At 42.3% G+C, this 143,409-nt stretch overlaps 11 protein-coding genes and 1 pseudogene across 11 annotated transcripts; 9 read left to right on the top strand and 3 right to left on the bottom strand.

Moving 5' to 3' along the window:
* The first annotated feature begins 1,707 nt into the window (after window positions 1-1,707).
* Window positions 1,708-2,803, top strand: LOC115694161 (germin-like protein subfamily 1 member 13). Its single transcript, XM_030621279.2, has 2 exons — window positions 1,708-1,892; window positions 2,075-2,803. Exons 1-2 carry the CDS (start codon window positions 1,775-1,777, stop codon window positions 2,626-2,628), a joined length of 672 nt encoding a protein of 223 aa, XP_030477139.1. The 5' UTR covers window positions 1,708-1,774; the 3' UTR covers window positions 2,629-2,803.
* A 4,716-nt stretch (window positions 2,804-7,519) lies between these two features.
* Window positions 7,520-16,696, top strand: LOC115694163 (germin-like protein subfamily 1 member 13). Its single transcript, XM_056312091.1, has 3 exons — window positions 7,520-7,698; window positions 7,881-8,184; window positions 16,292-16,696. Exons 1-3 carry the CDS (start codon window positions 7,581-7,583, stop codon window positions 16,548-16,550), a joined length of 681 nt encoding a protein of 226 aa, XP_056168066.1. The 5' UTR covers window positions 7,520-7,580; the 3' UTR covers window positions 16,551-16,696.
* A 12,818-nt stretch (window positions 16,697-29,514) lies between these two features.
* Window positions 29,515-30,124, bottom strand: LOC115694162 (two-component response regulator 24-like). Its single transcript, XM_030621281.2, has 2 exons — window positions 29,844-30,124; window positions 29,515-29,736 (listed from the first exon to the last, which is right to left on the bottom strand). The coding sequence occupies exons 1-2, from the start codon at window positions 30,114-30,116 to the stop codon at window positions 29,560-29,562; spliced, it is 450 nt and encodes a 149-aa protein (XP_030477141.1). The 5' UTR covers window positions 30,117-30,124; the 3' UTR covers window positions 29,515-29,559.
* A 3,001-nt stretch (window positions 30,125-33,125) lies between these two features.
* On the top strand, window positions 33,126-34,018 carry LOC130138338 (germin-like protein subfamily 1 member 7). Its single transcript, XM_056312090.1, has 2 exons — window positions 33,126-33,246; window positions 33,333-34,018. The coding sequence occupies exons 1-2, from the start codon at window positions 33,129-33,131 to the stop codon at window positions 33,884-33,886; spliced, it is 672 nt and encodes a 223-aa protein (XP_056168065.1). The 5' UTR covers window positions 33,126-33,128; the 3' UTR covers window positions 33,887-34,018.
* Window positions 34,019-40,243: 6,225 nt separating this feature from the next.
* Window positions 40,244-41,147, top strand: LOC130138509 (uncharacterized). The gene is made up of 2 exons (XM_056312729.1): window positions 40,244-40,849; window positions 41,037-41,147. The coding sequence occupies exons 1-2, from the start codon at window positions 40,244-40,246 to the stop codon at window positions 41,145-41,147; spliced, it is 717 nt and encodes a 238-aa protein (XP_056168704.1).
* Window positions 41,148-69,805: 28,658 nt separating this feature from the next.
* LOC115663117 (germin-like protein subfamily 1 member 7) lies at window positions 69,806-70,626 on the bottom strand. The gene is made up of 2 exons (XM_030585162.2): window positions 70,477-70,626; window positions 69,806-70,359 (listed from the first exon to the last, which is right to left on the bottom strand). The coding sequence occupies exons 1-2, from the start codon at window positions 70,592-70,594 to the stop codon at window positions 69,806-69,808; spliced, it is 672 nt and encodes a 223-aa protein (XP_030441022.1). The 5' UTR covers window positions 70,595-70,626.
* A 1,388-nt stretch (window positions 70,627-72,014) lies between these two features.
* Window positions 72,015-72,683, top strand: LOC130138336 (putative germin-like protein 2-1). The gene has a single exon (XM_056312088.1). The coding sequence runs from the start codon at window positions 72,015-72,017 to the stop codon at window positions 72,681-72,683; it is 669 nt and encodes a 222-aa protein (XP_056168063.1).
* A 1,074-nt stretch (window positions 72,684-73,757) lies between these two features.
* Window positions 73,758-86,401, bottom strand: LOC130138337 (germin-like protein subfamily 1 member 7; annotated as a pseudogene).
* Window positions 86,402-89,020: 2,619 nt separating this feature from the next.
* On the top strand, window positions 89,021-90,118 carry LOC130138335 (germin-like protein subfamily 1 member 13). Its single transcript, XM_056312087.1, has 2 exons — window positions 89,021-89,197; window positions 89,380-90,118. The coding sequence occupies exons 1-2, from the start codon at window positions 89,080-89,082 to the stop codon at window positions 89,931-89,933; spliced, it is 672 nt and encodes a 223-aa protein (XP_056168062.1). The 5' UTR covers window positions 89,021-89,079; the 3' UTR covers window positions 89,934-90,118.
* A 20,605-nt stretch (window positions 90,119-110,723) lies between these two features.
* LOC115662855 (germin-like protein subfamily 1 member 13) lies at window positions 110,724-111,795 on the top strand. Its single transcript, XM_030584942.2, has 2 exons — window positions 110,724-110,881; window positions 111,064-111,795. Exons 1-2 carry the CDS (start codon window positions 110,764-110,766, stop codon window positions 111,615-111,617), a joined length of 672 nt encoding a protein of 223 aa, XP_030440802.1. The 5' UTR covers window positions 110,724-110,763; the 3' UTR covers window positions 111,618-111,795.
* A 9,236-nt stretch (window positions 111,796-121,031) lies between these two features.
* LOC130138441 (germin-like protein subfamily 1 member 13) lies at window positions 121,032-122,127 on the top strand. Its single transcript, XM_056312616.1, has 2 exons — window positions 121,032-121,213; window positions 121,396-122,127. Exons 1-2 carry the CDS (start codon window positions 121,096-121,098, stop codon window positions 121,947-121,949), a joined length of 672 nt encoding a protein of 223 aa, XP_056168591.1. The 5' UTR covers window positions 121,032-121,095; the 3' UTR covers window positions 121,950-122,127.
* Window positions 122,128-132,085: 9,958 nt separating this feature from the next.
* Window positions 132,086-132,987, top strand: LOC115694164 (germin-like protein subfamily 1 member 7). The gene is made up of 2 exons (XM_030621283.2): window positions 132,086-132,273; window positions 132,360-132,987. Exons 1-2 carry the CDS (start codon window positions 132,156-132,158, stop codon window positions 132,911-132,913), a joined length of 672 nt encoding a protein of 223 aa, XP_030477143.1. The 5' UTR covers window positions 132,086-132,155; the 3' UTR covers window positions 132,914-132,987.
* The last annotated feature ends 10,422 nt before the right edge of the window (window positions 132,988-143,409 follow it).

Below are 143,409 nucleotides of genomic sequence, written 5' to 3'. Positions count from 1 at the left end.
CGGACCATTTCTTCAGAAAAAGTATCACATCCTTAAAAAAATGAATAATTCATTTTCGAGAAAATGCAGGAATAGGTGTTCTTAATACGTCTTCACCATGAAAGGACTTGCCTGGTTGGTGATTTGCTTCCGGTTTTTGGGTATATCATGCCATTGTTACATAAAGCATGCAGGATGTTCACACCATTTAGTCATCTGCTGTGCATTTGTGTTCTGATAACATTGACAAGGATAAGCAGAGCAAGCATCTTAATATCAGAGAGGTAAAAGACCGATTCCAGCCAAAAGTATGATCTGAAAAACTAATAAGTAGTCAAACTTCCGTATGTGGATAATACTCCCCAAGAAGAAAACTCAAGATTACTATGAATTAAAAATTCGATATGTAGAAGGTAAGAAACCGCGGAACGAAGACTCACTATTGCCGAATAAGTCTTCTAAACTTAGCTTTGTGGAGCAGGTGCCCATTGGAATATTATATACCGTTAAATTAATAAAAACTTTTGTGCTTCTAGCAATTTTATTACTCAAAGATATAAGGTAGCGGGACTATCTTCCCAACTTTCATTTCAAAATGGTTAGCACAAAATCTATCATGACAATTACGGTTAGAAAGTTGCCTTCATCTACCCATCTTTAACAACTCTCCCACTTCTCTGAGAAAATCCGTGGAGGAGCTTCGAGGTTAAAAACAGTAGAGGGACATTTGGTTGTTTCAAGGGAATTAGCTAAAATTCTTTGTTGTTAATAGCGAAAACCTCTTTTGAATTAAACCTTCCTAAGCTTCTTTTTTCAACAGAATTAGGTGACTTGTGTAATATCCACCAGCTCAACATGGAAACAGTCACACCCTTGATCCTCAAGTAAGCAATGTCTTATAAGTTCTGGAAGCCATTGGAAACAGACATTGCTTACAAATTCAAACTTTTGTAAAACCTTTCTGCTCATTAGTCGCGGCTTTGGACAACACCATCTTATTTCTGACCACCGATTAACCATTTGCGGAAAAAAGGGACAAAGTTTGCACAAAAGCATCAGTTAATGGACAAGGCACTAACTATACTAAATGATTCATCATGAGTTATGAACTCGCATTGTGTATCCAAAGGTACTTAATGTATCAAGTTTTGAGCAACAGAAGAGTGAATCACTGCTATGTGTATTGTTACTAAGTTCGGTGTTTGGCATGTTAAATAAGATGAAGCCCCTAATTATTACTGATAGGGAATATCAACAACCTAAGAATTTTCATGGTGAAGATGAGTGTGAAAAGAGCTTTTCCTACTCCAGAGACTAGAGAGGGTCCATTCAATCCACTTCAGACGCATGAAACTGTGTTCAGAAAACAGTCTTTGTTTAATCATGCTGCTCCAAATTGATGCTGAAGAGCTGAAGAGGTGAAGGAGGAATAATGCAAGGTTGTAAAAATTATGAATGAGCACTTCCATAGCTGATAATATGCATTGTTTAAGCTGCAGATGAACCGACCAAAAAAAAAAAGCTGGAGATGAGAAAATCAAACTAACTGCCACGTGATCGTAGTGGTTATGAAACAGTCCATTCTTTTGAATTAAGAAGGGGAAATAAAGATCAAACCTTTGAAAACATGGTAATCTGCAGGAAAACTTGTTGAGTAAATTGTATACCAGGTCAAGCACTGTCATCTATAAATAGAGACCATCTTAGCATGCAAGGCACCTCACTCCACCCTCGAGCAATAATACTCTGAGCTAGGAAATAGAACCTGAGATCAAAGCCCTACCTCCCGCCCACAATGAAGTCCCTTACCATAAGCCTTCTCATTTTGGCTTTGGCGACTGCAACTGCCTTTGCTTATGACCCAAGTCCTCTTCAGGACATATGCGTGGCCATCGACGACCCGAAGTCTGCAGGTTGAACCTCTATTCTAGTGTTATTGACATTCTGTTTTCTTCTGGTTAATGATGCTATAAACAGAACGCGCAAAAAGGTTTTGTTTTGGTAGCATGACAACATTGTTACCTATCATAGCTAGTCTAATAGTCATTGCATATTGAGTGATGCATATTTAGATGAGTTCTGTTTTCTTATGCAGTGTTTGTGAACGGGGAGTTTTGCAAGGACCCTAAGCAAGCCACTGCAGATGACTTTGTCTTTATGAAGTTCAGAAACCCTGGGAATACTGCAAACCCACTTGGATCAAAAGTCACACCTGCTACAGTCCTCGAGTTTCCAGGACTCAATACTTTGGGCATATCCATGGCTCGCATTGACTTCGCTCCCGGCGGTCTAAACCCTCCCCACACTCACCCCCGTGGCACTGAGGTTCTGGTCGTCATCGAGGGCACACTCCTTGTGGGCTTCGTGACATCCAACCAATTGAACAACACTCTTTTTACCAAAGTCTTGTACCAAGGCGACGTGTTTGTTTTCCCAATTGGACTGATTCACTTCCAGTTGAATACTGGAAAGACCCCTGCACTGGCCTTTGCTGGTTTGAGCAGCCAAAACCCAGGAGTCATTACCATAGCGAACTCCATCTTCGGAGCAAAGCCACCCATTTCTGCTGATATTCTCACCAAGGCCTTCCAAGTGGACAAGAAAGTTGTCGACGACCTCCAGGCACAGTTTTGGTACGACAACAACTAAATGGAGCAGATGAACAGAAAATACTGACAGAGCATTTGAGCCATATAATTTATGAGATCATTACTGCTTTCCATGACAGATTGCCAAGAATAAATCAATAATTTATCTCAATGTTTATAGGAATTTATATACCTTGTGTATGAATCATTGAGCAATAAAGATCATTTACTAAGAATCTCCTTCACCCCCACCGCACTCCCTCTCTCCCACTCTTTCTCTGTCCCTCCCTCCCTCCTTGTTTTAAGGGCAATTTCTCGTTCGAGAGGAGCCAAATCGCAAGCAAAGTCATAATAGAAACAAAACACAGATTTGATTAGACATCTATAAATTCAGTGAAAGTATTCGAGACGACTTGGACAATCAGGTTAGCCTCAAAATGATCATTGAAATGTTGTTATCATCTTATAGAGCACATAAGGTCATTGGACACGTTCCATTACCGGGCTTGAACTCGCATAGAGATTCGACATACCTCTACAATGATAAAAAAAAAATTCATCACCTTTTTCATGCTCCAATTTTGTGGAAGCAAGCGAAAGGATGTCCCAGTCCACGCACTGCTTGTCATCAAGATCAATGCTTCATGCTGCCTCGTTGCCGACCTGTTTCCTATTCACCAGGATGTATCGTCATTTTGTAGAAAACATGCGGTATTCTCACAATTTGGCATCTGCATATCTGTGAAAACTGTCCTATTGCAATTTGGTGGAGCTTTTACAATTCATGTGTTTCACTCCATGCTGAATTTCAGACCATTTTCAAAAGATTAGCTTCAACCAAAAGCCTGATTGGGAAAACCATTCACTAAGATACTGGGCCATTGGCAAAGAATACTCCCTAAAATAACTCTAGATAAAGGAGTTGATTAAAAGAAGAATATGGAAATTTAAAAAACAAAAGGAAGTGGGGAACAAAGACTCACTATAACCAAATCGATGTCCTCTACAATATTTTATATAGATCAGGTGTTCGGAAAAGAATAGAGAGCACTTTTTGTAGGTAGGGAAGGACAATTATCTAATGAACTTTTTGTATCAAAAACGGTTTGGATGTGAAGCTCGCAGGAGATGCAAATTAAAAGTCACCATTATCTACACATTTTCAGCAACTCTCCCATTTCACCATATGAAAAAAAAGAAGTATAAACTGCCTTTTAACAACTCTACCCCTTCTTCTGCAATTTCTAATAAGGGAGTCCTCGTTAGCAGATGTCAAAAAATAACCTTCTTTTTTTTTCCATGTTATAGGTTTTATTTCTTCTTCAATCATCGTCCCCAGTACATATTCGTTTTGGATCTAATAAACAGAATCAAGATTGGTTGGCCTCTGATTGGTGCTGCAATTTTTACATCCTTGCAATGCGTGAAAAACATTATAAAAAAAAAAAACAGAAGTACATGATTGAATCGTAATGCAATGCATATACCAGGCAAAGCGATGAAGTTCCCGCATATTTCCCTTTCAAAGTGCTTCAAGTGATCCAATTTACTTCATCAAGAGGACTGCCCGAGGTGCTGTGTGCAGGAATAGTTTACAAAAATTTGCGAACTCCCAAGGTCTGGTTGTTGTGACTTTACATTATATGGAGGTAAGTGAAGCATAATACAAAAATTGAAACTATTGATTCTCAAATTACATTTTAGGAGCCAAACGCCAATGGACCTACAGCATATTTGAAGCTTTTTCAAGTGAAAAACAAGTAAGCGCATTTCTTGATTAAACCAAAGCATAACGGTGTTGAGCAGGATGAAATGGATATCGAATTGTGCCTATTTAATCTGAAATGCCATATGTCTATTCAATTTGATTTGGGTTTAAACTGAGGATAATAAAATCGTGTCCAGTGTTCTGCCTGAGTCCTTGATCTATTCCCAGCATAGTTCTCTCTCTAGTACATTAATCAACACATGCTTGCTCGGTCGTCCTTGCTCAAAGAAATTTTCAAATTGCAACAACAGAAAAAACTAAAGTAAAAATTATGTTAATCCTCAAGCAGGCTCGTTCGACTCCATCACAAGTCCAATCCAAAAACTATAAGACAATCTAAAAATCCATTCAACATAATATGAGATAACCTTCTTAACAATGCCTAGCCATGTGAAACAACCTTAAGAAATGCTTTAGTCCTGGATAAGATATTTTTTTAGTCCAACATATGAAGTGCTTTGCAAGCAAGCATATCTCTGAATACTCTTTGTAGTTTCCTCCAAATAACAGAGCGGATCAAATTTCTAATTTAACAAGGATAAAAATTAGCAACCACAGACTATTTCTTTTAGGAATGTGAAAGCACATGTTCCTAAGACATGGAGATTGACCCTTTCAACAACATTTGCTGAGACAATATTGTATCAGTCCTTACTCAAACAAGTTGAGCACGAAAAGGTGTCAGATAGCAATTACATAAGATAAACATGGTTAGGGTCCTCTCGATTACTTGGGTCGGTTTTTGGCCCCTAGATCACGTCAAATCACCCACACTAGTACATGAATGGTTGTGATAAGAGCCATCACTCGAATATTCCTTTTTAAGACTTGGCCTACATGGATTTAGTCCCAGGTCGTCGCACCGCTTCATGAAGGTTTCTGTTCATTTCTTTATCTGAGGAACAGGAAATCAAAGTAATGGACCCGTGCTTGTAGTTGTTGTGGAATGACTCGTCCATTGTGTCTAAAACTAAACTTGCATAATATTTGTAGTTTTGTCAAATAGAGCACTTGTCGCCATGCCTCGTCAAGTAGATTACCTGGAGAGAGCCCACGTAGGCTTTCTAACTTATTCAACACTCACCTTTAACAAAACTTAAGCCAACAAGTTTAGTATCAACTGAGTAAATTAATTGCTCTCACCTCGACATGTATCTGACTTGAAACCTATTTCACTAATACTCTTAGATGAACGCCTTAAAATATTAGCTTCCTAGTACTTCATGTAGGGGATTAATTACAGTCTAGTGCTTTAAATATCCTTGTTTGAGCAATATGATTCATTACGACCTTTTTATGCAATGTAGTCTCAAACTTAAACATATTTGTTCGATTGAGTCATCCGGTGATCTAAGTGTTACTCCTGTTGTCAAATCGTTGATATAGCGATATACGAAAGTGTTTATGATTTGGGCCCATGCTAGAATAAAAAACACAAAAGTACCAAAGAAAAGATTTGTGAATTGAGAGAGACCATGCCCACAGAAGGTCGAGATGGGGTAGGGTCAACCTGGCACTCTTTGAGGCCTCGTTGGGCCGAGGCCATGCTTTAGCAGGGTCACAGCCTCCTAGTATTTCCAGTAGTAAGGGTCAATCATCGCCGGGGCACCACCAATCCTAATGAAGGTAAGGGAGGGCTTTCAACACAACCCTCAGAGCAAGGTAAAGGGATCATGAGCCCTCAAATTGCAGAAAAATGGCTCGAGAGCCCTAGCCACTCCTCAGCGAGGCTGGCGAGCCCTAGACACCGCACGTGCACAATGAAGGCCTACCAGTGTTCTCTTGGATGGCGAAGGGCTAGCAACACTTTGCCAAAGCAAGGGTTCCTAACCTTCTACCATTTTTAAATAATAATACTTTTTAATTCTTGAAAACAAAGTTTCTCATTCTATCCTCTGATTGGTTTTGCAAGATCAGAGACAAGATGACAGAGTAATTGGGCCATATAACAGGAAAATTGTCCAAAAGTCCTAAACTTATTACACTTTTGTCAATTTAGTCCTAAACCTTTCAATTTTTCCAATTGAGTCATAAACTTTTTGACGTTTTGTCAATTGAATTCATCCAATCAATTTCGGCTGGAAATCGCTGAAGTGAACGCCAGCTTTCTTACGTGCAAGCACTTTTGCTTACAAGTTCTAACTTTTGTAAAACCTTTATGCTCATTAGGGTCCAGAGCACTCGCAGCTTTGGACAACAGCTTCTTATTTCTAACCTACCATTAACCATTTGCGGACAAAAGAGACAAAGTTTGCACATGAGCATCAGTTAACATTAGTTATGTGTTAAAATATTTAAATAATAAATCACGCATTCATCTATTAGCTTTAGAACAATTAGCAGTAATCTCACAAAATCTCATATGATATCAGAGCTGGAGATCCTGAGTTTGAATCTTTCAGGCCCCATTTTCTTTCCCAATTAAATATTTCCAGGTCTAGTACTAGGGAAAAAGACTCGACTAAGCATGAGGGGGAGTGTTAGAATATTTAATTAATAAATCATGCCTTCATCTATTAGCCTAAGCTTTTAGAACAGTTGACAGTGGTCCTACAAAATCTCACATTATGAGCTTGCATTGTGTATCCAAAGGTACTTTTTTTTTTTTATCAAAGGTACTTAACATATAATGTTTTGCGCAACGGTAGTGTGAATCACTGCTATGTGCATTGTTACTAAGCTCAGCGTTTGGCATGTCAAATCAGATGAAATCCCCTAACTATTACTGAAAGGGAATATCGGCAACCTCAAAATTATCACGGTGAAGATAAGTGTGAAAAGAGCCTTTCCTAATCCAGAGAGGGTCAATTCAATCCAGTTCAGACGCATGAAACTATGTTCAGAGAGCAGTCCTTGTTTGATCACGCTGCTCCAAATTGATGCTGAAGAGCTGAAGCGGTGAAGGAGGAATGATGCAAGGTTGTAATAGTCATGAATGAGCACTTCCATAGCTGATAATATCCATTGTTTAAGCTGGAGATGAGAAAATCAACTGACTGCCACGTGATGGTAGTGGTTATAGAAAAGTCCATTCTTTTGAATTAAGAAGGGGAAATAAAGATCAAACCTTTGACAACATGGTAATCCGCAGGAAAACTGGTCGAGTAAATTGTATACCTGGTCAAGCACTGTCATCTATAAAAAGAGACCATCTTAGGATGCAAGGCACCTCACTCCACCCTCGAGCAATAATACTCTGAGCTAGGATATAGAACCTGAGATCAAAGCCCTACCTCCCGCCCACAATGAAGTCCCTTCCCATAAGCCTTCTCATTTTGGCTTTGGCGACTGCCACTGCCTTTGCTTATGACCCAAGTCCTCTTCAGGACATATGCGTGGCCATCGACGACCCGAAGTCTGCAGGTTGAACCTCTTTTCTAGTGTTATTGACATTCTGTTTTCTTCCGGTTAATGATGCTATACACTGAACGCGCAAAAAGGTTTTGTTTTGGTAGCATGACAACATTGTTACCTATCATAACTAGTCTAATAGTCATCACATATTGAGTGATGCATATTAAGATGAGTTCTGTTTTCTTATGCAGTGTTTGTGAATGGGAAGTTTTGCAAGGACCCTAAGCAAGCCACTGCAGATGACTTCGTCTTTATGAAGTTCAGAAACCCTGGGAATACTGCAAACCCACTTGGATCCTTCGTCACACCTGCTACAGTCCTCGAGTTTCCAGGACTCAATACTTTGGGCATATCCATGGCTCGCATTGACTTCACTCCTAGCGGTCTAAACCCTCCCCACATTCACCCCCGTGGCACTGAGGTTCTGGTCGTCGTTAAGGGCACACTCCTTGTTGGCTTCGTCGCATCCAACCAATTGAACAACATGTTGGATCAATAAGAAGGTCACTTAATACAAATCAAGCTCACAAGACATAAACTACACGTAAAACAGAGGAGATTATGAAAGTGGAGGACTTTTATTCAACGCAATTTTTGAGAATACAAAATAGCAATAAATAGAATTCACAAAATGTAAAAACAGCAACTAAGCCAGATATGGCTCCTAAGAATCCGCTAACAAACTAATTTATTGTTGATTACGTAACTAGCTAACTGCCTCCTAAAAACAAGGAACTCAACTTTGAATCACTTCTTAACATCCCCCCTTGTTTCAAAGTTGGTTAAACCAAGTTGACTTCTAAGTTCTTCAAACCTCCCACGTGATAAAGCTTTAGTTAACACATCAGCTACCTGCTCTTCTGTCCCACAAAAATCCAGCTTAACTTCATCTCTAGCTACCAGCTCCCTCAAAAAATGATGCTTAATCTCTATGTGCTTGGATCGACCATGGAAGACTGGATTTCGACTCAAAGCTATGACTAAAGCACTATCACACTTTATAACAGTGGCCTCTACTTGTTCCTGACCCAGCTCACTTAAGACCTTCCTCAACCAAATTGCCTCACAAGCTGCTCCTGCTCCAGCTATATTTTCAGCTTCACAAGTGGACAAGGCAACTATTGTTTGCTTCTTAGAACTCCATGCTACTGCTCCTGAGCCCAAGGTGAAGCAGTAACCGGATGTGCTTCTTCTATCTTCAACGCATCCAGCCCAATCACTGTCTGTATACCCCAGCAACTTCAACTCAGACCCTTGCTTGTATAAAATTCCAAGATCAGTGGTGCCAACAACATACTTAAGAATCCTCTTTACTGCTCCTAAGTGATGTTGTGAAGGATTATGCATGAACCTTGATACAACACCTATAGGAAAGGCTATGTCTGGCTTAGTATGAGTGTCACGCCACGAACCTCATCGAGCACGCGACACACTTTTCTGGTCGAATAATGCGACGTCCCAGGATATCGCCGACCCAATCCAACTTATCAGAGATTTATATCAATCAGCGAAAGCCACAATCAATACCCGGACAATAACAACTGGGGTAAAAAGGGGAGATAAACACATCCATTATCGATTTAAACTTATATAATATCCATAATTTATAAAACCACAATATATACAAGCACACCAAACTTCTACACTATAAACCACCGACGTCAAAAAGGATCAGCAGCCTGGTATACCCTATCTCCAAAAATGGAACACCTCAAAAAGCCTATTCCCAACCCCTATACTAACCCCTACACCCTCTACTTGGCGTCCACTCAGAGTATGATTCCTCATCATCCGAATCTGAATTCCCCTGGACTGTCTGCTCCTTTGAGGACTCCGGCTCGGTCTCAATCTCAATCGGGTTGTTTATATCACCCAACTCTGCTGGACCTTCAACCCGCTCCTCCTCAACTAGCTCCTTATCTGACTCGTCCTCTGGCACAAACTTGGGATCGTACCAGGGCTCATACTCGGGTACGTCCTCCGGTTCTTCTTCAGGCTCATCTTCTGGGGCTTCTTCAGGTTCTGCCTCGGGTTCTTCCTCTGGGATCACCTTGAGGTCCACGTCCATTGGATCGTACCCCGCCTGGGACTCTTCCGGCTCCGGTTCATGCTCGTCCCTCAAGGGCTCAAGTGCTACAGGCGCTTGCTGAAGTCCGGATTACGCTAGGCTAGTCTCTAGGCTCGTCATCTCACCATCGGGAAAGGGTATGGCTGATGGGTCCCAATCCCCAACTCCATCAAAGGGGACGTCGAAGCCACGGACGGGGCCAAACTCATCCACCCCGTCTCTAAACATCCAGGCTGTGTAGGTATGGGCCTGCCAAAGGAGTAGTCCTATGTCTACCCAAACTACCGTCGTATGCTTAACCCAAGTCATATTTTCGTCTATCGGGTACTCTACAACATTGTGGTCGATGTGCATCGGTACTCCAAAACGCTTAGGTGGCGGCGGCGGGGGATTCATTGCTCAGGCCGGGGTTTTGAAATTGTTGGTTGAAACAACCATGAGATTACATCTCAATAAGCACACACCCTAAACCCCACCTAGGCTATCACGTACCTCCATACAACCACAAACACAACGACACTCAGCCATCACATAGCAGGCACACAATTTATACTTACCTAGGCCTTTCCAGTGTGTAACCTGCACGTTAGTCACAGTAGTATAATTTCCAATCATATGCACGTTCTAATTACATTTCATGCATTCGTTCCGGCCTCATCGCATTCTTTCCACCCAACTCGCCAGTGACCCGCGTAATGGTACCACATCAGGTTCACTGCGACTAACTCATACTCGACTCGCCAGTGACCCGCGTAGTAGTACCGCCTCAGGTCCACTGCGACTAACTCATAACAATACTTCATGGCCCGCGTAATGGTACCACCTCAGGCCGTGTATCTTGCCCGCGTAATGGTATCGCCTCAGGCTTAACACCCACCACCTACGACACAACCCGCGCAATGGTACCGCCTCAGGTTGGTCGTCCTCCGGTAATACCGGGCATCGTCTCGCGTAGTCGTACCACCTCAGGACGGATCAATTCCCCGCGTAATGATACCACCTCAGGGATTTCCGCAACCACACATACCGTGCCACACACGATTTCTCGCTCGTTCACACGCTCAACACCCACTTGCCAATAAATTGGCCAATCACATGTGGCCCGTGCACGCACCAATTCACACACATTTTTCATACTCAATAAGCATCCAACACGGCCAATTGACAATTAAAACCAATTCAGCCCAAGCGTGCACATAACGACTCACATTTCAATCAACCAAAACACGATGCAACGAACATACGAAACCACTATCGGGCCCACAATCACAGCCACATAATTAGTACAATTTCTGCATTTTCATGCTCATTTCAAGCCATACCAAACACCACAATTCCAGCCACCACATAACACGTCAAACCGACACTATATGCCCCTAAATCGAGCCAAATGCTCGTCGATTCAACCCACAATGTCCAGCACTTTACTCGACCTCAAATCAGTCCCGAAACCTCACCATTTCAGCCTCGACTCAGCCAATATCAATCCTCAAACCGGTCGACTAAATTAACCCCTAAACCGTCACCTATCAACCCAATTCAGCCCTAAATCGTCCGTTGATATCCAAAATCCTAAATAGAGTTTAGGGCGCGACTTACACGAACTCTAGACTGGCTCGGCTAGAGTGGGAAGGGGGCGGCTGATCGGTGGCCTCATGGCGGCACGCGACGGCGGTGAGCGGTTGAACAGCGGGCGGCGGCGAGCGGCTTCCGTGGCCGCGGTCACTCACGACCACGAGGGGAGAGAGAGATCGCCGAGAGGGAGAGAGAGAGGGACGACGTGAGGGGGGTGGTGCGGCTCGGTGGCGGGATGGCGGTGGTACGGCGGACAGACGGCTGGTGAGCGGCGGCGCGGCAAGGCGGAGAGGGCGGTGATCAGTGAGGGAGGAGAGGGAGAGTGAGTGAGCCGAGAGAGGGAGAAAGTGAGGAGAGAGAGAGGAGTTTGGACTTTAATAGTCCAAGGTCAATAATTGAAGGGCCAAAAGATCATCTTGCCATTCTCTCACAAATCCAATCAACGGCTTAGATTCGATCTTATCTTGAGATCAACGGTCTGGATCGAATTTTTTCCAAAATATTTAAGGGTAATTTGGGAATTTCTCAAAAAGTCCAAGGGCAAAATTGTCCAAAAATCTCTAATTCTAAGGCTAGGGTGAAATTACCAAAATGCCCTTCCCAAATTACATTGGCCTTAACAAATTTCCAGGGGTAAAATGGTCATTTTCCATTTCTCGCCGAAATTCAATTTTTCTAAAGGATTCGGACAAATCCGAGGCTACTCGACCAAATGACAACATCGTCCAAATGATCTGTCGTGACTTTCTAAATTTTCAATGCCCAACTTGGTCTCTAATTCACGACTAAGTTCTAAATTACGTAACTTGCGCGGATCTCAGACTAACGGGTGGCTTTTGGGGAAATTCGTACATTTGACCCGTGTCCGATACTGAATCATGCCACGTACAAGTTTACTCGGGTCGGGACGACTTCGGTTGTCACTTAATTGCGAGGATCAATCGCTCGTTCCGACGGGCACGATCGTTTGGCATAGGTTCGGGGCCATTCGTCGATTCATTTCGTGGTCAAGCGAAATCACCCACGATCCACTAATATGATAACGGCGAACTGATCCCTGACTATCCTTGGATTGGCCCTTATTGGCTCAAAATGTCACCTCGACAATTTTTGTGGTTGAAAGCCGGTTCACTATCGAGTTCTTTGGTCGCGCGAATTTAAATCCCTAATTAGCCTTTCCCTAACGGTTAATATTCCCGAAGTGATCAATTCCGAGCGAGATCTAACTACAAGTACGTTCATAAAACCATCCATTTCATAAATTCCAAGTGAGTTAGATTTCATAATGTCACAACGAGTTAGATAAATAATCCCTCCTACAAGACTCCTAAACATGCTTCTATCAGCTGCTGGTGAACCATCCTCCATCTGCAATTTCTTGGTCATATTCATAGGGGTTATAAACCATTTGCAGTTGCTCATGTTGAATTTGTTGAGCATATCTTTCGCATACTTTCTCTGGGTTATGAATATGCCACCTTCCATTTGCTGAACTTCAATTCCCAAAAAATAATGAAGAAGGCCCAGATCCGTCATCTCAAATCTACTTTTCATTGCTTGCTTAAAGTCTGAAATTGCAGTAGCATTTGACCCACAATATACCATATCATCCACATAAATACACACCACCAATAGATCTGCGACTCCATTTCTCTTCACATACAACGTTGGTTCGCTGCAACTTCTCACAAAGCCACACTCCATGAAATATTCATGGATTTTTAGGTAAAATGCTCTTGGTGCCGGTTTTAAACCATATAGAGCCTTGTGAAGCTTGTACACTTTGTCCTTCTTTTCCTTCACAACAAATCCTTCAAGATGTGTGACAAATGCCTCTTCCATTAACTCATCGTTAAGAAAGGCAAATTTGACATCAAACTGATGCACCTTCCATCTCATATGAGTTGCTAACGCCAGGACTAATCTTACTGTTTCAAATCTTGCTACAGATGAAAACGTCTCCTCTACATCTACACCTGGGATCTATAAGTACCCTTTGGCCACCAACCTTGCCTTGTGCTTATGAATTCTCCCATCCGCATGAAACTGTGTTGAAAATCCACTTTAACCCAATTGCTTGTTTTCCTTGTGGCAAATTCGTAAGTTCCCATGTGTGATTCCTCTCAATAGCTTCTAACTCTTCCTTCATTGCATCTTCCCATTATTTTATACCAACTGCATCTTCATAAGAGCCTAGATCAGCTGTAAAGAGAGCAAGTGTGTAAGACTCAAAGATTTCCCTCAAGGAGCGCACCTTTTGTGGAGGTGTCTCTTCTGAACTGGAAGTTGTTGCTTCTTCGATTCTTCTTGAGCTTCTTGTGGTCATCCTCCTTGGTGGTGTTTCATCTGAACTCGTTGTATCCGAGCTTGTTGAAGATCCACTTGCACCTACGCTGCTGTATGCATGTGCACTTTCTGACTGAGTTTCATGCTCCTCATCTTCGGTACCTTCTTCATCTATCAGGTGTATCACTTCTTCTCCTTTCCCTTCCAATTCCACCCTTCCTCCTCATTGAACTTCAGATTTCTACTAATGAATACTTTTTCAGTTACAGGATTGTACAATCGGTATGCTTTACTTTCTGTACAATACCCAATGAACACACACTTTTCTAATTTTTCATCCAACTTCTTTCTATCCTGCTGATTTTTCATAGAATATGCCACACATCCAAAAATTCTCAAATGACTAGCAAGTAGGTTTAAAGCCATACCACATTTCAAATGGGATCTTCTTTGTCACTGCCTTGGTTGGGGATACGTTGAGAATGTAGATAGCAACGTGAACTGCCTCTGCCCAAAAGAGATTAGGCATGTCTCTCGATTTCAGCAAGGCCCTAGCCATCTCCATCACTGTTCTATTTTTCCTCTCTACCACACTATTTTGTTCGGGTGTATAAGGTGTTGTAAGTTGCCTCTTTATGCCTGCTTCTTCACAAAAATGATTGAATTCTGTGGAAAGAAATTCACCTCCCATATCCGATCTTACCCCTTTGATATTTTTCCCACTTTGCTTCTCAACAAAAGCTTTAAACTTCTTAAATGTTTCAAATGCTTCAGACTTAACTTTGAGGCAGAAAACCCAACTCATTCTACTAAAATCATCAATCAACAAAATGAAATACTTCCACCCAATGAGGTTGTACTCATTGGTCCACAAAGATCCATGTGCACCAGCTCCAATGCGTCGGTGGCTCTCCAGGCTTCTTCTTTTGGAAAGGACTTACTGCTGTGTTTTGCAAAAATACATTCCTCGCACTGCTTGTATTTGTCACCTATCGTTGGCATACCACTGACCATTTCATCTATTGACTGTTCCTTCATACTCCTATAATTCAGGTGGCCGTATCTCATGTGCCATAGCTCTGAGGAACTTATTGCTACCATACTGAGCTATTCTACTGCTGTAACCTTAAAACGAAACATAAGATTTTCTATCACTGCTACTCGAGCCACCAGTTGTCCTCTTTCTTTGTCTTTGATGGTGCAAGTGTTGTTGTCAAAGAGAACTATAAATCCTAACATCAGCAATTGGCCTACACTCAACAGGTTGTGAGCCAATTGAGGTACGTACAAGACACCCCTGATCAGCTTGCTTCTTCCTTGATGTGTCTTGATAAGTATTGTGCCTTTTCCCTCCACCTGAATTTTGTAGTTGTTCCCAAAAATGATCATTCGTTTCTGAGACTCATCCAAGTCCTTGAACAGTTCTTTCACTCCCGTCATATGATTGGAGCAACCACTGTCCACAAACCAAATGGACCTCTTGTTCCGTGTTGTCTCCTCATGTGCCATAAACAGGTAACACTCTTCTTCCTCCTCTTCTTGTTCCTCATCATCAGCAAATTCTGCCTGGTTAACCTTTACCTTGCAATCTTTTGCAAGATGTCCCACTTTGTTACAATTGAAGCATCTTCTCGTTTCTTGTTGTGCGTTTCTGCCTCTGCCTCTGCCTCGCGTCGCACTTCTTCAGTTTCCTCTCCCTGAGCTTCCTGATCCTCTCCAATTTCCTCTTGAATTGTAGTTAGCTTGGAATGCCCTTTCATCAATTCTCTCTCCAGCTCTATTGATTCTATCTTCATGAGCAAGAAGAGAACCCATCAAGGCATCGACAGACATGGTTGTTAAGTCTTTTGATTCCTCAATTGCTACCACTACGTGATCAAATCTTGTTGTCAAGCTTCTGAGTATTTTGCAAACAATGGTTTCATCTGAGATCTCTTCTCCATACGATCTCATTTGATTTACCATTGTCATGCCTCTTGAAAAGAAATCTTGAATGGACTCTCCACCATTCATCTGTAATGTCTCAAAATTTCTCCTCAAGGTTTGCAGCTTCACTGCCTTGACCTTGGTTGTCCCCTGAAACTCATTTCTCAAAGCCTCCCATGGTTCTTTTGCTATTTCCACGGCTGAAACTCCAAAGAAGACAGTTTCATGCAGCCCCTGTTGGATAAAAAAAAAAGAGCTTTGGCATCTCTTTTTTTCAGCTCCTGCATTTTGCCATCTTCTTCATTCTCTGGCACACCATCTTCCACAGTCTCCCATAGGTCTTGAGACCTAAAGAGAGTCTTCATCTTAATACTCCAAAACTCATAGTTTTCACCCTGCAAGTTAGATCCATTTGCTGCCATGTTGATTTATAGTAGAGACCTTCAACCTGGCTCTGATACCACAACGTTGGATCAATAAGAAGGTCACTTAATACAAATCAAGCTCACAAGACAGAAACTACATGTAAAACAGAGGAGATTATGAAATTGGAGGACTTTTATTCAACGCACTTTTTGAGAAAACAAAATAGCAATAAATAGAATTCACAAAACGTAAAAACGGCAACTAAGCCAAATATGGCTCCTAAGAATCCGCTAACAAGGAAATTTATTGTTGACTACGTAACTAGCTAACTGCCTCCTAAAAACAAGGAACTCAACTTTGAATCACTTCTTAACACAACACTCTTTTTACCAAAGTCTTGTACAAAGGTGACGTGTTTGTTTTCCCAATTGGACTCATTCACTTCCAGTTGAATACTGGAGAGACCCCTGCACTGGCCTTTGCTGGTTTGAGCAGCCAAAACCCAAGAGTCATTATCATAGCTAACTCCGTCTTCGGAGCGAAGCCACCCATTTCTGCTGATGTTCTCACCAAGGCCTTCCAAGTGGACAAGAAAGTTGTCGACGACCTCCGGACAAAGTTTTGGTACGACAACAACTAAATGGAGTAGATGACCAGAAAAATGCCCACAGAGCATGTGAGCTATATAGCGTATGAGATCATTGCAACTCTCCATGAGAGATTGCCAAGAATAAATCAATAATTTATCTCAATGTTTATATGGAATCTATGTACCTTGTTTATGAATTGCTGAGCAATAAAGATCGTTTACTGGGAAACTCCGTCACCACCACCGCAGCCCCTCTCCCTCTCTTTCTCCGTCTCTCCCTCCCTCCTTGTTTTATGGAATATCTTGTTGTCGGCTAAGTTCGTATACCAGAAATTGAAATCAAACGTCAGGAAAACTAACCTGAAAGTAGTACAAATAAATAAACAGAATGTTGATCCGAGCCCAACGAAGTAACGTCGTGTCCTTAAGACGAATTTGACCCCTCAATCAGTACCCGAGGATATTGGACAATCGTCTCCCAGGATAGAACGGATCGCCTTTCCTATGAAGCGGTACTTCTTCAAAGGAAACCTTCAAACACAACTTTGTAGAATAATCGCACAAAATGACAATGATGAAGAATGAGAGTGCAGCAATATGACTTCTCGAAAAAAAAAACAGAGAATGACTCTCTAACGGATGTTATTTTATTTTATTTTATTTTAAATAAAGAGTCGGAATGAACAGTTGCTAATAACCGAAGAGTTTCGTTCGGTCATGTGCGAAAATGAATAGTCACCAAGCGAACATTTCGGATATAGAAGGACGAAAATGAAGAGTCACCAAGCGAACAGTTTCGTTTGATTCGGTTATACTTGGTCACTCTCCCGAACCTACGAACAGACATATCTGTTCGAAACAAAAAGAATAAATTCGGGAAAAATAAAACCGACGGGAACTCGGGCCCGATCCAAGCCGGCCGGACGGCGGCGGCAGCGCGCACGCGGGGAAACCGACCTAGCTTGGCGTAGGTCCTCTCTCTTCCACAAAAGTAGGGTACCCCTTGGGGCCTAAACCTATTTGAGAGGCTCCTCAAAATAAATCATCTCCCATCACCTCTTCTATCCTATGTAGGACACTTTCATCCACACACTTCTCATTCAATTCTATGGGATTTGGATGCCAAAATCCCAACAATCCCCACATGAATGAGAAGTTCTAATATCATGACTCTTCGTGCATGCATGAGATGCAATGTGCGATTATTCCATGAGAAAGCGTTGCATTAGGATAAGTAGTCCGAGACTTTGAACTTTCCTTAGTGAAACCTATCGGACTTACTCGGTCAATTAGTAGACTTGATGTCTTTGAACTGTCGACCTTTGGTGTAAGCCTAGACAATAGAAATCATATAACTGTTTCTCGAACAAAATTGGTTCTCACTGTTGTGTTCGTTTTGGCCATGAACACCGCCTGGTCTCATGAGTGTTTTAGAGAATTCGGCTTTTTCAATTCTCACAGAAGCGGCCCTCACTTCACACTTACATAGGTGATTTCTGAACATATAATATATCACATACTCAATTCAGAATCATTAAAAGCTTTTGTTTAACCTTCACATATTAGTACTGTCTTCATCCGGGAATGAGTAAAAAATTGACAGTACTCTACACTGTCTTCATAACATAGTTGTCCCTTTGAACCTAGATCTTGGGATCTCCAGTCAATTAGGTAGGGTTTCCACTATGATGACTTGTTTATAGGCCTTAAACCCATTCCCCTTTATGTTTTCGCAACCATCTCTCTAGTTAGGCCTTCTGTCAATGGATCCGCAATATTATCTTTTGACTTTACATAGTCAATGGTGATAATTCCACTAGAAAGAAGTTGTCTTACTGTGTCATGTCTTCGACGTATGTGTCGAGACTTACCATTATACATGACATTCCTTGCCCTTCCTATTGCCGATTGACTGTCACAATGTATACAAACAGCGGGCACTGGTTTAGGCCAATTAGGAATATCTTCCAAGAAATTTCGAAGCCACTCTGCTTCTTCGCCGGCTTTATCCAAAGCAATAAATTCTTATTCCATAGTGGATCTAGCAATACAAGTTTGTTTGGATGATTTCCAAGACATTGCCGCCCCACCAAGTGTGAATACATATCCACTTGTCGATTTTGTGTCTTTAGTGTCGGTTATCCAATTTGCATCACAGTATCCTTCAAGTATCGCTGGATATTCTGTGTAATGCAAAGCATAAGATTATGCTTTAAGTAGCCCAATAAACGTTTCATAGCTTTCCAATGATTTTCATTTGGACTAACTGTAAATCGACTTAGCTTGCTCATAGCACAAGCTATGTCCGGCCTAGTACAGTTCATGACATACATTAGACTGCCTAGTATACTAGCATACTCATTTTGAGCTTTGCTTTCACCAATATTCTTTGAAAGATGTAAATTAATATCTATCGTAGTCTTTACTGGTACAATATCTAGATTCTTGCACTTTCCAAGAGTCATCTTAATAAAATGGGACTGTGATAGAGCTAATCCTCTAGATGTCTTATGGATTTTAACTCCTAAAATAACATCTGCAACCCCTATATCTTTCATATCAAATTTACTTGTGAGCATGCATTTGGTCGCCTTAACAACCTCACTATTGCTGCCCATTATAAGCATGTCGTCTACATATAAGCACAAAATGGCAAAACCATTATGAGTGTTCTTAACATATACACATTTATCACACTCATTAATCTTAAAACCATTCGACAACATGACTTGGTCGAATTTAGTATGCCATTGTTTTGGTGCTTGTTTCAATCCATATAGTGACTTGATAAGCCGACATACTTTCTTTTCTTGTCCTGGAACAATGAACCCTTCAGGTTGTTCCAAATATATTTCTTCTTCCAAATCCCCGTTTAAGAAAGCCGTTTTCACATCCATTTGATGGATTTCAAGCTTATACATCGCTGCTATGGCAATTAACATCCTTATAGATGTAATTCTAGTAACATGTGTATAAGTATCAAAATAATCAAGACCTTCTCGTTGCTTGTATCCTTTCACTACAAGCCTAGCTTTATATTTATCAATAGTACCATCTGTTTTCATTTTTCTCTTGAAAATCCACTTACATTGTAGTGGTTTATTACCAGGAGGAACGTCAGCCAATTTCCATGTATGGTTTGACAAGATGGATTCAACTTCACTATTGATAGCTTCTTTCCATAATGGGGCTTCTGGCGATGTCATAGCTTCTTTGAATGTCCGAGGCTCATTCTCTAACAGATACATTAAGAAATCAAGTCCAAAAGACGTGGAAGTCCTTTGTCTTTTATTACGTCTAGGTTCATCCTCCATTGGATCACTTCTAGATATAGTATCTCAAGGCCTCTTATTATTATCAATTGGCTTATATACTATGTTATACGGAAATATATTTTCAAAGAACGAAGCGTTCCTTGATTCAATGATCGTATTAACATGTATATCTGGGATCTCTAACTTATGAACAAGAAAACGATATACATTGCTATTATGAGCATATCTGATAAAAACACAGTCAACAGTCTTTGGTCCTATCTTAACCTTTTTAGGCTTGGGAACCGTAACCTTAGCCAAACACCCCCATACTTTGAGATAATTCAAGTTAGTCATTCTGCCTTTTCATTTCTCATAGGGAGTTTGTTATGTCTTTTTGTGGGGTACTTTATTTAAAATAAAATTTGCTGTTAAGATGGCTTCCCCCCACAAATTCTGCGGTAAACCAGAACTGTTCAACAATGCATTCATTGTTTCCTTTAGGGATCGATTTTTCCTTTCCGCCACACCATTTGATTGTGGTGTATAAGGAGCAGTTATTTGGTGAACGATACCAAACTCAGTACAAATTTCCTCAAAAGGAAATTCATATTCACCTCTTCTATCACTTCTTATCATTTTAATTTTCTTATTTAACTGAGTTTCAACTTCAGATTTATACGTTCTAAAAGCATTCACAGCCTCATCTTTGCTACTAAGCAAATAAACATAACAATATCTTGAACAGTCATCTATAAATGTGATAAAATACTTATTACCACCTCTTGACGGTATTGATTTCATATCGCATATATCTAGGTGTATTAAATCTAAAGGTTCTGTAACTCTATTATCTACAGAATGGAAAGGAGGCTTAGAAAATTTAGATTCAACACACACTTGGTATTTCTCACTTGGACAGTCAAACTTCGGCAACAGTCCCATATTCATTAATTTCTTTATCGACTTATAGTTAACGTGTCCTAGTCTAGCATGCCAAATATTAGAAGACTCAAGCACATAAGTAGAAGCAACTTTATTCAAATCATCCTTGGTTACAATAGTAATTACATTCAGCTTGAACAAACCATCACTCAAATAACCCTTTCCTACATACATCTCATTTTTTGAGAGTAAAAACTTATCAGATACAAAAACCAACTTGAAGCCATTCTTGCTAAGGAGAGATCTAGATACTAAATTCTTACGAACATCTAGCACATGCAGAACATTATTTAGTGTCACAATCTTTCCATATGTCATCTTTAGAGCAATCTTTCCTACACCTTCAACCTTAAAGGTTTATGAATTACCCATATAAAGTTTTTTATCACCTCCCACAATTGTATAGGATGAGAACATCGATCTGTTTGCACAGATATGACGAGTTGCTCCAGTATCAATCCACCACTCCTTGGGGTTTCTCACCATATTACACTTGGATATCATATCAATCAGATTGATATCATCAACACCATTGGAAATCTCTTCCACCACATTAGCCTGAGTTTTCTATCTTTTCTTGGCTCTGCAGTCTTTGGCTCGATGTCCAGACTTGCCACAGTTGAAGCACTTGCCAACGAACTTCTTCAGGCCTTGGGTGAATCCCTCTCCAAACTTACTAGGCATTTTCCTCTTCTTGTTGGGTTTCAATCCTTCTTCAACAACATTGGCCTTTGAAACCTCTAGGTTCTTCCCAACTTTCTTCTCAGAGAGCCTATTGTCTTTCTCAATCCTCAACCAAACAATCAAGTCTTCAAGTGACAACTCCTTTCTCTTGTGTTTGAGATAATTTTTGAAATCTCTCCAGGATGGTGGCAGTTTTTCAATGAAGGCAGCCACTTGAAATGACTCACTTAAAGTCATTCCTTCAGCATGAATATCATGCATAATCACTTGAAGCACTTGAACTTGACTTAAGACGGTCTTTGAATCAACCATCTTGAAGTCCAGAAATTTACCGACAATGAATTTCTTCAATCCGGCGTCTTCGGTTTTGTATCTTGTCCAGACTATCCCATAATTCCTAAGCCGTTTTCAACGGACTATAGACGTTATAGATAGTATTGTCCAGACCGTTGAGGACATAGTTGCGACACAGGAAGTCAGAATGCTTCCATGCATCCACAGCAGTAACCTTTTCTTTATTTGTCTCTCCAACGTCCAATTTAGGACCATCCTCATTGAGGAATCTAGCCAAGTTCAAGATCGTGAGATAGAACAACATCTTTTGTTGCCATCTCTTGAAATCCGTACCATTGAACTTTTCTGGCTTTTCTCTGTGATTTGGAATAGGGTTGACCGGAGTCGAAGTCGAAGCCATTTCTATTATACAAAAACAGAACATATTCACGAACATAATCGGTTGTTCATGAACAGAATTGAAAATTTTTAATATGAACATAAACGAAAAATTTGTTCACGAACAGAATTGAAAAATTGTAACAGGAGCAGAATGTATGTATGAACAGAATCGTATTATGAATACGAAATTTCCGAATATTGTAATAGAATTTCGACACAAGCAGAATTGAACGATGTGATAAAAATTCGTCAAAAACTAAGCGAACTACATAACAAAATAATCCCAACAAAAATACTATACGAACTATGACAAGGAACATACGAACTATACAGAATACTTGTATTAACTCAGAAGTATACGAACAACAAAGGTTCGACTTAAACGAACGCCAATATAGATATTTGACAGAAAAACTCAATGAACAATGAATAAGAATACGCAGACCATGCAAGTCATTATACGAACAGAACCGAAGATAATTGAAAACAGAATAACATTTCAATCAACTTCGTCTTAAGATTATTGTCGGCTAAGTTCGTATACCAGAAATTGAAATCAAACGTCAAGAAAACCAACCTGAAAGCAGTACAAATAAATAAACAGAATGTTGATCTGAGCCCAATGAAGTAACGTCGCGTCCTTAAAACGAATTTGGCCCCTCGATCAGTACTCGAGAATATTGGACAATCGTCTCCCAGGATAAAATGGATAGCCTTTCCTATGAGCGGTACTTCTTTCGCCCGATCCGAGCTGAGCCGGCCGGCGGCAGTGCGCGCGGGGGGAAACCGACCCAACTTGGCGTAGGTCCTCTCTCTTCCACAAAAGTAGGGTACCCCTTGGGGCCCAAACCCATTTGAGAGGCTCCTCAAAATAAACCATCTCCCATCACCTCTTCTATCCTATGTGGGACACTTTCATCCACACACTTCTCATTCAATACTATGGGATTTGGGTTCCAAAATCCCAACATATCTCTCATTCGAGAGGAGCCAAATGCTAAGCAAACTCATATCTGAAACAAAACATAGATTTTGATCAGACATCTATGAATTCAGTGAAAATAATTGCGACGACTTGGGAACTCAGATCAGCCTCGAAATGATCATTGAAATGTTGTTGTCATCTTATAGAGCACATAAGATTATTGGACACATTGCATTACGGGGCTTGAACTCGCCTAGAGATTCGACATACCTTTATTAGGATCCATAAAAATTCCATTGGTGTCAACTTTTTCATGCTCCAATTTTGTGGAAGCAAGGGAAAGGAAGTCCCAGTCCACACACCGCTTGTCATCAAGATCCATGCTTCGTGCTGCCTAAATGCCGACTTGTTTCCTAATAACCAGGATGTATCGTCATTTTGTAGAAAACATGCGGTATTTTCAAAGTTCAACATCTGCATATCTGGGAAATCTGTCCTATTGCAATTTGGTGGGAGCTCTTCCGATTCACGTGTTTCACCCCATGCTGAATTTCAGACCATTTTCAAAACCATGACTAGTTTCAACCAAAAGCCCGATTTGGAAAACCATTCACTAAGAAACTGTGCCATAGGCCAAGAATACACCGAAAATAACTCTAGATAAAGGAGTTGATTAAAAGAAGAATATGGAAATTTAAAAAATAAAAGGAAGTGGGAGACATAGACTCACTATGACCAAATTGAAGTACCTCACAATATTATATGGGTCAGGTGTTCGGAAAAGAATGGAGAGCACTTAAGCCATAGAACTTTCCATTCTTCGCAAGAAGACGACAATTATCTAATAAACTTTTTGTATTGAAAACGGTTTGGATGTGAAGCTCGCAGCAGAGATGCAAATTGAAAATTCACCATCATCTGCACATCTTCAACAACTCTCCCATTTTTCCACGTTATATTAAGAAGTATAAACTGTCTTCTAACAGCTCTGCCCCTTCTTCTGCAATTCCTATGCCCCTTCTTCTGCAATTCCTATAACCGTGTCCTCGTTAGCAGAAGTCGAGAAATAACTTTCTTTTTTCCATAGTTTTATTTCTTTTTCAATCATTGTCCCCAGCACATATTCGTTTTGGATCTAACAAACAGAACCAACATTGGTTGGCTTCTGCACTTTTTACATCCTTGCAATGTATAAAAAACATAAAAAAAACAGAAGTACATGATTGAATCGTAATGCAATGCATACACCAGGCAAAGCGATGAAGTTCCTGCAAATTTCCGTTTCAAAAAGCTTCAAGTAATCCAATTTACTTCATCAAGACGACCGCTGACGTGTAGTATGCAGGAAAAGTAAACAAAAATTTGTAAACTCCCAAGGTCTGGTTGTTGTGACTTCCATTAGATGGAGGTAGGTGAAGCACAAAACAAAAATTGATTGGTCCGACCTTATCTACAAGTCCATTCCATAAACTGTGAGGCCATCTAGAAATCCACTCAACAGAATATGAGATAACCTTCTTAACAAGGCCTAGCCATGTGAAACAACCTGAAGAAATGATTTAGTCCTGGATAAGACAAATTTTTAGTCCAACATATGAAGTGCATTGCAAGCAAGCATATGCTCAGAATAGTCTTTGTAGTTTCCTCCAAATAACAGAGTGGATCAAATTTCTAATTTAACAAGGATAAAAATCAGCAACCACGGACTATTTCTTTCAGGAATGTGAAAGCATATCTTCCTAAGACATGGAGATTGACCCTTTCAACAACATTTGCAGAGCCAATATAGTATCAGTCCTTACTCAAACTAGTTGAGCTTTGAAAAGGTGTCAGATAGCAATTATCTAAGTGTGACGGCCCAAGCCAAGCGGCGGAGCGTGAGGAGGAGGGATGGCGGTGCGTTCGCGCCTCAGTCCTCGGACGTGCGCAGGGAAGGGCGAGCCTCTCTTATCCCACATCGCCTAGGGGGGAGTCCTGGACAGGCTTATAAGGTTCGGGGTTCTATATCTATGTAACGCGTTTTAAAGCCGTGAGGGTCAGTGGGTTCAAAGTGGATAATATTACACAGTGTAGATCCGGGGTGTTACATGTAATATCAGAGCCGACTTCCGACCGAGTGTGAGCCCACAGCGAGGGCGCTGTGCCCATAAGGGATGGAGAGTGTGACGGTCCAAGCCAAGCAGCGGAGCGCGAGGAGGTCGTTGCACCGATGACTTGGCTTGGTTTTTTGCCCCTAGATCACGTCAAATCACCTTCACTAGTACATGAATGGTCGTGATAAGAGCCATCCCTCGCATGTTCCTTTTCAAGACTTGTCCTACATGGATATAGTCCCAGGTCGTTGCACCGTTTCTTGAAGGTTGCTGTTCATTTCTTTATCTGAGAAACAGGAACTTTAATCAATGGACACGTGCTTGTAGTTGTTGTGGAATGACTCGTCCATGGTGTCTAAAACTAAACTTGCATTATATTTGTAGATTTGTCAAATAGAGCACTTGTCGCCATGTAGAAGACCTGGAGAGAGCCCACGTAGGCTTACTAACTTATTCAACACTCATCTTTAACAAAAACTTAAGCCAACATATTTAGTATCAACTGAATAAATTAATTGCTCTTCACCTCGACACATATCGGACGTGGATGCTATTTCACTAATACTCTTATATGAACACCTTAAAATAATAGCTTGTTAATACTTTATTGTGGGGGATTAACTACAGTCTAGTCCTTTAAATATTCTTGTTTAAGCGATCTGATCCGTTAACAATCTTTTTGTGAAATTAAGTCTCTAACTTACACATATTTGTGTGATACAGTCATCCCGTCATTTTAGTGGTATTCCTGTTGTTGAATCATTGATGTAGCGATATACAAAAATGTTTTTGGATGTGGCCCCACACTAGAATAAAAATTACAAAAGTACCAAAGAAAATATTTGTGGAGAGAGAGAGAGTACGTGTGCAGATTTCTGTACATCCCAATCTTGCTCACAAGGGTCCAGTGTCCCTCTTGAGGCACAACTTAGGTCAAGCAACCTCGTCGAACTCAGGCAAGTTGGTGCCGCCACCCAACCACCACCTTCAATCATTAGGGAGGGTGGCCTGACCCTCAACGGTGGGGGGTAGGGTCCACCTGGCACTCTTTGAGGCCTTGCTAGGCCTAGGCCATGCTTTAGAAGGGTCATGGCCTCATAGTATTTCCAGTTGTAAGGGTCAATCATTGCTGGGTTAGCCCTAACGAAGGCAAGGAAGGGCTTTCAACACAACCCTCACAGCAAGGTTACGGATCATGAGCCCCCAAATTGTAGAAAAAGGTTCAAGAGCCCTAGCCAGTCCTCAGCGAGGCTGGCTGAGCCCTAGACACCACACAACGAAGGCCTACTAGTGCTCTCTTCGATGGCGGAAGGCTAGCAACACTTTGCCAAAGCAAGGGTCCATAACCTTCTATTATTTGTAAAAAAATATTTGACCCATTTGGATGGCGTAAGGCTAGCAACAATTTGCCAAAGCGAGGGTTCCTAACCTTCTATTATTTGTAAAAAAAAATTTGATCTATTTTCATGTAATACAAATTTATTGTCTCATACCCGATCCCATCCATATTCAACACATACACGACCCGACCTATATTGCTAAAACACTCTCATGTTTAACCCAATTGAAGCAAATTCATACTCAAACTAAGATGAAAACACGGAGTGAGTGAGTGCGAGATCAAGAGGGAGTGAAGAGAGAGTCATAGAGATGGGTTGAGTCCAAGTAAGTTGTAAACACATTTAACACCTAGGTCTAAACCCATTTACGACCCATTTTGACTTGTCCACTGGTCGACAAAGTGGGCATAACTTTCGATCCGAGTGGGTTTGAGGTGTTCCCTGGAGTTCTGAACCCCATGAAGAACAAATCATCTGTTGTGGCTTTCTTGGGGTCCTTGCAAAATTTCTCATTCACAAGCACTGCACCGGAAGCAAATTGATCATGTTAATATACTCATCTTAATAGCTCCTCTCATATAGTGATGCTTTTGCCAACACACTTCAGATACAGAACAATGGTGCAGCTAATCGATTTTCTTTCTTGGAATTCAAACTGCCATCTCACTTATTCGACAAAAATCTGATAATGTTTCGTGTGCTCAACATTGTTGTAAGGAAGAAGATATTGTTTAGACTCATTCTATCATATCAAACAGTTGGACCCACAACACAAAGAAATTGAACACATGGAGTGAGTCTAAAATATTTTATTGCCAGAAGAGAAGGATGTGACTAACGCTGAGGAAATACCAAAGAGCTAGGTTAATCCTCCCCAGATTACCAAATTTTGTTTCTGTTTTTAACTTTGAAGTTTTTGATAAAGTAAAATCAGGACTCAAGGGGATGAACAAGAAAAACCTTGTATGCAAGATTGGGATGATTCAGACGAAGAAATAGCAAATAAGCAGAGACCACTATTGCGGTCAGCTCTGCTATGGCCTGGAGTCAACAATAATTTAATGTGACATGAAAAAATGGGAGAGTTGTTGAAGATGTCTGTCTGGATGATAGTGACTTTTTAACTTGCACTTCTCCTGTGAGCTTCACATCCGAACCGTTTTAGATATTGGAATTTCATGAGATAATTGTCCTTCTCTGCTTGTGAAGTATAGAAAATTCTCTGGCTGAGGTGCACTCTATTCTCCACCGAACACCTGCTCTGTATGATATGTGGTAGGTGACTTCAATTTTCTTATAGTGAGTCTTGGTCTCCCACTTATTTTGAACTTTCCATATTAAACTTTCCTCAAAACAAGGAGAGGTGGGTGGGTGGGATTGGGGTGGAGAGTTCCTTAGTAGATGATATGTTATTGCTCAATGACCATTGAGATGAATTATTGATTTACTTTTTACAATCTCTTGTGAAAACTACGAATGATATCATAAGTTATATGGCTCAATTAATTTGTCATCTTTTCTCTGATCATACAAAACCAACTAGAGGATAGAATAAGAAAATTTTGTTTTAAAAAATTAAAAAAGCATTGTTATTTATAAACTTGTCAAACGGGTGGGATGGGGTGGGGTGGGTCGGGTTAGATTTGGGTTGGGTCAAAAATGGTCCAACCCAAATTGATCTATTGACCAATTTGCTAGACTCAATACTCTAGGCATATCCATGGCTCGCATCTACTTCGCTCCAAATGCCTAGACCTTCCCCACACTCACCCTTGGGGTACCGAGGTCATCGTCATCATCGAGGGCACACTCCTCGTGGGCTTTGTTACCTCCAACCATTTGAACAACACCCTCTTCACCGGAGTCCTGTACAAGGGGGATGTGTTTGTGTTCTCCATCAGTCTCATTCACTTCCAGCTGAACATTGGAAACAAGTATCCACTAACCTTTGCTGGTCTGAGCAGCCAGAGCCCGGAAGTCATTACCATTGCCAATGCCATTTTCAGAGCAAGGTCATCAATCTCCCAAGATGTGCTCACCAGGCGTTCCAAGTGGACAAGAAGGTCATTGACTAATTTGAAGCACAGTTTTGGTATGACAATGACTAAGGGTGCCCAGGGGGTGCCGCCACCCCCTGCAATCATTAGGGTGGGTGGCTTGACCCTCAGCGGTGGCAGGGTAGAGTCTGCGGCCTAGGCCATGTTCTAACATGGTTGCCGCCCCCTAGCATTTCCAGTGGCGAGGATCAATCGTCCCCGGTGCAACATCGGCCCAGGAAGATCATGCCACACTCACAAGCACCATAAAGCCCCTATCCCCTCCCTCCCTCCTTAAATTGCAGAGCAACGGCTTGCACGTCCTCTCCACGGATGGCAGAGGGCTAGCAACACTTTGCCGAAGCAAGGTTTCCTAACCTTCTAGCATTTTGAAAGAAATGAGTACATTTTTTAAACAAAGTTTTTTCGTTATATCATCTAATTGGTTTTGTATGATCAGTGTCAAGTGTCCAATAAACGGGCCTATGCCACACAAGCTGCCACATCATGTTCGCAGAAAAAGTAGTCAGATAATAGCTGAAGAGCATCGATTCCAAAATAATTGAAAGCTTAGCCTATGATTGGATAATTAAAATCATAGTTATGTCCTCAGGTTTAATATTTTGTCTAAACTGAATGCCAATTTGGTTTCATCACGTGCTTCTAATTTTCTCACACCATGTCAACATTGAACAATGCAGAATAGAAATGTTGTCATCGTGATTTTTATACTATGATTTTATATATATAAACAAAAAACTGTGGGAGTTTGCTATCGGTAAATCAGTCATAGTTACATAACTAATCAATAAAAAACTGAAAATAAAAAATAAATTACAACATTACAGAAACTATATATGTTGACGGCAAGCAGTAAATCTTCGGTTGATCTCAATAATAGCTACCGATCTTCATCACGCAAGAGAGAGGACGAACACTAAGCAGTAGATATAATCAGTGAATGACTTGCATGATTACAAAACTCATGTTACCATACTCAGTCATAGATCTATATAAAAAAATAAACTTACGTGAACCCTATTACTCTATAGTTTGGACGATCACTCATTATTATTCCTTTAGTTACCCGTTGACCATGGTCACATCTCTATTTGTTCTTCTCTAGGGTTTCAACAAGAGACTTGATCTTATCAGCAGTCAGTAACTTCGGAAGGCACTTATCCAGACCTGCTTCCATGAAAGCTTCCTTGTCGGCTCCGGCATCAACCGAAGTCACTCCCACGATCATGCTCTCTACCCGCATCGCTCGCAGCTCCTTCGTCGCCTACACACGTGAAAACAAGGAAGAAATTGTACATCATTGCTCCACTTGATATTGTACATATGTATGTGTCAAATATGAGACAGAATGAAGAATTAATTAATCTTTACTTCTGTGCCATCCATGATGGGCATTTGCAGGTCCATGAGAATAATATCAAAAGATGAACCAGAGAGGTGAAGATCCAAGGCCTCCTTTCCATTTGTGGCAGTTTGAGTCTGGACTTGTTTTGCTAATTTGAGCTTGCTCAACAGTTTCTCATGTACTTTACGCACCAGCAATTCATCATCCACAATCAACACGGATAACTTTTCTCTCATCAGTCCGGAGTTATCACTGTCCACATCACGTCCATCGTCGATCCTCGTGCTGGGGCTTGCCATTTTCTCGTGTCGTTGGAGCACCAAATTCGGCAGGATGGTTTTCCTGGAAAATAAATTGAAAAGATTGAAGATCATGTAAGTTCGAGTTCTCCATGTGTTTCCCAAACGGAAAAACAAAAAGATGAATGATAAGAAATATGGTTAATCACAACCACGGTGTTTTTAACGTGCAACAAGTTTAAAATTTTTAGCATGTCATATGCATGGCTTATAGTGTACTTATTAGAGTAGTTCAGTTTTCTCTGCTAATGTTGATGCAAGGATGAAAATGATTGCATGGTTTATCAAACTGATGAAACGATGAATGACAAGAAAAAATAGTGTATGGGTGAAGTGATGAATAAAAAATAATTCTAGGAATAAAGAGTTGGTAGCAAGGAAAAAATTTGTCAAAGGATGAATGACTAAAAAGCAAAAAGTCAAAAGAGTGAAAATATGCACGAAGATTTTTATGATATAATAGATGAAGCTCTCTATGCAATACCTTTCCTTTTGCGAAAGAGGATATACCAAATGTAAAATCAGAATGGAGAGAGCTCTAATCAATGCCAATTCAACATGCACTGCCATCTGGTGTTTGTTTAGTGAAAAGAGGGTATAGTAAAGTTCGATTTCTTACATGATCCAACGAGTGGATTCCCAATGCAATTAATGGCACGATCAAGAAGAACACACACCATAGATGAATAACTTCAGAGTTAAATATGCGACTCATCATGCCAAACAAGTTGCATGGTAGTTGGCCCTCTGTTATGGCTTGTGACCTGTTTTACTCTCGTTTACCCCCCACTAATCTTCCAATGTCTTTCGACCAAAAAAAAAAATCTTCCAATGTCTACTTTATAGCATTTATTCGTAATCTTGCTTGTTCAAAAGATTCTGATTAATGTAGGATGTCAATGGTGATCACGCAGAAGTTTCCACGATTATGATGTCTCGCAGCCCTTCTGCATGGATAATACCTAGGACAACATAACTCGAATTAATATCTTTTTTCCATTTTAGGAAAAAAATTTACCTTAACAACGAAAATACACGAAAATAAAAGGTATTTCTTGGTTAGGTTTAGACTAAATCTTGGGCTATAATTCGTATTTAGACAAGTCATCGTTTTGAACTATCTAAATGCCCTGGTCTAGTTGTTTTAGGCCCTGTGCCCAATCAGTTCTAAACTTATTGTATGAATGTCAATTCAGTTACAAACTTCTCAATGTTGCCAATTTAATCCTAAACATTTGCATAAAATTTCAACTTAATCCTTCTAGCCAATTTTTGCCCGAAATGGCTGACGTTGTGGTCTTATTATTGTCGATTGTCCTATGTGGTACATCGTCATGTCAGCGGTTTCCGGTGAAAATTGACACAGAGGACAACATTGAATTTTGCGCAAAAGTTTAGGACTAAATTGACAAAATTAGATAGTTTATGACTTAATAGGCAATAAGCTTGCACTAATTGGACAATTTCCTTGCCCATATCTGATCTTGATATTCTCAAAGATTGAGATAATAACATTATATATAAAATTATGAAAACAAACATATCCATTATTTTATCTAACAAAATGACGCAATTGAAACAAGGATAAACTCTTTGCCACTGCGAAAATATTGAAATTCTTTTTCCAGCTCTAAATCATCCAACTTTCCGTAAGAAAACTCCAAAATTTTCAATTTCTTGCCCATGAACAACCTTCTCAATAGGGCATTTTGCAAATTCAATTCCTACGTGGTTGTTATTCCCCTGCTTCCAATGGGCACGGTCATCACCACCACGATTCCACTGATTAGCATCGTAATCCTAACTTCAATCCCGTCGTTAATCCGTGTGGTCATAACAGCCGCATTCATCCACCTCCGCGGTTCTACCAACCGCCACCACGACCACCTTTCCCGCATCGCCCGCCATAATGATTCTGGGTGAGGGCATGATCATAGTCGTCCTCTTCGTCTCAGCCAAAGCCACGAGCTTCGTACTGACTTTGGAAATCGTCTCCCTCCCTGTTCCCATACAAATCAGGTTCGTCGACATAGGTCGGTAGGAAAATTACTAAAAAAATCATAAATCTATTGCACTTGTATCAATTAAGTCATAAATCTTTCAATTGTACCAATAAAATTCTAAACTTTTGACAATTTACAAATAAAATTCATCCGGCCAATTTTGACCAAAAATTGCTGACATGGATGCCAGCCGTCCTACATACCCTTGCCCAGATGCAAGAGAGGGCTATGAGCCCTGCATGTTGACCGGTGAGGCTCGTGAGCACCTCGCCATGGCCAACAAGGACAATGGCGCCTTGGCCCAGCTAGGCAAGGGTTACTGGCCCTCACCAGCCCAGAATTGTAAAAAAAAAAACAAGAAAGAAAACCAAACAAAAGAAAATTAAAAAATATTAAAAATTTATAAAAATTGTCCACGTCAGCGCTAGCCATGCCATGTAGGACGGCCAGCATCTATTTCAATAACTTTCGACTAAATTGAAAAGTTTAGAACTAAATTGGCACAAGTGCAATTGGTTTACGGTTTTTTGGGTAATTTTTCCGTGTGGAAATTGTTCCTTTGCAATCTCGATTAATCAATCCTTTCCGGATACTAGACTTGTCACAAGAAATGCACTTTACTTGGTACCCTTCTTTGAGATATGCTAAAGAGTTGTAAAAGAAACGATGAAAAGGTACAACGATGGAACCTTCATCAAAAACCATTTCCGTATCAGGTGATACGCATTATTTAAGCAGAAGGAGACAAAGTCAAACAAATCGCCGAGTCGTGGTAGTTGTTATGGAGTAATTCATCCTTGGACTTGAGAAGGGGGTAATAGACAAAACCTCTGAAGACTTGGTAATCGGCAGGGAAACTTGCTAAATAAACTATATACTGGAGCAAACATTTTCTTCTATAAAGAGAGATCATGTTGCCATTCAACTTCTCACTCCTCCCTCAAGCAATACTAGTCTGTGCAAAGGTTAGAACTTGAGATCAAGGCCCTAACTCCTATCCAAAGCCACAATGAAGTTTCTCCCGATTAGCTTTCTCATATTGGCTTTGGCAACTGCCACTGCTCTTGCTTATGACCCGAGTCCTCTTCAGGACATATGCGTGGCCACTAATGACATGAGCTCTGGAGGTTGGTCCTCCATTCTTGCATTATTCGTGTCTTTCACTTCTGCCTTATGATGTCGAAACTTTACTCAAATTGTTTTTCTTATACAGTATTCGTGAATGGAATGTTCTGCAAGGACCCAAAACAAGCCACAGCTGATGATTTCGTCTTTATGGGGTTCAGGAATCCCGGAAACACATCGAATCCGCTCGGATCAAAAGTCACACCGGCGTCTGTCAACGAATTTGCAGGACTCAACACTCTTGGAATATCCATGGCTCGCCTTGACTTCGCTCCCGGCGGCCTAAATCCTCCCCACACTCACCCTCGTGGAACCGAGGTTCTCGTCGTGGTGGAGGGTACGCTACTTGTTGGCTTCGTCACATCCAACCAATTAAACAACACTCTTTTCACCAAAGTCCTGTACAAGGGGGACGTGTTTGTGTTCCCTATTGGTCTCATTCACTTCCAGTTGAATATCGGAAACACATATGCGCTGGCCTTTGCTGGTCTTAGCAGCCAAAACCCAGGAGTCATTACCATTGCTAATGCTGTCTTCGGAGCAAAGCCACCCATTTCTGATGATGTTCTCACCAAGGCCTTCCAAGTGGACAAGAAGGTTGTTGACTACCTCCAGGCGCAGTTTTGGTACGACAACAACTAAAAGAATCTATGACCAACATAAGTTACATGAATAATTGAATTACAACATTAACCTTGTTTCCATAAGTGGTTGCTATACACACATACTATGTACCTCATGTATGACTGATTCAAATAAAAGATTGTTACCTCTCTCTCTCTCATGCGTAATGACGATGACCGAATTCATGCCTCAACCAAATGGTTATAAATGTGAAACGAAACGTACACCTTGTCTGGAAGTGTACAATAATACTAAACTATGATGAACTCGGAAGTCGGAAGGATGTTATCTAATATTATATATTGCTCATCAGATCAAGGAAATGTGTACTCTAAAGAGAATATCATCAAAATTATATGCTACCCTAATAAATAGTCTGATTTCAAAGTCTTGTGATTGGGTTAAGAGAATGTTTGAAGAATTCATCAGGGTGATCATTTCACACACTGCCCTCCGGTTGCCAAAGAATAAGAAGAGCTGACATCATTATCCTGGAAGAAGTTGCCCAAAAGCATTTCAAGAGTTAAAGTTTGATAAATTACAGTGGATGACACTTATCATTTTATCACCGTCGGTACTAAATTCTGCAGATGACTTATCTTTTTCATTAGTATGATCAAAACAAAAATCTTTTATGCAGTCATTTTCCATCTACAATCGAAACATCGGTTTGAAACCTCATAATTCAGCTGGAAATTATTTTCCAAGAATGTCGTTGCACACAATACAATTTATAAGTGTGTACGCATGTCTGTAGGGCAAAGTGAAAACCTCGAATAAGATATGTACGGCATAGATCTATTTCTAGAAGCAATCAATATTATAAACCATGAATTAGCGGGTCAATGCAGAGACACGATACTTGCTATGCTCTTATTTTGACAATTTCCAAAAGAACTAGAAAGCTAAGTTGCGTCTCAACATTAGCTTGGAATGATTTAATACTTCATGGCTATTGCGCGAACAAATTTAGACGTATCATGGTTCAGAGGAAAATTTATAGATGACTTACCAAGAAGAGCCAGCAGATAAAACAGAACATAGGCATTTATTTCTCCTCGCTCCAGTTGCGTGGAAGGTCAGAGCAGGGAAAATTACAGATTACATCACGTTACGTCTCAAGAACCTTAATTTAGATGGTTGGTTACACAAAAGGAAAAACAATGATATATGCAAACTGGAAGACTGGTGATCACAACAATAACAAATCAAATTGAAGGCGTCTACCTTAAAACTTTAATTGGTGCAGGTGGATAATGGAGTGAGTGGGTCAAATTGCAACAACAACATAACAAACTAAAGTAAAAATTATGTTAATCCTCACGCAGGCTCGTCCGACCCCATCTACAAGTCCATTCCAGAAACCATGAGGCCATCTGGAAATCCATTCTACAGACTATGAGATAAACTTCTTAACAAAGCCTAGCTGTGTGAAACAACCTTGAGAAATGCTTAAGTCCTGGATAAGATATGTTCTAGCCTAACATATAAAAGTGCATTGCAAGCAAGCATATGCTCTGAATGTTCTTTGTATTTTCCTCCAAATAACAGAGGGGCTCAAATTTTCTAATTTAACGAGGAACGACATCAGCAACGACAGACTATTTCTTAAATGAATCTAAAAGCAAATGTCCTTAAAACATGGAGATCGACCCTTTCAACAACTTTTGCAGATACAATATCGTGTCTGTCCTTAGTCAAACAAGTTGGGCTTGAAAAGGTGTCAGATAGCAATTTTATAAAACAATTACTTAGCTCGGTTTAGGCCCGTAGATCACTTCAAATCACCCTCAATAGTATATTAATGGTCGTGATAAGACCAACGCTTGCATATTCCTTTTCAAGACTTGGCCTACATGGATTTAGTCCCGGGTCGTCGCACCACTTCATGAAGGTTGGTGTTCATTTCTTTATTTGAGGAACAGGAAATTAAAGTAATGGACACGTGCTTGTAGTTGTTGAGGAATGACTCGTCCATTGTGTTTAAAACTTAACATGCATAATATTTGAAGATTTGCCGATTTTACGTTGCCTATCACGCAAAGGCACCGTACTGGGTCAACCAATCTTCATCCATGAGTAGAGCACTTGTGGCCATGCCTTACCTAGAGAGAGCTTAAATAGATTTTTCAACATATTCAGCTGGACTTACCGTTAACCAAAAATATAAGCCAACAAGTTTAGGATCAATTAAATATATTAATTATTCTACATCACGACAGTTATCAGACGTGACACCATTTCCCTAAACCTCAATGGTGGTAGGGTAGGGTAGGGTACGCTTGGCCCTCTACAAGACCTTGCAGGGTCTAGGCCATGCTCTAGCAAGGCTGCAGCCCCTTACCCACGGCGAGGCACGCCAACCCTAGCCACTGCACAATGAAGGCCTGCGAGTCCTCTCCTGGATGGAGAAGGGCTAGCAACACTTTGCCGAAGCAAGGGTTCCAAACCTTCTAACATCTTACAATAAAGATACTTCTAAATTTTTTTAAACACAGACAAAAAGAAATTAAACAAAGTTTTCTTATTTTATCATCTAATTGGTTTTGCATGATCAAAGAAAAGATGATAGAGTAATTGCGCCATGAGATCATTCGCAGTTTCCATTAGAGATTGCCCAGAACAAAACAATAATTAATCTCAATGGTCATTGAACAATAAAATATCATATTCGAAGAAACTCCCTGTGACATCCTGAAAATTGATCCATTTGGTATTTATAAAATACTGAGTTTTATGAATGTATTCATAGTTAGTTCTCACCCGGAACTGATCATTCCTGGAATACTAACCATTAGGGAAAGGCTAATTAGGAATTTAAATTCGTACGACTAAAAGAAAATTCGATCGTGAATTGACTTTCGACCATGAAATCGCCGAGGTGACATTTTGAGCCACTGTTGGCCGATCCAAGGATAGCCAGGGGTCAGTTCGCCACTGTCAGAGTAGTGGATCGCGGGTGATACCGCCAGACCACGAAATGAATTGACGAATGATCCTGAACCTATACCGAACGATCGTACCCCTCGGATCTAGTAATTGATCCTCGCAATTTTAATGACAACCGAGGTCGTCACGAACCGAATGAACTTGCACGTGACTCGAATTATTATCAGTCACGGGTCGAATATGCGAATTTCCCCAACAAGCCGCCCGTTAGTTTGAGAAACGCTCGAGTTGCGTTTAATAAAATTTGATTATTTAATTGAGCCCAAATTGGACATCGGAAAAATTTGGAAGTCACAACGGGACGCTAGGACGACGTTGCGGATGGAACGTGCAATTTTGGATTATCCCGATTCCTTCAGAAAAATTCGATTTCGATGAGAAATGAGGAAAGTGACCATTTTACCCCTAAGAGTTTGTAAAGGGCATGCTTTATGGTAGAAGGGCATTTTGGTCATTTTGCCATAACTTTTTGGATTGGACAATTTTGCCCTTGGAATTTTATGAAATTCCCAAAATGCCCTTGGATATTTTGGTAAGATTCGATCTCGGCCGTCGGTTTCAAGATAAGATCGAATCTGGGCCGTCGATTTCATTTGTGAGAGACGGGCAAGATGGTAATTAGCCAAATTGGGTCAAAATTCACTATTTAGGTCCAAATGACCCTTTCTCTTTCCTCACTCTCTCTCTCCATCTCTCACTCTCGGCTCCACCTCCCTCTCTCCCTCACGCCGATCGCCCCTCCCCTCGCCGATTGCCGCCGCACCATCACCGCCGTCCGTACGCCCACCGGTCACCGTCGCCGTACGCCGGCCGCCGCGCCACCGAGCCGCCCTCGACCCTCACGCCGTCCTCCCCCTCTCCCGATTTTCTCTCTCTTGGCCGTGAGCTGGTCGGCCAAGGAAGGCCGCCGCCGCTCGCCGTTCGCCCAAGCCGCCAAGTCGCGCCGCCGTTCGCCGCCGCCCCCGTCCATCGCCGCCGCGTTTTTCTCTAGCCGAGATAGTCTAGGGCTCGGTAAGTCGCGCTCTAAACCTTAGCTAGGACGTCAGGTATCGAAGGAGAATCTTTGGGGTGAAATTGGGTTTATTTGGGTGTGGAATTGTGCGATTTTAAGTGCGGAAATGTTTGGCGGGCCTTAGGACTGAATTTTGGGAATTTTGGTGGAAAAATTTGAGACTGAAGGGGGCTGTGTTTGGCTGATTCAAATGCTGTGGTGCTCGGTTTGGCACACAAACTGGATATTTAGATCCAGCTCTGAATTTCGTGTAAGTGTCGTGAAGAGCCGGAACTGATTTGGCGTAGTTTGGATCTAGAAAAATGCCAATTTATATGTTGACGGTGTGTTTGTACTGTGACTGAGTTGTGGTGGTAAAATTGGGTGCGTGATTGTGCAATTGATTGATTGAAACATGTCTATTGTGTGCACACTTGGGCTAGACTGAATTAATTATTAACTTGGCCATGTCAAATGCTTAGTGAGCATGATTTGTATGTGAATTGATGCGTGCTCGGGCCACGTGTGGCCGATTAAGTGGCAAGTAACTGTTGAGCATGTGCATGAGCAATAGAGTGAATGTGGTGTGGCATGTGCGATCGTGAAAATTGTGCCGTCCTGAGGCGTGTACTTCAACGCGGGACGATGCCCGGTACTACCGGAAGACTGCCAGCCTGAGGCGTGTACTTCAACGCGGGTTGTGCAGTAGGTGGTAGATGTTGAGCCTGAGGCGTGTACTGCAACGCGGGCAAGAAACTTGGCCTGAGGTGTGTACTGTAACGCGGGCCCTGAAATGTTGTGATAATTGGTCGCAGTGAACCTGAGGCGTGTACTGTAACGCGGGTCACTGGCGAGTGGTATGGAAAGGAATGTGATGGGGCAAGTGAAAATGCGTGAAACATGATTTAAGCATGCATGTGATTGCATATGATGTGTTTGGGACTAATATGCAGGTAGCCCTCATGATAGGCCGGGTAAGAATGATTAATGTGCCTGCGATTTGATGATTGGATGTATGTGATTGTGTTTTGTATGATTGTCTGGAGGTACGTGATAGCCTAGGTGGGGTTTAGGGGTGTACTTACTAAGATATAGTCTCATGGTTGTTCCAACCAACATTTTTCAGAACCCCGACCTGCGCCATGAATCCTCTGCCACCGCCACCTGAGCGTTTTAGAGTACCAGTGCACACCGAACTGGAAGTTTTAGAGTTTCCCATGGCTGACAATATAACCTGGATTAAGCATACTACTACAGTTTTCGTAGACGTAGGTGTACCCCTATGGGAAGAGCATAAGTATACCGCCTGGTTCTTCAGGGACGGGGTAGATGAGTTTGGACCCGTCCGCGATTTCGACGTCCCTTTTGATTTAGTTGAGGACTGGGACCCGACTGCCGTACCCCCTCCTAATCGTTCAGGGTAAGTTGGGAACAGACCGTTCAGGGGAGTTCGGATTCGGACGACGAGGAGTCGGACTCAGAGTGGACGCCGAGCAACGGGCGTAGGGGCTAGTATAGGGGTTCAGAATAGGTTTTTGGAGAGTACCATTTTTGAGGTAGAATACCAGGTTATCGATCCTTTTTGTATATCGGTGGTTTATTATACGGTGTGCAAATGTATATGGTGGTTATAAACTGTGAATATTTTATAAGTTTGATAATAGAAATGAATGTGTGTATATTCTCCCTGAATGTTTCCCCAGTTTTAAATTGTCCGGGTGTAATTGTGGTATCCGCTGTTGATTTAATCTCTGATGTTATAAGTGAGGTCGGCGATACCCTGGGCTGTCGTCTTAATCGACCGGTAGAGGGTGTCGTGCGCTCGATGGGGTTCGGGGCGTGACATACCCGTTTGAATTGGTATCAGAGCGAGGACAGCTCGATCTAAACTGGTCGAAGTTGGAGTGATAAGAAGTAGAGAACCTGGGGTAGTATTTTGGGGAGACTTTAGTGAGTTATAGGGCGAAATGAGCTACACGTGCCTCCAGATTGTTTGCTGTGATTGATTGAGTGAGTTGATTGTGGTAATTATTGAAATGCAGGTGCGTCTGGACTTGAGGTAAGTGTTCAGACCCTATTGATTGTGGTCTAGTGATGGTAGTGATTGATTGCCTGCTGAGTAAATTCTTGCCTTAATTTACTGCCTAGGACTAGACGGATCTAGTTGGCCTAGGTTACTAATTCCTGAGTGGAATTATAGCAGGTAGGAGAGTGGTAGAATTGTGACGATAAGCAGCGAAGGAAGAGGTGTAGGAAGAGTCCCAAGAAGGGGCGCAGGAAGAGGAACAAGGGGTAGAGGCTGTGCTCGAGCTAGAGCTGTAGAGGACCTTGGAATGGGTGCAGGAGCGATAGAAAATCTTGGGGTTGATGCTGGAGCTGCAGTGGACCCCCAAGTCGATGTTAGACCTGCAGAGGACCTTAGAATGGAAGCGGTCATGAGGACCTTAGAGCAGATTGGTAATATAATAGGACAGCAGACTCAGGAACGAGCTGCTACGATTGCCCAAGCTACCGAGGCCGCTACTGCCGTTAATAATAAAGAGAATCAAGGGCAGGGGCAAGGGGTTGTGAATAGGCCAATGCATCAATTAGTAGAGCAATTTATGAAGCTAAAACCGCCTAAATTTTCTGCGAAAGGTGACCCTGAGGCTGCACCCCGATGGGTAGAGGAGCTTGAGAAAGCTTTTGAAGTATTAGAGTGCTCTGATAATGAGAAAGTAACCCTAGCAGTATACCAGTTGCAGGATAACGCGAATGATTGGTGGAAGGCCACCAGGGATAGAATATTTCCGGAAGGTACTGCCCGGACTTGGACTGCTTTTACTGAAAGTTTTTATGAGAAGTATTTCTCGGCCAACGCCAGGGAAAGGAAGTTAGCCGAATTTATGGGACTCCGCCAAGGCCTGATGACGGCAAATCAATACGAGGCGGAATTTGCGAGATTGTCTAAGTTTGCGCCGAGAATGGTAGAACATCCCGATGATAAGGCGCGAAGATTTCGGGACGGATTGAAGGTTGATATTCGCAGCCAGTTGTTACTGGTAAATCTGAGGACGTACGAGAAAATATTTAATAGAGCTCAAGTTCTAGAGCGAGATCAAGTGGAAAGGGCTGCTGCTTCTGGATCAAGGTTTATCCAGGGTAGGGACAATCGTAATCCTGGGAAGAGACCGATGGTGGATAATAGGCGTTTTACTCCTTCCGTTAGGAGAAATATTGGGAAGCCAGCCTGGAATCAGAATGGTCTCTGTAGAATATGTGGAGGTAGACACGGAAATGGACCTTGTCCAACCCGGGGCGGAGCGTGTTTTGGATGTAGAAGATTTGGTCACCACATAAGGACTTGCCCCAATCCCAGACAGAACAGGCCACCTGCGTTGCCGCCACCTCGAATCGGGAATCAGACTGGAGCGGCCCAGGCAGTAAACCAGAATAGGCCTCAAGCGAAAGGACGAGTGTATGCTATGGCCAGAAGAGAGGCTGAGAATGCACCAGGGGTTGTCACAGTTACGATTTCTCTGTGCGACCATGCTGCGTATGCTTTATTTGACCCTGGGGCGTCACATTCTTTCATATCGAAACAGTTTGTTGAGTTAATTGGATTGGAACCGCAATTGCTTGATGTGGTGTTATGCGTGACAACTCCCTTAAATGATAAAATGTTGGTCTCATTGGAGTGTTGTCGCGACCAAAAATTTCTCTCGGGCTAATGGATTATTAAGTCTAAGCTTAACTCGAGCCCTCCCAAGCCCTACCAATTCGCAACTTAGGATTTAAGTTTTTAACATGCAAAAGTTTTCATGCTTGGAGTCGCCACTAATCTATTTGTGGTAGGTCGATTAGAAACCTAAATAAAACATAGGGAGATATGTTTTATTCCTACGAACCAGAGATTCTAAGCTCGGGGACTTGATTACGCTAGATCTAGTCTAACGCCCTTTCGGTACCTTTTCTTTTCAAAAACATTTGTGCAGGCAGTTTGGATCCATTTCAACTTAGTTACTAACATGTGAGGTGTTCATGCGAGTGCGCAAACCACCAATTTAACACCCAGAAAGCATTAAATAAATTGCAAGTTTGGAAGAATTACTTACCTGGAAGCAACGTAAGCATCTGCATTGTTAGCTAGAAAATCACATTGACACCCTAATATGATTTCTAATTAACAAGCAATTCACTCAATTTCTTTTTTTGGATTTTCACTTATTTAAATGAAATCTAGCCTATATGCAATGACATGCGAAAATGACATGCGATTAATGCAACCTAGCATGCAAACTATATGTCATGCGACGACGTGACCTAATTCTAATGACGGAGAAATGATTTATTTTTGGTATTTTTCTAATGAAGTTCGGAATTAAAAAAATGCCTAAATTAACATGCAATCTATTCTAAAAAAAATGATTTGATCTATCCTAAAGTGATTCTTTTTGGTATTTTATGAAAATTCGAAATAATTAAATGTCCTAAATAATCCACTAAGACTAGATCAATCTCTAATTTAAACTAGGAAATATGCTACCCTAAATCCCAATTTAAATCAAATAGCTATCTTATCTTTTGGATATATTTAGGATTCTCTGAACATGCAAAAATTTCTAATGTAAATCCTATCTACTATTTTTGGATTTTCTTTATTTTAAAAAAAAAGCAATCAAATAAAGATAACAATCGCACTCAAACAATCCACGCAATCCGCAAGATTCTTCTTATCAAATTTGGATTAGGAAAAGAAATCAAACTAACAGTCATATCTATAGGGTTATAGATATCGACGGAAAGATGATTGTTCAAATTTGGAACGCGAATAAAATCTATTATCGTATCCAAGTGATTATGGATAAGATAACGATTTTCCGTATCGCCGCGTATCGTACCTTAGGGATAAGGTCGGATAGTCGTCCAGATACGTTGCCGAATTTGGAAAAATTCCCAATTTTGGGTATTTTTTGAATATTGCGGATATCACAAAATTACCCTAAGATATCTAGCTATCCACCAAAATATTCACGAAATATTCAAACACCCGAAAACTAGGAAATTAAATATTTAAAAGAAATATTCGGATAATCTTACCTAATTGGCGGATAATTCCAAATTTGAACTCGGATCGAACTCCGGCTTGCGGATCGGGATGATGATCCCGATGATCGAAGGCGAGTGATCGGCGGGCGTGACGGTGGTGAGATGATGAACGAACCCGGCTGGACGTCTTGGTGCAACAGGGATGATTCGACGTCGTCCCGGAATCACGGTTCGGCCACGTCGTCACAGTGGAGAGAAGGCTTGCTGGATGGTGCTTCGTTGGTCCGCCGTGGCAAGCGGAACGATAGAGAAAAGCTCGCTGGGCGTTGGTGAGGTGCGGTGACGCAAGCAGCTGCTACAACGTCTTCAAGGAAAATCCACCGAGTGATCGCCAAAGAAAATTTTCTTTGGTCTCTTACTTTAACCCTTTAACTTTTGACCGAATCTGGCTAGTTTTGTGATGGTCTTCTTTGATTATCAGACTTTGACTTCCAACCCCACAATTAAAATCTCCACTTGGCTGTCCTCTATGCCTCCGCGCGTATCAAACAGAAAACCTTTCGGCCACGGGTCAGCAAGTCGTCACCGTAACAGCAGGGACTTCCACGGTGACTGCTTTCTGGTCGTCGAGGAATAGATGGCTTCGATGGGCAGCAGCGATCGTCGTGGGCCGGCTCAATTGATCCAGGGAGGAAGCAGCGTAGGGCGGGGGTAGACTTCTCGCTGCCGAAGGTCTGGCCGCGAGGGAGGTGATGGCGCGCCGCGGTCGTAAGGCAGCAAGATGGTGAGGTAGACGCGTGCGCGACCGGCTCTCTCTCTTGCTCTTTGCTCTCGCTCACGTGTGTCTCTCGTGCTCTCTCTCTGAAAATTTTGCTCTGGGAATTATGAGCGCCCCTTGATTATGACACATAACGACATATTTATATCGCAACCCTAGGTTAATTAATCGAGCTTCCTTGTCCTAATGGGCTTAGACTTAGGCTTTATCGTTTAATTTTATTTTAATTTCAAATGGGCTAAATTAATTCGGGCTGATTTAAGCTCAAATTAAAACAACCAAAGCCTTTTAAACTTGTGAATTTTGGCCCCCAATCCCTTGAGTGAGCCGAGTTTCACTCGACGCTCGAGCTCGATTTATGTGATGGATTTTCAGCTTACTCACCACCGCCGGTCCGATATGGAATGCAATTAAACTATGTCATCCTAAACTATATGCTATGCAATTTTGATATTTTTGTTTAGGGGTTAAAATTTAATCCCTAATTTTCTATGCAATTAATCACTAAATGATGTGCCAAAATTTAGGTGTTAACAGCTGCCCCTCTTTGAAGGGGAGCTCGAGGAGATTTCATTCAAAGACAAAATGATACCTAAATTTTGACTATGCAAATGCAATGAGAAAAATTAGTCTTTTTGTCGAGTAAATGGGATCTCAATGAGCCCACACCCATTTTCTGATGTGATATGAAAATGCAAATGCAAAAATAGAAAACATACCTGCATTTACTTACCTGAAGATTTGGGAAAGCAAAATTGGGGTATGGAACAGCTTTCGAAACCCGCCAAGTATCTGGAATTCCCAATAGTATTTGAAAGCTCGAAAATTCCCTTTGGATTTTCGAAATAAGACTTGAAATAATCTTGAAAATTCCCTTCGGATTTTCAGAGGAGATGCTTTAGATGAAATGGGCTCGAAAATTCCCTTCGGATTTTCGATAAAAGGTATCGAATAATTCCCTTCGGACTTTCAAGAAAAATTCCCGAAACTCCAATCAGGTATTTGAATGGCCTCAAAAATTCCCTTTGGATCTTTGAGAAAGATACTTGAAACTGAAACTGCAATCAAATATGAATATGCTCGAAAATTCCCTTCGGATCTTCGAGAAAGATATCTAAAACTACAGTCAGATATTTGAATGGGCTCGAAAATTCCCTTCGGATCTTCGAGAAGATATCTGAAACTGCAATCAGATATGATTAATAGGATCGAAAACTCCCTTTGGATTTTCGGAAATAATACCTGAAACTTCAATCAGGTATTTGAATGGGTTCGATGATTCCCTTCGGATCTTCGAAAAGATATCTGAAACTGCAATCAGATATGATTAATAGAATCGAAAATTCTCTTCGGATTTTCGAAAATGATAACTGAAACTTCAATCAGATATTTGAATGTTGAAAAATATTTAAAGAAATTCGAAGCTTCAGATAGCAACTCAAGCGTCAGGAACTCTTCAGTCTTCGAGGAAACATTACCTGTCGGACATGACTAGAGCAAAAACACATATTCATTCATAAAAGAGATTAGCAATCACGGCTACTCTAGAACACACATTTCAAAATTCATTAATTCAATTGAGGTTTATGCATGATGGTTTTACCATATTTGCATAACCAAATTTCCACTAGGGAGAATTATCATTAAGACAATTTTCACTTATAACGTGGATTTCTTAAGAATGCTAAATGAGAGACTTTCAGTTAAAAAGGGCTTTCACTCACTCTCATTGAAAAAGGCTATTTCATGAGAATCACTCCATCTCACCATTATCATGTCGACAAGGGTCCGAGTATTCTCGCAAGCGGTACAACCTTACCAATCTGAGAGGTCTTTGTCAGGAACGTGGTGTCGGTTTGGCCAATGGCTTAACAAAAGGGACTCTTCGAGTCGAGGCTATTGAAAGAAAATACTCCACAATCATCTCCGGGTTTACAAGTCAAGAACCCTGCAAAATGAGATAGAAATAGACTTGCTCGCACTTTTTCGGGCTAAGCTTATAAACATCTGAAATTCTACGTTAATTCAAGTGCCCTAATCAGAAGAGACTTTGCAAGGGACGTAACGTAGGCTAGGTTCACGGGTTGAGAAACGAAAGGATATATCAGGCTTGAAAATGTGTATAAGGGTGAGAGTTGGTGATCATCTAGGCATAATCACCGATCTTCTTCATTGCCAGGGATTGTCTTCTTGGTAAATGCTCTATTGGCCGCAAGAGTTCGTCACTTGATTCCTTAAGACTGTGGATATCTTTGTGACTTTGACACATCATATTTCGACATTTTCTACTCCAAAGTTCTCTCTTTTTCTTCATTTTTTTTTTCTCTTCTTCTTCTTTTTTCTTTTCATGGGCATTGGCCTTGCTTTTACCAGGCACACTGCTTTTTCATGCCCCTAGTTTTTTTCACTTTTGACTTTTGACACACACCGTCTACAATGCATACATTGGCCAACCATACTTTGGCTTATTTTGACCGAATGACTAACATTTGGACTCTCAGGGTCTTCGTCTTCTATTGGCGCTCCGGATATGTTGCATGGACAATGATGGCTTTTACCTTGCCCCAGTGTGGGGGATGATCACCAACTGGATTTTTATGAAATGAAATTGCAGGCTCAAGTGGGCTAAGCAATGGATAAAGTGTGTAGGATAGAGAAAGAACCGCTCTTCATCATTCTAAGGCACTTGAATTAATGTTTGAGTTAATTTGCAATAGCAACACTTGAAGATTGATGCAAGTGTGAGTAAGAAAATTTCTATCCATTTTTCTTACCTTACGATGTCGACTTACCTCCAGTTTACCCCGATGTGGGGTGGTTCTTGACAGGGGTAATTTGAAAAAACTTCTCCAAGTGTTTGGGCTCAAAGTGGTGAAACAATGGATAACTTGTAGTATTTGGGATAGAGAAATGAACCGCCTCTCGTCATTTCGGCAGTCGTACCTTTCGCGAGATAACCCTTTACCTTATGAACATGCAATTTTTCCACTCATCTCACAAGTGTATGAATAGGGGAAGGTGTATAAGATGTGGCTTGCCTTTCATCATCCCAACATATCTCATTTAGCATACTCAAGCAATTCCACATCATTCATTGAATTGTCCATCTTGACAAATTTCAACATAAAATTGATGAGTCAAATAGGTAAACTTACCAAGCAAAATTTCTTTTCCTTGAAAGATATGATCATTTCACAAGCTTATCAAGTTCAAGCACAAAAAGTTTGCAACTTCCGAACATATTTATCATACTAAAAAATCTCATCATAAGCATGAAAAATATGGCATTGAGCATTCAAAATAAATGGTTCCTGCAAAAAGTGTGAGAACATCAACACAGAGAGACATTTTTGGAATGGGAGCCCTTTGATTGCCCCTATTTAGAAGGAATGGACACATGAATGCTCCATCGTTGCTTTTGCCCCTGCACAAGAGAACGCACATGAATAGGATTCTATGTAACGCAAAATGAGACTTAGTAAATTTCGATTGTCCAAGGAATTATCTCAATGGCCGCTACAGGAGTCTGTCGTGCCCCCGATTTGTCATCTCCTTTTCTGGCTTTCCAGATATAGCACCACACCAAATCAAGTTATGATTCATTGCCCCTAGATAAGTCTTTGCAAGCTCACTTTCCTTCGAAGGCTTTGTTAGCTCTCAATTGAACCAATGGGTTCATTATCATTGAACTGGATGTGTCATTTTCTTATCACAACAAGCTAGAGTATTATGCTCTGAGACATGAAGTAAATGAGTCAGACGAACAAACAGGGTTTATTTGATGCATGATTTGGAAAAAGGTTTTTTTTTTTTTTAAAAGCAATGAAATGCTTTTTATTTTCGGAAAGTCTTTTTTTGGAGGGAGCATGAGAAAGCCCAGCCCTCAGAATTTCTCCTTGGATGATATTTTCTTTTCATGGTTGGATATCATCACCGGGCTAGTTTAATATACTTTAACATGTCCTCAAAATGAAAACAAACTTGTAATTTCATTGAATAGAATCAAATGAATTACATTATTGGAAGGGAAATGCAAATAATCAATGCCCTACGAATCAAAACATAAACATGAATTGAAATCCTAGAAAGCAGGAAATCCTAGAAAATACTTGAAATCCTAGAAAGCATGAAAGACTCCTTCGCAGAGGAGTATAAAAACAGAAATTTCTCTACTCAATAACAGCATCCGTGCTTCCAAGCATGGTTGGGTAGAGGGTTCCGCTGGACATTTGGTTGATCACTGCGGAAAGAGAATGCCTTTGTGTCCAAGAGGTCTTGAATTCTATGCTTCAGTACGTAACAATCATCAGTAGAATGACCGACCTCCCCCATATGATACTCACACTTCTTAGAGGAGTCATAACTAGAGAACCGCTCGGGGTTCGGGCGTTTCGGCTCACTTGAAAGCAAATTTTTCTTTTGGAGAACAGGCGAGAACTTTGGATAACGGCCCGAGCGGGCGTGAAGTTCCTTTTAGTACCTTGTTGCCGACTAGTGAATTGGCGTCCACCTTGTTGTTTGCCAACAGACTGTATTGTCGAGGCAGTGTCACGGTTTTGTTGAGAGTAAGCTACATTCACTTCAGGTGTCGGTTCCTTATCCTTCTTGAGGGTGAACTTCTTAGCAGAGGTAGCCTGCTCAGTGGCCCAACCATCGCGCAGAGCGATCTCAATGCGTTCTCCCACTGGTATCAACTCAGCTAAAGAATTGAAATTAGAACCCAACATTCGATTACGAAACTCGAACGGTAAAGTCTTCATGAAGGTATCAAGCATCTCCTTCTCAGTCAACTCGGGGGTAATTTGCACAGCTAAAGCTCTCCACCTAGTAGCATAGGCCTTGAAGGTCTCGGTCTTTTTCTTCTCGATGCGAATCAAATCCTCACGTGACGGGGCCACGTCAATATTGAATTTGTATTGACGAATGAAAGCATCAGACAAATCCTCCCATGTCTTGAGCGAATGAATCTTTTTCAAAACGAACCATTGTAAAGGGGGTCCGGTTAAGCTATCTTGGAAAGTGTGGATCATGAGTGGCACATTATCAGCATACGGCGCCATCCTCGTCGTGTAGTATTGTAAATGGACCTTAGGACAGGAAAGGCCATCAAACTTATTAAACTCAGGTGCCTTGAACTTCTTAGGGACTTGAACCTTGACAATGTGAGCAAGACCTCGTGAGAATTGATCATCAAAGCCTTGCATTTGACGGAATTTTTCTTCAAGCTTATCAATACGCTCAGCCTCATCACTCTTTGGTGGCTTAGAAGATGCATCGCCCCCATCTGTAATGATCGGACGAGCTTTGTCAGTTAAAGTTGCACCATTCTCGGTCGAGGAAGTACCAATGGCAACCGTTTTTCCCTTATCTTTTGACTCAACAGGAGGAGAGTCATCGGGCAGTACAATCTCTACACTCGGTTGAGCGGGTGCAGACAGTGTGGAAATGCTTGTCTGTAGAGAAGCAACTTGTTTGGTGATATTCTCGAGCACATTCGGGACTTGCTTCATCTCGGTTTCAAGGACAGCCACACGAGTCTGTTCATTTTGGTCGATCATTTTGCTCTTGAGCGAGTACGGATTGGGGAACGTTGACGGTCCGTAATAACCTAATTAAAAAATAGAGCATGGTAAGTATACGTCCTCAAAACGATCAATCCATGACTCAGTCTAATTGTCCCTTTTTATTCCCATTTTTCGTGACATTTTTCATTACTCCATGTACTTGTGAAAATGATGGCAAATTTCTCAGGAAATAATGACCTATGACACATCCAAGAAAATAAAGACATAGATTGAAAATAATTCTCCAAAAGAGCTTTCTTTTTTCTTCTTTTTTTTTGTTTTAAAAAAAAGGACTCAATGATTATTACTTTCAAATTAAAAACTGACCTATACCTATCATGGACCGACCCGAAAGATGCAATAACTAAATAAATTGCAAAAAGGAGAGTTCAGAAGACTTACTTTACCCGGTAGGACCATGGCAATCACATAGACACGCGCATGAAATGTGAGGTTCGATTTCTATCTAGACTCTGGCTTACAAAATGGAGACGCGAGGATTACCGGGCTAAACCAGTCATGGTTGTGGTTAGGCCGAGGTTCCCCTGACTCTGGCTTAGTCAAGGAGCCGACCCGGGTTGCAAAGGGTGCAACCGTGGTGGGAACTCAATGACACCGTGAAAAAATTTTCGGGACCAAGGAGGGCGACCCATACCACGCGGGTGTGGTCGGGGTGTCCACTGTCTCGGTACCATCCTAAACCTGTGCTGCCCAGGTCCGGCAGCGGGTAGTGTGTGCGGTGTAGTGTAAATGCGAGGCATGCGCAGCAGGTTATATCATACAGCGCTTCGTACATAAATTAAACCATACATCCAAACACCTCCCTGCAAAACAAGGGTTAACAATCACGCCTCCCCTTATACCACCCATTCTGCAAAAACATTTAACACCTAAAATATTAGGGACGTACCTGGGATCCTCGCTGCCAAACAAAAATATTTTTTAAAAAGGAAAATTGGCCTAAGTCCACTAAGAGTTTTAACTCAAGTCCCCAGCGGAGTCGCCAAGCTGTCGCGACCTAAAATTTCTCTCAGGCTAATGGATTATTAAGTCTAAGCTTAACTCGAGCCCTCCCAAGCCCTACCAATTCGCAACTTAGGATTTAAGTTTTTAACATGCAAAAGTTTTCATGCTTGGAGTCGCCACTAATCTATTTGTGGTAGGTCGATTAGAAACCTAAATAAAACATAGGGAGATATGTTTTATTCCTACGAACCAGAGATTCTAAGCTCGGGGACTTGATTACGCTAGATCTAGTCTAACGCCCTTTCGGTACCTTTTCTTTTCAAAAACATTTGTGCAGGCAGTTTGGATCCATTTCAACTTAGTTACTAACATGTGAGGTGTTCATGCGAGTGCGCAAACCACCAATTTAACACCCAGAAAGCATTAAATAAATTGCAAGTTTGGAAGAATTACTTACCTGGAAGCAACGTAAGCATCTGCATTGTTAGCTAGAAAATCACATTGACACCCTAATATGATTTCTAATTAACAAGCAATTCACTCAATTTCTTTTTTTGGATTTTCACTTATTTAAATGAAATCTAGCCTATATGCAATGACATGCGAAAATGACATGCGATTAATGCAACCTAGCATGCAAACTATATGTCATGCGACGACGTGACCTAATTCTAATGACGGAGAAATGATTTATTTTTGGTATTTTTCTAATGAAGTTCGGAATTAAAAAAATGCCTAAATTAACATGCAATCTATTCTAAAAAAAATGATTTGATCTATCCTAAAGTGATTCTTTTTGGTATTTTATGAAAATTCGAAATAATTAAATGTCCTAAATAATCCACTAAGACTAGATCAATCTCTAATTTAAACTAGGAAATATGCTACCCTAAATCCCAATTTAAATCAAATAGCTATCTTATCTTTTGGATATATTTAGGATTCTCTGAACATGCAAAAATTTCTAATGTAAATCCTATCTACTATTTTTGGATTTTCTTTATTTTAAAAAAAAAGCAATCAAATAAAGATAACAATCGCACTCAAACAATCCACGCAATCCGCAAGATTCTTCTTATCAAATTTGGATTAGGAAAAGAAATCAAACTAACAGTCATATCTATAGGGTTATAGATATCGACGGAAAGATGATTGTTCAAATTTGGAACGCGAATAAAATCTATTATCGTATCCAAGTGATTATGGATAAGATAACGATTTTCCGTATCGCCGCGTATCGTACCTTAGGGATAAGGTCGGATAGTCGTCCAGGATACGTTGCCGAATTTGGAAAAATTCCCAATTTTGGGTATTTTTTGAATATTGCGGATATCACAAAATTACCCTAAGATATCTAGCTATCCACCAAAATATTCACGAAATATTCAAACACCCGAAAACTAGGAAATTAAATATTTAAAAGAAATATTCGGATAATCTTACCTAATTGGCGGATAATTCCAAATTTGAACTCGGATCGAACTCCGGCTTGCGGATCGGGATGATGATCCCGATGATCGAAGGCGAGTGATCGGCGGGCGTGACGGTGGTGAGATGATGAACGAACCCGGCTGGACGTCTTGGTGCAACAGGGATGATTCGACGTCGTCCCGGAATCACGGTTCGGCCACGTCGTCACAGTGGAGAGAAGGCTTGCTGGATGGTGCTTCGTTGGTCCGCCGTGGCAAGCGGAACGATAGAGAAAAGCTCGCTGGGCGTTGGTGAGGTGCGGTGACGCAAGCAGCTGCTACAACGTCTTCAAGGAAAATCCACCGAGTGATCGCCAAAGAAAATTTTCTTTGGTCTCTTACTTTAACCCTTTAACTTTTGACCGAATCTGGCTAGTTTTGTGATGGTCTTCTTTGATTATCAGACTTTGACTTCCAACCCCACAATTAAAATCTCCACTTGGCTGTCCTCTATGCCTCCGCGCGTATCAAACAGAAAACCTTTCGGCCACGGGTCAGCAAGTCGTCACCGTAACAGCAGGGACTTCCACGGTGACTGCTTTCTGGTCGTCGAGGAATAGATGGCTTCGATGGGCAGCAGCGATCGTCGTGGGCCGGCTCAATTGATCCAGGGAGGAAGCAGCGTAGGGCGGGGGTAGACTTCTCGCTGCCGAAGGTCTGGCCGCGAGGGAGGTGATGGCGCGCCGCGGTCGTAAGGCAGCAAGATGGTGAGGTAGACGCGTGCGCGACCGGCTCTCTCTCTTGCTCTTTGCTCTCGCTCACGTGTGTCTCTCGTGCTCTCTCTCTGAAAATTTTGCTCTGGGAATTATGAGCGCCCCTTGATTATGACACATAACGACATATTTATATCGCAACCCTAGGTTAATTAATCGAGCTTCCTTGTCCTAATGGGCTTAGACTTAGGCTTTATCGTTTAATTTTATTTTAATTTCAAATGGGCTAAATTAATTCGGGCTGATTTAAGCTCAAATTAAAACAACCAAAGCCTTTTAAACTTGTGAATTTTGGCCCCCAATCCCTTGAGTGAGCCGAGTTTCACTCGACGCTCGAGCTCGATTTATGTGATGGATTTTCAGCTTACTCACCACCGCCGGTCCGATATGGAATGCAATTAAACTATGTCATCCTAAACTATATGCTATGCAATTTTGATATTTTTGTTTAGGGGTTAAAATTTAATCCCTAATTTTCTATGCAATTAATCACTAAATGATGTGCCAAAATTTAGGTGTTAACAAGTGTACAAATTGTAAGATCGTGATTGGGGATAGGGAGGAGAAGATTGATTTAGCGGTTCTAGACATGTATGATTTTGATGTGATAGTGGGTATGGATTGGCTGTCTAAGCAAAGGGCTGTAATGGATTGCAATAGTAGGGTGATCCAATTTAATCCCGTTGGACATCCAGAATTTAAATTTGTGGGAAGTCAAGGAGGACCCTCGATTCTGTGGATTTCGTCGCTAGAAATGACGAAGTTGCTGAGTGAAGGTTGTCAAGGATTCCTAGCGGCACTAGTTGATTTAACGGCTGAGGAGCCGAGGCTTGAGGATATAGCTGTGGTGTGTGAGTATCTCGATGTGTTCCCTCAGGAATTGCCGGGACTGCCACCAGCAATGGAGGTAGAATTTGTAATCGAATTGGCACCTGAAACCGAACCGATCTCGAAAGCACCTTATAGGATGTCGTTGTCGGAGTTAAAGGAGTTAAAGGTGCAGATACAATAATTATTAGACAAGGGATTTATTCGTCCCAGTGCGTCTTCGTGGGGAGCGCCGGTGTTATTTGTGAGGAAAAAGGATGGATCATTGAAATTGTGTATTGGTTATGGGCAGCTGAATCAGGTGACAATTAAAAATAAATATCCCTTGCCGAGGATTGATGATTTGTTTGATCAGTTACAAGGGGCTTCGGTGTTCTCAAAAATTGATTTGAGAACGGGATATCATCAGTTGAGGATTAGGAAGGAGGATATACCGAAGACGGCATTTAGGACGAGATATGGACATTATGAATTTACTGTAATGCCATTTGGATTGACGAACGCCCCTGCTGCCTTTATAGATATGATGAATCGGGTGTTTAAGGAATTCTTAGATCAATTTGTGATCGTGTTTATAGATGATATATTAGTATACTCGAAGAGCCTAGAGGAACATGAATTTCATTTGAATCGAGTGTTGCAGACTTTAAGGGAGAACGCGTTGTATGCTAAGTTTAGCAAGTGCGAATTCTGGCTCAGTCGAGTAGCATTTCTCGGTCATGTGATCTCTGGGGAAGGAATCTCAATGGACCCATCGAAAATTGAGGCAGTAATGAAATGGCCTAGACCGACGACAGTAACAGAAGTTCGAAGTTTTCTGGGCTTGGCTGGATATTACCGTCGTTTTGTGGAAGGATTTTCGGCGATAGCAACGCCGTTGACGCATTTGTTGAAAAAGGAAACAAAATTTGAATGGACTGATAGATGTGAAAGGAGTTTTCAGGAGTTAAAACATAGATTGACAACGGCACCAGTATTGACGATTCCATCAGGACCCGGAGGGTATGAGATATATAGTGACGCGTCGTTGAAAGGATTAGGGTGTGTACTCATGCAAAATGGTCGAGTAGTGGCTTATGCGTCAAGGCAGTTAAGACTGCATGAGTCGAATTATCCGACGTGTGACTTGGAATTAGCCGCAATAGAATTCGCCCCGAAGATTTGGCGACATTATTTATGCGGAGAGAAATTTCAGATCTATACCGATCATCAGAGCCTTAAATATTTATTTTCTCAAAAGGAACTTAATATGAGGCAGCGTCGGTGGATGGAATTGTTGAAGGATTATGACTGAGATATTTTATATCACCTCGGGAAAGCTAACCGGGTAGCCGATGCGTTGAGTCGGAAGTCAAGCATAGCGCATTTGATGGTCAAGGAGTGGACTTTATTAGAAAAGGTGCGAGACTCGGAGTTTAGATTCGAAGTAAGTCAAGTCTCGAGTTTGCTGGCTACGCTTAGAATTGAACAGGAAATTCAGGCTAAGATTAGAGTGTTGCAGTCTGCGGATCCAGAGATTCAAAGAATTTTAGAAATGAAGGAAACCAAAAGAAAGCCAGATTTCCAGGTATCGGAAGATGGGATATTAAAGTTTCGTGGACGCTTATGTGTACCCGACGATGCGGAGCTTAAGGAGGAAATTTTATCGGAGGTGCATCGTAGTAATTATAGTATTCACCCGGGGAGCACGAAAATGTATCAGAATTTGAGGCAACATTACTGGTGGAATGGTATGAAGGCAGATATCGCTAAACACGTAGCTAAGTGCCTGATGTGCCAGCAGGTAAAGGCACAGCATTGTAAGCTTGGAAGATTATTGCGACCCTTGGAAATTCCAGAGTGGAAATGGGAGCATATAACTATGGATTTTGTGACGGGGTTACCAAGGAGCCAAAGGGGCCATGATACTATATGGGTGATAGTTGACAGACTAACTAAGTCGGCACACTTTTTGGCCATGCGAAAGGATTTCGCATTAGATCGGTATGCTGAGTTGTACGTACAGCAGATAGTTCGTCTTCATGGGGTACCAGTGTCAATAACCTCAGATCGTGATCCTAGGTTTACCGCCAGTTTTTGGAAAAGTCTGCAGACGGCGTTAGGATCCAAGTTACAGTTTAGTACGGCTTACCATCTTCAGACAGATGGTCAGTCTGAGAGGACGATTCAGACTCTAGAGGATATGCTCAGGGCGTGTGTACTGGATTTTCAGGGTAAGTGGGAAGAGCAACTGCCTTTAGTAGAATTCGCTTATAATAATAGTTTTCAGCAGAACATAGGGATGGCGCCTTTTGAAGCGTTATATGACAGAGCTTGTAGGATGCCCGTGTGTTGGGACGAAGTAGGAGAAAGGACTATAACCGGACCAGAGCTAGTCGAGCAATCGATTGAGGTGGTTAAGATTATACGCGAAAGGCTGAAGACAGCGCAGAGCCGTCAAAAGAGTTATGCAGACAAAAGGCGAAGACCTTTGGAGTTTCAAGTAGGAGATCATGTATTTCTTAAGGTATCGCCCATGAGAGGACTTTCCAGATTCGGTAAGAAGTGCAAGTTGAGTCTGAGGTACGTGGGACCTTTTGAGGTTTTAGAAAGAATCAGAGAATTAGCATATCGTCTTGCACTTCCGCCAAATTTATCGCAAGTGCATAATATGTTCCACGTATCGATGTTGAGGAAATATGAACCGGACCCGATGCATGTGCTGAATTATGAGGAGATAGAAGTAGATGACAAAGTGTCATATGTCGAGAGACCGGTAAGAATCGAAGATCGTAAGGAGCGAGTTTTGAGGAGCAAGACAATCCCGATGGTCAAAGTTATTTGGGAGCACCACGGGACTGAAGGCGCAACTTGGGAAAGTGAAGAGATGATGCAACGTCAATACCCCCAGTTGTTTGAGCAGTAGTAAGATTTGTAAATTTTCGGTAGTGGTGAGATTTGTAAATTTCGAGGACGAAATTTTTGTAAGGGGGGAAGAGTTGTGACATACTGAAAATTGGTCCATTTGGGATTTATAAAATACTGAGTTTTATGAATGTACTCGTAGTTAGTTCTCACCCGGAACTGATCATTCCTAGGATACTAACCATTAGGGAAAGGCTAATTAGGGATTTAAATTCGTACGACTAAAAGAAAATTTGATCGTGAATTGACTTTCGATCATGAAATCGCCGAGGTGACATTTTGAGCCACTGTTGGCCGATCCAAGGATAGCCAGGGGTCAGTTCGCCACTGTCAGAGTAGTGGATCGCGGGTGATACCGCCAGACCACGAAATGAATTGACGAATGATCCTGAACCTATACCGAACGATCGTACCCCTCGGATCTAGTAATTGATCCTCGCGATTTTAATGACAACCGAGGTCGTCACGAATCGAATGAAATTGCACGTGACTCGAATTATTATCAGTCACGGGTCGAATATGCGAATTTCCCCGACAAGCCGCCCGTTAGTTTGAGAAACGCTCGAGTTGCGTTTAATAAAATTTGATTATTTAATTGAGCCCAAATTAGACATCGGAAAAATTTGGAAGTCACAACGGGACGCTAGGACGACGTTGCGGATGGAACGTGCAATTTTGGATTGTCCCGATTCCTTCAGAAAAATTCGATTTCGATGAGAAATGAGGAAAGTGACCATTTTACCCCTAAGAGTTTGTAAAGGGCATGCTTTATGGTAGAAGGGCATTTTGGTCATTTTGCCCTAACTTTTTGGATTGGACAATTTTGCCCTTGGAATTTTATGAAATTCCCAAAATGCCCTTGGATATTTTGGTAAGATTCGATCTCGGCCGTCGGTTTCAAGATAAGATCGAATCTGGGCCGTCGATTTCGTTTGTGAGAGAGGGGCAAGATGGTAATTAGCCAAATTGGGTCAAAATTCACTATTTAGGTCCAAATGACCCTTTCTCTCTCCTTACTCTCTCTCTCCATCTCTCACTCTCGGCTCCACCTCCCTCTCTCCCTCACGCCGACCGCCCCTCCCCTCGCCGATCACCGCCGCACCATCACCGCCATCCGTACGCCCGCCGGTCACCATCGCTGTACGCCGGCCGCCGCGCCACCGAGCCGCCCCCGACCCTCACGCGTCCTCTCCCTCTCCCTATTTTCTCTCTCTTGGCCGTGAGCTGGTCGACCAAGGAAGGCCGTCGCCGCTCGCCTTTGCCCAAGCCGCCAAGTCGCGCCGCCGTTCGCCGCCGCCCCCGTCCATCGCCGCCGCTTTTTGCTCTAGCCGAGATAGTCTAGGGCTCGGTAAGTCGCGCTCTAAACCTTAGCTAGGACGTCGGGTATCGAAGGAGAATCTTTGGGGTGAAATTGGGTTTATTTGGGTGTGGAATTGTGCGATTTTAAGTGCGGAAATGTTTGGCGGGCCTTAGGATTGAATTTTGGGAATTTTGGTGGAAAAATTTGAGACTGAAGGGGGCTGTGTTTGGCTGATTCAAATGCTGTGGTGCTCGGTTTGGCACGCAAACTGGATATTTAGATCCAACTCTGAATTTCGTGAAAGTGTCGTGAAGAACCGGAACTGATTTGGCGTAGTTTAGATCTAGAAAAATGCCAATTTGTATGTTGACGGTGTGTTTGTACTGTGACTGAGTTGTGGTGGTAAAATTGGGTGCGTGATTGTTCAATTGATTGATTGAAACATGTCTATTGTGTGCACGCTTGGGCCAGACTGAATTAATTGTTAACTTGGCCATGTCAAATGCTTAGTGAGCATGATTTGTGTGTGAATTGATGCGTGCTCGGGCCACGTGTGACTGGCCGATTGAGTGGCAAGTAACTGTTGAGCATGTGCATGAGCAAGAGAGTGTATGTGGTGTGGCATGTGCGATCGTGAAAATGCTCGGTACTACCGGAAGACTGCCAGCCTGAGGCGTGTACTTCAACGCGGGTTGTGCAGTAGGTGGTAGATGTTGAGCCCGAGGCGTGTATTGCAACGCGGGCAAGAAACATGGCCTGAGGCGTGTACTGTAACGCGGGCCCTGAAGTGTTGTGATAATTGGTCGCAGTGAACCTGAGGCGTGTACTGTAACGCGGGTCACTGGCGAGTGGTATGAAAAGGAATGTGATGGGGCAAGTGGAAATGCGTGAAACATGATTTAAACATGCATGTGATTGCATATGATGTGTTTGGGACTAATATGCAGGTAGCCCTCATGATAGGCCGGGTAAGAATGATTAATGTGCTTGCGATTTGATGATTGGATGTATGTGATTGTGTTTTGTATGATTGTCTGGAGGTACGTGATAGCCTAGGTGGGGTTTAGGGGTGTACTTACTGAGATATAGTCTCATGGTTTTTCCAACCAACATTTTTCAGAACCCCGACCTGCGCCATGAATCCTCTGCCACCGCCACCTGAGCGTTTTGGAGTACCAGTGCACACCGAACTGGAAGTTTTAGAGTTTCCCATGGCTGACAATATGACCTGGATTAAGCATACTACTACAGTTTTCGTAGACGTAGGTGTACCCCTATGGGAAGAGCATAAGTATACCGCCTGGTTCTTCAGGGACGAGGTAGATGAGTTTGGACCCGTCCGCGGTTTTGACGTCCCTTTTGATTTAGTTGGGGACTGGGACCCGACTGCCGTAGCCCCTCCTGACGGCAAATTGACTAGTGCGGAGACCAGTATGGCTCAGTCTGGATTGCATCCAGCGCCGGCAGCACAAGGATCTTCGGGGGCTGATCACGAACCCGAGCCCGAAGGATCGCAAGCAGAATTTGACCCGATGGACATAGATTTAGAACCAATTCCCGAGGAGGAACCAGAGGAGGTAGAGCCCGAGGCAGAACCCGAGAGTGAGCCTCATGAGTCCGAGGAGCCTGAGGAGGAATTGGAGTATATACTCCCGTTCGAGCAGTTTATGGATCCCCATTTCGTACCTGAGGATGACTTCTTTGGGGAACCAGCTGAAGAGGATCAGTATGAAGTTCCAGCCGAGTCGGGTGACATTAACCACCCGATTGAGATTGAGGCAGAGCCGGAGTCCTCGGAGGAACAGACCGTTCAGGGAAGTTTGGATTCGGACGACGAGGAGTCGGACTCAGAGTGGACGCCGAGCAAGGGGCGTAGGGCCTAGTATAAGGGTTCAGAATAGGTTTTTGGAGAGTACCATTTTTGAGTTAGAATACCAGGTCATCGATCCTTTTTGTATATCGGTGGTTTATTATACGGTGTGCAAATGTATATGGTGGTTGTAAACTGTGAATATTTTATAAGTTTGATAATAGAAATGAATGTGTGTATATTCTCCCTTCCCCAGTTTTAAATTGTCCGGGTGTAATTGTGGTATTCGCTGTTGATTTAAATCTCTGATGTTATAAGTGAGGTCGGCGATACCCTAGGCTGTCGTCTTAATCGACCAGTAGAGGGTGTCGTGCGCTCGATGGGGTTCGGGGCGTGACACTCCCTCCCTCCTTCTCCTTGTTTTCAGGAAAGTTCAATTTGAAAAGTTCAAAATAAGTGGGAGACAGAGACCCGCTATAAACAAATTGGAGTCCTCTCCCATAGTTTATAGGGGGCAGGTGTTCAGTGGAGAATGAAGAGCGCTTGAGCCATAGCACTTTCCATACTTCATAAGTAGAGACGGACAATTATCTTATGAAATTTCAGTATCGACAACGGTTCAGATGGGAAGCTCACAGCAGAGGTACAAGTTAAAAAGTCGCCATTGTCTAGACAGACATCTTCAACAACTCTCCCATTTCTCCATGTTATATTAAGAAGCATTGCTGACTCCAGGCCATAGAAGAGCTGACCGCAGTAATGCCTTCTGTTTATACGCTCTTTCTTGGTCTGAAATATCCTGAACTGCATAAAAGACGTTCGTTGTTCATCCTCTCGAGTCCTGGTCTATACTTTATCAAGAACTTTAGAGTTAGAAACAGTAAAATGAAATTTCGTAATCTGGGGTGGGTTAGCTTAGTTCTCTGTTATTTCCTAACAGAAAACTCATGACCTTCTGGAAGCGTCAGTTTCCAAGAGATTTCAGCAATTTGCAAGATTCACCAGTCCAAGAAAGTAAACAAATTATACTGTCCATCCTCAAGTACTGTGTCTTCTAAGCTCTAGATGATTACGGAGCTGTGCAAGAAACTAAAACCTTCTGTTCAATAGGTTGAAAGGCAGTCCCAGCTTGCGACGACAGTATTTTATTTCCAACCTCCCCATGAACCATTCTTGGAAAGAAGAAAAAGTTATACACGTGCATCTTTTGACGCCTCTAAAGAAAGGTTATTTATTTAGGTTTGTCCAACAAGAGAGTGCACAGCTACCCAGTATATGGTTATGAACTTTGGTGCCTGGTATGTTAAATCAAATTAAGTCTCCCAATTATAAATTAACGGGTAAATCATCAACCTGAAATTTTCCTGGTGAAGATAGGTGTGCAAAGCCATAGCCTGTTGATTCAATCTTTCTTCAGATAGGAAGGAGTTAGAAGAAATAATTCGTGATTGATGACGCTGCGCTGAGTTGATGCTGAAGAGTTGAAATGGTGAAGAAGAAGTAATCAAATGTTTGCAATACTTTGAGTTTACCACGTCCATATCAGATGAACATGAATTCTTTAAGCTGGAGAAATGGAAATCAGACCAACTTCCATGTCAACGCAGTTGTTGGGGAACGTGTTCTTGGACTCAAAAAAGGAGAAGAAAAAGATGTAACCTTTGAAGACTTGGTAAGCTGCAGAGCAGTGGCCTTTGCTTTCGTCAGCAGCCAGAACTCGGGACTCGTAACCATTGCAAATTCAGTTTTTGGATCGAAGCCACTGATCAATGTTGATGTCTTTACAAAGGCTTTCCAAGTGGACAAAAACTGATCTAAACTCCAGACACAGAACTGGTTTGACAACCATTAGACAGATGTTCACAAGAGTAATTGTGTTTTTTCAGTACAATACAAAGAAGAATTCTTTTGAATAAGATACTGAGTTTTGGGTACTAGTACAATTGCTTGTTATCTGATATTGATAAGATTCCGCGGTTTTCTCTCTCTCTCTCGCTCTCTCTCTCTCTCTCTCAAATCTTTCAAGGGCTGAGATGAAAAACTAATTCAAGATGTCTTTCCATCCTGCTTGCTCCAGGTGTCTGACTAACTTCCCAAACGAGATATATTACTGGATCACTCCATACCAAACTCAAGTATCAGTGCGTGAATAATTTTTCCTTTATAGAATTGTTTTTTTTTTGGTAAGGTAAGTAGTATATTGACTTTTCTAAACGCAATTTACAAGGAAAGAGATCGAACACAAAGACCTCGAACCTGAGGAGACAAAAGGGCTGTCTCGATAGGTTAAAGGTGTGTCGACTCAACAAAGCAACAAGAGAGCACCAAAAGGCAAGGACAAGAGATGCGTCCAACCGGGGAAGGATCGAAAAGACCTACAAGGAGATCTCTCAGAGTTGGTAAAAAATGGAGGTGGAGAGACCCCAGTTTGCTTGGATTCTTCTATTGCGGGGGGAGTCTTGAACATGCTTGAAGGTAGCGCCCCTATCCCTTATCACCTTAGTGAGGTGGTTTCGAATGGCCGGTACAAAGAGTGACCAATTTCTGAAGAGAATATGATTCCGCTCGGTCCATATGGTATAGCACAAAGCAGCAAAGGAGAAACGAGCTAATCTTTGGTGGAAATTATCTCCATCTATATATTTGGTTGCCCACAAAAGGTTGTCTTGCCAAGAAGAATTCCTCCAGAGGAGGTCGCAATTATGAGCCCAGAAATCTGCAAGGGAGCCCGTGACCGAGCACGCAAAAAAGAGGTGGTCCACCGAGTCTGGTCTACAGCGACAAAAAGCGTAGACACCTTCTGAGATTCTTCGGTAAGATAGTAAAAGCACTTGCGTTGGCAATCTATTAAGGGCCATCAACCACAACAAGAATCCATGCTAGGGAGATATAAAACCATCCCAAATAAAGGAGTGCCAGTACATGATCTGCCCTCTTTTTCTAATCATTCCCTATGCCGAGGCAACAGAAAATCTACTTGATTGATGTCCTTGCCACAGAAATTTATCCTCAATGTCCCCCACAAGGCTGGGGAGAATCTCATTCTAGGAGTAAAATGTACGCAGTACCAAAGAGTCCTGCCAAACCGAGGAAAAGAAGTCCTTTACCGAGGCATTGCGAGGGATGCCGGACCGAAATATTTCCCTATCGCGAAACATGTAGAGAGAGCCTCTAGGATGCCAGCAATCATACCAAAAGGAGGCAAAGTATCCATTACCAATTCTCCAGCCAAACTGTAATTGAAATTCCCTCATGAGAACAAGGATTTTCTTCCAAGTCCAAGAGCAAAGGGTAGGCTTGGGTGCAATCCAAAAATTCCCATTTTTAAAAAACGTGGAATGAATCCACTTGCACCAAAGTGACTCTTTATCTGTAAATAGGGCCCAAATATGTTTGAGCATTGCCGCCCTATTAGAATCAAGAAGCCGTCTAATACCCAATCCCCCTTCTTCTTTAGTGAGACAGACTTTGTCCCAGCGGACTTTAGCCCCTCCCACCCCCAGGTCCGGCCCTCTCCAGAGGAATTGCCTGAGGATTACCTCAATACTCGAAAGAACTGACTTCGGGAGGTTGAATACGCTTGCCCAGAATACTTGAATCGCTTGGAGGACTGACTTTATGAGTTGTAGTCGGCCCGCAAAGGAAAGAAAACGCTGGGACCAAGAGCGAGCTCTGGCCGTAATGGAATTCACCAAGGAGGTGCAATCTGCTTTGCTAAGTCTAGAGGCAATGACTGGAACACCAAGATATCGGAAAGGAAGCGTACCTTCAGAAAAGCCAAAAGATTGTAAAATTTGAAGACGCAGCTCCGAAGATCCTCCCGAGATAAAAATCTCGCTCTTGTTTATATTTGGGTTGAGACCAGACCAGCGGGAGAAAAGACGGAGGCCTTCTTTCAACAAATCGATGGAGCTAAGCTTTGCCTTCGAGAAAAGGAGAACGTCGTCCGCAAAGAAGAGATGATTGAGTCTAGAGGCCTTACACCGCCAGAAAAATTTGAACCCTTGTCTACTAGATTGTCTTTGAAGAATTCCAGAGAATATCTCCATAACAAGAGTGAATAAGTAGGGGGATAGAAGGTCCCCTTGTCTAATACCTCTACCACTCGTAAAAAAACCATGCAGCTCCCCATTGATAGCCACCGAGAATCTCGGTGAAGAGACACACTCCATAATGAGGTTGATAAACATCCCCGGAAAGCCAACCATTTCCAGAACTAACCGAAGGAAACCCCAATCCACAGTATCGTAGGCCTTTTGAAAATCTACCTTAATTGCGCATTTCGGTAGATAAGGCTTCAGATGGAAGCCAGCAAAGAGTTCTTGAGCAAGGAGGATATTTTCACCAATATGCCTATTCTTTACAAATGCACTTTGAGAAGGACTGATAATGCTTGGTAATACCGAGGCAATTCTATTGGCCAATACCTTGGTAATACATTTGTAGATCGTATTGCAACAAGCAATCGATCGAAAGTCATTCATCGAGGACGCATTAGGCACCTTCGGTATTAAAGAGAGGATGGTAGAATTAAGTTCCTTGAGCAATGATCCCGAGTGGAAGAAATCCTTAACCGCCAATACAACAGAGGGGCCTACCACTTCCCAAGAAGCTTTAAAAAAATCAACATTAAACCCATCCGGGCTCGGAGATTTACCTGGAGCCAAGGAAAAAAAGGTGTTCTTGATTTCGACTTCGGTAACTTCCCGATTCAAGAAGGAAATCTGAGTATCATTCAGTATGTGTTTGACCGCCTCCCGAATCTTGTCACTATTGGGAAGAGTGATAGAAGAGTCAGCAGCCAGCAAGTTGTCATAGTAAGAAACAATACGTTGTTGAACTAAGCTTGGTTTAGAAAGAAGAAGCCCATCAGAGTCGTCTATCGAAAGGATCCTATTGTGGAGGTGGCGTTTATTGACAAAATGATGAAAATATTTCGTATTACGATCACCTTCCATCAGCCATTTGATCCTTGATTTCTGCTTATAGAATGATTCCTCTTGCATTCTGAGGTCAGAGAAGACTTGGAGATGCTCCTTCTCGAGATTTGCCGGACCCAAGTTGAAGGGATCGGCGACAAGGGCCTCTTGGGTAGAACACGGGGCCACCCTGGTTACATGAGTGCGTAAAGAGATATCGAGAATTCTTCCCGGTTCAGGAGCTTAAGACGTCTCTTGACCACCTTAAGTTTCTGACACAAAATAAACATAGGGGAACTAGTAAAGTTAGTGTCCCAACACTGAGAGACGATGGTGAGAAACGATGGATGGATAATCCAGAAGTTAAAGAATTTAAAGGGCTTCTTGGCAAGATTAGGAGGCATAATTCTGAACGTCATAGGCGAATGGTCAGAAACTCCGGGGGGCAGGAACGTGGCCTCTGAATAGGAGAACACACTTCTCCAGTGTTCATTTATCAGAACTCTGTCAATCTTTCTCTGTTTGCGCAAAGCACCACAAGAGGTTGACCAGGTGTATCTTTGCCCAACATATCTCAGGTCATCGAGGCCCGCTTGGTGAAGGCACGCATCAAACTCGTCAAATGTCGGAATCCAAGCATTGGAACTCCTAACTCTATCTGAATGGAACCGGATTGCGTTGAAGTCTCCAGCAACTACCCAAGGGTCATCAACAACATGGCAACTCATTTGGATAAGGTCCTCCCATAGAAGACGACGGGCTGCAAAAGTGTGATCACCATAGACCACCGACATACAACAAGACTTATTCATATCCAAAAGGCGAATGCGGGCATGAATAACCTGAGCCGACATAGATACTACCATCACTTCTACATCTCGAGGATTCCATCCTATCCAAATTCTTCCGCGGGGGGACAAATTATAATTGGAGATCCAATTCCAACCCGGAAGCAATTGGGAGGAAATATTATCAAAAAGGTTCATATTGATCTTAGTCTCCAGAATACCAACACAGGAAAGCTTATTAGATCTAACAAAAGACCTTATTTCAGCCTGTTTAAGGGGAGACGAAAGGCCCCTGATATTCCATACACCAAAAAACATAGGAAATATCAAAAAGGGGAAAGAGGCCTACCTCATTTTCCGGCCAGCCCGTTTTTTTTTCGAGAAAGGTTTGGCTCTAGAGGAGCTACTATCAGAATTGGGTGTGACCAGGGTAGGAACAGGCTCCGGCTGTCTTCTCTGGCTTCTCGGGCCAGGGGGATCCCCTTGGCAAAGAAACGCTATCGATCTTGTATTGGGCGGGGCTGGGGAGTATTCCTCTTCAGAGTCGCTGTCCACTTTACTAGCCAACTCCCCTACAGAATCATCCGAATTGGACCCATCTACCGAGGAGTCAGGGGACGACAATGCCGGGAAGGGAAGCGGCTTAGTCGGCACATCGCAGGAGTCAAGGAGAGGAGACTCTTCAGCAGTCACAGGGGGGGCTAAGTATCAGTGATATTGGTCGGCACAACTCCTTGTTTTTTCCCAACCATCTTCCAAATGCCAATATCCGAGGGCTTATTAACCTTTGATGCACCAATTGGCTTTGGGGCCAGCAGAGAATCTGAAGTAACCACCGTAGGAAGAGGACATTTGTGGCCAAACGTGCCACATTTCACACATGACATGGGTTTCCATTCATACTCCACTTCAATCGTGCATGTCTTTCCTTTAAGAATAACTTTAACCGAGTCTAGAAGCTGCTGGTTAGCTTTGATTTCAACACACACTCTGGCATAGGATATCATCCTCATTTTTTTCGTCTGCATGTCAACATGCATAGGCTTCCCAACTGCGCTAGCTATGGCGCTGATGCCTGCCGCAGACCAAAGGGCATAAGGAATCTTCCTAAATCTAACCCAGATCGGAAGGGATTTGTGATGGTTTTTCTCTAACTCAAGCTCCGGGTGCCATTGTTGTAGGATCATTAGGACCCGGAGGATAGTGCTAGGCCCCCCATCCATAATTTTTCTACGAACAGCTGGGTCTGGTATGTGGAAGAAGAAAAAATCGTCCACATTAGCAAGGATGTCCACAACCTGTGATCCCCATAGGTTCTTAATAGCACTTTCAGTAAGTTTGAAAGGTAATCTCTTTCCAATGTAATAACCCACTAGACACTCTTTCCACAAAGGGTTTGTGTTCTCCAGAATTTCCTCAGATATACTGACAACGGGATTCCCATCCACCATAGAGGGCGGGATGTAGGATAAGGCGTAGCCTTTCTCTGCCGATTTGGCAATGGTAGCCCAAGAGGGCCGTGAAGATTTTGGGATGGCTTCCCGATGGGGGGACTTAGCTTGTTCCTTTCCCCTATTGCTGTTTTGCCCAGCGATGGGTATCTTGTCTCCTTGCGGGATTGAGGGAGTTCCATCATCAGACGGGGTGATACGTGTTGAGGAAAACTCCCATTGATTTTGAAGTTGACAAAACCTTCTGTGTTATTGTAAATCTAATACTTATTCTGAACTAATTTATTCCAGGTATGTATATTCTGGAAGCTCATAAAGAAGTTATTCAGACTTTACAAGCTGGCAAATATCTTATTGAAGACCCACATAATCCTAGTTCTGAGATTCAGATGAAGAAATTATTCAGATGCAGACGAAGAAATTATTCAGAAGCAGACGCAGAAGTTCTTCAGGTGCAGACGCAGAATTTCTTCAGACGCAAAATTCAGAATGAAACATAACAGCTAGTGATCTGGTATGGATTTCACAGAAGAAAAGTTTTGATTGTTTTAATCTAAGGCTATAATTGATTGACAATCAAACACTACGACAAGTATGCATTACAACGGATAAAGCTCTACTTATGGAAACCAAGATTCTGATTGTATGGGCGATCAGAATCAGTGGGATTTAGAATCTTTCATCCAACGGCTACTCAATCCTTTCTATACAAATCTGTCCAAGGTGAAGATTGGAAGATGATCCTCTGAAAGCTGTCCAACGGCTAATTTGGAAGCAGTGGAGTATTTAAGGAGATCAACGAGCAGCAGAAGGTAGTACAGAATCAAGAATCATCAAGTCCAAAGTCTGAGCATACTCCGATCATTTGTCTTGTCTTTCTGAGCCACACATTAAGATCTTGAGGGACACTTTGTAAGAGTGATTGTGTGAGATAGAGAGTCCTATCATACACAAGAGTGATAACACTCAGAAGTTGTAATTCTTCTTGATTACATAGTGAAATCCAGCCGGTAGGCTGTCAGCGTGGGAGAGTGGACGTAGGCTTGCTATAAGCCGAACCACTATAAACTTGTGTGCAATTTTTCTATCCCTCATCTCTTACTTTACACACTGCACATCAAGAGCACCGTCTATATAATCTGTCTTGAATCTGAATTTTATTCAGACTCTTCTGTGATTTGTTTTGTTTCCGCATAAATTATCAAAATTGTTTAAGATCACCTATTCACCCCGCTCTATGTGATCCTTGCTAGCTACATCAATACGGGCCATTCTAGATATAGATCTTCCCCTGTTTCTTCCCCGTCGGTGAGATCTTTGTCCCTATGGGTCAGTATTTTTGGATGAACTCGGGTCTTCCAGCCGAACCTGAGGATTCAACTTTGCTATTACAGCTGAGGAATCTTCATTCAATATTATAGCAACCTGAGGTACAGAACTCGCAGGGTTTAATGAAAGAGAGGTGCTTTGGGTAGTTTTAGCTACATCAACACCAGAAGCTACAGTCGAGGGGTGCTTGGAGGACCCCTTCATTTGCACAACTTTAGCTGATTGGGTCTTGGGCAGAGAGGCCACATGGGAACTGGGATTAGCTGCCATGGGATCACTTAACGAACTGCCATAAAACTCAGAACAGAACAACAATCGCTACTGTACCAAGAAACTCAGAAAAACCAGATCTACCCGATACCCAGGTAGAGTATAATGTCCACAAAACCCACCGATCAGAAGAGGGAGATAGGCGATTCTTGACACACAACTTCGAAGAAAGGCAACGGACTGATCGATCTAGAGCAGAACACTCTAGGCGGACAATCGCAAGAACAAAAGAGCGAAATGAAAGAAACCCAGATCTGTACCTCCACACAGAAGGAGAGATTAAAAGAAAAATCGTCCGGCCCAAAGGGAGGAGACACTAGGGCGACCTCAGGCACCAAATCCAAGCCGAAAACAACGGCCGGAAAGATCAGACGGCGAGCGGCCAGCCGGGAGATGCACAGTAGCACAATCTCCCCCAAACAAGAGGAAGTGTACAGTACCGCGAGTGTACAGTACCCGGAGCGAAAGAAAAGTCGACTGTTACCTTTATAGAATTGTTTAACTCAAGTAAATTCATCATTCTGATAGGCAAAAGAACACTACAAGTGCCATAATTTGTGTACGGCGCTCACTTTGGTGCCATAAGTTTTTTTTTGATCACTTTAGTGCTAAAATTTTTGAAAAACGATCACTTAAGTGCTAAAATTTTTGAAAAACGATCACTTCAGTACCAACTCCGGTGCCGTACACAAATTTTCGCCGAAAATCCGACGTGGCATTTTTTTTATTAATTTCTGAAGCTAACGTGGCTCGCTGGAGATTGGCACTTAAGTGATCGTTTTTCAAAAATTTTAGCATTTAAATGATCGTTTTTAAAAAATTTTAGCACTTAAGTGATCGTTTTTCAAAAATTTTAGCACTGAAGTGATCCAAAAAAAACTTATGACACTTAAGTGATCGTTTTTCCTCCGACTTGGCACCAAAGTGATCCGAAAAAAAGTTATGACACCAAAGTGATTTCCGTACACAAGTTATGGCACTTATAGTATTCTTTTGCCCATTCTGATATATAACTGCATCTTAAGTAATTTTCTGCCTTACTTTGGGTTTGTTAATTTGCTGTAAGGATTGAGAGTTTGTATAAGGCCGACCACGCAGTGGGGCCACCAAACATTAATCATCTCTTCATTCCATTATCAATAAATACTGGTTTGCCTGTTTCACTCAACTTTTTCAGCGCTAGAAGAGATGACACGCGTATAGTTCCTTCGAGAGGAAGAGAGTCTATATAGGATGCCTCTGGTTGGCCTCTGATAATGCTTAAAACTGGTGTTTATACTTCGAGAGTCGAGATGCTTAAAAAATCATGAAATAGCCACTGTTATGGAATTAAATATATGCTTCCTGTAACATTTAAATGTTAAGACAAAAGAATAGTGCTATTGAGGCTCTTCTTATGTAATATTCTAGCTTGGCCAAACTTCATATTTTTGTTTCACGTGTTATTGCACCGGTATTTTCGGCAAACTCGACCAGCTAGCCAAGGCATGCATGGGGCTGTGGACAGGCAGTACTTGGAAACCTTTTAAAGCCAATGCAAGGATGTAAAGTTTAACATAGACCACTTCCATATGACATTATGTAGTTTAAGCTGCAGAGGACGAATTCAAACAACTGCCACATGGTCGAAGTTGTTTTGGAATGACCGGTTCTTGGACTTTTAAAGATAAAGCTTCTAAAAAAGACTTGGTAATCTGTAGTGCAACTTGTTCAATAAACAAGAGAGTGATTCTTATAAAGAATGATCTTTTATTACTCCAACATTCATGATCAATTACATGCAGAGCAATTCTTTTATTGCGAAGTCATTATCAATCTCGGCAATCATGTATGTAGAATACGGGGTAATCCGATGTCTTGGAGGTCAATAATGTATCCACTCAATTGTTGTCGTACCAAAACTGCGCCTGGAGGTAGTCAACAACCTTCTTGTCCACTTGGAAGGCCTTGGTGAGAACATCAGCCGAAATGGGTGGCTTCGATCCGAATACCGCATTAGCAATGGTAATGACTCCTGGGTTTTGGCTGCTCAAAGCAGCAAAGGCCAGTGCAGGGGTCTTTCCAATGTTCAGCTGGAAGTGGATGAGACCGACTGGGAACACAAAAACATCCCCTTTGTACAACACTTTGGTGAAGAAGGTGTTGTTTAATTGATTGGATGTGACGAAGCCGACAAGCAGTGTGCCCTCAGTGACAACCAGAATCTCGGACCCACGAGGGTGAGTGTGGGGAGGGTTCAGGCCACCTGGAGCAAAGTCAATACGAGCCATGGAAATGCCAAGAGTGTTGAGTCCTGCAAATTGGTCGACGAAAGCGAGCGTGACTTTGGATCCGAGCGGGTTCGCAGTATTCCCAGGATATCCAAACCCCTTAAAGAGAAAATCATCTGCTGTAACTTGTTTTGGGTCCTTGCAAAACTTTCCGTTCACAAATACTGCATAAGAAACGGAATTCGTGTTATTAGGCTTATCTAAGCAGATGCTCCTTTTGCAGAAATACTTGTATCATCATTGAACAAAACAGAATGATACGAATAATGCTTCAGTAGAGCTCCAACCTGTTGGGTCATTGATGGCCACACAGAAGTCCTGAAGAGGACTCGGGTCGTAGGCAAAACTGGTGGCAGTTGCTAGGGCCAAGATGAGAAGGTTAATTGGAAGAAACTTCATTGTGGTGGACAGGGGAGTCACTGGTCAGGGCTTTGATATTTACCGCTTCTTTTGTTTCCTTGTGATGAGAGTATGTGTTTTGCATGGAGACATGACCCCTTTTTATAGATGATGGTGGTGTTGACCCGGTGTTTGATTTTCTGTGATAAGCAATACTTCCCAGATCTATAGCTATACAAATGCCAAGTCTCCTATCTGGTAGTTAATTTCTTATTCGCAGAAATGAATAGTTCCACAACTGCCGCAACAAAAGGCCCCTTTCTTTGACATATCCTCTTTCCCTGATGAGAAAAAACACGGTATCTGATATGGAATTGGACTTCTTCAATAATATGTAAATCTTCGGTTTCCCTCTTCTTTACTGTTTTGATGTCCAACGCGGATTCAAGTTCAGCTGGATGGAGCGAGGGCCAATTCTTCTCTAAGTTCTTGGTATGATCATATCAATCTGTCAATTGAAAATGATGTAGGAACAAGTGTTTTCACATGCATCTCCATGCTTTACCCTGAAACACTTACCAAGCTGCCGATTTACTTCCTACAGATATTATGTTTATTTTCTTATACAAAACATGCAGGGTTTTCACACCATCTGGATGATGTGCACTTTTATGATAAGATTTGTAATCATAATCTGTATGAATTGCATCGGAGAGGTAAAATGCATGCTTTGGCTCGTGTTTTTAAATTTGCTGCTGTGAACATGTTGTAAACCTATGTTTCACAAACTCATATGATCCATCCATCTCTACATGCAAAATTTTACACCTTATTATGAAGGACGACTGGCTTCAACCAAAAGTATGACCTCACAAACTCTTCACTATTCAAAAAACTATCTATACGATTCCCCGAGAAGATTACCCAGAATATCATCAGGTTTATAATTTTTCGATAGTAGTCCTGAAGATCAATTTTCGGATAACATCCAACAAATAAGGCTAATCCTTAGAGATCATTTGATAAAGCAAATTGTTCTCTTTATTTCGTTTGATAGCCTAGAGTACAGACAGATTCTCCCTCCAATATAATCACAGAAATCAAATAGCGGTAGTGAGAATGTAAAATTCAAACATGGCATCTAAAGTTCAAATCTGAGAATTTAAAAAGATGAAAACTAAAGCGGGAATCCTTCTCGTCCAAAATCGAATGACTAATTCTCAATGAGAACGGGTTTAGAAACAAGAGGTGGTTGAAGTTGTAGAATGGTTCACCAACCACATGGAAGAATAAACAATTGTTATAGACTTATTAAGCGCTGTTCCTGGCTTCAGCTGCTTCCTGCAGGCCAGTTGACGGGGACTAAGTCAAATGACTAACTACTATAAATAGACTTGCTGCAGATGCAGCATTTCACAACAATCCTCAACAGAACAGAGTTTCCGAGACAGACTAATCCAAGCTCAGAAATTTTTCCATAATGAAGTTCCTTCTAACATTTGTCCTCTTGGCTTTGGCATCATCCCATGCCTTTGCCTCTGACCCGAGTCCTCTTCAGGATTTCTGTGTAGCCATCAACAACCCCAACTCTGCGGTGCTTGTGAATGGAAAGTTCTGCAAGGACCCGAAGCTTGCCATAGCAGATGATTTCTTCTTCACAAAGTTTAGATATCCTGGGAACACATCAAATCAGCTTGGATCCAAAGTAACGACTGCTTTCGTTGACCAATTCCCAGGACTCAACACTCTTGGCATCGCCATGGCCCGCCTTGACTTTGCTCCAAACGGTCTAAACGCTCCCCACATTCATCCTCGCGGCACCGAGATGCTAGTGGTTGTGGAGGGTACGCTCTATGTCGGTTTTGTCACATCCAACCAATTGAACAACACTCTCCTCACCAAAGTCTTGACCAAAGGAGATGTTTTTGTGTTTCCGCAAGGCCTCATTCACTTCCAGCTGAATATTGGACAAACTAATGCACTGGCCTTTGCTTTCTTGAGCAGCCAGAACCCAGGACTCGTAACCATTGCAAATTCAGTTTTTGGATCGAAGCCGCTGATCAATGTGGATGTCCTCACAAAGGCTTTCCAAGTGGACAACAAACTGATCAACTATCTCCAGACACAGAACTGGTTTGACAACCATTAGACAGATGTTCGCAAGAACAGTTGTGTTTTTTTATTAAATTACAAAGAAGAATTCTTTTGAATAAGATAGTGACCTTTGGGTACTAGTACAATTGCTTGTTATATGATGTTGATAAGGTTCCACTGTTTGTTCTCCCTCTCTCTCTCTCTCTCAAATCTTTCAGAGGCTGAGATGAAAAACTAATTCAAGATATCTTTCCATCCTGCTCGCTCCAGCTCTCTGACTAATTTCCCAAACAATTACTGGATCAGTCCATACAATTCTCAAGTATCAGTTTGTCAATAATTTTTCGTTTATAGAATTTTTTAATTCAAGTAAATTCATCATTCTGTTATAGAACTGCATCTTATGTAATTTTCTGCCTTACTTTGGGTTTGTTAATTTGCTGTAAGGATTGAGAGTTTGTATAAGACCGACCTTGGAATGGGGCCACCAAGCATTAATCATCTCTATATTCCATTATCAATAAATAGTGGTTTGCCTGTTTCACTCAACTTTTTCAGCACAAGAAGAGATGACACGCGCATAGAGTTCCTTCGAGAGGAAGAGAGAGTCTATATAGGATGCCTCTGCTTGGCCTCTGATAAAGCTCAAAACTGGTGTTTGTACTTCGAGAGTCGAGATGCTTAAAAAATCATGAAATAGCCACTGGTATGGAATTATATATATGCCTGCTCCCTGTAACATTTAAATGTTAAGACAAAAGAATAGTGTTATCGAGGTTCTTCTTATGTAATATTCGAGCTTGGCCAAACTTCATATTTTTCTTTTACGTATTATTGCACCAGTATTTTCAGCAACCTCGACCAGCTAGCGAAGGCATGCACGTGGTTGTGGACAGGCAGTACTTGGAAACCTTTTAAAGCCAATGCAAAGATGTAAAGTTTAGCATAGACCACTTCCATACGAGATTATGTGAATAGTTTCAGCTGCAGAGGAGGAATTCAAACTAACTGCCACATGGTCGTAGTTGTTTTGGAATGACCGGTTCTTGGACTTTTAAAGATAAAGCTTCTGAATAAGACTTGGTAATCTGCAGTGCAACTTGTTCAGTAAACTAGAGAGAGATTCTTATGAGGAATGATCTTTTATTACTCAAACATTCATGATCAATTACATGTAGAGCAATTCTTTTATTGCGAAGCAATTATCAATCTCAGCAATCATGTATGTAGAATACAGGGGTAATCTGACATCTTGGAGGTCAATTTATCAATTTAGTTGTTGTCGTACCAAAACTGCGCCTGAAGGTAGTCAACAACCTTCTTGTCCACTTGGAAAGCCTTGGTGAGAACGTCAGCCGAAATGGGTGGCTTCGATCCGAATACTGCATTAGCAATGGTAATCACTCCTGGGTTCTGGCTGCTCAGAGCAGCAAAGGCCAGAGCAGGGGTCTTTCCAATGTTCAGCTGGAAGTGGACGAGACCTATTGGGAACACAAACTGTGACATCCTGAAATTTGCCCATTTGGGGATTTATGAAATGCTTGTTTTTGTAAACGTATTCGTAGTTAGTTCTCGCCCGGAACTGATTAGTCCTGGGATACTAACCATTAGGGAAAGGCTAATTACGGATTAAAATTCGTGCGACTAAAGAAAATTCGATCGTGAATTGATTTTCTACCATAGAATCGTCGAGGTGACATTTTGAGCCAATGTAAGCTGATCTTAGGGTAGTTATGGGCCGATTCGTCACTGTCATACGAGTGGATCACGGGTGATTCCGTTTGACTACGAAATGAATTGACGAATGATCCAGAACCTATACCGAACGATCGTGCCCGACGGAACTAGTGATCGAACCTCGCGATTACATGACAACCGAAGTCGGCACGAACCGAATGAACTTGCACGTGACTCGATTTATTATCGGTCACGGGTCGAATATGCGAATTTCCCCAAAAGCCGCCCGTTAGTTTGAGAAACGCTCGAGTTACGTTGAATAAAATTTAATTATTAATTAGAGCCCAAATTGGGTATCAGAAAATTAGGAAGTCACGACGGGGCATTAGGACGAAATTGTGGTTGGAACGTATAGCTTTGGATTTTCCCGAATCCTTCGGAAAAATTTAAATTCGGCAAGAAAATGGAAAAGTGACCATTTTACCCTTGGAGGTTTATAAAGGGCAAGTGTTAAAAGGGAAGGGCATTTTAGTCATTTTGCCTTAATTTTTGAGTTGGACAATTTTGCCCTTGGAATTTTATGAAATTCCCAAATTGCCCTTGGATATTTTTGGAAAAGATTCGATCTCGGCCGTCGATCTCAAGATAAGATCGAATCTCGACCGTTGATTGGGATTGTGAGAGAAGGGCAAGATGGTAATTTGGCAAGTCAATTATTGGTCTTGATTATTTAAGTCCCAAATCACTCTCTCTCTCTACTCATTCTCTCTCTCTATCTCTCGGCAACTCCCTCCCCCCCATCACCGAACCGACCGCCCCCCTTGGCCGTGCCACCGCCGCTTGCCGGCCGCCGCCCGCCGTCCACCGCTCCACCAACGTCCACCTCACCCTCTCGGCTCTCACTCTCTCTTTTCCCCTCCCGTGACCGTGAACCGCGGCAAGGACGCCGCTCACCGCCACACGCCGTCCAGCCCACTCGCCGCCGTCGCCAAGCCGCCGCGTGCCGCCGCTTACCGCCGAGCCGCTCGCCGCCACTCACCGTTGACCGCCGCCCGTTTTTCGCTCTAGCCGAGTTAGTCTAGAGTTCGGTAAGTCGCGCCCTAAACTTTATTTAGGACTTAGGGTATCGACTGACAAATTTGAGGTGGAATCGGGTTTAATTAGACGCGGATTAGTATAGTTTTAGGGGCGGAATTGATTAACGGGCCTAAGGAATGAATTTGGGAGATTTTGGTGGAAAATTAGAGGCCAAAAGCGGGCTGTGAGTGGCTGAAATTCGTGCTGTGATGTGTTGTACGGTATGTAAATTGGGTATTTGGATTCGGCGATTAATTGTGTGAAAATGTCGTGAAGGGCTGGAATTGATTTGCCGTAGTTTGGATGTGGAAAAATGGCAATTTGTATGTTGATTGTGTGTTTGTAATGTGGCTGAGTTGTGGTGATGAAATTGGGTGCATTAATGTGCAATTGATTGATACCCGAGTGTGTGCACGTATGAGATTTGAGGCGTGCGATGTGCATGTGATCACTAAATCCCTGAGGCGTGTTTACGCGGGGAATTGATCCGTCCTGAGGCGGTACGACTACGCGGAACGATGCCCGGTATTACCGGAGGACGGCCAACCTGAGGCGGTACCATTACGCGGGTTGTGTCATAGATGGAAGGTGTTGAGCCTGAGGCGGTACCATTACGCGGGCCGAGAAGTGTTGGAAATATAGCCAACCTGAGGCGGTACCATTATGCGGGCCGAGAAGTGTTGTGGATATGAGATGGTCGCAGTGAACCTGAGGCGGTATCATTATGCGGGTCACTGGCGAGTTGGGCGGAAAGATTGTGTTGAGGCCGGAATGAATGCATGAATTGTAATTAGAACGTGCATGTGATTGGAAATAGTGTTGTTATGACTAATGTGCAGGTTGCACGCTGAAAAGGTCCAGGTAAGCATAATTGTGTGTCTGTGATGTGATGGCTGAGTGTGATTGATTGTCATGATTGTCTGGAGGTACGTGATAGCCTAGGTGGGGTTTAGGGTGTGTGCTTACTGAGATGTATTCTCATGGTTGTTTCAACCAACAATTTCAGAACCCCGGCCTGAGCAATGAATCCCCCACCGCCACCACCTGAGTGTTTTGGAGTACCGGTGCACACCGACCACAGCATTGTAGAATACCCTATAGACGAAAACATGACCCGGGTTAAGCATACGACGCAGTTTGGGTAGATGTAGGACTACCCTCTCGGCAAGCCAACACATACACCGCTTGGTTCTTTCGGGACGGGGTAGATGAGTTTGGTCCCGTCCGTGGATTTGACGTCCCCTTTGACGGAGTTGGGGATTGGGACCCGTCTGCCATACCTCCTCCCGACGGCGAGATGACTAGTTTGGAGACTAGTCCAGGCGCAGTCCGATCAGAGCAGTGCCCTGCAAGCCCCGAGCCTTCGGGGGGCCGAGCATGAACCGAGCCCGAAGAATTGCAGGGCGGGTACGACCCGATGGACGTGGATCTCGAGGCGATCCCAAAGGAAGAACCAGAAGAGGAAGAACCCGAGGCAGAACCTGAGGATGAGCCTGCTAAGCCTGAAGAAGAACCGGAGTACATACCCCGTATGAGCAATGGATTGACCCCGAATTTGTGCCAGAGTACGGATCTGATGAAGTGTCAGACGAGGAGGAGCGGGACGAGGTTCCAGCGGAGTCGGGTGACATAAACCACCCGATCGAGATCGAGGCCGAGCCGGAGTCCTCAGAGGAGCAGACAGTCCAGGGAGGTTCAGATTCAGATGACGAAGAATCAGACTCGGAGTGGACGCCAAGCAGATGGCATAGGGACTAGGTTTAGGGGTTGGGAATAGGTTTTTGAGGTGTTCCATTTTTGGTGATAGGGAAACCCAGGCTATCGATCCTTTTTTATGTCGGTGGTTAATAGTGTAGAAGTTCGGTGTGCTTGTGTATATGGTGGTTTGTAAATTGTGATTATTATATAAGTTTGAATGAGCAATGAATATGTTTATTCTCCCTGATTACCCCAGTTCTATTTGTCCGGGTATTTGTGGTTTCCGCTGGCCGATATAAATCTCTGATGAATTGAAATTGGGTCAGCGATACCTGAGATATCGCATTATTCGACCAGAGAAGTGTGTCGCGTGCTCGATGGGGTTCGGGGCGTGACATCCTAGTTGGTTTGGTATCAGAGCGAGGACAGCTCGATCTTAGTTGGTCGAAAATTGGAGTATTAAGGAGCAGAGACCCTGGGGTAGTGATTTAGGGAGACCGTAGCGAGTTATAGGATGGAATAAGCTACACGTGCCTCCAGATTGTTTGTTGTGGTTGTTGAGTGAATTGAGTGTTGTGACGATTGAAATGCAGATGCGTCTGGACCTGAGGTAAGTGCACAGACCCTATTGATTGTGGCCTTGTGCTGTGGTGTTTGATTTCCTGCTGCGTGAATTATTGTGTTAATTCACTGCCTAGGACTAGATGGATCTAGTTGGCCTAGGTTTCTAATTCCTGAGTGGAATTGTAGTAGGTAGTTAAGTGGTAGAAATCGTGAGGATGAGTACGCGAGGTAGAGGAACTGGGGGTCCGTCCAGCTCCCGAGCCCGAGCCCGACCTGCAGAAGATCCTAGGATGGAAGCGGTCATGAGGACCCTAGAACAGATCGGTAATCTAATAGGACAGCAGACTCAGGAACGAGCTGCCACGATTGCCCAAGTTGCTGAGGCCGCTGCTGCCAATAATAATAATGGGAATCAAGGGCAGGGGCCAGTGAATGCGAATAGGCTGATGCACCAATTAGTGGAGCAGTTTCTGAAGTTAAAGCCTCCTAAGTTTGATGGTAGAGGCGATCTAGAGGGTGCATCGTTGTGGGTGGAAGAATTAGAGAAAGCTTTTGAGGTATTAGGGTGTACAGACGAGGAGAAAGTGACATTAGCCGTCTATCAATTACAAGGAACTGCAAATGATTGGTAGAAAGCCACCAGAGGAATGATATTCCCGGTTGGTACAGCCCAGACTTGGGCGATGTTTGTGGAAGCCTTTAATGGCAAATATTTTTCTGAGAGTGCTCGGGAACAAAAATTATCTGAGTTTATGAGGTTGCGCCAGGGGCAAAGAACGGTGGATCAGTATGAGGCTGAATTTGCTCGATTGTCTAAGTTCACCCCGAAAATGGTTGAGGACCCGTTGGATAGGGCTCGGAGATTCCGAGATGGTTTGAAACCGGACCTTCGCAGTCAAATGATCTCATTGAACCTAAGAGGGTATAACGAGATTTATGATAGGACTCAAGCGATTGAACGGGATTTGGCGGATAGGGCCGCCGCTTCTGGGTCGAGGTTTGCCCAGGGTAGGGACAACCGTCAGTTAGGAAAGAGGCCGATGACGGGTAATCGACGTTTTGTCCCTCCTGCTAGAAGGAATATAGGGAAGCTGGCCCGTAATCAGAATGGTCCATGTCGAGTGTGTGGGGAAAGGCATGGAAATGGACCTTGTCCAACCAGGGGCGGAGCATGTTTCGGATGTGGTGGATTTAGTCATCATGTGAGGTATTGCCCCAATCTCAGGCAAAATAGATCGCCTGCATTGCCGCCACCCCGGAACGGGAACCAGACTAGAGCGACCCAGACAGCTAATCAGAATAGGCCACAGGCACAAGGACGGGTGTGCGCCATGGCCAGGAGAGAAATTGAGAACGCGCCAGGAGTTGTCACAGGTACGATTTCTCTGTGCGGCCATACTGCGTATGCTTTATTTGACCCTGGGGCGTCACATTCATTTATATCTGAGCAATTTGTTGAGTTGATTGGTATAGAACCGTAGTCGCTTGATGTTGTGTTATGTATTACGACTCCCTTGAATGATAAGATGCTAGTTTCGTTGGGGTGCCCGAATTGTAAGATTGTGATTGGGGATAGGGAGGAAAGGATTGATTTAGCGGTTCTAGCCATGTACGACTTTGATGTGATAGTGGGTATGGACTGGCTGTCTAAGTAAAGGGCCGTAATGGATTATAATAGCAGGGTGATCCAATTTAATCCTGTTGGACACCCGGAATTCAAATTTGTGGGAAATCGAGGAGGACCTTCAATTCCATGAATTTCGTCGCTAGAAATGACTAAGTTGTTGAATGAAGGGTGTCAAGGATTTCTAGCGGCTGTAGTTGATTCGACGGCTGAGGAGCCGAGACTAGAGGACATAGCCGTGGTGTGCGAGTATCCCGATGTTTTTCCTCAGGAATTGCCGGGATTGCCACCAGAAAGAGAGGTAGAGTTTGTAATCGAGTTGGCACCTAGAACTGAGCCAATCTCGAAGGCACCTTATAGAATGTCATTGTCGGAGTTAAAGGAATTAAAGGTGCAAATGCAAGAGCTGTTAGACAAGGGATTTATTCGTCCGAGTGCGTCTCCGTGGAGAGCGACAGTTTTATTTATGAGAAAGAAAGATGGATCGTTGAGGTTATGTATTGATTACAGCCAGCTAAATCAGGTGACGATCAAAAATAAATATCCCCTGCCAAGAATTGATGATTTGTTTGATCAGTTACAAGGGGCTTCGGTGTTCTCTAAAATTGATTTGAGAACAGGATATCATCAATTGAGGATTAGGAAGGAGGATATACCGAAGACGGCATTTAGGACGAGATATGGACATTATGAGTTTACGGTAATGCCGTTTGGATTGACGAACGCCCCTGCTGCCTTTATGGACTTAATGAATCGGGTGTTTAAGGAGTTCTTAGATCAATTCGTGATCGTGTTTATAGACGACATATTGGTGTACTCGAAGAGCCTAGAGGAGCATGAGTTTCACTTGAGTAAGGTGTTGCAGACTTTAAGAGAGAACGCACTGTATGCTAAGTTTAGCAAGTGCGAGTTCTGGCTCAATCGAGTAGCGTTCCTTGGACATGTGATCTCTGGGGAAGGAATCTCAATGGATCCATCAAAGATTGAGGCGGTAATGAAGTTGTCGAGACCAACGATGGTAACAGAGGTTCGAAGCTTTCTGGGTTTCGCAGGATATTACCGACGCTTCGTGGAAGGATTTTCAGCAATAGCAACGCCGTTGACACATTTGTTGAAAAAGGAAACAAGGTTTGAATGGACCGACAAATGTGAAAGGAGTTTTCAGGAATTGAAGCATAGATTGACAACGGCACCGGTGTTGACTATTCCATCAGGACCCGGAGGATATGAAATTTATAGCGATGCGTCGTTGAAAGGATTTGGGTGTGTACTCATGCAAAATGGACAAGTAGTGGCCTACGCATCAAGGCAGTTAAGACCGCATGAGTTGAATTACCCGACGCATGATTTGGAATTAGCCGTAATAGTATTCGCCCTTAAGATTTGACGGCATTATCTATGCAGAGAGAAATTTCATATTTGTACAGATCATCAGAGTCTTAAATATCTGTTTTCTCAAAAGGAGTTAAATATGAGGCAGCGTCAGTGGATGGAGTTGTTAAAGGACTACGATTGTGATATTCTATATCATCCCGGGAAGGCCAACCGGGTAGCTGATGCATTGAGTCGAAAATCAAGCATCGCACATTTGATGGTCAAGGAATGGGCATTGTTAAAAAAAGTACGAGACTCGGAGTTTAGATTCGAAGTAAGTCAAGTCTCGAGTTTGTTGGCCACGCTTAGGATTGAACCGGAGATCCAGGCTAAGATTAAGACTTTGCAGTCTACGGATCAAGAAATCCAAGGGATTCTAGAGATGGATAATACCAAGAGAAAGCCGGACTTTCAGATATCCGAGGATGGGATACTGAAGTTCCGTGGACGATTATGTGTGCCTGATGATGCGGAGCTTAAGGAAGAAATTTTGTCAGAAGCGCATCGTAGTAGTTATAGTATCCACCCAGGTAGTACCAAAATGTATCAGAATTTGAGACAGTACTACTGGTGGAATGGTATGAAGGTAGACATAGCCAGACATGTGGCCAAGTGTCTGACGTGCTAGCAAGTGAAGGCACAACATTGTAAGCCCGGAGGATTATTGCGACCTTTGGAAATTCCAGAGTGGAAATGGGAGCATATAACTATGGATTTTGTGACGGGATTACCAAGGAGCCAAAGAGGCCATGACACTATTTGGGTGATTGTCGACAGATTGACCAAGTCGGCACATTTTTTGGCTGTGCGAAAGGATTTCGCATTAGATCGATATGCCGAGTTGTATGTGCAGCAGATAATTCGTTTGCATGGGGTACCAGTGTCGATCACCTCAGATCGTGATCATAGGTTTACCGTCAATTTTTGGAAAATTCTGCAGACGGCATTAGGATCGAAGCTGCAGTTTAGTACAGTTTATCATCCGCAAACGGATGGCAAGTCTGAGAGGATGATTCAGACTTTGGAGGATATGCTTTGGGCATGTGTGCTAGATTTTTCAGGATAAGTGGAAAGAGCAGTTGCCCTTAGCAGAATTTGCCTATAATAATAGTTTTCAGCAGAGCATCGGAAAGGCGCCATTTGAAGCGCTATATGGCAGAGCGTGTAGAACGCCCGTGTGTTGGGACGAAGTAGGAGAAAGGAGTATAACCGGGCCACAATTAGTTCAACAGTCAATTGAGGCTGTTAATATAATTCGCAAAAGGCTGAAAACAGCTTAAAGCTGTCAAAAGAGTTATGCAGACAGAAGACGAAGACCTTTGGAGTTTCAAGTAGGGGATCACGTATTTCTTAAGGTATCGCCCATGAGAGGACTATCCAGATTCGGTAAGAAAGGGAAGTTGAGTCCGAGGTACGTGGGACCTTTTGAGGTTTTAGAAAGGATTGGGGATTTAGCGTATCGCCTTGCACTTCCGCCCAATTTATCGCAAGTGCATAATGTGTTCTACGTATCGATGTTAAGGAAATATGAACCGGACCCAACTCATGTGTTAAACTATGAGGAGATAGAAGTTGATGACAAGGTGTCATATGTCGAGAGACCAATAAGGATCGAGGATCGGAAAGAGCGAGTTTTGAGGAACAAGACGATCTCGATGGTCAAGGTCGTATGGGAGCATCACGGGACTGAAGGCGCAACTTGGGAAAGTGAAGAGATAATGCAATATCAATACCCCCATTTATTCGAGTCGTTAGTTGGATTGTAAATTTCGAGGACGAAATTTTTGTAAGGGGGGAAAAGTTGTGACATCCTGAAATTTGCCCATTTGGGGATTTATGAAATGCTTGTTTTTGTGAACGTACTCGTAGTTAGTTCTCGTCTGGAACTGATCATTCCTGGGATACTAACCATTAGGGAAAGGCTAATTACGGATTAAAATTCCTGCGACTAAAGAAAATTCGATCGTGAATTGATTTTCGACCATAGAATCGTCGAGGCGACATTTTGAGCCAATATAGGCCGATCTTAGGGTAGTTATGGGCCGATTCGTCACTGTCATACGAGTGGATCACGGGTGATTCCGTTTGACTACGAAATGAATTGACGAATGATCCAGAACCTATACCGAACGATCGTGCCCGACGGAACTAGCGATCGAACCTGGCGATTACATGACAACCGAAGTTGGCACAAACCGAATGAATTTGCACGTGACTCGATTTATTATCAGTCACGGATCGAATATGTGAATTTCCCCAAAAGTCGCCCGTTAGCTTGAGAAACGCTCGAGTTACGTTGAATAAAATTCAATTATTAATTAGAGCCCAAATTGGGTATCGGAAAATTAGGAAGTCACGACGGGGCATTAGGACGACGTTGTGGTTGGAACGTACAGCTTTGGATTTTCCCGAATCCTTCGGAAAAATTTAAATTAGGCAAAAAAATGGAAAAGTGACCATTTTACCCTTGGAGGTTTATAAAGGGCAAGTGTTAAAAGGGAAGGGCATTTTGGTCATTTTGCCCTAATTTTTGAGTTGGACAATTTTTCCCTTGGAATTTTATGAAATTCCCAAATTGCCCTTGGATATTTTTGGAAAAGATTCGATCTCGGCCGTCAATCTCAAGATAAGATCGAATCTCGACCGTCGATTGGGATTGTGAGAGAAGGGCAAGATGGTAATTTGGCAAGTCAATTATTGGTCTTGATTATTTAAGTCCCAAATCACTCTCTCTCTCCTCATTCTCTCTCTCTATCTCTCGACAACTCCCTCCCCCCCATCACCGATCCGACCGCCCCCCTTGGCCGTGCCACCGCCCCTCGCCGGCCACCGCCCGCCGTCCACCGCGCCACCACCGTCCCCCTCACCCTCTCGGCTCTCACTCTCTCTTTTCCCCTCCTGTAGCCGTGAACCGCGGCAAGGACGCCGCTCACCACTGCACGCTGTCCAGCCCACTCGCCGCCGCGTGCCGCCGCTTGCCGCCGAGCCGTTCGCCGCCACTCACCGTTGACCGCCACCCGTTTTCCGCTCTAGCCGTGTTAGTCTAGAGTTCAGTAAGTCGCGCCCTAAACTTTATTTAGGACTTCGGGTATCGACTGACAAATTTGAGGTGGAATCGGGTTTAATTAGATGCGGATTAGTATAGTTTTAGGGGCGGAATTGATTAGCGGGCCTAAGGAATGAATTTAGGAGATTTTTGTGGAAAATTAGAGGCCAAAAGCGGGCTGTGAGTGGCTGAAATGCGTGCTGTGATGTGTTGTACGGTATGTAAATTGGGTATTTGGATTCGGCGATTAATTGTGTGAAAATGTCGTGAAGGGTTGGAATTGATTTGCCATAGTTTGGATGTGGAAAAATGGCAATTTGTATGTTGATTGTGTGTTTGTAATGTGGCTGAGTTGTGGTGATGAAATTGGGTGCATTAATGTGCAATTGATTGATACTCGAGTGTGTGCACGTGTGAGATTTGAGGCGTGCGATGTGCGTGTGATCACTAAATCCCTGAGGCGTGTTTACGGGAGGAATTGATCCGTCCTGAGGCGGTACGACTACGCGGGACGATGCACGGTATTACCGGAGGACGGCCAACCTGAGGCGGTACCATTACGCGGGTTGTGTCATAGGTGGTGGGTGTTGAGCCTGAGGCGGTACCATTACGCGGGCCGAGAAGTGTTGGGAATATAGCCAACCAGAGGCGGTACCATTACGCGGGCCGAGAAGTGTTGTGGATATGAGATGGTCGCAGTGAACCTGAAGCGGTATCATTACGCGGGTCACTGGCGAGTTGGGTGGAAAGATTGTGTTGAGGCCGGAATGAATGCATGAATTGTAATTAGAACGTGCATATGATTGGAAATGGTGTTGTTATGACTAACGTGCAGGTTGCACACTGGAAAGGTCCAGGTAAGCATAAATGTGTGTCTGTGATGTGATGGCTGAGTGTGATTGATTGTCGTGATTGTCTGGAGGTACGTGATAGCCTAGGTGGGGTTTAGGGTGTATGCTTACTGAGATGTATTCTCATGGTTGTTTCAACCAACAATTTTAGAACCCCGGCCTGAGCAATGAATCCCCCACCGCCGCCACCTGAGCGTTTTGGAGTACCGGTGCACACCGACCATAGCGTTGTAGAATACCCTATAGACGAAAACATGACCTGGGTTAAGCATACGACAATAGTTTGGGTAAATGTAGGACTACCACTCTAGCAAGCCAACACATACACCGCTTGGTTCTTTCGGGACGGGGTAGATGAGTTTGGTCCCGTCCGTGGATTTGACGTCCCCTTTGACGGAGTTGGGGATTGGGACCCGTCTGCCATACTTCCTCCCGACGGCGAGATGACTAGTTTGGAGACTAGTCTGGCGTAGTCCGGACTGCAGCAAGCGCCTGCAGCACCTGAGCCTTCGGGGGCCGAGCATGAACCAGAGCCTGAAGAATTGCAGGCGGGGTACGACCCGATGGACGTGGATCTCGAGGCGATCCCAGAGGAAGAACCGGAAGAGGAAGAACCCGAGGCAGAACCTGAGGATGAGCCTGCTAAGCCTGAAGAAGAACCGGAGTATATACCCCGTATGAGCAATGGATTGACCCCGAATTTGTGCCAGAGTACGGATCTGATGAAGAGTCAGACGAGGAGGAGCGGGACGAGGTTCCAGCGGAGTCGGGTGACATAAACCACCCGATCGAGATCGAGGCCGAGCCGGAGTCCTCAGAGGAGCAGACAGTCCAGGGAGGTTCAGATTCAGATGGCGAAGAATCAGACTCGGAGTGGACGCCAAGCAAAGGGCGTAGGGACTAGGTTTAGGGGTTGGGAATAGGTTTTTGAGGTGTTCTATTTTTGGTGATAGGGAAACCTAGGCTATCGATCATTTTTTATGTCGGTGGTTAATAGTGTAGAAGTTCGGTGTGCTTGTGTACATGGTGGTTTGTAAATTGTGAATATTATTTAAGTTTGAATGAGCAATGAATATGTTTATTCTCCTGATTACCCCAGTTCTATTTGTCCGGGTATTTGAGGTTTCCGCTGGCCGATATAAATCTCTGATGAATTGAAATTGGGTCAGCGATACGCTGGGATATCGCATTATTCGACCAGAGAAGTGTGTCGCGTGCTCGATGGGGTTTGGGGCGTGACACAAACACATCCCCTTTGTACAACACTTTGGTGAAGAAGGTGTTGTTTAATTGGTTGGACGTGATGAAGCCGACAAGCAGTGTGCCCTCAGTGACAACTAGTATCTCAGTCCCACGAGGGTGAGTGTGGGGAGGGTTCAGGCCACCCGGAGCAAAGTCAATACGAGCCATGGAAATGCCAAGAGTGTTAGTCCTGCAAATTGGTCAACGAAAGCGGGCGTGACTTACGATCCAAGCGGGTTCACGGTATTAACTGGGTATCTGAACCCCTTAAAGAGAAAATCATCTGCTGTGACTTGTTTTGGGTCCTTGCAAAACTTCCCATTCACAAATACTGCATAAGAAACATAATTCTTATTATTAGGCTTATCTAAGCGTAAACTCTTTTTGGGTAGTTTTTTTAGCATCAGTAGAACAGAAATATACGAATGACGCTAGAGCAGAGCTCCAACCTTCAGGGTCATTGATGGCCACACAGAAGTCCTGAAGAGGACTTGGGTCGAAGGCAAAAGCCGTGGCGGTTGCCAGAGCCAAGATGAGAAGCCTAGTTGGAAGAAACTTCATTGCAGTTGTGGACAGAAGAGTTAAGGCTTGGATATCTTCTTCTTCTTTTGTTTGCTTGAGCCTTGAGATAGGAGTGAGATGTCTTGCACGGACACATGATCCCTTTTTATAGATGAAAGTAGTGTTGACCTGGTATTATGTTTCTATGATAAGCAACACCTGACAGGTACCAAGTCTCCAGCGTGCTAGTCAATTTCTCATGTCCAGATTAGAATTGTTCCACAACTGCTACGTTGACACACCCATTACTTTTTTATTGGTCGGTATAACCCCCATTACTTTGACCTATCCTCTTTTCCACTAACCTAAAATGGAAGTGGTCTTCTTCGATGGTAGTTAAATCTTCGGGATATGTTTATTAGAAGTCCTAAAAATTGTTATGAAAGTGAAATTTCGCCACATCATTGCCATATATGATAGAGAAAATAATAAAAAGAGTCCCGTTTGACAATGCCTTCGCAGATCTATCAAGAGCAACTTAGGAACACCATCCTAAAACCCAATATGTCTATAATTCCAATACAGGGTATGAGGCAGTCCCAAAAAAATGTAGTACAGCGAAAAATACAGACTACCACTCATTATGCGATTCAAAGAAAAACAGACATTGTATTGAGAGCATTTTGTTAATGCACATTATAGAGGTTGATATGGCCGTGACAATGAAATATGCAAACCAGAAGACTAATGGTCACAATCACAACAGTGGATGATGCTGCCACATATTTTTATTGGTGCAGGTGGAGAATAGAGAGTGCATGAGTTGTTAAAAATGGTCCTGAGGAAAGGATAAAGATAAACTGTTCTTGAATGGTTCAGTGTTTATGAAGGTCACCTTTGACTAGAGCAACAGTGATCCGGTCTAAGATATCAACCACTGTGTGAGCACTTTCAACAACTCTTCCCCTTCTTCTCCAATTGACTAGTCTGCTTTACAGGGGCCATGAGAATTTCATAATCCAGCGATGAATCATTCCACAACTGCTTTGATGACACCTCGATCACGTTGAATTTCTCTGTTCCACATTAGAAATGCATGAATCTGATGTGGGAATGATATTTTTCTGAGAGTGTCTTTCGTTTTTTCTTTGTGCTTCACTGTTTCAACTGTCCAGGGTCAACTCTGCAGTGGGATTGTGCATCCATTTCTTCAGAAAAAGTATCATACCCTAAATAAATTGAATAATTCATTTACGAGAAAATGTAGAAATAGGTGTTCCTAATACGTCTTCACCATGAAAGGACTTGCCTAGTTGGTGATTTGCTTCCAATTTTTCGGAATAAAAGTGTGCAGAATGTTCACGCCATTTAGTCACTTGCTGTGCATTTGTGTTATGATAACATCGACAAGGATAAGAAGAACAAGCATCTTAATATCAGAGAGGTAAAAGGCCGATTCCAGCCGAAAGTATGATCTGAAAACTAATGAGTATTCAAACTTCTGTATGTGGATAATACTCCCCAAGAAGAAAACTCAAGATTACTGGTAATTAAAAATTCGATATGTAGAAGGTAAGAAACCAGGGAACAAAGACTCACTCTTACTGAATTGAAGTCTTAAAATGGTTAGCATAAATCTATCATGACAATTACAATTTGAAAGTTGCCTTCCTCTACCCATCTTTAACAACTCTCACACTTCTCTGAGAAAATCTGCGTAGGAGTTTTGAGGTTAGAAACAATAGATGGATATTTGGTAAATCAAGGGAATTAGCTAAAATTCTTTGTTGTTGATAGCAAAAACCTCTTTTGAATTACAACGTTCCTAAGCTTCATTTTTCAACAGAATTAGGTGACTTGTGTAATATCCACCAGCTCAACATGGAAACAATCACACCCTTGATCCTCAAGTAAGCAATGTCCTATATGTCCTTGAAGCCATTGGAATAAGACATTGCTTACAAGTTCCAACTTTCGTAAAACCTTTCCACTCAATAAGTTGCAGAGCAGTCGCAGCTTTGGACAACAGCTTCTTATTTGTGACCTCCCATGAACTATTTTTGGGTAAAAGAGACGAAGTTTGCACATAAGCATCAGTTAATGGACCAGGCACTAATTATACTAAATGTTCATAACATCAGTTATGACCTCGCATCGTGTATCCAAAGGCACTTAATTTATCAATTTTAGTTCAATAGAAGAGTGAATCAATGCTCTGTGCATTGTTACTAAGTTCAGTATTTGGCATGTTAAATCATATAAAGTCCCCTAATTATTACTGATGGGGAATATCAGCACGCTCAAATATTAATGGTGAAGATAAGTGTAAAAAGAGCTTTTCCTACTCCAGAGAGGGCAATTCAATCCACTTCAGACGCATGAAACTATGTTCAGAGAACAGTTTTTATTTGATCATGCTGCTCCAAATTGATGCTAAAGAGCCGAAGCGGTGAAGCAGGAATAATGCAAGGTTGCAATAGTCATGAATGAGGACGTCCATAGCTGATAATTTGCATTGTTTAAGCTGGAGATGAGAAAATCAAACTGACTGCCACGTGATCGTAGTGGTTATGGAACAGTTCATTCTTTTGAATTAAGAAGGGGAAATAAAGATCAAACCTTTGAAAACTTGGTAATCTGCAGGGAAATGTGTGGAGTAAATTGTATACCAGGTCAAGCACTGACATCTATAAATAGAGACCATATTAGGATACAAGGCACCACACTCCACCCTCGAGCAATAATACTCTGAGCTAGGAAATAGAACCTGAGATCAAAGCCCTAACTCCCGCCCACAATGAAGTCCCTTCCCATTAACCTTCTCATTTTAGCTTTGGCGACTGCTACTGCCTTTGCTTATGATCCAAGTCCTCTTCAGGACATATGCGTGGCCATCAATGACCCGAAGTCTGCAGGTTGAACCTCTATTCTAGTGTTCTTGACATTCTGTTTTCTTCTCGTTAATGATGCTATAAACTGAACGTGCAAAAAGGTTTTGTTTTGGTAGCATGACAACATTGTTACCTATCATAACTAGTCTAATAGTCATCGCATATTGAGTGATGTATATTAAGATGAGTTCTGTTTTCTTATGCAGTGTTTGTGAACGGGGAGTTTTGCAAGGACCCTAAGCAAGTCACTGCAGATGACTTCGTCTTTATGAAGTTCAGAAACCCTGGGAATACAGCAAACCCACTTGGATCAAAAGTCACACCTGCTACAGTCCTCGAGTTTCCAGGACTCAATACTTTGGGCATATCCATGGCTCGCATTGACTTCGCTCCTGGCGGTCTAAACCCTCCCCACACTCACCCCCGTGGCACTGAGGTGCTGGTCGTCATTGAGGGCACACTCCTTGTGGGCTTCGTGACATCCAACCAATTGAACAACACTCTCTTCACCAAAGTCTTGTACAAAGGCGACGTGTTTGTTTTTCCAATTGGACTCATTCACTTCCAGTTGAATACTGGAAAGACCCCTGCATTGGCCTTTGCTGGTTTGAGCAGCCAAAACCCAGGAGTCATTACCATTGCTAACTCCGTCTTCGGAGCGAAGCCACCCATTTCTGCTGATGTTCTCACCAAGGCCTTCCAAGTGGACAAGAAAGTTGTCGACTACCTCCAGGCACAGTTTTGGTACGACAACAACTAAATGGAATGGATGACCAAAGAAACGCTGATAGAGCATTTGAGCCATTTACTTATGAGATCATTCCTAGTTTTCATGAGAGATTGCCAAGAATAAAAACTATACTTTATGTCAATGGTCATTGGGTATTTGTACCTCTTGTATGATTTATTGATCAATAAAATATTATTTGAAAATCTCCTGCTTCTTATTCCCTGTTTTGAGGAAAAATTATCATATGGACAGGAGCCAAATGCCAAGCAAAGTCATAATTGAAACAAAACACAGATTTCGATAAGATGTATATAAGTTCAGTGAAAATAATTGCGACGACTTTGGTCACTCGGATCAGCCTCAAAATGATCATTGAAGTGTTGTAGTCAACTTATCGAGCACAAAAGGTTATTGCATGCATTCCATTGCGGGACTTGAACTCTCATATTGATCAGACATGCATCTAGGACGATCCATCCTTATTCCATTGGTGTCACATTTTCATTCTCTGATTTTGTAATGGCACGGCACAGTAAGTCCCAATCCACACTCAGCATGTCATGAAGATCAATGCTTCGTGCTGCCTAGTTGCTGACTTTTTTCCTATCAACCAGGATGCATCGTTCCTGTAGAAAACATGCCGTATTTTCACAGTTCGACTTCTGCTAGCAATTTAGCGGGAACTCTTACTATTCTTGTATTTCACAGCACACTGAATTTGCGACGATTTTCTAAATGATGACTAGTTTGAATAAAAAGCCAATCTGAAAAACCACTCACTAAGAAACCGTACCATATGCAAAGAATACTCTCTAAAATAACTCAAGATAAAGTAGTTGATTAAATGAGAAATATCAAAAGTTGGAAAAAAAAAGTGAGAGACAAAAGACTTACTATGGACTTAAACATAGGACTTTCCATACTTCACAAGTAGGTAAGGACAATTATCTCATAAACTTTCAGTATCGAAAACGGTTTAGATGCGAAGCTCACAGCAGAGATATCTACACATTTTCAACAACTCTCCCATATCTCCAAGTTATCTTAAGAAGCATTGCTGACTCGGGGCTATAGCAGAAGCTGACCGCAATAGTGGCTTCTGTTTATTTGCTATGTCTTTGTCTGAATCATCCTGATCTGCATCCAAGTTTTCTGTTGTTCTGCCACTTTTTTCTCTTATCCCTTAAGTTAAGATGCCCAGAATGAACATTTGGACTTCAATTTGCCTTACACCCTAAAAAAATCTATTCGACAGAAAAGGTGTGATTTGATAAGACACTCTATAAATGACGAACAGAAAGGTCCTATGATGAGTTTTAGAAAGCCTTCATTATTGTTATCCAAATCAAAGAGACGACCCAAGCATCATCCTCTCGAGTCCTATACTTTATTAAGAATATCAAGATGGAGGAGCTTCAAAGTGAAAAACGGTAAAACAAACTTAAGTAATCCAGGGATGATTAACTTGGTTTTTCGATGTTTCCTAACCAAATCTCTCTCGACTCATGACCTTCCTGAAGAAGCTTCATTTTTCAAGAGAATTCAGCAATTTGCAATATTTAACTCAAGTGATCTGTTGTTTTAACTCTATATTATTAAGGTACGGTCCATGAACCTAAAACCTTCTTTTCATTAGGCTGCAAGCAGTGGCAGCTTGCACAAGAAGAAAAATTTATGCCGAAGTGTTGTTTGACAAGCAAGGATTGTAAAGGAAGATAATTTATGGAAGTTCATCCAGCAAGAGAGTGCATCCCTTTCTAGTATAAAGTAATGTGAGGTGGCTAGCAAGGTTCACCTAGAGGAGAGTGAATAAGTGATTTAAACAATTCTTGACCAATTTAAAGTGGAAGTAAAAGATCAAGAACGAAGTCTGAACAACGTTCAGATTTTAAACAATCTTTGATATCAATTGTGTAAGTGTGCAATGTAATAAATGAAAGGAGCTTTAAGAGCTGAGAAAATCTGCACGCAAGACGTATAGTGATTTGACTTAGATCAAGCTTACGTCTACTCTCCCACGCTGACAACCTACTGACTAGGTTCTACTAGATGATCAATGAAGAGATTACAATTTTTGAGTGATAACACTCTGTGAATGATAGGTCTCTCACTTAATCACTCTTACAATATGTCTCTCAATGTCACAGATTTTAGCTCACGAAAGACAAGTAGCAAAGTTTGAAGCATGCTCAGACTTTGGAAATGTAGATTCTGGATATCGCCGCTCTTTCTGCTCCTCGACATTTGGTCTCCTTTTATACTCCTCCACTTCCAATTTAGCCGTTGGACAGTCTTCAGAGGATCATCTTCCAATTTTCATCTTGGACAGATTTGTATAAAGAGGATTGAGTACCATTGAGCGACAAAGTCTGAGTCCCGCTGAATTTGGTCACCCATACTGTCACACCCCAAAATCTACCAGGATGGGGGATGACACGGCCGTCCTTCCACCTGAAGGACGCAACCTCAAATCACCCAAAAGTCCCCATGACATCGCTCTCGCTCTATTGGCTGCTAATCAAAGACCCTGAAAGATTGGGAAAAGAGGGGGGTGAGCAACCACAGTTCAGTAAGTAGTGCGTATCTCTTCTAAGTAGATCGAGCAACCACTATGCATACATAAAACAATACCAAAAACTCATATTTTCAAACGCACAATATCATATACATATCATATCAAATATGAGTTATCTTCCTTTCACAAAATTTGATACAAACTAGAAAATACTCATTTAAATCAATAATATCAAAGCAAAAACCAATGGTCCATTCCATTAGCCAATCTCATCGAAAAACACACGCCAATGATCCATTCCATTGGCCAATCTCGTCAAAAGCACACATCAATGGTCTATTCCATTGATGAATCTCATATCACATCACATGTCGATAGTCCATTCCATCGACCAATCTATTGCTCAATATCAAACTATGATCACGCATCTCGCCCCATGATAAGGCGACCAAGATTCCCCCCTTGGCAAGGTCTCCACATACTATAAGCCGGTGGCTCGGCCCACAAGAATATCCTAGACTAGTATGCGCATACTCACAAGCCTCTCAATGGGCTCACAACGATATTGAGCACCAACACACATCCTCCAATAATCCACAATACCAAATCCATAATAAGTTTCATAATCCACAATCAACATTACCAACTGATTTCACAAAACAAAACACATAATCTTTCTCAACTTCGTTCGTCAAACCGAACGCATTTTACAAGACATTTCTCACATCATTTCAAAATTCTTCATAAATCGATATGTACGTAACGTTGTTCATAAAACGTTTCTCAAATCATTAAGAACTCATTCCATAAACTAGTTCGCAACATAATACGTATATATCTTTTTTTTGGTAAAGATAATACGTATATATCCGTTCGCAATATATCTTAAAACCATTCTTGAATTTCTCAAATCGTTCTCAAATATCAAAAGGGTAGTAATTGCCCGATCCAGAATTTTATGCAACAAACATGCTTTAGTAACTCATACGATACTCAAATTCTTATCACTTTCAAAATATGAGTTTATAAATTCATAGAAGAGATAGCACCACTCACCTGGAATGCCCCAAAACCAAATAACGTGGCTAAACGCGTCGATGATCTCGTAATCCTATCAATTGAACAAGAATCGACATCAAAACCAAATAAAATACCGAGATAATTACTAAACGGTTAAACGACATTTAAACACTAACAAGACAACTCAAAGACGCCCACAAATTGCTCATCCAAAGCTATTATCCAAATCGTCCACAACGCGGAACTTGAGCGCAAAACTTGATCCCGTCATAACTTTCTCCATCGAACTCCGATCCTAGCAAACTTATAGTCAAAAGAAAGCCCATTCCGAGTTTTACAAAAGCCCTAACTTGGCCATCCCAAAATCGAGCCGAAAACCGACGAAAATCAACCTAAAGCCCACTGGTCGCGCACTATTCACCTAGTGCGGCCAACTTCAAAATTTCATATTGGGCAAACCGTAGGTCCAAATCAAGATCCATAAAATCCCAAGGCTCCACTGTAATAGTTGAAAAAAAAAAGTCAACAAGTCAACAAAGGCTACAGTGGACATCTTCTGATTTTTAAAGGGGCCGAGAGTTGTCGAGAAACAGAAGAAAAAAGAGAAAAAGAGAAGAAAAGAGAGGAAAGGAAAGAGTAAGAAGAAAAAGGGAAAAGAGAAGAGGGTTTTGCAACGCGGGGGTCTCTCCAAGCCAATTCGATTTCGATTAGCAACGTCCGGTAAATATTCGCGCCCCTCGTTTGTTCAATCGCAATATTTTTCCGAGTTAGGGCTCATATTTCGAAATTATGTTTTATTAGAGCGGCAAAGTCCAATTTTTGAGTCGTTGAGCTGCGTATATATATATATATATATATATATATATATATATATATATATATATATATATATATAATTGGTAGTTTAGGGTGTTGTGGAGCCGTGGGATTTTACGAATCTTGATTTGGACTTATGGTTTGCCCAATATGAATTTTCGAAGTTGCCCGCACAAGGTGAACAGTGCGCGACCAGCGGCTTTTAGGCCGATTTTCGTCGGTTTTCGGCTCGATTTTGAGATGGCCAAGTTGGGGTTCTTGTAATGCTCTGAATGGGCTTTCTATTGACTATAAGCTCGCTTGAAATGGGGTTCGGTGGAGGAATTTATGGTGCGATCAAGCTCCGCGCTCAAGCTCCACGTTGCGGACGGTTTGGATAATCACTTTAGATGAGCAAATTGTGGGTGCCATTGAGTTGTCTTGTTAACATTTAAGCGTCGTTTAGCCGTTCCGTAGTTACCGTAGCATTTTAGTTGGTTTTGACGTCGATTCTCGTTTAATTGTTAGGAGTACAAGATCGTCGATTCGAGTGAGCGTCGTTGCTTGATTTTTGAGGATTCCAGGTGAGTGGTGCTATCTCTTCTATTTCTATACTCATGTCTTGAAAGCGAAAGAAATTCGATATATTATGAGTTGTGAAATAGCATATTTGTTGCATAAAAGTATGGATCGGGCATCTACTACATTTTGGTATTTGTAAATGGTTTGAAATATGTTTTGAGAATAGTGTTGCGAAACGAGATATATAAATATATATTAATTTGTGAATTTGGTTTATGAAATGGGTACGTGAAATGTATTATGATTTAAGAAATGAGTTTTCGAATGATTTGGGAAATACTTTACAAAAGGGATTTCTAGTGGTTGAGTTGAGTTGTGAAATGCCATATACTTGATTTGTGAAATGTTTTCAGTTTGACGAAGAAAGATTGTGTTTTGTTTTCTGAAATCAATTAGTGATATTGATTGTGGATTATGAAACTTATTATGGATTTGGTATTGTGGATTATTGGAGAATATGTGTGGGTGCTCAATATCGCTATGAGCCCATTGAGGGGCTTGTGGGTGTGGGTATGCGCATACTAGTCTAGGATATCCTTGTGAGCCGAGCCACCGGCTTATAGTAGATGGAGACCTTGCCAAGGGGGGAATCTTGGTCGCCTTATCACGGGGCGAGATGCGTGATCATGGTTTGATATTAAGCAATAGATTGGTCGATGGTCGATGGATAGACCGTCGATGGTCGATGGATAGACCATCGATGTGTTTTCTGCTGTGCCAGGGCAAATCCTTGAGAGCGATGGCAGTGCGGCTGCGCCTCTACCCCGAACGAGGCCTTCTATGATGAGATTAGTCAATGGAATGGACTATTGACGTGTGATTTGACGAGATTAATCAATGGACTTGACCATTGATGATTGAATTGTGATGGTGTATCAAATGAGTATTTTCTGGTTTGTATCAAGTTTTGCGAAAAGAAAATAACTCATATTTGATATGATATGTATATGATATTGTGGATTTTAAATTATGAGTTTTTGGTATTGCTTTATGTATGCATAGTGGTTGTTCGATCTGCTTAGAAGAGATACGCACTACTTACTAAGCTGTGGTTGCTCACCCCTCTCTTTTCCCAATCTTTCAAGTTCTTTGTTTAGCAGCAATAGAGCGAGAGCGATGTCATGAGAACTTTTGGGTGGTTTGAGGCTGCGTCATTCAGTGAAAGGACAGCCGTGTCATTCCCCATCCTGGTAAGTTTCGGGGTGTGACATCCACAACACCATAAACTATCAATTATATATATATATATATATATATATATATATATATATATACGTAGCTCAACGACTCAAAAATCGGATTTCGCCGTACAAATCTCTAATAATTCTGAATTTCAAGCCCTAAATCCGGAACTACTCCGATGGAACGAACGAGGGGTGCGAATACATACCGGTGTTGCTAATCGAAGTCGAATCGGCTTGGCGAGTCGTCCGGATCATGAGCACGCTAAATTTCCCCTTCTCCCCCCTTTCTTTTTTCTTCTTTCCTTTCTTTCCTTCCTTTCTCTCTTCTTTTCCTTCCTCACTGAAAGCTCTCGGTCCTCTTTTATAAATTGAAGTCCACTGTAGCAAATGTTGACTTTTCAACATTTTTGACATTTTGACCTTTTTCTTTTCTTTTTTTTTAAATATTACACATACAACCAAAGTCTTGGTTTTCATAAGTAGAACTTCTCCATTTAATAGGAAACTTGCCTCAAAGCTGATTGTCAATCTTTTTTAGCTATTTTGCATTATTAATTTCCCTTGCAAAATAATCTTTGAGATCAAGTCAATCAGAACTTTCCATTTGTGAAATCTAAGCTAGATTACTAGCCGTTGTGTATGTTATGAATTTGCGTCAAAGTCTGGATATAGTCTGGTTGTATATAATATGGTCTTGCTTTCAGAACTTATGTCAAGATGGGTTGTTCATTAAAGTCTGAACCTTTCGATTCCATCATAAAGTCTTAAGTTCTTCATCTATCGTTTAAAGTCTAAACTTTATCTTTTACAATATATATTCTAAACTTCTCCTCCTGCCATATATAAAGTTTGAACTTCTTGAAGTTATAAGTTTGTCATCTTCAAAGCATTTATCAGACTTACAAAACACTCATTGTCACGCCCCGCACCCACGGGCACACGAACATCCCATCGCAGTCGTTATGTTGCGACGTCCCAGGACGGGTCACTAACCCACTCATTTCATCCGTCAATTATTAGCATGCGGAAACGTATACTAAACTCTCAACAATTAAAAAGACCGGGATAGCGCAGAAAAACAACCATCCAAATACATATCAATAAGACACTTGTGTACCTTTACATCCTTACCTCCAGGAAGTTAGTATATTTACAAACCAACACTATAGTACTTCCTATAGGACCAACCAGTCAGAAAGGGGTTGGTGGTCAGGGGTTTAACGTCACGCTTCTACTCCAAAAAGGAGCTTCCAAAAAGTAGACCGCACGCACCTTCATCGCTATGGTCCCGAAAAATGTTAAACAATGAGGAGTGAGATTAAATCTCAATGAGTCAACTAACTAAACCCCAATTAGGACGATGATTCGCCTCAGGCGTCCCTTGTCCCCACGTCTTAATGACGATGGCAGATCAATAGCAAGGCACCTCGCGCACTGCCTTAGTTACAATACGGGTTGGCAACTTAATCATAACATGATAAATTAACAAGGCACATCCACACGCAGGAAACCCTACCTGGTCCTGGCACACTTACTGCACACGACAAGTTATAACATCACATAAATAAGCAGCCTAAATCACATATAATCATATCACACCACAACAGTTCCGTAAGCAATGCACCATGCGTGTTCCAATTATTAACGACCCCTCAAGCCACGGCACATCCTGAAGGATGGCGGTCTTCCGGACCTACCCGAGCATCGTCCCGCGTATACATACGCCTCAGGACAGCATTCCATTTGGAGCATTGAGTCCGACCTCTACCGCGACAAGGCATCGTCTGGCACCCACGCTATTGCGATCATCAAACGACATCTGAAATCCATCGGACATCGTCCCGCGTAGAAATACGCCTCAGGATGGAATCCTTTATTTGATCACTCAAGCACACAATCACTCATGCCAAATTATAATCTGTCTCATTTAACTTGATGCAAGAGTACTATATGCTCATACGTTGGAATATATTCGATTTCACACATAAAAATACACAAAACATTCCCACATAATCACGTGCCACCAGCTAATGCACCAACACTGCATACCAAGATTATATCGTGTATTCAAATATTTCATTACATGACAAATGGTTCTCATCATGAACCTCATACGTTATTCCACATATCATTACCAAGCCTTATATTATAATATCTCAAAGGCCATTATTATCAGTGGTAGAACATGTGTTTCATTCTACACAACCCAAGTATGAATTACATTAAAATAATTCCAGTAGAATAATATAATTAATTATTTTACTAATTCACGATAAGCTATCATTTTATTCAAAGATAATTTAACAACCAATTATCGATAACCTATCGATAATATATTGATAACTTATAACGAAAATAATGATAATTTATCACTTAAGTGGAAGATAGCCTATCGCAATTATTGATAATCTATTATTAAAATTTCCGATAACCTATCACCATTGCTCCGATAACCTATCATAAATACAACGATAACTTATTGCAATTACCGATAACCTATCCCAATAACTTATCGCGCTAATCCTAATTAATTAACAATAACTAGGTTTACTTATAATCTAATATATCCCTAAGCATAATTAATGGCCTAATCAACAATTAGGTAGTTAATTCCCGTTTAACAATGAGTTTAACGGCCACGGTGGCGGTGCGGTGATGGCGGAGCCACACGAGCATTCCAAAGCATGAACCAACTTCGCGGAACGTGGCGGAAGACCTAGACGGCGGTCGGCGAGGCTCGGTTCGGCGTGACTTGAGGCCCAGCGAGTGGCAACAAGCGGCAGCTAGCGACAGCAACGGCGTGCAACTCACAGTGACAGTGGAGGAGTGGTGGCCGGCAAAACACAAGAAGAGAGGAGAGAGAGAGAGTGACCGAACAAGAGGGAGAGGAGAGAGAGGGACCAAAGTGAAAATTGAGGGAACTGAGTGGTGAAATTGTGAGCCAAAGGTTGGAAATGCAAGAGAGGCTCCTCTATTTATAGACCTCTTATCAACTTACTAGAGAAGTTAGCTAAGCCAACTTGCAAGATAAGTTATCCAAGCTAATAACACTAGATTCATATCCCTTCTTGGTCAACAAGCTTGAATGCTTGGCTAGGAATTGAACTTGCAAGCCAAGTTTACCAAATATCACAAATTACATTAATATGCAAGAAACAAAAGAAGAGAAGGAGACCATCTTGGCCTTGTCTTCTTCAATTGGGCGGCCAACAAAAGAGAGAAGGAAAAAGACAACTTTGTCCTGAAACGTCTTCAATTTACGTAATCCCGAATAGTAATCCCGTCTTTGATTTCTACTCCTGAAATTGGGGTCGAAACAAGGACGTCACACTTATAGACAGTTTTATCGACTTCAAAATTTATTAGGAGGTTTTCCCAGCATAATGAACTTTGGTGCCTGGTATGTCATGTAATAATTTCATAGGTGGCCACTATCTAATGCCCATGAGGAACAGGTGGACTTTGACAAGTCAAATTACATAAGTCCGCCTAAGAAGTTGCCCTATCGATGAGGGCACTAAAATTATGGAAAAAAAAAAGAGAGAGAGAAGACGGCCCTAACCGAGAGATGAGAAGGCAACAGAGGACAAAGAGAAGTTCTTCAGGATACAAAAACAAAGGAACGAACAAAGGAAAGAGAGAAAACTTTACGCTTACACGCCTCGGACATCTCGACCGGATTAACTCGATTTTGCAACGACCGGTATGGATCCAAGCCATTTGTTAAACTATGCAATTATATGGAAATGATAGTTCAGGACTTTGTGGAGTCGTGAGGTTTTACGAAAATCAATTCTAAACTCTTGATTAAAATAAATTTTAAAGTTTTGGGAGCAAGTTCCGTGTAGCAAACGGCAACAAATATCGGCTTTGGACGATCGTGTTGTTAGTGTGTAGAAGTAGTTTTGTTAGCGAATAAGCTTAGTTTAGTCACTTCATAATTGAGGTGGTGTTTTACTTGATAGGATTTCAAGTTCATCAACTCGTGATAACTTTCGTGATTGTGTTTAAACTTTCTCAGGTGAGCAGTGCTATCTCTTTTTTAAATTTATAAACTCATATTTTAAAAGTGACAGAAATTAGATATATCATGAGTTATGAAAAAACATATTTGTTGCCTAAAAATCTAGAGTGGGCATTTACTGCTTTTCGATTATTTGTGAATGATTTGAAAATGTTTTTTGAATAGTGTTACCAAAGATTATAAATATTGATTTGTGAATTTAGTTTATGAAGTGAATTTTGAAATAGTTTGCAAAATGGCCGATAAAATGTATTCTATTTGATTAATAGAGTTGTGAAAGAATTATGATTTGGTTTGTAAAATATTTTTTAATTTTTAGATGGTATAAGTTTTGTGGATTATTGGAGAACAATGGTTTGATGCTCATTAACACTATGAACCCGGTTAGGGATTTCTAAATATGCATACTAGTTTTAGGATATCCTTCTAGGCCCGGTCACCGACAAATAATATATGGAAATCTTGCCAAGGGGGGATTCTTGGTCATCTTATTACAAGGCGTTGTGTCATAATCATGGTTGGATTGAGCTTGTGATTAATCAATGAAAGGGATTATTGATATGTGATTTAATGCTATTGATTTAATTGTGTAATTCTAATAAGTAAAAAGCTCTGTCGACATGAAATGACTCATCTTTGACTTAGTAAGTATATTATATGCTAGATTTGAAAATAATGAGTTTCTGATATTGTTTTGTAAATATGCATAGTGGATGTTCGATCTGCTTAGAAAAGATACGTGCTACTTCTCACTGAGCTGTGATTATTCATCCATTCATTCCAATCTTTTTCAAGTTCTTTGACTAGCGATGACAAGAGCGATATCAATAGGGAACTTTTGGTAGTTGGGTTGTGAGTATGAGTTTTGATAGCTTGACATGCCTACAATGGTATTTGTTGAGGTTTAACTCCATAGTTTGGGATATATAGATCTTGATGGGTTTTAGAACTCTAATCTTGTAACCAAATTATTGTTCCATCATATATGTAGATAGAGATATATATTCAGATTATAGGTTAATGTTAATAATGTTTGAGGTTGCGTCTTTCAGGTATAAGGACACCGTGTCATTTCCCTAGTTCTTGTAGGAATCGGGGTGAGACATGTCAAATCAAATAAAGTCTCCTAATTATCAATTAACAGGGTTAATCAGCAACCTGAAATTTTTCATGGTGAAGATCGGTGCGTCGATTCAATCTTTCTTCATCTAGGAAATTGTTGGAAGAAATGATTCTTGATTGATGATGCTCCTCTGTGTTGATGCTGAAGAGTTGAAATAGTGAAAAAGATATAATCAATATTTGTAATAATTGAAATGACCACTTTCATGCCTGATAAATATGTATTCTGTAAGCTGGAGAAGAGGGAATCAGGCCAACTGCCATGTAAGTGAGATGACTTCCACATCTATTTTTCTGCCATGTCTGCCCGGTGGACCTTGGCTTTATCCGAATCCTTTCTATGCAAAAAGAAAGGACATGTCATTTCTGTGCGAAGCCGAATTAAGTTCAGCAATGGAATAAACCATATTTTTCAAGTCGGGTGATCATCCACCGCTTTTATTTTGCTGATGTCCTGCCCTACTTTGCCGCCTGGTAGAAAGAAGGGATGATACTAAACGGACAAACAAGAAGAGTACAAATTGGGAACAAATAATCCTTTTTATCTTATGTAAAATATGGGTTAAAAAAAGAGGAAAATGGTTGAAAAGTCAAAGGAAGCAACAGTGGATGCTCGGCTCATTTTAAGAAGCTGAGAGCACGCATAGAAAGAGAAGAAAAGTGAGGAAAAGAAGAAAAGAGAGGACAGGAAAGAAGAAGAAGAAAAAAAAAAAAGGGATAAGAGAAGAGGGTTTTGCGCCGCGGGGGTCTCACCAAGCCGATTCGACTTCGTAATGCAACGCCCGGTAAGCACTCGCACCTCTCGTTCGTCCAATCGGAAAAGTTTTGGAGTTATGTGTTATTCGAGCAGCAAAGTCCGATTTTTGAGTTGTTGAGCTATGAATATATATATATATATATATATATATATATATACATATATATATAATTGGTAGTTTAGGGTGTTGTGGGTCGTGGGATTTTACAGAACTCGATTTGGACTTACGGTTTGTTGGATATGAATTTTTGAAGTTGAGCGCGCGTAGTGAACAGTGCGCGACCAGCGGCTTTTAGGCCGATTTTTGTCGTTTTTCGGCTTGATTTTGTGACATTCCGAATTTCGGCCTATTTTTGGGATTTTATAAAACGTGTATTTCGTCAGTGCGCTTATAATTAAATCTTGCCCGGAACTGATCACTCTTGAGTTATTATTTTTAAATTAGAGATTTCGCTAGAATCGCACTCGATCGAATTTGGCCGTTATTTAGAGACCAAACTTTGGTGTCGAATTTCTCGGAGTTCCGAGACGAATTTAAGTGAACGGTGTCGATATTATTGTGGCCAGTCTCGATATTGCCCGAGATATGCGAAAAGTGAAATTTTGACCGGGTGCAGATTTGGACTAGTAAACCTCCCTCGTAGTGTGTTTTAGTTATTTTCTTTTGGCCGTTTTTCCTATATTATTAATTACGATTTTCGTGGACCGTTAGATCGATTTTGGGTTTGAACCGTGACCATTAGATCGCACTCGAGGACAAAAATTGACTTTTGTCCTCTCTCTCTCTCCTCTCTGCCGCGCACGTCCCCTCCACACTGCGCCCGTCCCCTCTCTCTCTCTCTCTCTCTCTCTGTGCCCCATGCAACGTCCCCTCCCCCCCTTCTCTCTCTTCCTTTTCTTCTTTCTTCTCTTCTTCTTCTTCTTTCTTCTCTTCTTCTTCTTCCTTTCTCCTTCGCCCGCGACTGCTTCTGCTTCGGCATCTACTCCGCTCACCCGACCGATTGAGCTCATCCATCCCGCGCCGCTCGCCGCGCCAGACCACCGCCGTGCCGTCTGCCCTGCTCGCCGCCCGACCGTCGCCCCAGCCCAGCCACCGCCACCCTGCTCCACCCAGCCGAGCCGCACCGTCGCCCGTTGCCCTTATGACCACCAGCTCATAACCGCACCGGCAGCTCGCCCGGTGCTGCTTAGCCACTCGCCGGCCGGGCCTACGTCGCCAACCGCCGCGCCATGCCACCCCGTCGCCGCCAACTTATCCTCTCCGGCCCCAGCTCCCCATCTCTCTCTCACCTCCACCGCCCCTGCTCCCCTTCGGCTCGTCGCCGTCACCGCTGCTCGTCACCGCCGCGTCGCCGTCACCGCTGCTCGCCGCCAGCCAGTCGACCAGCCTGCTCGCCGGCCAGCCATCCAGCCAGCTCGCCGGCCAAGCAGCCCAGCCCGCGGCCAAGTCGCCCAGGCCGTGACCAAGCCGTTGCCCGCTTAGCCCAGGCTGTGACTGAGTCGCTGCCCGTCGCCTAGCCCGCTGCTCGGCCGTGCCCAAGCGTGCCCTTGCCCGTGGCCGAGTCACCGAGCCGTGTACCCAGTTGTGGCCGAGTCACCGCGCCGTGTGCTGAGCCGTGGCCGAGCCCCGCGCCAGTCGCGCCCTCGCCCGTGCCGAGCCCGTTACTGTTCATCCGGGCCATTTTGAGCCCGTGTGGATTTTTCCCGGGCCAAACTTAGGTAAGTGACTTCCTAAACCCTACTTAGTATAATTGGTATTTTTAGATTTGTTTAGGGTGTGATTAGTACCGGTTTAGTGAGTAAACTTGGGTTAGGGCTAAATTATAAATGTGGTTAATTGGTGGATTGAATTGGGGTGATTTGTGACATGTTTAGTGGCTAATTTATGTGGGTGCAATAATCGAATTGTCGTGGCGGGTGTGGGTGAACTAGACATTTGATTGGGCCGACTTGAGTGTTGAATTAGTGAGCTAGTGTGATGAGTTGTGATTGGAATTGAAATTGTACCACGTGTGAGAATGGCGAATTGTGATGTGGTGTATGTGCATATGAAATGTCCAGTGAGGGACGGAGCCCGGCTTGATCTGAGGGCTGACCTGAGGCGTGTTGACGCAGGTCATGTGAAAGTGTGAAATGTCCAGTGAGGGACGGAGCCCGGCTTGATCTGAGAGCTGACCTGAGGCGTGTTGACGCGGGTCGTGTGAAAGTGTGAAATGTCCAGTGAGGGACGGAGCCCGGCTTGATCTGAGGGCTGACCTGAGGCGTGTTAACGTGGGTCGTGAGAAAGTGTGAAAGGTCCAGCAAGGAACGGAGCCTGGTTTGATCGGAAGGCTGACCTGTGGGGTGTTGACCCGGGTCGTGGAAAGTTGCTCGGCCATGAATGCGAATTGAGTGTGATTGAATTGATTGAATATACGTGGTTATGGCGTTTGAGTGGCGATGTTATATTCTTGTATTATTATTGTTTTATGGTGAATTGACTAATATGCAGAGTTGGCACGTAGTTCGAGGCGAGGTAAGTTTGTTGTGTTGATTGATTGTGTGGGCTAGTGAATTGCATGTTAGACTCGTATGGGTACGTATTGGCCTAGATGGGACTTAGGTTGTCTGCTTATTGAGATTTATTCTCATTGCTGTAGTGCAAACCTTTTCAGATCCCCGACCTTGAGCATGTCGTCGCCTCGGCGTTTTGGGGTCCCCATGCATACGGTGCATGAGGAGACCAGTATCCGGTAGGCCCGGATGAGACGTACATTAGGCATCTTACCACTGTTTGGGTAGATGAGGGATTAGAGGACCTGCAACGCCATACCTATATGGCTTGGTCCCATCATGTCGGGTTGGAGACTACTGGGCCAATCTGTGGTTTTGAGGGGTTGCAGCATGCTAACGAGGGTGCGGTGAATTGGGAGCCCTGGAACAAGTTTACTCCCGATGGTGAGGTGACGAACCCCGACAGCCCACCAGAGAACCCGGGTCCAGAACCCGAGCCAGTACCGGAGCCCGAACCCGAACCTGTGGCCCCTGCAGACCTCGACCTTGAAGAAGAATTCGAGGAGTCCGAGCCCGAGGAGGAGCCCATGGTGTCAGAGCATGAGGAGGAGCCGATCGAGATCGACTTGGACACGGAGTCGGAGCCTTCAGGGTCCGATTCGGACTGGGCGCCGTAGGGATGTTTAGGTGCTGGGTTTGGAAGCCTTTTTGGTAGAGCCCTTTTTTGTGTAGTCAGTTAGTCTACCCGACCACCTGTTCCTTTTTGATGACGAAGGTGGATTTTAACCCTAGAGGCCTAATGTATGAATATTTGTGATCTCAAGCTAATGTTATGAGTTTATTGATTTGTGCTTGTTCTACCCCGCTGTCATTATTAATTGTCTGGGTTGTTTAAATTTCGCTTCCGCTTGCGTACAACTTCGGGTGTTTCGTTTGGGTCGGCGACGCGTCCTAGGACGTCGCGATCAATACAACCGTGGAAGGGGTGTCACGAGCCCATTGGGGTTCGGGGCATGACAGATTTTGGGATGGCCAAGCTGGGGATCTTCTAGTGCTCTGAATGGGCTTTATTCTGACAATAAGCTCGCTTGGAATAGAGTTTCGTGGAGAAAGTTATGGGACAACCAAGTTTCGCGTTCAAGCTCCGCGTTGCAGACGGTTTTGGATAATCGCTTTGGATGAGTGATTTAAGGGTGTCTTTTAGTCGTTATGTTAGCGTCTAAGCCTAGTTTAGCTGAGTCGTAGTTGAGGTAACATTTTACATGGTTTTTTATACCGTTTTTCGATTAATTGTTAGGTATTTAAGTGTGTCAACTCGAGTAACTACTATAAGTTGATTTTTCGGCTTTCCAAGTGAGTGGTACTATTTCTTCTTTGAATTTGTAAGATCATGTTTAGAAAATGATATGCTATAGATATCTTATCATATGAGAAATGACATTTTGGTTGCATAAAACTGCCATTTTGTATATTTGAAATGGAAGATTGTTTTTGATTTCGGCTTGAATTTATTGAATGTAAATAAGTTTGTGAAACCTTTTGAGAAAGACTTATGAGGAGTCCTTCACTTTGAATGTGGTTTTTGAAGGATTATATACCGGTTTGCGAAATGATTTCTGGATTCGGTTTTGTGGATTGTGGATGATATCGTTGTAGATAAGTATTTGATACTCAATATCTCTATGAACCCAGAGGGGTTGTGGATATGCGCATACTAGTCTAGAATATCCTTGTAGGCCAAGCCACCGGCTTATAATAGGTGGAGATCTTGCTAAGAGGGGAATCTTGGTTGCTTTTCACGGGATATTATCCGTGATCATAGTTAGATTTCTAAGCATAAGATTAGCTAATAGAATGGACCATTGGCATGTGTTTTTCGACGAGATTGACCAGTGGAATGGACCATTGGTTTCTTCTTTGATATTATTGATTGAAACGAGCTTTCCTATTATGAAATGTTGTGTTAAAGTAGTATATAACGTATTTTGACCTTGAAGTTTGTCATATGCTGGAGTTGAGTTAATTGAGCTTTCGTTTGGTCTTATAATTGTGTGCATAATGGATGCTCGATCTATTTAGAAAAAACGTATTACTCATTGAGCCGTAATAGCTAATTCCTTTTATCTTACTTGTTTTTCAGGTTCTTCAGTGAGTCGCAAGTAGGGCGTGAGAGTTTCAGTAGCGGGGATGACTTTTTGTTAATAGGAACTTTTTTATATGAGTTTGACATAGTTGTGGAGCTTAAGTGTTAGCTTGTTGCTAGTTATGTATTTAGCCTTTTGATGGATTGTAGATAACTATGATATTGTAACCAGATATACATTTATCATATATATGTGGATGCATATATTTTGATATCAGGTAAGCTTTGGTTATGTTTAGGCTACGTCCTTTGGTGAAAGGATAGCCGTGTCATGCCCTTGTTCTTGTTGAGTTATGAGTGTGACATCTTATGAGGTGGAGCGTGCTTGCTTAAGGCTTCCCTACGATCGCCACTTCCTGTCATACACATATTTACAAAAAAAGGGATGAACAAGTCAATTCCTGTAAAAGATGATTTCATTAGGATGCATACGGTTTTACAATCTCAAATCATCATTTATAGGTTGTCCGGAAAGAGCAACCAGGTAAGAGGGACAAAAATGATCATGCATGTTTTCCTCACGAAATTCATTTTCAAGACATTTTGGAGGCAATACATGGAAGCTGAGCCTTTGATGGAGTTGTGGAGTCTGAAAATAGAAAATACTATTAATGTAAAGAGAGGAAAGTACTATTGCTAAGGACGCACATGTAATATTCTACTATAACTTTGTATGCCCTAATTCCTGCTATATATTGGGTGTATTTCTCTTGTAATTGTAACTTAAAATGATACTAATAGTGAAGAGATTGCCTAATGCGGCACCATAGTTATTTCCTTTTTTATTGTGAAACGGTTTTCCATGTAACAAAATTGCCCGTCTTCTTTTTCCCAAGAACTAGTATCAGAGCCTGGTTTAGCGGAATAGTAGGAGCGACAAAGATGGACGAAGGGAAGATAATAACCAATTGGTTCGACGGCAAGGACTTTGGATCTGGAAGACACAAATCAAGGATCTGCTGTATTAGAAGAACCTGCATTAGCCTTTGTGGGGACAAAACCAAGATCCAACCACGAAAGAAGACTTAGAATTGTTAGACCAACATGCCCTAGGTGTGATTCATCTCACGTTGACGCGAAACATTGCCTTCAACATCGCCAATGAGAAGACAACGGTGTAATTAATGAGGGCTCTATCCCACATGTACAAGAAGCCCTTTGCATTAAATAAGTAAAATCTTATCCGTCGTCTGTTCAATTTGAAGCTGGACAAAGGTGTTACTATGACTGGTTCGTGTTCTCTATTTCCTGTTCTCTATCACTTTTCTAATTCACGAGGGCTACAAGAGGGAGACGGACAGATTTTCAGATTTATTCGGGCTGAGGGCCTTGGGCTTTTTCTTTTCTTCTATAAGCCCAAGTAGTACATATTATGCAATTCAAAGCAAAATAAAGGTGGTATGGAGTAGGGGTGAGCAAGATGGACCGCCCAAATCGGGACTGGACATGACTGGATCGAACCGACCGGTTTGGTGCGGTTCTCGAGAATATCGGTCCGGTTCCCGGTTCCTAAAAGTGAAATCGGTTTCCGGGCGGTCCGGTTCCCGGTTCTAGGGTGGGAACCGGACCGGACCGGATCGATAAATATATATATTTTTTAATTTTTTCATATATATATTTATTTACTTTTTAAATACATATATATTTAAATAACAAAAGAAGCATTTGATAATTAATTTTTATTCGGTTCCAATGGGACCAACCCAAAAATGCTTTCATAAATTGGTCTTGAAAATGCTTCCCGGTTCCCTCTTGCCTTTACCAATTGGTCCCATTGGAAACGAATCGGACTGGACCGGACCAACGGTCCGGTCCGGTCCACGGTCCCAAAATTAGCCCGTCCGGTCTCCGGTCCTAGAAACTGGGAACCGGTCCTCCCGGTCCAGTTCCCGATTCTTGGGTTGGACTGGACCGGACCGGAAATCGCTCACCCCTAGTATGGAGAGCATTTTGTCAACGCGCATTGAATGTGAATACCCATATAATAAACCAATTCAGATAGAACATTATAGAGGTTGATTAGACAGTGCCAATAAAGTATGTAAAGTAGAAGACGAATGGTCACAATCACAACAAATCAAAATTGGATGCTGCCAAATAGTTTTATTGGTGCATATGGGAGAAAAGAGAGTGCATGAGTTGTTAAATAATGATCCCGACCGAGGGATAAAGATAAATCAACCACTGTGTGAGAACTTTCAACGACTCTTCCCCTTCTTTCTCCAATTGACTAGTCTGCTTTGCTAGGGCCACAAGTAAATTTCTTAATTTAGTGATGAATCGTTCTGTTACTGCTTTGACGAAACCTCAATCACGTAAAATTTCCTCTGTTACAGCTGAGAAATGCACGAATCTGATGTGGGAATAATAGTCTCTGATAATGTCTCTGTCTTTCTTTTTTTCTTTGTACTTCACTGTTTCAGCTGTCCAGGGTCGACTCAGCAGCGGGATTGTGCGGACCATTTCTTCAGAAAAAATATCACATCCTTAAAAAAACGAATAATTCATTTTCGAGAAAATGCAGGAATAGGTGTTCCTAATACGTCTTCACCATGAAAGGACTTGCCTGGTTGGTGATTTGCTTCCGATTTTTTGGTATATCATGCCATTGTTACATAAAGCATGCAGGATGTTCACACCATTTAGTCATCTGTTGTGCATTTGTGTTATGATAACATTAACAAGGATAAGCAGAGCAAGCATCTTAATATCAGAGAGGTAAAAGACCGATTCCAGCCAAAAGTATGATCTGAAAAACTAATAAGTAGTCAAACTTCCGTACGTGGATAATACTCCCCAAGAAGAAAACTCAAGATTTCTATGAAATAAAAATTCGATATGTAGAAGGTAAGAAACCGGGGAACGAAGACTCACTATTGCTGAATAAGTCTTCCAAACTTAGCTTTGTGGAGCAGGTGCCCATTGGAATATTATATACCGTTAAATTAATAAAAACTTTTGTGCTTCTAGCAATTTTATTACTCAAAGATATAAGGTAGCGGGACTGTCTTCCCAACTTTCATCTCAAAATGGTTAGCACAAAATCTGTCATGACAATTACGGTTAGAAAGTTGCCTTCATCTACCCTTCTTTAACAACTCTCCCACTTCTCTGAGAAAATCTGTGGAGGAGCTTCGAGGTTGAAAACAGAAGAGGGACATTTGGTTGTTTCAAGGGAATTAGCTAAAATTCTTTGTTGTTAATAGCGAAAACCTCTTTTGAATTAAACCTTCCTAAGCTTCTTTTTTCAACAGAATTAGGTGACTTGTGTAATATCCACCAGCTCAACATGGAAAGAGTCACACCCTTGATCCTCAAGTAAGCAATGTCTTATAAGTTCTAGAAGCCATTGGAAACAGACATTGCTTACAAATTCAAACTTTTGTAAAACCTTTCTGCTCATTAGTCGCAGCTTTGGACAACACCGTCTTATTTCTGACCACCGATTAACCATTTGCGGAAAAAAGAGAGTTTGCACAAAAGCATCAGTTAATGGACAAGGCACTAACTACACTAAATGATTCATCATGAGTTATGAACTCACATTGTGTATCCAAAGGTACTTAATGTATCAAGTTTTGAGCAACAGAAGAGTGAATCACGGCTGTGTATTGTTACTAAGTTCAGTGTTTGGGATGTTAAATCAGATGAAGCCCCTAATTATTACTGATAGGGAATATCAACAACCTAAGAATTTTCATGGTGAAGATGAGTGTGAAAAGTGCTTTTCCTACTCCAGAGACTAGAGAGGGTCCATTCAATCCACTTCAGACGCATGAAACTGTGTTCAGAAAACAGTCCTTGTTTAATCATGCTGCTCGAAATTGATGCTGAAGAGCTGAAGAGGTGAAGGAGGAATAATGCAAGGTTGTAAAAATTATGAATGAGCACTTCCATAGCTGATAATATGCATTGTTTAAGCTGCAGATGAACCGACCAAAAACAAAAATAGCTGGAGATGAGAAAATCAAATTAACTGCCACGTGATCGTAGTGGTTATGGAACAGTCCATCCTTTTGAATTAAGAAGGGGAAATAAAGATCAAACCTTTGAAAACATGGTAATCTGCAGGAAAACTTGTTGAGTAAATTGTATGCCTGGTCAAGCACTGTCATCTATAAATACAGACCATCTCAGCATGCAAGGCACCTCACTCCACCCTCCAGCAATAATACTCTGAGCTAGGAAATAGAACCTGAGATCAAAGCCGTACCTCCCGCCCACAATGAAGTCCCTTCCCATAAGTCTTCTCATTTTGGCTTTGGCGACTGCAACTGCCTTTGCTTATGACCCAAGTCCTCTTCAGGACATATGCGTGGCCATCGACGACCCGAAGTCTGCAGGTTGAACCTCTATTCTAGTGTTATTGACATTCTGTTTTCTTCTGGTTAATGATGCTATAAACAGAACGCGCAAAAAGGTTTTGTTTTGGTAGCGTGACAACATTGTTACCTATCATAGCTAGTCTAATAGTCATTGCATATTGAGTGATGGATATTTAGATGAGTTCTGTTTTCTTATGCAGTGTTTGTGAACGGGGAGTTTTGCAAGGACCCTAAGCAAGCCACTGCAGATGACTTTGTCTTTATGAAGTTCAGAAACCCTGGGAATACTGCAAACCCACTTGGATCAAAAGTCACACCTGCTACAGTCCTCGAGTTTCCAGGACTCAATACTTTGGGCATATCCATGGCTCGCATTGACTTCGCTCCCGGCGGTCTAAACCCTCCCCACACTCACCCCCGTGGCACTGAGGTTCTGGTCGTCATCGAGGGCACACTCCTTGTGGGCTTCGTGACATCCAACCAATTGAACAACACTCTTTTTACCAAAGTCTTGTACCAAGGGGACGTGTTTGTTTTCCCAATTGGACTCATTCACTTCCAGTTGAATACTGGAAAGACCCCTGCACTGGCCTTTGCTGGTTTGAGCAGCCAAAACCCAGGAGTCATTACCATAGCGAACTCCATCTTCGGAGCGAAGCCACCCATTTCTGCTGATGTTCTCACCAAGGCCTTCCAAGTGGACAAGAAAGTTGTCGACGACCTCCAGGCAAAGTTTTGGTACGACAACAACTAAATGGAGCAGATGACCAGAAAAATGCCCACAGAGCATGTGAGCCATATAGCGTATGAGATCATTGCTACTCTCCATGAGAGATTGCCAAGAATAAATCAATAATTTATCTCAATGTTTATACGGAATTTATATAACTTTTGTATGAATCATTGAGCAATAAAGATCATTTACTATGAAACTCCTTCACCACCACCGCACCCCACCCCCCTCTCTTTCTCTGTCCGTCCCTGCTTCACTAGTCTGATCAGCCTCAAAATGATCATTGAAATGTTGTTGCCATCTTATAGAACACAAAAGGTTATTGGACACATTCCATTACGGGGCTTGAACTTGCATAGAGATTCGATAAAGCTCTAGAAGGATCCATAAAAATTCCATTGGTGTCACCTTTTTCAAGCTCCAATTTTGTGGAGTCAAGGGAAAGGAAGTCCCAGTCCACACACCACTTGTCATCAAAAGCAATCCTTCGTGCTGCCTCGTTGCCAACTTGTTTCGTATTCACCAGGATGTATCGTCATTTTGTAGAAAACATGCGGTATTCTCACAGTTCGACATCTGCATATCTGTGAAAACTGTCCTATTGCAATTTGGTGGAGCTTTTACAATTCATGTGTTTCACTCCATGCTGAATTTCAGACCCTTTTCAAAACCATGATTAGTTTCAACCAAAAGCCCGATTTGGAAGACCATTCACTAAGATACTGTGCCATAGGCAAAGAATACTCCCTAAAATAACTCTAGGTAATGGAGTTGATTAAAAGAAGAATATGGAAATTTAAGAAACAAAAGGAAGTGGGGAACAAAGACTCACTATAACCAAATCGATGTCCTCTACAATATTTTATATAGATCAGGTGTTCGGAAAAGAATAGAGAGCACTAGAACTTACCATTCTTTGCTAGTAGGGAAGGACAATTATCCAACAAACTTTTTGTATCGAAAACGGTTTGGATGTGAAGCTCGCAGCAGAGATGCAAATTAAAAGTCACCATTATCTACACATTTTCAACAACTCTTCCATTTCACCGTGTTATATTAAGAAGTACAAACTGCCTTTTGACAGATCTGCCCCTTCTTCTGCAATTTCTTATAAGGGAGTCCTCGTTAGCAGATGTCGAAAAATAACCTTCTTTTTTATTTCCATGTTATAGGTTTTATTTCTTTTTCAATCATCGTCCCCAGTACATATTCGTTTTGGATCTAATAAACAGAACCACGATTGGTTGGCCTCTGATTGGTGTTGCAGTTTTTACATCCTTGCAATGCATGAAAAACATTAAAAAAAAAAAACAGAAGTACATGATTGAATCGTAATGCAATGCTTACACCAGACAAAGCGATGAAGTTCCTCTACATTTCCCTTTCCAAAAGCTTCAAGTGACCCAATTTACTTCATCAAGAGGACTGCCCGAGGTGCTGTGTGCAGGAATAGTTTACAAAAATTTGCAAACTCCCAAGGTCTGGTTGTTGTGGCTTACATTATATGGAGGTAAGTGAAGCATAAAACAAAAATTGAAACTATTGATTCTCAAATTACATTTTAGGAGCCAAACGCCAATGGACCTACAGCATATTTGAAGCTTTTTCAGGTGAAAAACAAGAAAGCGCATTTCTTGATTAAACCAAAGCATAACGGTAGCGCATTTCTTAATTAAACCAAAGCATAACGGTGTTGAGAAGGATGAAATGGATATCGAATTGTGACTATTTAATCTGAAATGCCATATCTCTATTCAATTTGACTTGGGTTTAAACTGAGGATAATACAATCATGTCCAGTGTTCTGCCTGAGTCCTTGATGTATTCCCAGCATAGTTCTCTCTCTAGTACATTAATCAACACATGCTTGCTAGGTCGTCCTTGCTCAAAGAAATTTTCGAATTGCAACAACATAAAAAACTAAAGTAAAAATTATGTTAATCCTCAAGCAGGCTCGTTCGACCCTATCTACAAGTCCAATCCAAAAACTATAAGACAATCTAAAAATCCATTCAACATAATATGAGATAACCTTCTTAACAATGCCTATCCATGTGAAACAACCTTAAGAAATGCTTTAGTCCTGGATAAGATACTTTTTTAGTCCAACATATGAAGTGCTTTGCAAGCAAGCATATCTCTGAATACTCTTTGTAATTTCCTCCAAATAACAGAGTGGATCAAATTTCTAATTTAACAAGGATAAAAATTAGCAACCAGACTCCTTACCAAAAAAAAAAAAATTAGCAACCAGAGACTATTTCTTTTAGGAATGTGAAAGCACATGTTCCTAAGACATGAAGATTGACCCTTTCAACAACATTTGCTGAGACAATATTGTATCAGTCCTTACTCAAACAAGCTGAGCCCGAAAAGGTGTCAGATAGCAATTATATAAGATAAACATGGTTAGGGTCCTCTCGATTACTTGGGTCGGTTTTTGGCCCCTAGATCACGTCAAATCACCCACATTGGTACATGAATGGTTTTGATAAGAGCCATCGCTCGAATGTTCCTTTTTAAGACTTGGCCTACATCGATTTAGTCCCGGGTCGTCGCACCGCTTCATGAAGGTTGCTGTTCATTTCTTTATCTGAGGAACAGGAAATCAAAGTAATGGACCCGTGCTTGTAGTTGTTGTGGAATGACTCGTCCATTGTGTCTAAAACTAAACTTGCATAATATTTGTAGTTTTGTCAAATAGAGCACTTGTCGCCATGCCTCATCAAGTAGATTACCTGGAGAGAGCCCACGTAGGCTTTCTAACTTATTCAACACTCACCTTTAACAAAAACTTAAGCCAACAAGTTTAGTATCAACTGAGTAAATTAATTGCTCTCACCTCGACATGTATCTGACTTAAAACCTATTTCACTAATACTCTTGGATGAACGCCTTAAAATATTAGCTTTTTAGTACTTCATGTAGGGGATTACTTACAGTCTACTCCTTTAAATATCCTTGTTTGAGCAATCTGATCTGTAACATCCTGAATTCGACCCACTTTCGTGATCAATGAAATAGATGTGTATTTCTCATTTCATTTTAGTAAGTCTCGCCCGGAACGGATCCTTCTCGGGATACTGACCAATAGGGAATGGCTAACTAGGAAAACGGTACATGGACCTAAGAACTCGACCGCGAATCGAGTCCGATTCCGAGAAACGATGAGGGAATATTTTGTACCAATGTGGGCCGATCCAAGGAGGGTGACGGATTTAGTTTAGCCAACGACGTACGATCGGAACGCGGGTGATTCCGCACGATCGAGAGTACGTGTGGCAAACAATCCCAAACTTATTCCGAACGATCGCGACCCCTGGAACTAGCGATAATCCTCGCGTTCTCTTGGAAGTCGAGACCGTCACGACTCGAGTAATCCTAAGTCGATACGCGTAACCCCTAAACAGCCGCCCGTTAGTAAGAGACGCTAAAATCGCATTTGAGCGAAATTGATCGTAGAATTGAGTCCGGACTTGAGTATCGAATTTCATGGATGTACGCGACTATTTTATAAGGACAACGTCGTATTTATGTGGCCAATTATATTTGGGATCGATATAGTCGAAAAATGGAATTTCGGACCGAAAATGGAAGATTACCATTTTGCCCCTAGGTACTAAGTGTTAATTCCGAATTTTAGAGGTTTTTAATTGGTTTATTCAGCCCTATTAGTGCCAAAATTCATTGGACATTGGTGCCCCCATCACTCTTGCTCAATTCCCTAAGTGCCCATAGATATTTTGTGTAAGAATGAATCTTGGCCCTAGATCTTGATTGGATGTGATTGGCCTTTGAATTGTGGCCCTTGGATCATCTTGTGAGTGGAGTGGGTAGGATAGACATTTTGAGTGGGGTAGGCCACCAACCCCCACCAACCCATTTTTTCATAAACCTCTCTCTCTCTCCTCTCACTCTCACTCTCACCATCACCAACCGGCCTCTCCCTTCTCCCTCACGCCTCACTCTCTCCCTCCTCTCTTCCTTGGCCGCGTGAGGAGCAGCCACCGCCGGAGCAACCGCACGCCGATGCCGCTCGCCGGTGCCGCCGCCGTGTGCCACCGCCGTGCGCCACCATCCTCACCCGACCAACCCGTCTCTCTCACTCTCTCTGCCTCCTCATTTCAGCACCATCACCATCACCATCATCTCGCCCTTCGCCGCCCAGCTCAGCCGGAGCACCACCGCCCGCCGTTCACCGCCGAGCGCCGTCGTGAGGACGCCGGAGCGCCGCCGCCGAACCAATTTGATCCAGCTACTGTTTGGCCCGTTTCTCTCCTTCTTCAGTCCACATTTGAAGCCTTAAACCTAGTGAGTGGAAACCCTAACCCTTAATTAGGATTATGTGCACTTTAGACAAGTTTTAGGGGTTATTAGGGTATTTTAGGGGTTAATTAGTGTGGGATGATTAGGGCTGATTTTGTGGCTGATTTGATAGTTTAGTGTGATGATTTAAATGTGGTTTGGTGGCCTAGAATGGGCTGAGCATTGGTTGATCATTGTGGTCTTGAATTGGGCTAATATGTGGGTTAAAATGAGTGCAATTCGTGGGCTGAGCATTGGCTGGTTTTGTGGTAATTTTAATAGCCTAATGTGATGATTTGGAGATGGATTAGTGGCCTAGGATGGACTGATTAAGTGGTTATCCATTGGGGTTTTAATTGGGCCTTGTGCGGCTCATATGTGGTTTGTTCGTGAATTGCCATGCGTGATTGGTTGGGCCATGTGGTGGCTGAATTGGGTGTGAATTATGCTTGATTATGCAATGTCATGTTGAGTGCTAGTGTGACTGAGAATTGAGGGGGCATGGCGGCCCTTGAGTGTGCTCAATTATATTGATTAATCGCATGAATTCAGATGCCCGAGTACATGTTGTGGTTGTTTGAATTCATTGATCCATTGGGCATGCTAAGAGGTGAATTAAGCATGCGGTGGCATAAATCGAGCATGCGGCCAATTTAAATTGAGTGCCCGAGTGTGATTATTATGGCCATAATTTGTGCATATCAAGCATTGGCATAACATGTGCATATTGTGAATGTGCACGAATGGCATGAGCATGTAATCACCTAAATCGCCCTGAGGCGTCGTTTACGCGGGGTTCAGATAATAATTGGTGAGTTGCGCTCGTGTGATCACATAAGCCCTGAGGCGTCGTTTACGCGGGGTAATGAACCCGTCCTGAGGCGTTTAACGCGGGACGATGCCCAGATTACCGGAAGATGGCCAATCTGAGGCGTCCCACATGCGGGTTGTGTCATGAGCCTGATGCGTTTAACGTGGGCCGGAGATCGATCGAAGAGTGATAGACCTGATGCGTTTTACGCGGATCGGACCTGATGCGTGTTACACGGGTCGGTGGAAAATGGAAAGTTGGCACGTGTGCAAGTGTGCAAGTGTGCATTGAATTGTGCAAGCATAAGCATGACATTGGCAAGTGTGCGAAGAGTGCATAAATGAGTGCAAACATGTGTGTGGCATGTGACAGTGGCCAATTGACATGTGTATGTGCATTGCTGGGCATAGTATTATTATTATTATGTGCCTAACCTGCAGGGTCACTATATGCTTGATTTGGGCCCGAGGGCCTAAGTCATGTGATTGCTCAACTGTGTGTTTAGTTGATACTTGTCCGGGAGGTGCATGTTAGCCTAGTTTCGGTCTAGGGGGCTTACTCGCTGAGATTTATTCTCATTGTTGTTTAAACCCCACTTTTCAGACCCCCGACCTTGAGATGGTGGATGCGCCACTCCGTTTTGGGATCCCGTATCGCATAGAGCGATAGGTGACGGTACACCCCGTAGGGAACGGGGAGTCGTATGTTAGGTACTTCAATATAGTATAGGTCGATGAGGGCGTGCCACATCTCAGGGCCCATCCCTATCTTGCGTGGTGTTTTCGGGACGAGTTCGGTACCCATGGACCTCTTAGGACCTTCGAAGTCCCGTTCGACATATTAGGCCAGCCGGATCCGCAGACCGCCTATGGAGAGGTCGTGAGCCCCGCTGCCACGCCTGAGGAGGATTTCGGCGACCAACTCATCATCTTGGAGATGGATGCCGAGTCCGAGGGAGAGGAGCCGATGGACTGGGAGTCTGACATCGAGCCGAAGCCGGAGCCCATGGAGCAGGAGCTAGAGCCGGAGGGTGATTCCTGAGGGGAGTCAGTGGACGCCGAGTCTAAGCCGGATTCGATGGATTCTGAGCTTGAGTCGTCTGATGACTCGACTGAGTCCTCAGAATCTGACTCAGACTGGATGCCCTAGGGTTTATCCCCGACCATAGTAGAGTAAGGCCGACACTTTTTGGATAGGTGCCCTTCTTAGGTTTAGTACCCTGACCCCTGAACCACATACCGCTTTTTGATGTTAGTGGTTGTTAACCCATTTTGGTTTATATGTGTATTTCTTTTGCATTGGATATTGTAAATCCCTATTATTAATGCAAGTATATATTTATGATGGTTGTTGTTCGATGGCTATCCTTTATCATGTTTTACATCGTACGGGTGTTTGTTTGCTTCCGCATGTGCAATGATCTCTGTTGTTGGGTTTTGGGTCGGCGACGCATCCTGGGACGTCGCACTGAATAGATCTCGGTTGGGTTGTCGCGCGCTCGTAAGGTTCGGGGCGTGACATGATCCATTACAGCCTTTTTATGCAATGTAGTCTCTAACTTAAGCATATTTGTGCGATTGAGTCATCCGGTGATCTAATAAAAAACACAAAAGCATTTATGATAAAGTGTTGCTCTGGGCCCACGCTAGAATAAAAAACACAAAAGTACCAAAGACAAGATTTGTGAATCGAGAGAGAGCATGCACACAGAAGGTCGAGATGGGGTAGGGTCAACCTGGCACTCTTTGAGGCCTCGTTGGGCCTAGGCCATGCTTTAGCAGGGTCACAGCCTCCTAGTATTTCCAGTAGTAAGGGTCAATCGTCGCCGGGGCACCATCAACCCTAATAAAGGTAAGGGAGGGCTTTCAACACAACCCTCAGAGCAAGGTAAAGGGATCATGAGCCCTCAAATTGCAGAAAAATGGCTCGAGAGCCCTAGCCAGTGTAGCCACTCCTCAGCGGGGCTGGCGAGCCCTAGACACCGCACGTGCACAATGAAGGCCTACCAGTGCTCTCTTGGATGGCGAAGGGCTAGCAACACTTTGCCAAAGCAAGGGTTCCTAACCTTCTACCATTTTTAAATAACAATACTTTTTAATTCTTGAAAACAAAGTTTCTCATTCTATCCTCTGATTGGTCTTGCAAGATCAGAGAAAAGATGACAGAGTAATTGGGCCATATAACAGGAAAATTGTCCAAAAGTCCTAAACTTATTACACTTTTGTCAATTTAGTCCTAAACCTTTCAATTTTTCCAATTGAATCATAAACTTTTTGACGTTTTGCCAATTGAATTCATCCAATTAATTTTGGCTGAAAATCGCTGAGGTAGACGCCAACCTTCTTACGTGCAAGCACTTTTGCTTACAAGTTCTAACTTTTGTAAAACCTTTCTGCTCATTAGGTTGCAGAGCACTCGCAACTTTGGACAACAGCTTCTTATTTCTAACGTACCATTAACCATTTGCGGACAAAAGAGACAAAGTTTGCACATGAGCATCAATTAACATGAGTTATGTGTTAAAATATTTAAATAATAAACCACGCATTCATCTATTAGTTTTAGAACAATTAACAGTAATCCCACAAAATTTCATATGGTATCAAAGCTGGAGATCCTGAGTTTGAATCTTTTCAGGCCCCACTTGCTTTCCCAATTCAATATTTCCAAGCCTAGTACTAGGGAAAAAGACTCGACTAAGCGTGAGGGGGAGTGTTAGAATATTTAATTAATAAACCGCACCTTCATTTATTAGCCTAAGCTTTTAGAGCAGTTGGCAGTAGTCCCACAAAATCTCACATTATGAGCTCGCATTGTGTATCCAAAGGTACTTTTTTTTTATCGAAGGTACTTAACGTATGATGTTTTGTGCAACGGTAGCGTGAATCACTGCCATGTGCATTGTTACTAAGTTCAGCGTTTGGCATGTTAAATCAGATGAAATCCCCTAACTATTACTGAAAGGGAATATCGGCAACCTCAAAATTATCACGGTGAAGATAAGTGTGAAAAGAGCTTTCCTACTCCAGCGAGGGTCACTTCAATCCACTTCAGACGCATGAAACTATGTTCAGAGAGCAGTCCTTGTTTGATCACGCTGCTCCAAATTGATGCTGAAGAGCTGAAGCGGTGAAGGAGGAATGATGCAAGGTTGTAATAGTCATGAATGAGCACTTCCATAGCTGATAATATCCATTGTTTAAGCTGGAGATGAGAAAATCAAACTGACTGCCACGTGACGGTAGTGGTTATAGAAAAGTCCATTCTTTTGAATTAGGGTTAATATCACGAAAAACCCTAAACTGGTACACTTGTAACACATTTACCCCAAATTATTTTTTTGACCATAAAAAACCCCCAACCGGTACACCTGTGACACATTTACCCCGAACTATTTTTTTGACCATAAAAAACCCCGAACTGGTACACCCGTGACAATTTTACCCCGAACATACCACAAAAAACCCCAAACTGGTACACATGTGACAATTTTACCCCGAACTAATTTTTAATATTATTTTTTTTATTTTTTGAATTTTTTTTTCTTTTTTTTTTCTGCACCTTCAACTTTGGCCGATCGCCGGTCCGGCGACCGGCCAAAGGCAAAATCCGGCGTGGGCCGCCCTCGCCCGACTCGGGCGGCCCTCGCCGGCGTCGGGCGGCCCTCGCTCGACTCGGGCGAGGCCGCCCTCGCCGGCGTCGGGCGGCCCTCGCTCGACTCGGGCGAGGCCGCCCTCGCCGGCGTCGGGCGGCCCTTGCATGGCGCGAGCAAGGGCGGCCCTCACTCGATGCGAGGCGAGGTCGCCCTCGCCGGATCCGGCGAGGGCGGCCCTCACTCGATGCAGGCGAGGGCCGCCCGACGCCGGCGAGGGCCGCCCACGCTGACTTCCGCCTTTGGCCGGTCACCGGACCGGCGACCGGCCAAAGTTGAACGTGCAGAAAAAAAAAAAGAAAAAAAAAGAAAAGAAAAAATTCAAAAAAATTTAAAAAATAATATTAAAAATTAGTTCAGGGTAAAATTGTCACATGTGTACCAGTTTGGGGTTTTTTGTGGTATGTTCGGGGTAAAATTGTCACAGGTGTACCAGTTCGGGGTTTTTTATAGTCAAAAAAATAGTTTTAGGTAAATGTGTCACACGTGTACCAGTTTAAGATTTTCGTGGTATTAACCCTTTGAATTAAGAAGGGGAAATAAAGATCAAACCTTTGACAGCATGGTAATCCGCAGGAAAACTGGTCGTGTAAATTGTATACCTGGTCAAGCAACTGTCATCTATAAATAGAGACCATATTAGGATGCAAGGCACCTCACTCCACCCTCGAGCAATAATACTCTGAGCTAGGAAATAGAACCTGCGATCAAAGCCCTACCTCCCGCCCACAATGAAGTCCCTTCCCATAAGCCTTCTCATTTTGGCTTTGGCGACTGCAACTGCCTTTGCTTATGACCCAAGTCCTCTTCAGGACATATGCGTGGCCATTGATGACCCGAAGTCTGCAGGTTGAACCTCTATTCTAGTGTTATTGACATTCTGTTTTCTTCTGGTTAATGATGCTATACACTGAACGCGCAAAAAGGTTTTGTTTTGGTAGCATGACAACATTGTTACCTATCATAACTAGTCTAATAGTCATCGCATATTGAGTGATGCATATTTAGATGAGTTCTGTTTTCTTATGCAGTGTTTGTGAACGGGAAGTTTTGCAAGGACCCTAAGCAAGCCACTGCAGATGACTTCGTCTTTATGAAGTTCAGAAACCCTGGGAATACTGCAAACCCACTTGGATCCTTCGTCACACCTGCTACAGTCCTCGAGTTTCCAGGACTCAATACTTTGGGCATATCCATGGCTCGCATTGACTTTGCTCCTGGCGGTCTAAACCCTCCCCACATTCACCCCCGCGGCACAGAGGTTCTGGTCGTCGTCGAGGGCACACTCCTTGTCGGCTTCGTCACATCCAACCAATTGAACAACACTCTTTTTACCAAAGTCTTGTACCAAGGCGACGTGTTTGTTTTCCCAATTGGACTCATTCACTTCCAGTTGAATACTGGAGAGACCCCTGCACTGGCCTTTGCTGGTTTGAGCAGCCAAAACCCAGGAGTCATTATCATAGCTAACTCCATCTTCGGATCGAAGCCACCCATTTCTGCTGATGTTCTCACCAAGGCCTTCCAAGTGGACAAGAAAGTTGTCGACGACCTCCAGGCAAAGTTTTGGTACGACAACAACTAAATGGAGCAGATGACCAGATAAATGCCCACAAAGCATGTGAGCCATATAGCGTATGAGATCATTGCAACTCTCCATGAGAGATTGCCAAGAATAAATCAATAATTTATCTCAATGTTTATATGGAATCTATGTACCTTGTTTATGAATTATTGAGCAATAAAGATCGTTTACCAGGAAACTCCGTCACCACCACCACAGCCCCTCTCCCATTCTTTCTCCGTCTCTCCCTCCCTCCTTGTTTTATGGAATATCTCTCATTCGAGAGGAGTCAAATGCTAAGCAAACTCATATCTGAAACAAAACATAGATTTTGATCAGACATCTATGAATTCAGTGAAAATAATTGCGACGACTTGGGAACTCAGATCAGCCTCGAAATGATCATTGAAATGTTGTTGTCATCTTATAGAGCACATAAGATTATTGGACACATTGCATTATGGGGCTTGAACTCGCCTAGAGATTCAACATACCTTTATAAGGATCCATAAAATTCCATTGGTGTCAACTTTTTCTTGCTCCAATTTTGTGGAAGCAGGGGAAAGGAAGTCCCAGTCCACACACCGCTTGTCATCAAGATCCATGCTTCGTGCTGCCTAGATGCTGACTTGTTTCCTAATAACCAGGATGTATCGTCATTTTGTAGAAAACATGCGGTATTTTCAGAGTTCAACATCTGCATATCTGGGAAATCTGTCCTATTGCAATTTGGTGGGAGCTCTTCCGATTCACGTGTTTCACTCCATGCTGAATTTCAGACCATTTTCAAAACCATGACTAGTTTCAACCAAAAGCCCGATTTGGAAAACCATTCACTAGGAAACTGTGCCATAGGCCAAGAATACTCCGAAAATAACTCTAGATAAAGGAGTTGATTAAAAGAAGAATATGGAAATTTAAAAAATAAAAGGAAGTGGGAGACATAGACTCACTATGACCAAATTGAAGTGCCTTACAATATTATATGGATCAGGTGTTCGGAAAAGAATGGAGAGCACTTAAGCCATAGAACTTTCCATTCTCTGCAAGAAGACGGCAATTATCTAATAAACTTTTTGTATTGAAAACGGTTTGGATGTGAAGCTCGCAGCAGAGATGCAAATTAAAAATTCACCATCATCTGCACATCTTCAACAACTCTCCCATTTTTCCATGTTATATTAAGAAGTATAAACTGTCTTCTAACAGCTCTGCCCCTTCTTCTGCAATTCCTATAACCGAGTCCTCGTTAGCAGAAGTCGAGAAATAACTTTCTTTTTTTCCATAGTTTTATTTCTTTTTCAATCATTGTCCCCAATACACATTCGTTTTGGATCTAATAAACAGAACCATGATTGGTTGGCTTCTGCACTTTTTACATCCTTGCAATGTATAAAAAACATAAAAAAAACAGAAGTACATGATTGAATCGTAATGCAATGCATACACCAGGCAAAGCGATGAAGTTCCTGCAAATTTCCCTTTCAAAAAGCTTCAAGTAATCCAATTTACTTCATCAAGACGACCGCCTGACGTGTTGTATTCAGGAAAAGTAAACAAAAACTTGCAAACTCCCAAGGTCTGGTTGTTGTGACTTCCATTAGATGGAGGCAGGTGAAGCACAAAACAAAAATTGAATGGTCCGACCTTATCTACAAGTCCATTCCATAAACTGTGAGACCATCTAGAAATCCACTCAACAGAATATGAGATAACCTTCTTAACAATGCCTAGCCATGTGAAACAACCAGAAGAAATGATTTAGTCCTGGATAAGACAAATTTTTAGTCCAACATATGAAGTGCATTGCAAGCAAGCATATGCTCAGAATAGTCTTTGTAGTTTGCTCCAAATAACAGAGTGGATCAAATTTCTAATTTAACAAGGATAAAAATCAGCAACCACGGACAATTTCTTTCAGGAATGTGAAAGCATATCTTCCTAAGACATGGAGATTGACCCTTTCAACAAAATTTGCAGAGCCAATATAGTATCAGTCCTTACTCAAACAAGTTGAGCTTTGAAAAGGTGTCAGATAGCAATTATCTAAGACAAGCATGGTTAGGGTCCTCTCGATGACTTGGCTCGGTTTTTCGCCCCTAAATCACGTCAAATCACCTTCACTAGTACATGAATGGTCGTGATAAGAGCCATCACTCGCATGTTCCTTTTCAAGACTTGTCCTACATGGATATAGTCCCAGGTCGTTGCACCGTTTCTTGAAGGTTGCTGTTCATTTCTTTATCTGAGAAACAGGAACTTTAATCAATGGACACGTGCTTGTAGTTGTTGTGGAATGACTCGTCCACCGTGTCTAAAACTAAACTTGCATCATAGTTGTAGATTTGTCAAATAGAGCACTTGTCGCCATGCCTCGTCAAGTAGATTACCTGGAGAGAGCCCACGTAGGCTTACTAACTTATTCAACACTCACCTTTAACAAAAACTTAAGCCAACATGTTTAGTATCAACTGAATAAATTAATTGCTCTTCACCTCAACACATATCCGACGTGGATGCTATTTCACTAATACTCTTAGATGAACACCTTAAAATAATAGCTTGTTAGTACTTTATTGTGGGGTATTAACTACAGTCTAGTCCTTTAAATATTCTTGTTTAAGCGATCTGATCCGTTAACAATCTTTTTGTGAAATGTAGTCTCTAACTTACACATATTTGTGTGATTCAGTCATCCCGTTATTTTAGTGGTATTCCTGTTGTTGAATCATTGATGTAGCGATATACAAAAATGTTTCTGGATGTGGCCCCACACTAGAATAAAAATTACAAAAGTACCAAAGAAAAGATTTGTGGAGAGAGAGAGAGAGAGTATGTGTGCAGATTTCTGGACATCCCAATCTTGCTCACAAGGGTCCAGTGTCCCTCTTGAGACACAACATAGGTCAAGCAACCTCGTCGAACTCAGGCAAGCAGGCGCTGCCACCCAACCACCACCTTCAATCATTAGGGAGGGTGGCCTGACCCTCAACGGTGGGGGGTAGGGTCCACCTGTCACTCTTTGAGGCCTTGCTAGGCCTAGGCTATACTTTAGAAGAGTCACAGCCTCATAGTATTTCCAGTTGTAAGGGTCAATCATTGCCTGGTTAGCCCTAAGGAAGGCAAGGAAGGGCTTTCAACCCAACCCTCATGGCAAGGTTAGGGATCATGAGCCCTCAAATTGTAGAAAAACGGCTCAAGAGCCCTAGCTAGTCCTCAGCGAGGCTGGCTGAGCCCTAGACACCACACAACAAAGGCCCACTAGTGCTCTCTTGGATGGCGGAAGGCTAGCAACACTTTGCCAAAGCAAGGGTTCCAAACCTTCTATTATTTGTAAAAAAAATTTTGACCCATTAGGATGGTGGAAGGCTAGCAACACTTTGCCAAAGCAAGTTTCGTAACCTTCTATTATTTGTAAAAAAAAAAATTTGACCCATTTGGAAGGTGGAAGGCTAGCAACACTTTGCCAAAGCAAGGGTTCCTAACCGTCTATTATTTGTAAAAAAAAAAATTTGACCCATTTTCATGCAATACAAATTTAGTGTCTCATACCCGATCCCATCCATACTCAACACATACATGACCCGACTTATATTGCTAAAACACTTTCATGTTTAACCCAATTTAAGCAAATTCATACTCAAACTAAGATGAAAACACGGAGTGAGCAAGCGCGAGATCAAGAGGGAGTGAAGAGAGAGTCATAGAGGTGGGTTGAGTCTAAGTAAGTTGTAAACACATTTAACACCTGGTTCTGAATCCATTTATGACCAATTTTGACTGGTCTACTGGTCAACAAAGCGGGCATAACTTTCGATCCGAGTGGGTTTGAGGTATTCCCTGGAGTTCTAAACCCCATGAAGAACAAATCATCTGCTGTGGCTTTCTTGGGTTCCTTGCAAAATTTCTCATTCGCAAGCATTGCACCGGAAACAAAATTGATCATGTTAATATACTTATCTTAATAGCTCCTCTCATATAGTGTTGCTTTTGCCAACACACTTCAGATACAGAACAATGGTGCAGCTAATCGATTTTCTTTCTTGGAATTCAAACTGCCATCTCACTTATTCGACAAAAATCTGATAATGTTTCGTGTGCTCAACATTGTTGTAAGGAAGAAGATATTGTTTAGATTCATTCTATCATATCAAACGGTTGGACCCACAACAGAAAGAAATTGAACACATGGAGTGAATCTAAAATATTTTATTGCCAGAAGAGAAGGTTGTGACTAACGCTGAGGAAATACCAAAGAGCTAAGTTAATCCTCCCCAGATTGCCAAATTTCGTTTCTGTTTTTAACTTTGAAGTTTTTGATAAAGTAAAATCAAGACTCAAGGGGATGAACAAGAAAAACCTTGTATGCAGGATTGGGATGATTCGGACGAAGAAATAGCAAATAAGCAGAGACCACTATTGCGGTCAGCTCTGCTATGGCCTGGAGTCAGCAATAATTTAATGTGACATGAAAAAATGGGAGAGTTGTTGAAGATGTCTGTCTGGATGATAGTGACTTTTTAACTTGTACTTCTCCTGTGAGCTTCACATCCGAACCGTTTTAGATATTGAAATTTCATGAGATAATTGTCCTCTGCTTGTGAAGTATGGAAAGTTCTCTGGCTGAGGTGCACTCTATTCTCCACCGAACGCCTGCTCCGTATGATATGTGGTAGGGGACTTCAATTTTGTTATAGTGAGTCTTGGTCTCCCACTTATTTTCAACTTTCCACATTGAACTTTCCTCAAAACAAGGAGAGAGAGGGGGGGAGGGGGTGGGGGGTGGGGGGCGCGGGGTGTTGGGGTGGAGAGTTCCTTAGTAGATGATATGTTATTGCTCAATAACCATTGAGATGAATTACTGATTTATTTTTTACAATCTCTTGTGGAAACTACGAATGATATCATAAGTTATATGGCTCAATTAATCTATCATCTTTTCTCTGATCATACAAAACCAACTAGAGGATAAAATAAGAAAACTTTGTTTTAAAAAATTAAAAAAGTATTGAAATTTATAGACTTGTCAAACGGGTGGGGTGGGGTGGGTCGGGTCAGATTTGGGTTGGGTAAAAAATAGTCCAACCCAAAATGACCTATTGACCAATTTGCCAGACTCAATACTCTAGGCATAACCATGGCTTGCATCGACTTTGCTCCAAATGCCTAGACCTTCCCCACACTCACCCTCGGGGTACCAAGGTCATCGTCATCATCGAGGGCACACTCCTCGTGGGCTTTGTCACCTCCAATCATTTGAACAACACCCTCTTCACTAGAGTCCTATACAAGGGGGATGTGTTTGTGTTCTCCATCAGTCTCATTCACTTCCAGCTGAACATTGGAAACACGTATCCACTGACCTTTGCTGGTCTGAGCAGCCAGAGCCCGGAAGTCATTACCATTGCCAATGCCATTTTCAGAGCAAGGTCATCGATCTCCCGAGATGTGCTCACCAGGCGTTCCAAGTGGACAAGAAGGTCATTGACTACCTTGAAGCACAGTTTTGGCATGACAATGACTAAGGATGCCCAGTGGGTGCCGCCACCCCCTGCAATCAGTAGGGTGGGTGGCTTGACCCTCAACGGTGGCAGGGTAGAGTCTGCGTGGGCCTAGGCCATGTTCTAACATGGTTGCCGCCCCCCTAGCATTTCCAGTGGCGAGGGTCAATCGTCCCCGGTGCAACATCGGCCCAGTGAAGATCATGCCCCACTCACAAGCACCATAAGGCCCCTATCCCCTCCCTCCCTCCTTAAATTGCAGAGCAACGCCTTGCACGTCCTCTCCACAGATGGCGGAGGGCTAGCAACACTTTGCCGAAGCAAGGTTTCCTAACCTTCTAGCTTTTTGAAAGAAATGAGTACATTTTTTAAACAAAGTTTTTTTGTTATATCATCTAATTGGTTTTGCATGATCGGTGTCAAGTGTCCAATAAACGGGCCTATGCCACACAAGCTGCCACATCATGTTCCCAGAAAAAGTAGTCAGATAATAGCTGAAGAGCATCGATTCCAAAATAATGGAAAGCTTAGCCTATGATTGGATAATTAAAATCATAGTTATGTCCTCAGGTTTAATATTTTGTCTAAACTGAATGCCAATTTGGTTTCATCACGTGCTACTAATTTTCGGATCGCTCTCACACCATGTCAACATTGAACAATGCAGAATAGAAATGTTGTCATCGTGATTTTTATACTATGATTATATATATATAAACAAAAAACTGTGGGAGTTTGCTATCGGTAAATCAGTCATAGTTACATAACTAATCAATAAAAAACTGAAAATCAAAAATAAATTACAACATTACAGAAACTATATATATATATATATATATATATATATATATATATATATATATATATATATATTTTCATATGTTGACGGCAAGCAGTAAATCTTCGGTTGATCTCAATAATAGCTACCGATCTTCATCACGCAAGAGAGGACGAACACTTAGTTTTCATAACTTCCCTTTGATTAATAAGCAGTAGATATAATCAGTGAATGACTTGCATGATTACAAAACTCATGTTACCATGCTCAGTTATAGATCTATATAAAAAAATATACTTACGTGAACCCTATTACTCTATATTTTGCACGATCACTCATTGTTATTCCTTTAGTTACCCGCTGACCATGGTCACATCTCTATTTGTTCTTCTCTAGGGTTTCAACAAGAGACTTGATCTTATCAGCAGTCAGTGGCTTCGGAAGGCACTCATCCAGACCCGCTTCCATGAAAGCTTCCTTGTCGGCTCCGGCATCCACCGAAGTCACTCTCACGATCATGCTCTCTACCCGCATCGCTCGCAGCTCCTTCTTCGCCTACACACGTGAAAACAAGGAAGAAATTGAACATCATAGCTCCACTTGATATTGTACATATGTATGTGTCAAATATGAGACAGAATGAAGAATTAATTAATCTTTCTTTTGTGCCATCCATGATGGGCATTTGCAGGTCCACGAGAATAATATCAAAAGATGAACCAGAGAGGTGAAGATCCAACGCCTCCTTTCCATTTGTGGCAGTTTGAGTCTGGACTTGTTTTGCTAATTTGAGCTTGCTCACAAGTTTCTCATGTACTTTACGCACGAGCAATTCATCATCCACAATCAACACGGATAACTTTTCTCTCATCAGTCCGGAGTTATCACTGTCCACATCACGTCCATCGTCGATCCTCGTGCTGGGGCTTGCCATTTTCTCGTGTCGCTGGAGCACCAAATTCAGCAGGATGGTTTTCCTGGAAAATAAATTGAAAAGATTGAAGATCATGTAAGTTCGAGTTCTCCATGTGTTTCCCAAACGGAAAAACAAAAAGATGAATGATAAGAAATATGGTTAATCACAACCACGGTGTTTTGAACGTGCAACAAGTTTAAAATTTTTAGCATGTCATATGCATGGCTTATAGTGTACTTATTAGAGTAGTTCAGTTTTCTCTGCTAATGTTGATGCAAGGATGAAAATGATTACATTGTTTATCAAACTGATGAAACGATGAATGACAAGAAAAAATAGTGTATGGGTGAAGTGATGAATAGAAAATAATTCTAGGAATAAAGAGTTGGTAGCAAAGAAAAAATTTGTCAAAGGTTGAATGACTAAAAAGTGAAAAGTCAAAAGAGTGAAACTATGCACGAAGATTTTTATGATATAATAGATGAAGCTCTCTATGCAATACCTTTCCTTTTGCGAAAGAGGATGTACCAAAGGTAAAATCAGAATGGAGAGAGCTCTAATCAATGCCAATTCAACATGCACTGCCATCTGGTGTGTATTTAGTGAAAAGAGGGTATAGTAAAGTTCGATTTCTTACATGATCCAACGAGTGGATTCCCAATGCAATTAATGGCACGATCAAGAAGAACACACACCATAGATGAATAACTTCAGAGTTAAATATGCGACTCATCATGCCAAACAAGTTGCATGGTAGTTGGCCCTCTGTTATGGCTTGTGACCTGTTTTACTCTCGTTTACCCCCCACTAATCTTCCAATGTCTTTCGACCAAAAAAAAAAATCTTCCAATGTCTACTTTATAGCATTTATTCTTAATCTTACTTGTTCAAAAGATTCTGATTAATGTAGGATATCAATGGTGATCACGCAGAAGTTTCCACGATTATGATGTCTCGCAGCCCTTTTGCATGGATAATACCTAGGACAACATAACTCGAATTAATATCTTTTTTCCATTTTAGGAAAAAAATTTACCTTAACAACGAAAATACACGAAAATAAAAGGTATTTCTTGGTTAGGTTTAGACTAAATCTTGGGCTATAATTCGTATTTAGACAAGTCATCGTTTTGAACTATCTAAATGCCCTGGTCTAGTTGTTTTAGGCCCTGTGCCCAATCAGTTCTAAACTTATTGTATGAATGTCAATTCAATTACAAACTTCTCAATGTTGCCAATTTAATCCTAAACATTTGCATAAAATTTCAACTTAATCCTTCTAGCCAATTTTTGCCCGAAATGGCTGACGTTGTGGTCTTATTATTGTCGATTGTCCTATGTGGTACATCATCATGTCAGCGGTTTCCGGTGAAAATTGACACAGAGAACAACATTGAATTTTGCGCAAAAGTTTAGGACTAAATTGACAAAATTAGATAGTTTATGACTTAATAGGCAATAAGGCTTGCACTAATTGGACAATTTCCTTGCCCATATCTGATCTTGATATTCTCAAAGATTGAGATAATAACATTATATATAAAATTATGAAAACAAACATATCCATTATTTTATCTAACAAAATGACGCAATTGAAACAAGGATAAACTCTTTGCCACTGCGAAAATATTGAAATTCTTTTTCCAGCTCTAAATCATCCAACTTTCCGTAAGAAAACTCCAAAATTTTCAATTTCTTGCCCATGAACAACCTTCTCAATAGGGCATTTTGCAAATTCAATTCCTACGTGGTTGTTATTCCCCTGCTTCCAATGGGCACGGTCATCACCACCACGATTCCACTGATTAGCATCGTAATCCTAACTTCAATCCCGTCGTTAATCCGTGTGGTCATAACAGCCGCATTCATCCACCTCCGCGGTTCTACCAACCGCCACCACGACCACCTTTCCCGCATCGCCCGCCATAATGATTCTGGGTGAGGGCATGATCATAGTCGTCCTCTTCGTCTCAGCCAAAGCCATGAGCTTCGTACTGACTTTGGAAATCGTCTCCCTCCCTGTTCCCATACAAATCAGGTTCGTCGACATAGGTCGGTAGGAAAATTACTAAAAAAATCATAAATCTATTGCACTTGTATCAATTAAGTCATAAATCTTTCAATTGTACCAATAAAATTCTAAACTTTTGACAATTTACAAATAAAATTCATCCGGCCAATTTTGACCAAAAATTGCTGGCATGGATGCCAGCCGTCCTACATACCCTTGCCCAGATGCAAGAGAGGGCTATGAGCCCTGCATGTTGACCGGTGAGGCTCGTGAGCACCTTGCCATGGCCAACAAGGACAATGGCGCCTTGGCCCAGCTAGGCAAGGGTTACTGGCCCTCACCAGCCCAGAATTGTAAAAAAAAAAAACAAGAAAGAAAACCAAACAAAAGAAAATTAAAAAATATTAAAAATTTATAAAAATTGTCCACGTCAGCGCTAGCCATGCCATGTAGGACGGCCAGCATCTATTTCAATAACTTTCGACTAAATTGAAAAGTTTAGAACTCAATTGGCACAAGTGCAATTGGTTTACGGTTTTTTTGGTAATTTTCCCGTGTGGAAATTGTTCCTTTGCAATCTCGATTAATCAATCCTTTCCGGATACTAGACTTGTCACAAGAAATGCACTTTACTTGGTACCCTTCTTTGAGATATGCTAAAGAGTTGTAAAAGAAACGATGAAAAGGTACAACGATGGAACCTTCATCAAAAACCATTTCCGTATCAGGTGATACGCATTATTTAAGCAGAAGGAGACAAAGTCAAACAAATCGCCGAGTCGTGGTAGTTGTTATGGAGTAATTCATCCTTGGACTTGAGAAGGGGGTAATAGACAAAACCTCTGAAGACTTGGTAATCGGCAGGGAAACTTGCTAAATAAACTATATACTGGAGCAAACATTTTCTTCTATAAAGAGAGATCATGTTGCCATTCAACTTCTCACTCCTCCCTCAAGCAATACTAGTCTGTGCAAAGGTTAGAACTTGAGATCAAGGCCCTAACTCCTATCCACAGCCACAATGAAGTTTCTCCCGATTAGCTTTCTCATATTGGCTTTGGCAACTGCCACTGCTCTTGCTTATGACCCGAGTCCTCTTCAGGACATATGCGTGGCCACTAATGACATGAGCTCTGGAGGTTGGTCCTCCATTCTTGCATTATTCGTGTCTTTCACTTCTGCCTTATGATGTCGAAACTTTACTCAAATTGTTTTTCTTATACAGTATTCGTGAATGGAATGTTCTGCAAGGACCCGAAACAAGCCACAGCTGATGATTTCGTCTTTATGGGGTTCAGGAATCCCGGAAACACATCGAATCCGCTCGGATCAAAAGTCACACCGGCGTCTGTCAACGAATTTGCAGGACTCAACACTCTTGGAATATCCATGGCTCGCCTTGACTTCGCTCCCGGCGGCCTAAATCCTCCCCACACTCACCCTCGTGGAACCGAGGTTCTCGTCGTGGTGGAGGGTACGCTACTTGTTGGCTTCGTCACATCCAACCAATTAAACAACACTCTTTTCACCAAAGTCCTGTACAAGGGGGACGTGTTTGTGTTCCCTATTGGTCTCATTCACTTCCAGTTGAATATCGGAAACACATATGCGCTGGCCTTTGCTGGTCTTAGCAGCCAAAACCCAGGAGTCATTACCATTGCTAATGCTGTCTTCGGAGCAAAGCCACCCATTTCTGATGATGTTCTCACCAAGGCCTTCCAAGTGGACAAGAAGGTTGTTGACTACCTCCAGGCGCAGTTTTGGTACGACAACAACTAAAAGAATCTATGACCATCATAAGTTACATGAATAATTGAATTACAACATTAACCTTGTTTCCATAAGTGGTTGCTATACACACATACTATGTACCTCATGTATGACTGATTCAAATAAAAGATTGTTACCTCTCTCTCTCTCATGCGTAATGACGATGACCGAATTCATGCCTCAACCAAATGGTTATAAATGTGAAACGAAACTTACACCTTGTCTGGAAGTGTACAATAATACTAAACTATGATGAACTCGGAAGTCGGAAGGATGTTATCTAATATTATATATTGCTCATCAGATCAAGGAAATGTGTACTCTAAAGAGAATATCATCAAAATTATATGCTACCCTAGTAAATAGTCTGATTTCAAAGTCTTGTGATTGGGTTAAGAGAATGTTTGAAGAATTCATCAGGGTGATCATTTCACACACTGCCCTCCGGTTGCCAAAGAATAAGAAGAGCTGACATCATTATCCTGGAAGAAGTTGCCCAAAAGCATTTCAAGAGTTAAAGTTTGATAAATTACAGTGGATGACACTTATCATTTTATCACCGTCGGTACTAAATTCTGCAGATGACTTATCTTTTTCATTAGTATGATCAAAACAAAAATCTTTTATGCAGTCATTTTCCATCTACAATCGAAACATCGGTTTGAAACCTCATAATTCAGCTGGAAATTATTTTCCAAGAATGTCGTTGCACACAATACAATTTATAAGTGTGTACGCATGTCTGTAGGGCAAAGTGAAAACCTCGAATAAGATATGTACGGCATAGATCTATTTCTAGAAGCAGTCAATATTATAAACCATGAATTAGCGGGTCAATGCAGAGACACGATACTTGCTATGCTCTTATTTTGACAATTTCCAAAAGAACTAGAAAGCTAAGTTGCGTCTCAACATTAGCTTGGAATGATTTAATACTTCATGGCTATTGCGCGAACAAATTTAGACGTATCATGGTTCAGAGGAAAATTTATAGATGACTTACCAAGAAGAGCCAGCAGATAAAACAGAACATAGGCATTTATTTCTCCTCGCTCCAGTTGCGTGGAAGGTCAGAGCAGGGAAAATTACAGATTACATCACGTTACGTCTCAAGAACCTTAATTTAGATGGTTGGTTACACAAAAGGAAAAACAATGACATATGCAAACTGGAAGACTGGTGATCACAACAATAACAAATCAAATTGAAGGCGTCTACCTTAAAACTTTTATTGGTGCAGGTGGATAATGGAGTGAGTGGGTCAAATTGCAACAACAACATAACAAACTAAAGTAAAAATTATGTTAATCCTCACGCAGGCTCATCCGACCCCATCTACAAGTCCATTCCAGAAACCATGAGGCCATCTGGAAATCCATTCTACAGACTATGAGATAAACTTCTTAACAAAGCCTAGCTGTGTGAAACAACCTTGAGAAATGCTTGAGTCCTGGATAAGATATGTTCTAGCCTAACATATAAAAGTGCATTGCAAGCAAGCATATGCTCTGAATGTTCTTTGTATTTTCCTCCAAATAACAGAGGGGCTCAAATTTTCTAATTTAACGAGGAACGACATCAGCAACGATTTACCACCCGCCTGGGTGGCGCTGCTGGAGCGCGCACTCTTCCTCTCGCAAAAGGTTGAGTGTTCGAATCCCGGGCGCCGCAGGGTGACTTAACCGGTGGCACGTGTGTGGTGGCTAGCACGTGTCGCCCCCAGGGTTTACTCCCCGGCTGTCGGCCGTGCGGGGGTTCCCTGGGTTATCAAAAAAAAAAAAAAAAAAAAAGACATCAGCAACGACAGACTATTTCTTAAATGAATCTAAAAGCAAATGTCCTTAAAACATGGAGATCGACCCTTTCAACAACTTTTGCAGATACAATATCGTGTCTGTCCTTTAGTCAAACAAGTTGGGCTTGAAAAGGTGTCAGATAGCAATTTTATAAAACAATTACTTAGCTCGGTTTAGGCCCGTAGATCACTTCAAATCACCCTCAATAGTATATTAATGGTCGTGATAAGACCAACGCTTGCATATTCCTTTTCAAGACTTGGCCTACATGGATTTAGTCCCGGGTCGTCGCACCACTTCATGAAGGTTGGTGTTCATTTCTTTATTTGAGGAACAGGAAATTAAAGTAATGGACACGTGCTTGTAGTTGTTGAGGAATGACTCGTCCATTGTGTTTAAAACTTAACATGCATAATATTTGAAGATTTGCCGATTTTACGTTGCTTATCACGCAAAGGCACCGTACTGGGTCAACCAATCTTCATCCATGAGTAGAGCACTTGTGGCCATGCCTTACCTAGAGAGAGCTTAAATAGATTTTTCAACATATTCAGCTGGACTTACCGTTAACCAAAAATATAAGCCAACAAGTTTAGGATCAACTAAATATATTAATTATTCTACATCACGACAGTTATCAGACGTGACACCATTTCCCTAAACCTCAATGGTGGTAGGGTAGGGTACGCTTGGCCCTCTACAAGACCTTGCAGGGTCTAGGCCATGCTCTAGCAAGGCTGCAGCCCTTTACCCACGGCGAGGCACGCGAACCCTAGCCACCGCACAATGAAGGCCTGCGAGTCCTCTCCTGGATGGAGAAGGGCTAGCAACACTTTGCCGAAGCAAGGGTTCCAAACCTTCTAACATCTTACAATAAAGATACTTCTAAATTTTTTTAAACACAGACAAAAAGAAATTAAACAAAGTTTTCTTATTTTATCATCTAATTGGTTTTGCATGATCAAAGAAAAGATGATAGAGTAATTGCGCCATGAGATCATTCGCAGTTTCCATTAGAGATTGCCCAGAACAAAACAATAATTAATCTCAATGGTCATTGAACAATAAAATATCATATTCGAAGAAACTCCCTGTGACATCCTGAAAATTGATCCATTTGGTATTTATAAAATACTGAGTTTTATGAATGTACTCGTAGTTAGTTCTCACCCGGAACTGATCATTCCTGGGATACTAACCATTAGGGAAAGGCTAATTAGGGATTTAAATTCGTACGACTAAAAGAAAATTCGATCGTGAATTGACTTTCGACCATGAAATCGCCGAGGTGACATTTTGAGCCACTATTGGCCGATCCAAGGATAGACAGGGGTCAGTTCGCCACTGTCAGAGTAGTGGATCGCGGGTGATACCGCCAGACCACGAAATGAATTGATGAATGATCCTGAACCTATACCGAACGATCGTACCCCTCGGATCTAGTAATTGATCCTCGCGATTTTAATGACAACCGAGGTCGTCACGAACCGAATGAACATGCACGTGACTCGAATTATTATCAGTCACGGGTTGAATATGCGAATTTCCCCAACAAGCCGCCCGTTAGTTTGAGAAACGCTCGAGTTGGGTTTAATAAAATTTGATTATTTAATTGAGCCCAAATTGGACATCGGAAAAATTTGGAAGTCACAACGGGACGCTAGGACGACGTTGCGGATGGAACGTGCAATTTTGGATTGTCCCGATTCCTTCAGAAAAATTCGATTTCGATGAGAAATGAGGAAAGTGACCATTTTACCCCTAAGAGTTTGTAAAGGGCATGCTTTATGGTAGAAGGGCATTTTGGTCATTTTGCCCTAACTTTTTGGATTGGACAATTTTGCCCTTGGAATTTTATGAAATTCCCAAAATGCCATTGGATATTTTGGTAAGATTCGATCTCGGCCGTCGGTTTCAAGATAAGATCGAATCTGGGCCGTCGATTTCGTTTGTGAGAGAGGGGCAAGATGGTAATTAGCCAAATTGGGTCAAAATTCACTATTTAGGTCCAAATGACCCTTTCTCTCTCCTCACTCTCTCTCTCTCCATCTCTCACTCTCGGCTCCACCTCCCTCTCTCCCTCACGCCGACCGCCCCTCCCCTCGCCGATCACCGCCGCACCATCACCGCCGTCCATAAGCCCACCGGTCACCGTCGCCGTACGCCGGCCGCCGTGCCACCGAGCCGCCCCCGACCCTCACGCCGTCCTCTCCCTCTCCCGATTTTCTCTCTCTTGGTCGTGAGCTGGTCGGCCAAGGAAGGCCGCCGCCGCTCGCCGTTCGCCCAAGCCGCCAAGTCGCGCCGCCGTTCGCCGCCGCCCCCGTCCATCGCCGCCGCGTTTTGCTCTAGCCGAGATAGTCTAGGGCTCGGTAAGTCGCGCTCTAAACCTTAGCTAGGACGTCGGGTATCGAAGGAGAATCTTTGGGGTGAAATTGGGTTTATTTCGGTGTGGAATTGTGCGATTTTAAGTGCGGAAATGTTTGGCGGGCCTTAGGACTGAATTTTGGGAATTTTGGTGGAAAAATTTGAGACTAAAGGGGGCTGTGTTTGGCTGATTCAAATGCTGTGGTGCTCGGTTTGGCACGCAAACTGGATATTTAGATCCGGCTCTGAATTTCGTGAAAGTGTCGTGAAGAGCCGGAACTGATTTGGCGTAGTTTGGATCTAGAAAAATGCCAATTTATATGTTGACGGTGTGTTTGTACTGTGACTGAGTTGTGGTGGTAAAATTGGGTGCGTGATTGTGCAATTGATTGATTGAAACATGTCTATTGTGTGCACGCTTGGGCTAGACTGAATTAATTATTAACTTGGCCATGTCAAATGCTTAGTGAGCATGATTTGTATGTGAATTGATGCGTGATCGGGCCACGTGTGACTGGCCGATTGAGTGGCAAGTAACTGTTGAGCATGTGCATGAGCAATAGAGTGAATGTGGTGTGGCATGTGCGATCGTGAAAATTGTGCCGTCCTGAGGCGTGTACTTCAACGCGGGACGATGCCCGGTACTACCGGAAGACTGCCAGCCTGAGGCGTGTACTTCAACGCGGGTTGTGCAGTAGGTGGTAGATGTTGAGCCTGAGGCGTGTACTGCAACGCGGGCAAGAAACATGGCCTGAGGTGTGTACTGTAACGCGGGCCCTGAAGTGTTGTGATAATTGGTCGCAGTGAACCTGAGGCGTGTACTGTAACGCGGGTCACTGGCAAGTGGTATGGAAAGGAATGTGATGGGGCAAGTGAAAATGCGTGAAACATGATTTAAGCAAGCATGTGATTGCATATGATGTGTTTGGGACTAATATGCAGGTAGCCCTCATGATAGGCCGGGTAAGAATGATTAATGTGCCTGTGATTTGATGATTGGATGTATGTGATTGTGTTTTGTATGATTGTCTGGAGGTACGTGATAGCCTAGGTGGGGTTTAGGGGTGTACTTACTAAGATATAGTCTCATGGTTGTTCCAACCAACATTTTTCAGAACCCCGACTTGCGCCATGAATCCTCCGTCACCGCCACCTGAGCGTTTTGGAGTACCAGTGCACGCCGAACTGGAAGTTTTAGAGTTTCCCATGGCTGACAATATAACCTGGATTAAGCATACTACTACAGTTTTCGTAGACGTAGGTGTACCCTTATGGGAAGAGCATAAGTATACCGCCTGGTTCTTCAGGGACGGGGTAGATGAGTTTGGACCCGTCCGCGGTTTCGACGTCCCTTTTGATTTAGTTGGGGACTGGGACCCGACTGCCGTACCCCCTCCTGATCGTTCAGGGTAAGTTGGGAACAGACCGTTCAGGGGAGTTTGGATTCGGACGACGAGGAGTCGGACTCAAAGTGGATGCCGAGCAAGGGGCGTAGGGGCTAGTATAGGGGTTCAGACTAGGTTTTTGGAGAGTACCATTTTTGAGGTAGAATACCAAGTTATCGATCCTTTTTGTATATCGGTGGTTGATTATACGGTGTGCAAATGTATATGGTGGTTGTAAACTGTGAATATTTTATAAGTTTGATAATAGAAATGAATGTGTGTATATTCTCCCTGAATGTTTCCCCGGTTTTAAATTGTCCGGGTGTAATTGTGGTATCTGCTGTTGATTTAAATCTCTGATGTTATAAGTGAGGTCGGCGATACCCTGGGCTGTCGTCTTAATCGACCGGTAGAGGGTGTCGTGCGCTTGATGGGGTTCGGGGCGTGACATACCCGTTTGAATTGGTATCAGAGCGAGGACAGCTCGATCTAAACTGGTCGAAGTTGGAGTGATAAGAAGTAGAGAACCTGGGGTAGTATTTTGGGGAGACTTTAGTGAGTTATAGGGCGGAATGAGCTACACGTGCCTCCAGATTGTTTGCTGTGATTGATTGAGTGAGTTGATTGTGGTAATTATTGAAATGCAGGTGAGTCTGGACCTGAGGTAAGTGTTCAGACCCTATTGATTGTGGTCTAGTGATGGTAGTAATTGATTGCCTACTGAGTAAATTCTTGCGTTAATTTACTACCTAGGACTAGACGGATCTAGTTGGCCTAGGTTACTAATTCCTGAGTGGAATTATAGCAAGTAGGAGAGTGGTAGAATTGTGACGATGAGCAGTGAAGGAAGAGGTGTAGGAAGAGTCCCAAGAAGGGGCATAGGAAGAGGAACAAGGGGTAGAGGCTGTGCTCGAGCTAGAGCTGTAGAGGACCTTGGAATGGGTGCAGGAGCGATAGAAAATCTTGGGGTTGATGCTGGAGCTGCAGTGGACCCCCAAGTCGATGTTAGACCTGCAGAGGACCCTAGAATGGAAGCGGTCATGAGGACCTTAGAGCAGATTGGTAATATAATAGGACAGCAGACTCAGGAACGAGCTGCTACGATTGCTCAAGCTGCCGAGGCCGCTGTGGCCGCTGCTGCCGTTAATAATAAAGAGAATCAAGGGCAGGGGCAAGGGGTTGTGAATAGGCCAATGCACCAATTGGTAGAGCAATTTATGAAGCTAAAAACGCCTAAATTTTCTACGAAAGGTGACCCTGAGGCTGCACCCCGATGGGTAGAGGAGCTTGAGAAAGCTTTTGAAGTATTAGAGTGCTCTGATAATGAGAAAGTAACCCTAGCAGTATACCAGTTGCAGGATAACGCGAATGATTGGTGGAAGGCCACCAGGGATAGAATATTTCCGGAAGGTACTGCCCGGACTTGGACTGCTTTTACTGAGAGTTTATGAGAAGTATTTCTCGGCCAGCGCCAGGGAAAGGAAGTTAGCCGAATTTATGAGACTCCGCTAAGGCCTGATGACGGTAGATCAATACGAGGCGGAATTTGCGAGATTGTCTAAGTTTGCGCCGAGAATGGGAGAACATCCCGATGATAAGGCGCGAAGATTTCGGGACGGATTGAAGGCTGATATTCTCAGCCAGTTGTTACTGGTAAATCTGAGGACGTACGAGAAAATATTTGATAGAGCTCAAGTTCTAGAGCGAGATCAAGTGGAAAGGGCTGCTGCTTCTGGATCAGGGTTTATCCAGGGTAGGGACAATCGTAATCCTGAGAAGAGACCGATGGTGGATAATAGGCATTTTACTCCTTCCGTTAGGAGAAATATTGGGAAGCCAGCCCGGAATCAGAATGGTCTCTGTAGAATATGTGGAGGTAGACACGGAAATGGACCTTGTCCAACCCGGGGCGGAGCGTGTTTTGGATGTAGAAGATTTGGTCACCACATAAGGACTTGCCCCAATCCCAGACAGAACAGGCCGCCTGCATTGCCGCCACCTCGAATCGGGAATCAGACTGGAGCGGCCCAGGCAGTAAACCAGAATAGGCCTCAAGCGCAAGGACGAGTGTATGCTATGGCCAGAAGAGAGGCTGAGAATGCACCAGGGGTTGTCACAGTTACGATTTCTCTGTGCGACCATGCTGCGTATGCTTTATTTGACCCTGGGGCGTCACATTCTTTCATATCGAAACAGTTTGTTGAGTTAATTGGATTGGAACCGCAATTGCTTGATGTGGTGTTATGCGTGACAACTCCCTTAAATGATAAAATGCTGGTCTCATTGGAGTGTACAAATTGTAAGATCGTGATTGGGGATAGGGAGGAGAAGATTGATTTAGCGGTTCTAGACATGTATGATTTTGATGTGATAGTGGGTATGGATTGGCTGTCTAAGCAAAGGGCTATAATGGATTGCAATAGTAGGGTGATCCAATTTAATCCCGTTGGACATCCAGAATTTAAATTTGTGGGAAGTCGAGGAGGACCCTCGATTCCGTGGATTTCGTCGCTAGAAATGACAAAGTTGCTGAGTGAAGGTTGTCAAGGATTCCTAGCGGCAGTAGTTGATTTAACGGCTGAGGAGCCGAGGCTTGAGGATATAGCTGTGGTGTGTGAGTATCTCAATATGTTCCCTCAGGAATTGCCGGGACTGCCACCAGCAATGGAGGTAGAATTTGTAATCGAATTGGCACCTGAAACCGAACCGATCTCGAAAGCACCTTATAGGATGTCGTTGTCGGAGTTAAAGGAGTTAAAGGTGTAGATACAATAATTATTAGATAAGGGATTTATTCGTCCCAGTGCGTCTTCGTGGGGAGCGCCGGTGTTATTTGTGAGGAAAAAGGATGGATCATTGAGATTGTGTATTGGTTATGGGCAGCTGAATCAGGTGACAATTAACAATAAATATCCCTTGCCGAGGATTGATGATTTGTTTGATCAGTTACAAGGGGCTTCGGTGTTCTCAAAAATTGATTTGAGAACGGGATATCATCAGTTGAGGATTAGAAAGGAGGATATACCGAAGACGGCATTTAGGACGAGATATGGACATTATGAATTTACTGTAATGCCGTTTGGATTGACGAACGCCCCTGCTGCCTTTATAGATATGATGAATCGGGTGTTTAAGGAATTCTTAGATCAATTTGTGATCGTGTTTATAGATGATATATTAGTATACTCGAAGAGCCTAGAGGAACATGAATTTCATTTGAATCAAGTGTTGCAGACTTTAAGGGAGAACGCGTTGTATGCTAAGTTTAGCAAGTGCGAATTCTGGCTCAGTCGAGTAGCATTTCTCGGTCATGTGATCTCTGGGGAAGGAATCTCAATGGACCCATCGAAAATTGAGGCAGTAATGAAATGGCCTAGACCGACGACAGTAACAGAAGTTCGAAGTTTTCTGGCTTGGCTGGATATTACCGTCGTTTTGTGGAAGGATTTTCGGCGATAGCAACGCCGTTGACGCATTTGTTGAAAAAGGAAACAAAATTTGAATGGACTGATAGATGTGAAAGGAGTTTTCAGGAGTTAAAACATAGATTGACAACGGTACCAGTATTGATGATTCCATCAGGACCCGGAGGGTATGAGATATATAGTGACGCGTCGTTGAAAGGATTAGGGTGTGTACTCATGCAAAATGGTCGAGTAGTGGCTTATGCGTCAAGGCAGTTAAGATTGCATGAGTCGAATTATCCGACGCATGACTTGGAATTAGCCGCAATAGAATTCGCCCCGAAGATTTGGCGACATTATTTATGCGGAGAGAAATTTCATATCTATACCGATCATCAGAGCCTTAAATATTTATTTTCTCAAAAGGAACTTAATATGAGGCAGCGTCGGTGGATGGAATTGTTGAAGGATTATGACTGCGATATTTTATATCACCCTGGGAAAGCTAACCGGGTAGCCGATGCGTTGAGTCGGAAGTCAAGCATAGCGCATTTGATGGTCAAGGAGTGGACTTTATTAGAAAAGGTGCGAGACTCGGAGTTTAGATTCGAAGTAAGTCAAGTCTCGAGTTTGCTGGCTATGCTTAGAATTGAACAGGAAATTCAGGCTAAGATTAGAGTGTTGCAGTCTGCGGATCCAGAGATTCAAAGAATTTTAGAAATGAAGGAAACCAAAAGAAAGCCAGATTTCCAGGTATCGGAAGATGGGATATTAAAGTTTCGTGGACGCTTATGTGTACCCGACGATGCGAAGCTTAAGGAGGAAATTTTATCGGAGGCGCATCGTAGTAATTATAGTATTCACCTGGGGAGCACGAAAATGTATCAGAATTTGAGGCAACATTACTGGTGGAATGGTATGAAGGCAGATATCGCTAAACACGTAGCTAAGTACCTGACGTGCCAGTAGGTAAAGGCACAGCATTGTAAGCTTGGAAGATTATTGCGACCCTTGGAAATTCCAGAGTGCAAATGAGCATATAACTATGGATTTTGTGACAGGGTTACCAAGGAGCCAAAGGGGCCATGATACTATATGGGTGATATTTGACAGACTGACTAAGTCGGCACACTTTTTGGCCATGCGAAAGGATTTCGCATTAGATCGGTATGCTGAGTTGTACGTACAGCAGATAGTTCGTCTTCATGGGGTACCAGTGTCAATAACCTTAGATCGTGATCCTAGGTTTAGCGCCAGTTTTTGGAAAAGTCTGCAGACGGCGTTAGGATCCAAGTTACAGTTTAGTACGGCTTACCATCCTCAGACAGATGGTCAGTCTGAGAGGACGATTCAGACTCTAGAGGATATGCTCAGGGCGTGTGTACTGGATTTTCAGGGTAAGTGGGAAGAGCAACTGCCTTTAGTAGAATTCGCTTATAATAATAGTTTTCAGCAGAGCATAGGGATGGTGCCTTTTGAAGCGTTATATGGCAGAGCTTGTAGGACGCCTGTGTGTTGGGACGAAGTAGGAGAAAGGACTATAACCGGGCCAGAGC

Source organism: Syzygium oleosum, unplaced genomic scaffold (genome assembly GCF_021117445.2).
Source record: "Syzygium oleosum isolate NSW1041296 unplaced genomic scaffold, Sole_v2.1 Sole_v2.06, whole genome shotgun sequence".
In the NCBI taxonomy this organism is placed as follows: domain Eukaryota; kingdom Viridiplantae; phylum Streptophyta; class Magnoliopsida; order Myrtales; family Myrtaceae; genus Syzygium; species Syzygium oleosum.
Note: the sequence above shows the minus strand (reverse complement) of the source record. Positions and strands in the feature narration are given on the sequence as shown.

What these genes read in the sequence shown, in the direction of transcription:
- LOC130138335 (XM_056312087.1), top strand. Translation starts at nt 89,080, where the DNA reads ATGAAGTCCCTTCCCATTAACCTTCTCATTTTAGCTTTGGCGACTGCT. An exon ending in CAATGACCCGAAGTCTGCAG is followed by an intron (nt 89,198 to 89,379) that starts GTTGAACCTCTA and finishes TTTCTTATGCAG; the next exon opens with TGTTTGTGAACGGGGAGTTT.
- LOC115694164 (XM_030621283.2), top strand. Translation starts at nt 132,156, where the DNA reads ATGAAGTTTCTCCCGATTAGCTTTCTCATATTGGCTTTGGCAACTGCC. An exon ending in TAATGACATGAGCTCTGGAG is followed by an intron (nt 132,274 to 132,359) that starts GTTGGTCCTCCA and finishes TTTCTTATACAG; the next exon opens with TATTCGTGAATGGAATGTTC.
- LOC115662855 (XM_030584942.2), top strand. Translation starts at nt 110,764, where the DNA reads ATGAAGTCCCTTCCCATAAGTCTTCTCATTTTGGCTTTGGCGACTGCA. An exon ending in CGACGACCCGAAGTCTGCAG is followed by an intron (nt 110,882 to 111,063) that starts GTTGAACCTCTA and finishes TTTCTTATGCAG; the next exon opens with TGTTTGTGAACGGGGAGTTT.
- LOC130138338 (XM_056312090.1), top strand. Translation starts at nt 33,129, where the DNA reads ATGAAGTTTCTCCCGATTAGCTTTCTCATATTGGCTTTGGCAACTGCC. An exon ending in TAATGACATGAGCTCTGGAG is followed by an intron (nt 33,247 to 33,332) that starts GTTGGTCCTCCA and finishes TTTCTTATACAG; the next exon opens with TATTCGTGAATGGAATGTTC.
- LOC115663117 (XM_030585162.2), bottom strand. Translation starts at nt 70,594, where the DNA reads ATGAAGTTTCTTCCAATTAACCTTCTCATCTTGGCCCTAGCAACTGCC. An exon ending in CAATGACCCAACAGGTTGGA is followed by an intron (nt 70,360 to 70,476) that starts GCTCTACTGAAG and finishes TTTCTTATGCAG; the next exon opens with TATTTGTGAACGGAAAGTTT.
- LOC115694162 (XM_030621281.2), bottom strand. Translation starts at nt 30,116, where the DNA reads ATGGCAAGCCCCAGCACGAGGATCGACGATGGACGTGATGTGGACAGT. An exon ending in CCATCATGGATGGCACAGAA is followed by an intron (nt 29,737 to 29,843) that starts GTAAAGATTAAT and finishes TCACGTGTGTAG; the next exon opens with GCGACGAAGGAGCTGCGAGC.
- LOC115694161 (XM_030621279.2), top strand. Translation starts at nt 1,775, where the DNA reads ATGAAGTCCCTTACCATAAGCCTTCTCATTTTGGCTTTGGCGACTGCA. An exon ending in CGACGACCCGAAGTCTGCAG is followed by an intron (nt 1,893 to 2,074) that starts GTTGAACCTCTA and finishes TTTCTTATGCAG; the next exon opens with TGTTTGTGAACGGGGAGTTT.
- LOC130138336 (XM_056312088.1), top strand. Translation starts at nt 72,015, where the DNA reads ATGAAGTTCCTTCTAACATTTGTCCTCTTGGCTTTGGCATCATCCCAT.
- LOC130138509 (XM_056312729.1), top strand. Translation starts at nt 40,244, where the DNA reads ATGAGGACCTTAGAGCAGATTGGTAATATAATAGGACAGCAGACTCAG. An exon ending in TTCGCAGCCAGTTGTTACTG is followed by an intron (nt 40,850 to 41,036) that starts GTAAATCTGAGG and finishes TTGGGAAGCCAG; the next exon opens with CCTGGAATCAGAATGGTCTC.
- LOC130138441 (XM_056312616.1), top strand. Translation starts at nt 121,096, where the DNA reads ATGAAGTCCCTTCCCATAAGCCTTCTCATTTTGGCTTTGGCGACTGCA. An exon ending in TGATGACCCGAAGTCTGCAG is followed by an intron (nt 121,214 to 121,395) that starts GTTGAACCTCTA and finishes TTTCTTATGCAG; the next exon opens with TGTTTGTGAACGGGAAGTTT.
- LOC115694163 (XM_056312091.1), top strand. Translation starts at nt 7,581, where the DNA reads ATGAAGTCCCTTCCCATAAGCCTTCTCATTTTGGCTTTGGCGACTGCC. An exon ending in CGACGACCCGAAGTCTGCAG is followed by an intron (nt 7,699 to 7,880) that starts GTTGAACCTCTT and finishes TTTCTTATGCAG; the next exon opens with TGTTTGTGAATGGGAAGTTT. An exon ending in TTGAACAACATGTTGGATCA is followed by an intron (nt 8,185 to 16,291) that starts ATAAGAAGGTCA and finishes TTAACACAACAC; the next exon opens with TCTTTTTACCAAAGTCTTGT.